General features: G+C 37.2%; 2 protein-coding genes across 3 annotated transcripts; both read right to left on the reverse strand.

Moving 5' to 3' along the window:
- Positions 1–15061: 15061 nt before the first annotated feature.
- On the reverse strand, positions 15062–68403 carry capgb (capping protein (actin filament), gelsolin-like b). 2 transcript variants are annotated; one of them, XM_022670288.2, is made up of 9 exons: positions 68296–68403; positions 51732–51925; positions 37936–38090; positions 31224–31385; positions 29868–30017; positions 28953–29039; positions 28132–28264; positions 20448–20539; positions 15062–15662 (listed from the first exon to the last, which is right to left on the reverse strand). In XM_022670288.2, exons 2-9 carry the CDS (start codon positions 51922–51924, stop codon positions 15597–15599), a joined length of 1038 nt encoding a protein of 345 aa, XP_022526009.2. In that variant the 5' UTR covers position 51925; positions 68296–68403; the 3' UTR covers positions 15062–15596. The 2 variants fall into 2 exon arrangements, with proteins under 2 accessions (XP_022526009.2, XP_049320528.1); XM_049464571.1 differs by lacking the exon at positions 68296–68403 and adding an exon at positions 63269–63287.
- A 6334-nt stretch (positions 68404–74737) lies between these two features.
- polr2a (RNA polymerase II subunit A) lies at positions 74738–101195 on the reverse strand. The gene is made up of 28 exons (XM_007230747.4): positions 100853–101195; positions 98790–98922; positions 98550–98686; positions 97496–97669; positions 96106–96387; positions 95401–95562; positions 95051–95271; positions 93910–94042; positions 93683–93807; positions 93353–93563; positions 92068–92277; positions 91813–91981; positions 91171–91265; positions 90491–90694; positions 90174–90396; positions 89030–89213; positions 88695–88866; positions 88005–88110; positions 86225–86430; positions 84571–85042; positions 83271–83371; positions 82705–82809; positions 82390–82572; positions 82019–82222; positions 80559–80745; positions 79529–79642; positions 79244–79393; positions 74738–78386 (listed from the first exon to the last, which is right to left on the reverse strand). Exons 1-28 carry the CDS (start codon positions 100937–100939, stop codon positions 77236–77238), a joined length of 5901 nt encoding a protein of 1966 aa, XP_007230809.1. The 5' UTR covers positions 100940–101195; the 3' UTR covers positions 74738–77235.
- Positions 101196–124666: the final 23471 nt, after the last annotated feature.

Genomic DNA, 124666 nt, shown 5'->3' on the forward strand with positions numbered 1-124666 from the left:
CATCCAGACTATGAAGGAACACGTAAAAAATCTTAAAAGTATCTTAAAAGTAAGTGTTACTTATAAAAACAGCTGCAATGGGAGAATTTTAAAACGTACTCAATTCTTAAGGCCCTAAGCCGTCAACAGCAGCACCACGCAGCTTTATTTAGGGCATGTTTAAGTGTGTCTTTGCTATCGTAACGACAGGAAAAGTACACCTTGCACGGCCTTGAAACGCACAAGAAATTTACCTGAACACATCTCATTTCTAGACCACCATGTCAATTAGCATAAATATATTTAGATGCACTGTTGCTATTAAAACGATAAATAGGGCCTTTAGACTTTAGGACTGTCATTGCTGTTTGTCTGTGGACGATATTCTGTCCCAGAAATAATTGTGAAAAACAATATTATTGTAATTTTAAGATGTAATTCAATATTTATATTTCTTAATAGTCATCCAGACTATGAACAAACACGTAAAAAATCTTAAAAATATCTTAAAAATAAGTGTTACTTATAAAAACAGCTGCAATGGGAGAATTTAAATTAAAACATACTCAATTCTTAAGGCCCTAAGCCGTCAACAGCAGCACCACGCAGCTTTATTTAGGGCGTGTTTCAGTGTGTCTTTGCTATCGTAACGACAGGAAAAGTACACCTTGCACGGCCTCGAAACGCACAAGATAAACAAGCAAACCTCCAGAAATTTACCTGAACACATCTCATTTCTAGACCACCTCGCCAATTAGCATAAATATATTTAGATGCACTGTTGCTATTTAAACGATAAATAGGGCCTTTAGACTTTAGGCCTGTCGATGCTGTTTGTCTGTGGACGATATTTTGTCCCAGAAATAATTGAAAAACAATATTATTGTAATTTTAAGATGTAATTCAATGTTTTTATTTTTTAATAGTCATCCAGACTATGAAGGACTTTAATCATCGTAAATTATTTTATCCCAATTAAGGCCAATTAACCAACCCACTCATTAGGACTCCCCACTATCACTAGTGAGCTGCTGCTGATGCAGCATTACCGAGTAGCATTACAGCGCTAATGCACATCCACAGCGCTAATCCACATCACCCTAGGAGTGATCGAGGGGAAAGAGTGCCATCTACTGTACTCACCCAGAGAAAGCAAGACCAATTGTGCTCTCTCTGGGCTCCGGCAGCTGATAGCAAGATGTATGACCGGGATTCGAACCTCTGATCTAAAAAGTCATTGAAATTGACTGTCAAATTGACTGACCTTCACTTCTTAAAGTCATTGTTTTTTACTTATCTTTATTTAGTTGAGTAATTGTTCTTGCGTCTCATAACCTGGATTAGAACATTACTCAAATATTCACTATTCACTGTATACCTGTAACTCTACCTCTTCACTACTTTACTTTAACTGATGCTCTCAAACACTTTATTAAGAGACAAGAAATTCAAGTCATTAACTCTTGATGAGTTCAGCACAGCTGTTAACTGAAAGAGCTGAATTCCAGGAGACTCTACTCTATAAAGCTGACTGAGAAAATCCAGCAGAGATGTGCAAAACTGTCTAATCTAAGCAAAAGGAGCTACTTTGAAGAATGTAAAATATATACAATTCAGCATATTGGCTAATTAGATAAAAGCAAGTGCTTAAAGGTTATCTATCTATCTATCTATCTATCTATCTATCTATCTATCTATCTATCCATCTATCCATCTATCTATCCATCTATCCATCTATCTATCCATCTATCTATCTATCTATCCATCTATCCATCTATCCATCTATCCATCTATCCATCTATCTATCTATCTATCTATCTATCTATCTATATAGACATTACCGAGTAGCATTACAGCGCTAATCCACATCACCCTAGGAGTGATGAGGGAAACAGTGCCATCTATATATATATATATATATATATATATATATATATATATATAATATTATAGTCTTTTTAGCTGCTTTTAATCCAGCCAAGATTAGTCTCTTTTGAAGTGATGTGAATGTAAAAGAACTGTCATCACTTAATACAAAACACATGGATTTTTGTCAATATAAATTAGAAGCATATTGGAAATTGTAAGACAATTATAGTCCCAGAATTTAAAAATACTGCACTCCTACCTAAAACATGTGTAAAATGTACCAACAGAATCAGTGTTATAGACATATATCTTAAGTATATAGTGGAATAATATCTGTGTATATATATTTTTCCTCATAGTTTAGATTACTTTTTTAAAAATGTAAATCACTCAAAAAGTTGTGTCCAAATTTTGACTGGTACTCTATACGGAACAGAATCCTTGTTTAGTAAATGTTGCACTCTGTGGTGATAATAGATAATAATACAGCATGTAAAGCCCTTTAGACCTCTGTTTACACAAGATACATCACATCTATCACACGTATAGATTAGATTACATCAGCATGTGTGTGATATAGGTTATGGAGGCGTGTAATTTAGATTATACAGCTTATTTTGAGGCTTCGCTTTCGCAACTAAACACACTCTGATATAGATCTCTGCTAAAAACACACTAAAAACTGCAATAACATCCTGGAGAATGACTAGAAGAAATGCCAAAATGCCATCATGCCAAAAAACTGCATCTCCAAATGGCAACTTCACTTTCAATGGAAGTCAATGTTAAATATTTATGTTGTGTCCAAACCTTTGACTGGTATATCTTCACGAACAAACTGGGAAAAAATATAGCAAATTATGCGCTTTAAAGTAAAAACTTGAATGTTAAAAGAATGCAATAAAAAAGCCTTTTATTTATTACAAATTCGAATCAATGCATTTAAACACAATATTTAGCAACACTTCTCAGAAAATGTTAAGTTTTCTTCAAATTTTAGACAAATAAACTACAAAATTATTTAAAAAAACAACAAGACTGCAGTGAATCGTACTAGAATATAAAACAATTTATCAGAAGCTGAAAGTAAGACATTTTACTATATCATAAAAAAAAATCATTAAGTTATTTAAAAGTTGCTTAAAAGCAACACATCTCAATAAAGTTGCGACTGGACGAGAAAAGGCTGGAAAAGTAAATATTACTAATAAAAACAGCTGCAATATGATCTATTTACAACTAACTCAAGTCTTGTGGCCCTATTTTAGTGATCTCTAGGTGAGGCATCAACAGCAGCACCATGCAGCTTGATTTAGGGTGTGTTTCAGTGTGTCTTTGCTATCGTAACAACGGGAAAAGTACACCTTGCTCAGCTCGAAACGCTGTGCAAATGGCATGCACTGGATGTTTTTTAGGCATAACATGAAATAAACCAATCAGCGATTGTGTTGACAATTTACTGCCAAGATAACAATGAGCGTCTGACTGTTGATGTCTGTATAGGTTGTATTCAGTCAGTGGAGCTCCTGTGTTTTATGTTACCAAGATAATTTACCTAAACACACCTCATTTCCAGATAAACACACCCATGAGTGTAGACATATATTTAGAAGCACTGCTGCTATTTAAACGATAAATATGGCCTTTAGACTTGAAAATCTTAAAGAAAGTTTTTATAAAAAAAGTGGTAAAATATGTAAAATTTTAATATATATATTATACATTTTTCTTTTTATTGTTTATTTTACTAACTTAACCTCAACTGGTACCAGGCCTGTCATTACTGTTTGTCTGTGGACAATATTTTGTCCCAGAAATAATTGTGAAAAACAATATTATTATAGTTTTAAGATTTTTATTTTTTATTAATCATACTGACTATGACGGAACACACAAGGAATCATGTAGTAACTTAAAGTAAGTGTTACTTATAAAAACAGCAGCAATAGGAGAAATTTACAACCAACTCAATTCTTATGGCCCTATTGTAGTGATGTCTAGGTTTCAGTGTGTCTTTGCTATCATAACGACGGGAAAAGTACACATTTGCTCAGCTTAAAACATGCAAAAAGCATGTACCTTTTCTATTAATTAATCATGGGTGTGTTTTAGGCATAATGTGAAATAAACTTATCAGTGACTATGTTGACATTTTACTGCCAAGATACCAATTAACATTTGACTGTTGGCGTCTGTCTAGGTTGTATTCAGTCAGTGGAGCGACTGTGTTTTCTGTTGCCAAGATAAAGATAGCAATACACCAGAAATGTACCTGAACACACCTCATTTCCATCCAGACCACCACACCCATCAGTGTAAATATATTCAGAAGCTCTGTTGCTATCTATGTAATCGTTAAAATATGTAATATCTTAAAATATATATTAGACATTTTTCTTTTTATTGCTTTATTTTACTAATTAAACCTTAACTGTTTCCAGATCTGTTGTTATTGTTTGTCTGTGGGCGATATTTTGTCCCAGAAATAATTGTAATAAACAATATTATTGTCATTTTAAGACATTTTATGCCACTAATACAATGATAATATATAGTAAAAGCATATAAATGCAGATATATTATTTTAAAGAGCAATTAACCTTAATTAATTAACTTTTGAAGTGGAATTTAAATATATAAAACTTTTTAAATAAATAAAACATAAATTAAATATAACATTTGTGCTAAGATAATGTAATTACTGTGACAGGTCTAAGAGGATAATTTTCTTATTTTCTAATTTCTTAGTCTTCTACTAATCTTCTTTTATTTACTAATTATTTGCTCTGAATGATAGATTTTAGTTTAAAAATTCTTTTTTTTTCTTTTTTAACTCCTGTAAATACACCATTTCCCATCACAAGCACTTTATTCTGCTTATTGAAAAAAATGTGCCCTGTGTTAACTATGTTATCTATGATACTGATAGTGTAGAAGAGTTTTATGTAATAGAAAGGGTTAAATTAACGCAGTTACTGCAGTACACTGAACCTGTTGGACCCGACAGCACTGTATATGTTGTCTGGCACGAACCCAAAGGTGTTCCCACCAGCAATAAAGGCTTTCCCTTCTGTGATAACTAGAAATGCAGTGACGGCATGTTTTCGCTTTAGTTTATGCTGCACAGTAACATAAACTATACATACAGAAACACATTTTAAATGCTCTGTCCAGTTATGTAACTTTTTACGAGATGTTTTTTTGTTTGTTTGTTTTAAAATGTTCTGCATTGTAGATTAATGCAAAAGGCATCCAAACTATGAAGAAAATGATATGGAATTATTTAGTGATGTAAGGGCTCACCCAGAAAGGGAATCAAACTTAGGTTATTAGATCAAAACCACCTTACTGGGTGAGCTACCTAGTAAAGGCAGTTAATAGGACCCAAGGGCAGTGTAGACAAGACTGAGAGCAGATTCAGTTGGAAATAAAAAATAAACCAAAGTTTATTTGGTAGAGGAGTGCTCTACCACTCTTTTAGCCAAAGCAGCTGTGGTGAGAAATGGTAGGGATTGTTTTAGAGGTGGTGGGTCCAAAAAGGAGGTAGAAAACCAAAGAACAACCTGCACCCAATGTGGGGGTTTTGGCAGGAAAAAGAGAACAAAGGATGCCAGGAGGAGGCTGGCTTTCCCAGGGATAGGGAAAAATAGTTAAACAAAAGAAAATGGCTCCTCCAACAAAAGGAAAACTGAAAAACTGAGATAGGGGAAAATAAAGGAGAAAAGGAAGGCACATTTATTTATTACTCTTTCTTTTACTCTCTCTTTGTTGAGAGGAAGGGAAAAGGAGGGAAAGAAAGAAATTATGTCTCAGGGACTCGAAAGTATAAGGAATAGTAGCCACTTGGCCACACACACACACAAAGACACAGCAACTGCTGGTCTGTGTTCCTCACTCTTTTAAAAACCAACCCACGGGTGTTCCTGATTAGGCCTGATTGCTACCTGAGGCTGCCCGTTGCCCCCCTCTGGTGGTCGGAGGGCGCCTAGCCCTTGAGCCAGCCCTTACAAGTGAACAAAAAACAGAATATGTTTTATAGTTTAGATTCTTAGATTAGACAGTTTTGAACATCTTCTGCTGGATTTTCTCAGTCAGTTTTATGAGGTAGAGTCACCTGGAATTCAGGCTTTCAGTTAACAGCTGTGCTGAGCTCATCAAGAGTTAATTACTTGAATTTCTTGTCTCTTAACCCTTTAAGACCTGAATTATCTCTAGTGATGGAACAAAAAAAGAAGCTGTTTTCTGACTGTTTTGCAAAAGAAAAAAATAATACTCTAATATTCTACTATAAAATCTATATAGCAAATAAATCAAATTAACTAATTAATAATATTTTATGTTTTTTATGCATTTAAAGCCTGTGTGTAATATTTTACATTTCCCAAAAAATGGGAAATTTTATTTAATGAACCATCTCTAAATATTATATAAAAAATATCGATTAAAAGTGTTCTAAATCATATCAAATGAGTAAAAAAAAATTAGGTACTTTGCCTCTATAGCTCTGGTACTAAACTACTGTTTTTCAGTGCAGTGGGTGGAGTTTCATTGAATAGCTCTATTTGAGTAATGTTTTAATTCTTATTATGAGAAGCAAGAACTACTCAACTAAATAAATAAAAAAATACTTTAAGAAAAAATGAACGTCAGTCAGTCAGGTTAAGATAAAACTGGCTCTCATCAGGAGCACCACAGTTAAGGAAGAGCAAGAGTTCTCTCTGTTGTACAGGATAAGTTCATCAGAGTTACCAGCTTCAGAAACCACAAGTAAACAAACAGCTCCCCAGATGAGAGCACCTAAATACTTCTTCACAGAGTATTTTTGGTTTGTTTAATACTTTTAAGTTTACTCAGTTTTGTCCTTTATGAAGCATTGTGTCTATTTAAGAAAGCAGTAGATTGTGTTCTAGCTGTATAAGTGGATTACATAAACTTTATTAACCATCCACCCATCCATTTATCTATCTATCTACCCATCATCTTATCTGCTTCTGCTTAGTCAGCGTTACGATGGACCTGGAGCTGACCTGGAATCACTGGGTGGATTCAGTTCAAAATATCTCATGGACTGGGCACCAGGGCATCACAGGGAAACACAGAAACACAAACACACACACACACACACACACACAACGGCCAATTTAATATAACTATTTCCCCATCATCATGAGTAATCTGGGAAAACCCACACAGACCTATGAACAGGGAAGCTCCTCACAGACAGAGACAAGACAACTCAAAACCCAACTCTTAACCCACAACCCAACTCAAAACCCAACTCTTAACCCACAACCCAACTCAAAACCCAACCCGTAACCCACAGTCCAACTCATAACCCACCTCAAACCCAACCTGTAACCCTACCTCCAACCATAACTCAACCCACAGCCCAACTCATAACCCAACCCTTAACCCAACTCATAACCCAACCCTTAACCCACAGCCCAACACCTAACCCAACTCAACCCACCCGTAACCCACAGCCCAACTCATAACTCAACCCATAGCCCAACTCATAACCCAACCCTTAACCTACAGCCCAACTCATAACTCAACCCACAGCCCAACTCATAACTCAACCCACAGCCCAACTCATAACCTAACCCTTAACCCACAGCCCAACGCCTAACCCAAATCAACCCAACCTGTATCCCACAGCCCAACACCTAACCCAACTCAACCCAACTCATATCCCACAGCCCAACACATAACCCTACTCAACCCAACTCATATCCCACAGCCCAACACATAACCCTACTCAACCAAACCCGTATCCCACAGCCCAACACCTAACCCAACTCAACCAAACCCGTATCCCACAGCCCAACACCTAACCCAACTCAACCCAACCCGTATCCCACAGCCCAACACCTAACCCAATCCAACCCAACCCGTATCCCACAGCCCAGCACCTAACCCAACTCAACCCAACCCAGATCCCACAGCCCAACACCTAACCCAACTCAACCCAACCCGTATCCCACAGCCCAACACCTAAACCAATATGGTAAAACAGGAAAAACTGCAGTACAACCTGACCACTGAATACCTTTAACTTGATGCTAAACACAAATAGAACCTTACTATGACGTAGGCAGCACTGTGGACATGCCTCACTTCACCCCACATGAAAGAAAAAAACTGTATAAAATGTATAAAAAGCTGATTAAAGTGACATATAGAGGTTAATATTCTTCTATATGTGTAATAATGTGTTTGTTCAGAGTAAATCTTGTATTAAAATGTGTTGTTAAACAGGGTTTATATTAAATTTAAGCAGTAAAATGCTGCGACACAAAAGACACTGTGTTATATTGATATTGATCCTTTCAGATGTTGATATGATGATCTAGAGAAGCTCCAGTGACACACATGCAGTATCGGGTCTTATAAAAGCATTAATCAGCAGGGAGTGATGGGAGGAGTGCGCTGCCAGCTGGCAGGGGTTTTACTCAGGAGGGTAAAGTACAGAGTTTCAGTCTGAGTTAAAACCGTTTAATAACTCAACTTCTCTCACCTCCCCTGCATTAATAAACCATATACAGTACCAGTCAAAAGTGTGGCTACACCTTCTTATTCAGTGTTTTTCTTTCTTTATGTATTTCATTTATTTTCAACATAGTAGATTAATATTAAAGACATGAAAACAATTAAGAGACAAATATGGAATTACGAATTACCAGTAAAAAAAGTGTTTTTCTTCAACAATATATAAACGTCTGTTTAATCACTTGTTTTCCATTTTAACTTTCTACCAAATTTGTACAAATAAAGTAAGTCCATAAACGTCTGTTCAACTACAAAAAGACGTCTTTACAATTTTAACTTCCAACCAAATTTGTTCCTAGACAATATGTCCATAAAAGTCTATTCAACCACTTCAAAAAGATGGCTTTTTTTATTTTAACTTTCAGCCAAATGTGTTATAATACATCCATAAACGTCTGTTCAATCTCTTAAAAAATACATATTTTCCATTTGAACTTTTAAGTACATTTGTGTGCAGGAAATATGTCCATAAACATCTATTTAACCATACATCAAGACATCTTTTCCATTTTAACTTTTAACCAAATTTGTACGTAGGAAGCACGTCTATAAACGTCTATTCAAGCACCTCAAAAAAACGTTTTTTCCATCTTAACTTTCAGGCAAATTTGTACGTAGGAAGTACATTCATAAACGTCTAATCAACTATACATAAATGTCTGTTTAACCACTTCGAAAAAACATCTTTACCATTTTAAATTACAAGCAAATGTAAATGTAAGGAGTACGTCAATAAACGTTTGTTCGAGCACTTTAAAAAGACATATTTAAAATGTTTAACTTTCAAGCTAATTCTTACGTAGGAAGTACGTCCATAAACATCTATTTAACCATATATAAACATTTGTTCAACCACATAAAAAATACGTCTTTTCAATTTTATCTTTCAACCAAACTTGTACATACACAATACGTCCATAAATGTCTGATCAACAATACATAAACATCTGTTCCACTACTTTAAAAAGATGTCTTGTCCATTTTAACTTTTAACCAAATTTGTACATAAGACAAACTTTCATAAACATCTACTCAACCATAAACGTTTGTTCAACTACTTAAAAAAAAGAGAACTTTTCCGTTTTAACTTTTTACCAAAGATGTAGTAGATAATACTTCCATAAACGTCTGTTCAACCGTACATAAATGTCTGTACAACCACTTAAAAAAGACGTCTTTTCCACTTTAACTCTTAAGCAAATGTGAATGTACAGAGTACGTCAATAAACATCTGTTCAACCACTTCAAAAAGAAGTCTTTTCCATTGTAACTTTCAGACAACTTGTACTTAGGAAGTACATCCATAAACATATATTCAACCATATTAAACCTCTATTCAACCACTTCAAAAAGATGTCTTTTCAATTTTAACTTTCAACCAAATTTCTTTGTAGAAAATATGTCCATAAACATCTTTCCAACCATAAATAAACGTCTGTTCCACTATTCTAAAAAGATGTCTTGACCATTTTAACTTTCGACCAAATTCGTAAGTAGGAAGTACATCCATAAACGTCTGTTCAACCATTTTAAAAAGACATCTTTTCCATTTAAATTTTCAACCAAGTTTGTACAAAGATAATACTTTCATAAACATCTGTTCAGCCACTTCTAAAAGCTTTTGCTTCAATTTTAATTTCCAAACAAAATTCTATTTTGTTTAAACAAAAAACTCAGATTTTTTTTTGCACTGTCTTTTTAACTCTACAGTTAACTTGGTAACATGATTAATTTGTTTAAGAAAATAATTTTTAAGTAATTAATTGAATGCATTAACATGCTAATGTTCACTGCACTAGTTAAAAGTATAAACAACAACAACCCAGAAAGTGAATCTAGTAATTTACTAAACCCTGGAACATCTGTATTTTTTAAGAGCGTGCAATGTAGGATTAAAAGTGAATCAATCGTTTATTAAATGTTTTATATTTTGAACTTGATATAACTTTAATTCAGCCGTGAATAAAAGGTTAAAATGCCCTAAATGTGAACCACTGATTATGTTTCTGAGTTTTGTGTTATTAATAAGAATTCTACATATTGTAAAGCCTGTTATGACCTTTTCCTGCCCTTCTAAACTCCAGACTGTATGAATTTCCCGTAATCGCTCTATTGACTGCATTATCCACACCATGTAAACTTTAACCTCATTATAATGTATATGAAAGCGTTTCACTCTCATTACTCTCATGTTCACCATAAACCTGTCAGAGCTCACACTGTGTAAACCTTACTCTCGCACGAGAGGGTTCACTGTAGAGTCGTATGCTGCTGTACTGTAGCTATCTGGGTGAAAGGGCATTGGCAAGGTCATGGATGTTCCATATAGAGTATTATTTAATCAAAGTGGACATTAAAGCTTAAGTGGCAACTTTAAAAAAAACTACATTCATTGTAGTATTAAGAGTTTCTTGTGGAAAACTACTGTAACTGAAAGAAGGTTCTAGTTTAGACCCTGTTGGAGCCTTTATCCTGGATATAAGATGAGATTGTGATTGAGGCGGTTGGGTTTGGAGGTTCTAGAGCAGGGGTGTCCAAACTTTTTTTGTTGGGGGCCAGAAGGAGAAATATATTTGAAGTCACGGGTCACACTCTGTAATAAAACAAATAATGAAATAAACCACTTTAAATAATACATTTTTCCTGATTATTTCATTTATACACCATTTTACTTGACTTACTATCTTTATCTTTGACAGTGTTGTGTAAACTAAGATTTTTCAAATTGATGTTTCATTTCATGATGTCTCTTAATATTAAATTCCTTAATTACGGCAACTTTTAGACTCTTTGGCCCGTTTTTCTGCGCTACAACTGCGCACCGTCTCCGCTTTTAGACTCTTTGGCCCGTTTTTCTGCGCTAGAAATGCGCACTCTCTCCGCTTTTAGACTCTTTGGCCCGTTTTTCTGCTCTAGAAATGCGCACTCTCTCCGCTTTTAGACTCTTTGGCCCGTTTTTCTGCACTAGAAATGCGCACTCTCTCTGCTTTTAGACTCTTTGGCCCGTTTTTTGCGCTAGAACTGCGCACTCTCTCTGCTTTTAGACTCTTTGGCCCATTTTTCTGTGCTAGAACTGCGCACTCTCTCCGCTTTTAGACTCTTTGGCCAGTTTTTCTGCGCTAGAACTGTGCAGCCTCTCCGCTTTTAGACTATTTGGCCCGTTTTTCTGCACTACAAATTGACACCCCTGTTCTAGAAGTTCTGAATGGATCCTGCAGCACATCTACTTACCCACATATGTTGTTACAGCTGGGCCTGTAGATCCTGTTGCTCTACAGCAGAGTCCCAGCTGCTTCTTAAATGCTGGATTGGTGATAAATCTGGAGACCAGACGAGTTAATGCTGTAATCTGGTGGAGAAGTTCCTGTATTCCTGGGAAACAGTAATTTGTTGCTGTGTGTGTGTGAGCATTATCCTGCTGAAAAATGCTGCTATCGGTTGGAAGTCCAGCTATGAGAGGCAGCAACACATATCGCTGAGCTGTTAGTGTCCCTCATATCACTACTAGGGGTGACTGACTGTCAGAGGTGATGCTCCTCCCCAGATAACATTTCCAGATACATTTACGGTATTTAGCAGATGCCCTCTATCCAGAGCAGCTTACAACAGTGCTTCGTTGTTTACTTCAATATATCCAGAGCTAGTTTTTAGAGACTAGGATCAAGAGGCACACAGAGCTTGATAATGTTTAGAACCCTAGGAGATTTTTTTTAAAGATTAGTTTAAGAACTCTTTAAAAAGTCTTCAGTCTGCATTTGAAGACAGCAAGTTACTGTCAGAGCTGTTTTGACACCCAGTGGAAGTTCATTCCACCACCTTGGTTCTCTAGAACAAAGAAGAGTTAGGATTCTTGTTTTCTGTTAGCCTTGAGTGATAATGGTTCGAGCCGAGCTGTACTGGAAGCTCTAAGAGCTCTTGGTACAGATCTGGCTTTGACCATCAGCAGTAATGGGAATAACGGTTTAAGGAGTAATCTAACTAATTACTCTGACTGTAACTATAATGCTGTTACCATTTCCCCATTACACCCTGTTACTGCACGTTACTTTAGCCGCTCAATTAATTCTTTTTTTTTTTAACTTCGCGCATACAAAGGCGCAAGTGTGTGTTGTTGTGTGTGAGTCACAAGGGAGGGGAGGATGAGATAACCGCCTAAGCAATGATTGTTGTCTTTGCTGTCGTGCACTCTATACGTCTGGCTTATGAAACACGCTCTGAGAAGGTGGGGGCCGGGGGTTACGGGGGTGAGTAACACAAAAGTAGTGCAATAGTTCCTTTCACTGGTAACTAGTTACTTTTATAGTGGAGTAACTTAGATAGTAACTCAGTTACTTTTTTGGGGAAGTAATTAGTAACTATAACGAATTACTTTTTCAAAGTAACGTGCCCAACACTGATAATCAGTGCCATCTAGTATGAAGGAGCTGGTCCGTTTTTGGCCTTTTAGGCCAGCGTCAGGGTTTTGAATCTGATATTAGCAGCAACAGGAAGCCAGTGGAAAGACCGCAGCAAATGACTTACATGACTGAACTTCAGAAGATTGAAGACTGAAGAGTCATGCTGCCGCCTCATTCTGAACTAGTTGTAGTGGTTTTGGTGGCTCGCAGTGGAAGACCAGCCAGTAGAGTGTTGCAATAGTCAAGTCTTGAGATGACAAGAGACTGAATTCAATGCTAAAGACAATATGAGTCCAGTGCATAGCAGTCCAGGTGTCTGACTGGCAGCCTAGATGGCAGGCAATTGGATGAAATGCCCATCCTGCTTTTCTCAGTCCAATAATGACTCCTTTCAAACACTGTCATCAAGTGACGGATGCTGGTCTTTCAAGGAGGGGAAGCTCAATTTCGGCCTACATTTTAACATATGTAGTTTTATTTATACAAAAATTCTACTCTCCCTGAAATGTTTTTTTTTTTTTTTGTAAACAAAAGGCATTATTTTCAAGTTTTCACTACACAACAAAAAGGTACCCATTCTTTACATTGAAGAATTACATAAAAAAATGTCCTTGAGTAATCCCTTTATTAATTTAAATTATTTTAATTATTTTTAATAATAACACAATACTTACTACTTGTCCCTGTTCATTTATGTCCTGAGATGGTTTCATCAAGAAGAATGGCCATCAGTACATTTTATTTGTTACAGCACTTCCAGTCAGCCAGCTCACTTTATCACACCAGAACAGCTGAAAATACCTGTTACTTTTCCCACCTTTTACACCAAATTAATCTGAGCAGTTGATCTGCCCTGCTGCTGTCCAACACTTACATTTTTCTTCGTAAGGAAGACTATCAAATGGCTTCTCCAAAATCCGTCCACAACATTAAAACTGTCTGAAATTATGTGCAGCTTGCACTGGCGCGAGGCTAGTGTGAAGTGTGTCCGTGTTTTACACTAAAAGATCGCTGATTCGCTCATTTCGCTGTCAATCAAAAAGGGACTCCGCCTCAGACAGATCATCCAATCATCATGCAGAAACTGAGCGTCCGGGCCGGCCGAGGCCAGCCCACTGCTCCATAGACCCCCAGAGACGCTGAGCGTCCGATGGGCGGGACAAAGCCCAGCATTTATCCAATGACTCGTCTGGTTTGGCCGCGCGCTTTGCTCCGCTATTGAAGTCTGTGCACTGTTTAAAGCAGCGCTGTGAAGCTGCGGGAATGAGTGAGAGGAAAGCCGCGGCGTTACCAGTGATAAGAAGCTGATTCTGAACTAAGTTCAGCGCGGTGTAGCACATATTTAATCAGTGACATGTACACACAACAGTATATATTTAATCACTTATTTTTTTTTTTACATTTTAGGGGAAGCTGAGCTTCCCTTGCAGTCTTAGAGCAATCGCCACTGCTGTCATCCCAGCAAAATGTCTTTCAGTGAACAATAGCACCATAACATACATTCTACAGCTTAACATTCTCTCACCAAGAAGTACACCACCCAAGAGATGCCTGTGAGAGCCTTTTTTAGAACATAGTTGAAACTCTTTAACACCCTATTTTAGCGATCCATAAATGAGCTGCTAATCGAGCTTGCTATCGTAACAACAGGAAAAGTACACCTTGTGCATCTCAAAACCCACAATAGGCATGTAAATGCTTAATGCTTAATTATCTTAATTAATCATGGGTGTGGTTAGTGTTGGGGGCGTAATGTAAAATAAACCACCGTGTCACTTGCTCATCATTCCCTGGTTCAGGTGAGCTCTGACTTGAGCTCTGGATTGCTATTTTAACGGCGCAGCTACCTGGACGTGTCCGACATTTCACTTGTTCAGTCAGTTTTTTTGTTAATGTAAAAGTTGCATGGCTGCCAACAGGCACACACTACATGCATGTATAATACAGCAATGAATATCAGTGGTGCGTGGATATTTTTCATTGCCAAGATAGCAATACACCAGAAATTTACCTGAACACACCTTATTTCCAGACCACCACACCCATCAGCGTAGATATATTCAGAAGCTCTGTTGCTATTTAAACGACGCAGGCTAAAGGCGTGAAAATAGACTGTTGGTGGGGTGTAAAATAGCAATGAGCATTACAAAGCTCCGAAGCACATTCACAAGAGTTTTGCAGCGATCAGCAATTATTTAGCACTTTTGTTTCATTAAATAACTCCATATATGTGTCTTTAACATTCCAGTACACAGAGAGAAACACTATTTTTTATCTAGTTTCAATAGGATTTTTATTGCTTTGCTCTTAGTACAGTAAATGGACTATTAACAAACAAAATGAGTAAAAAACAGAACTGTCCATAAGCTTTGTTAAATGTAATCTTGGCCTGAACACTGTTACATAACATAGATATATATCATTCTCATCTCTAAGAGTGGCAGTTGCTTTAGGATATGATGTAACTGATTCAGGTTTAGTCGTGCACAAATGAGGAAGAATTTGGTCCCTGTTTTTTTTTTCCCTCAACCAGCTTTCTCCAGTTTATCTCCACAATACACAATAATAATAATAAACAGCTAGTCTAAGTGCTGTGCTAATCATGGCTAATATTAATCACGGTTCTCCGTTTTTTTACGCACATCTTTGAACCATGCTGGAATTAAATGAAGTATTTTAGTAACAAAATCATGTCATTATGAGTCATATTGATGTTCTGATAAAAAGAGCAGGTCTTCTTTCTTTATCAACTGTGCATCTGACAGTACCCTGAAATCCACATAATTCATATTTAAAAAACGCTCAGTTCCAGTTTTGGAAGAACTGCTTGAACATCACGGTCTCTCGGCCCTGTGGGAGGATCTCCACCTGTGGAAAAAACACACAAAAACAAGATAACGTTTTATAATACATCCCTTTATTTATAGTGTAACTTCTCTGGAGGAACCACTACATTCAAAACACTTACCTACAGGGTCCTACAGGTACTTTAACTGTAGGTATAAATAAACTACAACCAGGAACAAGAGTCTAACAACTAGGCAGAGGCGGTCTTTGCATAGAGGCATTGCTAGGCAACTGCCTTGGGCCCCTCCCACTGCAGCCCACTGTAGGGGCCCCCTGACTAGCTGCAAACTTCCCATAGGCCTACATCTGGTAATTGGGGCCCTTTGGACAGTAATTCACAGATAGTGCATTCATAAATGGTGATTCTTGTATGTTTAAAATGGAAACAAAGACAACACAATAAATTACAAAGAAATACAGATTCCGTCCACACCCCCTCTCTTTCGCGTTAAAATGTAATATTCCATCCATGCCATGGGCCATGCCATGTGAACCACGAACGCGCTGCTTGTGAAAGACGGAATTAAGGTGAAATTAAGTGTAAAAGTGGGTTGTGAGCGACGCCAATATGAGCCACTACCCAAGTGGCACTACAAAAAGAAAAAGGAAGGAAGAGGCTAAACTAAAAAACATTGATAATTATTCTTTATCATTAAGTTCAGTTACAATTCTAGATAAAAATTACTGATTGACTCACTCACACAAATGCTCTCCGTCACACTGATTTACTTTTTCTTTTCTTTTTTCGGCATTCGGATGTATATTTTATTTAAAGATATGTTTATGGATTGCACATATAAAAAGTATAAAAATTTTTTTTTAAATAGTCCGCCACTGCAACTAGGTAACTTTCAGAAATGTACCTTGTGCTTTCCCAACTCTTATGGTGTAAAACTGTTCTTTAAGAATCAGTATATAGAAAAATAATTATGGGGTCCTACTCGTACTTATAGTAATGTAGGTACAAATAAAGAACACGAGAAACTGCAGTTTACCTAAACTTGTGGTGCATTTTTTTTATATAAAATAATAATATATAATCATTTTGCCCTCTGTTTTCATGGCAGTTATAAAGGCTTCAGGCTTCATTTCAGTCACACTACAGGGAATTATTATTCTAATAATTGTATGAGTTTAAAAAAGAAGATGAGAGTTTGATTTATGCTTTTAACCCTTGTGTGGTGTTCATATTTTTGTTACTCGTTTACTTTCAAGATTCAAGATTCAAGATTTTTATTGTCACGTCACAGAGTACAGGTGTACATGTGAGTGAAAAACTTGGGTGCAGATTCCCACCAATGCGCAAAGAATAATATTTACAAGAGAGTAATAAAATAATATAAAATATATAAAAATAGGACATACAGATAACTTACAGTATAAACACTATTTACAATACACTTAATTACAATAAACATGATAACTTACACTATAGACAAATATTGCACAGAACAGATATGCACAGATGTAGATATGCGGATAGTGTGGAAGTAGTCAGTATGTGACAGTATAGCTATGAGTAAGTGCAGGTAAGGAATGAGTTGAGTGGGGAGTGCAGGGGGCAGAATGCTGTATAATATGGGAAAGTCTGATAGATGCAGTGTAAAGTAAAGTGCAGGGTGCAGAGTTTGTATGGGTGTCAGTGGGGTGGGTTGGGCAGAACACCGTTCTACTGGCTATTCCACAGCCTGGTTGCTTGGGGGAAGAAGCTGTCTTGGAACCGGCTGGTTCTGGTCTTCAAGCTTCTGAGCCTCCTTCCACTCGGCAGCTGTGAGAACAGGGAATGGCTTGGATGGAACGGGTCCTTCATGATCTTTTTGGATTTCCTCAGGCAGCGGTTGGTGTATAAATCCAAAAGGTTTGGGAGCTCAACCCCAGTGATGTACTGCGCTGTGCGCACAACCCTCTGCAGGGATTTCCGCTCCAGAGCAGTACAGTTCCCATACCAGGTGGTGATGCTGCCCGTCAGAATGCTTTCCACAGTGCAGGTGTAGAAAGTCCTGAGGATGCTGGGGTTCAGACCAAACCTCCTCAGCCGTCTGAGGAAGTACAGGCGTTGTTGTGCCTTCTTCACCACCCGTGTGGTGTGTTCTGTCCATGTCAGATCCTCGCTGATGTGAACACCCAGAAACTTGAAGCTGCTGACCCTCTCCACCGCAGTCCCGTTGATGGAGATCGACGAGTATGCTTTCTCCTGCTTCCTGAAGTCCACGATCAGCTCCTTGGTCTTGCTGACGTTTAGAGAGAGGTTATTCTCCTGGCACCAGTTTTCCAGGATGTTAACCTCCTCTCTGTAGGCCGATTCGTCGTTGTTTGAGATCAGGCCAACAATTGTTGTGTCGTCAGCAAATTTGATGATGACATTGGAGCTGTGTCTGGCTGTGCAGTCGTGGGTGTACAGGGAGTACAGGAGCGGGCTGAGCACACAGCCCTGGGGCGCTCCGATGTTGAGGGTCAGTGAGGAGGATGTGATGTTGCCCATCCTCACCACCTGCTGTCGGTCTGACAGGAAGTTCAGGATCCAGCTGCACAGTGTGCTGTTCAGACCCAGATCCCGGAGCTTGACGTCGAGCCTCGAGGGAACGATGGTGTTGAATGCTGAACTGTAGTCCACAAACAGCATTCTCACATACGTGTCCTTCTTGTCCAGGTGAGAGAGGGCAGTGTGCAGGGTCAGGGCGATCGCATCGTCAGTGGATCTGTTCTGCCTGTATGCAAACTGCAGTGGGTCCAGGGTGGCAGGCAGTGAGGAACAGATGATATCCCTAACCAGCCTCTCAAAGCATTTGCTTATGATGGAGGTTAGGGCAACAGGTCGCCAGTCATTCAGACAGGTGGTGTGGGCAGTCTTTGGAACTGGCACAATGGTGGCCAGTTTAAAGCAAGCTGGCACAACAGAGAGAGAGAGTGATGTATTATAAATGTCCGTGTAGACTGCTGCCAGTTCTCTATAGCAGGCTTTAAGCACTCTCCCGGGAATGCCATCCGGACCAGCTGACTTGCGTGGATTTATCCGCTGAAAAGCTCTGCGCACGTCAGCTTCAGAGACGGAGGGTGGGATGGGATCAGCGGTGGGCGGGGCGCACTCTGGGAGCGCAGCGGTGGGCGGGGCGCACTCTGGGAGCGCAGCGGTGGGCGGGGCGCACTCTGGGAGCGCAGCGTGATCTGCCTCGAATCGAGTGTAGAAGCGGTTCAGCTCCTCTGGCAGCTCAGCGTTGGTGCTGGTCAGAGTGTGAGAGCTTCTCTTGTAGTCAGTGATAATGTTCAGACCCTGCCACAAGCTCTGGGTGTTGGCTGTGTTGAACTGTGCTTCCACTTTCTCTCTGTACCCACGTTTGGCCGCTTTTATGGTCCTACGGAGAGCGTAGCTGGCTCGTTTGTACTCCTCCGTATTTCCAGATCTGAAAGCGGCGCTGCGTGCGCTGAGAGCGGAACGGACGTCACCGTTCAGCCAGGGCTTCTGATTGGGGAAGACGCGCACTGATCTGAGGGGCACTACGTCATCCACGCACTTGCGAATGAAGGCGGTGACTGTGTCTGCGTACTCGTCGATGCTGCTTGACGAATCACGGAACATCTCCCAGTCCACGTGATCAAAACAGTCCTGAAGCATAGCTTCCGATTGGTCAGACCAGCGGCGTACCTCCTTGGTGGTGGGCGGTCCTCGTTTCAGCCTCTGCCTGTAGGTGGGCAGAAGCAGGATGGAGGAGTGATCTGATTTGCCGAACGGGGGTCGGGGGAGGGCTTTGTAGGCTCCTCAGATGTTAGAGTAGCAGTGATCAAGCGTCTGGGTTTTCCGCGTGAAGCATGTAATGTGCTGAAACAGTGCTGGACAAAAAGTTTTAAAGTTTGTCCGGTTAAAGTCCCCTGCAACAAGGAGTGCAGCCTCTGGGCACGCGGTCATCTCCTTGTTGATGGTCTCGTGTAGCTTCCCGAGTGCGAATTCCGCACTCGGGAACTTTGTTACTTGTATTTAATTCAGCAAAATTAATCAATTTTACATTAAAATGCTTTACACATGCTCACTTCACCTAAATTGCAAGCAATATAAACAGCTTACATGGTTAATATTTGCTCTTTACCTTTCTTATGTTACATTTCTTTTAAAAAGTGCTACTCTTTTTTTTATTAGTTTTTTAATAAAATGTAAAAGAAAATGAATTAAACTCAAGATATGAGTAGAAAATTTGTTTAGTTTCAAATTTACAAATGAAGCAATGTTTATTAGCCCTTGGCCAAACATACTATATGTAATATAAATGTGTGTGTGTAGGGGGGGGGGGGGGGGGGTGTACAGTGTGTGTTTATCGAATATGTGTTTTGATATATGTTTTTCACAAACACTGAGCCAGTGCCACTGAGTTTGAGTTAAAAATAGATTTTTTTTTAGTATCATTTGATGAAAAATGGAAACGGGTCCCACAGACCCGAACACCACACAAGGGTAAAAACTGTCAAGGGTGGAGCAGCTTAAAAAATAATATCAGGGTGGAGCAGGAAGAAAACGTACAGTTGGTAATGTCGAGACTATTATATATATATATATATATATATATATATATATATATATATATATATATATATATATATATATATATATATATATACATATATATATAATATTATATACATTGATATTTTCTTACAACTAGTCAAAAAAGGATGGTCTGATACTGTACATTTGTATGGTTAGATGTGTAAGCATCCTATGTAAAGGTTATACTACAGTTTTGGAGATTCCAACTTGGAAACTCATTACTTTAAAGTTTACAGAGGTTTTCAATTTAAAAGCAAAGTAAAGCAAACCTGAGTTTTCATCTTAGGATAATTCATTTTTTGTATGAATTCATCGGCCATTTTCAGAGCTTCCCTCTTCTCCTCTGCATTTGCTCCACTGCCTGTAAATACACAGATATAAAAGAACAGATAATCAATACATATGCTATAATTTTCATCAAAAATATAAGAATTATTCATGGAAACGACCCCGTCATTTATTATATAAAACACGATTTAATGAATCAGACTATTACGTATAATAGTGACAGTGTGTATGTACCACCTCCCGGCCGCTGCGCTCCTCCAATGAACGTCGCCTCTCTTTACCAAACAAACATTCACACAAAGCAATCCAGACTGTTCTCATACAGAGTTCCCCTATGGTGGAACAAACTACCTTCTACTACCAGATCAGGAGAATCTCTCACTATCTTTAATAAACTCCTGAAGACAGAGCTCTTCAAAGAGCACTTACTCTCCTAACACCTCTAACTAACTACCTTCTACTACCAGATCAGGAGAATCTCTCACTATCTTTAATAATAAACTCCTGAAGACAGAGCTCTTCAAAGAGCACTTACTCTCCTAACACCTCTAACTAACTACCTTCTACTACCAGATCAGGAGAATCTCTCACTATCTTTAATAAACTCCTGAAGACAGAGCTCTTCAAAGAGCTCTTACTCTCCTAACACCTCTAACACACTAACTAATTCTAACCTCATTTCCTTCTTCCCCTCCTTCACTCCTCTATCCCATTATTTCTCTTTGACCTCCTTTAAGCCCTGTCTAAACATGTTTTTCCTTTAACTTCTATTACTTTTGTACTTGACTATTGTAAGTCGCTTTGGACAAAAGCATCTGCCAAATGTAATGTAATGTAATGTAATGTAATGTAATGTAAAGTGTGCTTGTGGAAGTTGATTTTATTCTTCACAGAGGAGACTGGAGAATGGGTGGGAAAACAAACACATCAGAATAGGTATAGAAAAAAGGCGGGAAACAGAACAAAAATGCTGAGTACAAACAAAATATATCAAACTGTATAATAAACCAAATAAAAACACAACACAAACTCAGCTTCTTCTTTCTTCCCTTTCTGATTTAACTCGAGAAATTAAATAATATAGATTATTTATATGTTATAGGCTAATTTTTTCTAATGAATTCTCCTGGTCTTGGGTTTCTTGGGTATGACTTTGTCTCTTTTTTTTCTCTATTTTGTTATCATTCATCTGTTATCATTCATCCCTCTACAAAGACATGATAAAGACTGGGGTTTTTTTATAGAGTGCTGCACAGGTGGAGCTGGTTGGTGCTGATCACTGCCAGGGATTCTGGGAGTTGTAGTTTTGAGGCCCAACTTTGCCATTTCTACCCTTACTTAGTTTACTTACCCTTACTTAGTGGGTATCTTTTATGACTTTCTTGTCTCTCTTTTTGTCTTGTTCTTTTTCTCTCTTTTTTTCTTTCTTTCCTTTTGTTCTATCTTTTATTTTTTATTTCTTCTCTTTTTATGTTCTCTCATTTCTTTCTTGACTTCTCTTTTTTTGTCTCTTAAGTACCCTCTGTCACCATTCGTCCCTCTACAAAGACATGATAAACACTGGGTTTTTTATAGAGTGCTGCACAGGTGCTGATCACTGCCAGGGATTCTGGGAGTTGTAGTTTGGAGGCCCAACTCTCTCCATTTCTTCCCCTTCTTACTTTTAGCCTTGTCTTGGGTTTCTTTTTTTACTTTCTTGTGTCTTGTTTTTTTCTTGATCTTTTTTATTTTCTATTTTATTTCTTTCTTGTCTCTCTTTTTTGTCTTGATCTTTTTCCTTTTCTCTATGTTGTACTTTCTTTTTTCTTTCTCTCCTTTTGTTCTATCTTTTATTTCTTCTCTTTTTATGTTCTCTCAGTTCTTTCTTGGCTTTTCTCTTTTTTTCCCTTAAGTATCCTCTGTCGCCATGCGTCCCTCTACAAAGACATGATAAAGACTGGGGTTGGTGCTAATCACCGCCAGGGATTCTGGGAATTGTAGTTTTGAGGCCCAACTCTGCCATTTCTTCCCTTATTTACTGTTAGATTTGTGTTGGGTTTTTTTCTTGATCTTTTGTATTTTCTAATTTCTTTCTTTCTTTTTTCTCTTTTTTGTCTATTTTTCTCTTTTCTTCTTTTATTTTTTTCTTTTCTCTCTTTTTGTTCTCTCATTTTTCTCTTTTCTTTTCTCACTTTTCTCCTGAATACCCTCCGCCACGGACAAGTGTGGGTTTGACTAGGGTTTTTATAGAGCGCTACACAGGTGCAGCTGGTTGGTTTTGAGGCCCAACTTTGCCATTTCTACCCTTACTTAGTTTACTTACCCTTACTTAGTGGGTTTCTTTTATGACTTTCTTGTCTCTCTTTTTGTCTTGTTCTTTTTCTCTCTTTTTTCTTTCTCTCCTTTTGTTCTATCTTTTATTTCTTCTCTTTTTATGTTCTCTCATTTCTTTCTTGACTTTTCTCTTTTTTTGTCTCTTAAGTACCCTCTGTCACCATTCGTCCCTCTACAAAGACATGATAAAGACTGGGGTTTTTATAGAGTGCTGCACAGGTGCAGCTGGTTGGTGCTGATCACCGCCAGGGATTCTGGGAGTTGTAGTTTGGAGGCCCAACTCCCTATTGACTGTTAGCCTTGTCATGGTCTTTTTTTTTCTTAAATCTTTTTTATTTTCTATTTTATTTATTTATTTATTTTGGTCTATTTTTCTCTTTTCCTTTTCCTCTTCTTTTGTTCCTTCTTTTATTTTTTTCTTTTCTCTCTTTTTGTTCTCTCATTTGTCTCTTTTCTTTTCTCACTTTTCTCCAGAATACCTTTTGCGACGGACAAGTGGGGGTTTGACTAGGGTTTTTATAGAGGGCTACACAGGTGCAGCTGGTTGGTTTTGAGGCCATCTTTGCCATTTCTACCCTTACTTACTTTACTCACCCTTACTTAGTTTACTTATCCTTACTTAGTTTACTCACCCTTACTTACTTTACTTACCCTTACTTAGTTTACTTACCCTTACTTACTTTACTCACCCTTACTTAGTTTACTTACCCTTACTTACTTTACTTACCCTTACTTAGTTTACTTATCCTTACTTAGTTTACTTACCCTTACTTACTTTACTTACCCTTACTTAGTTTACTTACCCTTACTTAGTTTACTTACCCTTACTTACTTTACTTACCCTTACTTACTTTACTTACCCTTACTTACTTTACTTACCCTTACTTAGTTTACTCACCCTTACTTAGTTTACTTACCCTTACTTACTTTACTTACCCTTACTTACTTTACTTACCCTTACTTACTTTACTTACCCTTACTTAGTTTACTCACCCTTACTTAGTTTACTTACCCTTACTTACTTTACTTACCCTTACTTACTTTACTCACCCTTACTTAGTTTACTTACCCTTACTTACTTTACTTACCCTTACTTACTTTACTTACCCTTACTTACTTTACTCACCCTTACTTAGTTTACTTACCCTTACTTACTTTACTTACCCTTACTTACTTTACTTACCCTTACTTAGTTTACTTACCCTTACTTACTTTACTTACCCTTACTTACTTTACTTACCCTTACTTAGTTTACTTACCCTTACTTACTTTACTTACCCTTACTTAGTTTACTTACCCTTACTTACTTTACTTACCCTTACTTACTTTACTTACCCTTACTTAGTTTACTCACCCTTACTTAGTTTACTTACCCTTACTTACTTTACTTACCCTTACTTACTTTACTTACCCTTACTTAGTTTACTCACCCTTACTTAGTTTACTCACCCTTACTTAGTTTACTCACCCTTACTTACTTTACTCACCCTTACTTAGTTTACTTACCCTTACTTACTTTACTTACCCTTACTTAGTTTACTTACCCTTACTTACTTTACTTACCCTTACTTACTTTACTCACCCTTACTTAGTTTACTCACCCTTACTTAGTTTACTTACCCTTACTTACTTTACTTACCCTTACTTAGTTTACTTACCCTTACTTACTTTACTTACCCTTACTTAGTTTACTTACCCTTACTTAGTTTACTTACCCTTACTTACTTTACTTACCCTTACTTAGTTTACTTACCCTTACTTACTTTACTTACCCTTACTTAGTTTACTTACCCTTACTTACTTTACTTACCCTTACTTAGTTTACTTACCCTTACTTAGTTTACTTACCCTTACTTACTTTACTTACCCTTACTTAGTTTACTTACCCTTACTTACTTTACTTACCCTTACTTAGTTTACTTACCCTTACTTACTTTACTTACCCTTACTTAGTTTACTTACCCTTACTTAGTTTACTTACCCTTACTTACTTTACTTACCCTTACTTAGTTTACTTACCCTTACTTACTTTACTTACCCTTACTTAGTTTACTTACCCTTACTTACTTTACTTACCCTTACTTAGTTTACTTACCCTTACTTACTTTACTTACCCTTACTTAGTTTACTTACCCTTACTTACTTTACTTACCCTTACTTAGTTTACTTACCCTTACTTACTTTACTTACCCTTACTTAGTTTACTTACCCTTACTTACTTTACTTACCCTTACTTAGTTTACTTACCCTTACTTAGTTTACTTACCCTTACTTACTTTACTTACCCTTACTTAGTTTACTTACCCTTACTTACTTTACTTACCCTTACTTAGTTTACTTACCCTTACTTACTTTACTTACCCTTACTTAGTTTACTTACCCTTACTTACTTTACTTACCCTTACTTAGTTTACTTACCCTTACTTACTTTACTTACCCTTACTTAGTTTACTTACCCTTACTTACTTTACTTACCCTTACTTAGTTTACTTACCCTTACTTAGTTTACTTACCCTTACTTACTTTACTTACCCTTACTTAGTTTACTTACCCTTACTTAGTTTACTTACCCTTACTTACTTTACTTACCCTTACTTAGTTTACTTACCCTTACTTACTTTACTTACCCTTACTTAGTTTACTTACCCTTACTTACTTTACTTACCCTTACTTAGTTTACTTACCCTTACTTACTTTACTTACCCTTACTTACTTTACTTACCCTTACTTAGTTTACTTACCCTTACTTACTTTACTTACCCTTACTTAGTTTACTTACCCTTACTTACTTTACTTACCCTTACTTAGTTTACTTACCCTTACTTACTTTACTTACCCTTACTTACTTTACTTACCCTTACTTAGTTTACTTATCCTTACTTAGTTTACTCACCCTTACTTAGTTTACTCACCCTTACTTAGTTTACTTACCCTTACTTACTTTACTTACCCTTACTTAGTTTACTTACCCTTACTTACTTTACTTACCCTTACTTACTTTACTCACCCTTACTTAGTTTACTCACCCTTACTTACTTTACTCACCCTTACTTAGTTTACTCACCCTTACTTAGTTTACTCACCCTTACTTAGTTTACTTATCCTTACTTACTTTACTCACCCTTACTTAGTTTACTTATCCTTACTTAGTTTACTTATCCTTACTTAGTTTACTCACCCTTACTTAGTTTACTTATCCTTACTTAGTTTACTCACCCTTACTTAGTTTACTCACCCTTACTTAGTTTACTCACCCTTACTTAGTTTACTTATCCTTACTTACTTTACTCACCCTTACTTAGTTTACTTATCCTTACTTAGTTTACTTATCCTTACTTACTTTACTCACCCTTACTTACTTTACTCACCCTTACTTAGTTTACTTATCCTTACTTAGTTTACTTATCCTTACTTAGTTTACTTATCCTTACTTACTTTACTCACCCTTACTTACTTTACTCACCCTTACTTAGTTTACTTATCCTTACTTAGTTTACTCACCCTTACTTAGTTTACTTATCCTTACTTAGTTTACTTATCCTTACTTACTTTACTCACCCTTACTTACTTTACTCACCCTTACTTAGTTTACTTATCCTTACTTAGTTTACTTATCCTTACTTAGTTTACTTATCCTTACTTACTTTACTCACCCTTACTTAGTTTACTTATCCTTACTTAGTTTACTCACCCTTACTTAGTTTACTTATCCTTACTTAGTTTACTTATCCTTACTTACTTTACTCACCCTTACTTAGTTTACTTATCCTTACTTAGTTTACTCACCCTTACTTAGTTTACTTATCCTTACTTACTTTACTCACCCTTACTTAGTTTACTTACCCTTACTTACTTTACTTACCCTTACTTAGTTTACTCACCCTTACTTAGTTTACTTACCCTTACTTACTTTACTTACCCTTACTTAGTTTACTCACCCTTACTTAGTTTACTCACCCTTACTTAGTTTACTTATCCTTACTTACTTTACTCACCCTTACTTACTTTACTTACCCTTACTTACTTTACTTACCCTTACTTAGTTTACTTACCCTTACTTACTTTACTTACCCTTACTTAGTTTACTCACCCTTACTTACTTTACTTACCCTTACTTACTTTACTCACCCTTACTTAGTTTACTTACCCTTACTTACTTTACTTACCCTTACTTAGTTTACTCACCCTTACTTACTTTACTTACCCTTACTTACTTTACTCACCCTTACTTAGTTTACTTACCCTTACTTACTTTACTTACCCTTACTTAGTTTACTCACCCTTACTTAGTTTACTCACCCTTACTTAGTTTACTTATCCTTACTTACTTTACTCACCCTTACTTAGTTTACTTACCCTTACTTACTTTACTTACCCTTACTTACTTTACTTACCCTTACTTAGTTTACTTACCCTTACTTAGTTTACTTACCCTTACTTAGTGGGTTTCTTTTATGACTTTCTTGTCTCTCTTATTTGTCTTGATATTTTTCCTTTTCTCTATCTTGTACTTTCTTTTTCTCTCTTTTTTCTTTCTCTCCAATTGTTCTGTCTTTTATTTCTTCTCTCATTTCTTTCTTGACTTTTCTCTTTTTTCTCTTAAATATCCTCTGTTACTATTTGTCCTTCTACAAAGGTGCAATGGAGAAGTGTGGGTTTGACTGTGGTTTATATAGAGTGCTGCATAGGTGTGGCAGGTTGATGCTGGGTTTTGAGGCCCAACTCTGCCATTTCTTCCTGTATATCTTCCAGCCCCCCTGCTGACCTCACTGCCCATCACAGAAAATAAACTTTCTACAAGAAGCTCTCAACCTAAACAGGCTGCAGTGTGACTGTGGCAAAAACAGCCACCTCTTCATCAAAGAAAACTAATAATAATTCAGAGTAAATCTTGTATTGTTGTAAAAACGCACTGTTACACAGTGTTTGTATGACATTTAAACAACAAAAGACACGTTATATTGGTATTGACCCGATGACTGAGAGCACAGTGAGGTTTTTATTGTCATAATTGAGCAGCAAGTCTCCGTATCCTTTACGTATTGTACTGTATGTGTGTAACAGAGCTGATATCAGATTAAATCAGATCCTGACGTCTCCAAAATATTTACCAAAGAGAGAATGATGAAATAATTAGACACAATATCAATTCCAACACTATAATAAAGCAGCAGAACAAAGCCCTGCTCCAGCCCCTCAGTCCTGATCCTGCTTCCCCTACTGACCCAGCTCCATTATCAATCATTCTCTTATTAACAGGCGATAGCAGACGCAGGGATCGGGTTCGTGCACAGATATATGATCTGTTATGAGTTAATTATTATTAATGGGGATCATATATCTCACTCTCACCTTTCCAAACAAAGATCTTGCCGTTGGCCCCGTTGTCCAGGATGAAGCAGTCATCGCGTAAGAGCAGGTCCTTGGCAATTGGTTTTTTTTCGGAGACTTTGGTGAGCTTCATAGAGCCTGTAGCATCTGAAACCTGTGAGAAAGTAATAAATATGAATTAATAAGTCATAAATTGCTGATAAAAGAAGATGCAATCGTAGATAATCCTCTTATCTTTGCAGGGCACCGAGTCATGTGTGTAAATAATTTGGTAAACTTGCGTAAATGCATTTATATTGAGCTACAATTGATTTGAATGTGTACAGTGTGTTAATTTATTTCAAAAGGTGCACCAATGCAAATGTACAAATGTTATATCTATACAGTACAAGTCAGACTCCGCCAGACTACACATGTGAAGTCAGACTCCGCCTCTTTTTGAACTGCTGCTGATGCTGTAGCATTACCGAGTATCATCACAGCGCTAACGCTCAAAGGAAAGCACAGCGACTCATTTCTGATACATCAGCTCACAGACGCACAGCCTTGTACTGATCCACATCACCCTAGGAGTGATGAGGGGAAAATGCGCCATCTACTGTACCCACCCAGAGAGAAAGAGCAAGGACAATTGTGCTCTCTCTGGGCTCCGGCAGCTGAGGGCAAGCTGCATTACCTGGATTCGAACCAGCGATCTACCGATCATAGCAGCAGTGCTTTAGACCATATATATACAGGGTGCGAATTATAAAACTGGAATAACGAGGCTGTTTTTATTAAAATGTAAGGAGTAGAAAGTTCAGATAATTGTGTGAAAATGTAAAAATGATCATTCCTGGTACCTTGTAGAGAGACGCAGAGTTGGAAACGTCCGCTTGGCTGTCGTCTTCAGGGGAGCTCTCTTTAAGCGCTGGCACCGGACCGAGCACCTGCCAATCACACAGTAAAGAAATGCAAAAAAACGAACCTCAGAACTGATGGCTATCTCCTCAGCCCATGCAAATAAACAGTACAGGTCTTCTGCCCTGAATGTAATTGAAGTATTGAGTTACTGAGACTCGGTAGCAGATCTTCAGTTCTTTAAGGACACTAGGATAATCTGCAGGTGAATAGAATTGAATCTGAATTATAATGATGGTTCCCATCACCTGCCTGTTCAACAGATCAGCTTTTACACCTTTTACACCTTTTACACCATTGTCTGCACTGATAGTGATAAACATAACAATAGCCACAGTCACTGATGGTCTTATTGCGCTAACGTTGAAATTTTAACGTTGAATCAACATAATGTCCTCAACCTTCTGCCTTTTGAATCAGCATTTTACATTTCATCACCATGTAATTTCTAAAAACGGTTGGATGGAGGAATGAAACAGTGATTTATTTCTATTTGCAGTAACTGATTTTTTATTTAACATCATGTTTTAATAGTTTTACAGTTTTAGTGATTTTGAGATCAGCTGTTCAGTAATCAGATTGGTAGTGGTGGTGGGTAACTTTCTTTATACTCAGCTTTACTAAAGTGATGTAAGTTTATTGTTAACACTTTGTTAACCATAGGATTTTCAAATTTTAATGAGCTTTGGTTTATTAAAGGTTGCCGTATAAACGTTGATTCACTTTTCAAAATCAACAGTTGATTCAACGTTAATTCAACCATAACATATATGTTGATTCAACGTTGAAATGCCAGCTGGGGTATATATTATTTTTCACCAGAGTTAATGCCTAAATGTTGTAAATCAGTATCTTACCTTCAGCATCTCCGCGGTCTCCTCCCCCTCGTTGATGTGGGTGATCTGAGCTTTCCCGTGTCTCTCTGTGTCTCTGATCAGAGTGGAGATCTCTCGCACTTTCTGCTTCTCAAAGATGTTGGCCTGAGAGCCGACCCAGGACACGATCGTCTGCAAAGTGAAGAAACAGCAAGACACACAGATTATCTGCTTTATAGTTATGATAGAAAGTGTTGTCACCCCTGAAATGTTCTCAGAAATATGTGTAAAAGTATTTATTCTAATAAAAAGTATTGCATTTACACATTTACAGCACTGTGCAAAAGTTTTATGCACCAACGCAAATTACACTAATCCATTTATCTCAGCAATACGAGTGTTTTTACCTGAAAAAAGCTCCACATATGATTTAAACAGATGCAAATAAACATAAATACAGTAAAACATAACAAGGAATTCTCATTTTTAACTATAAGTATGAGGTTTTATCCTGTGAGCCGAGCTGAAGAATAAAGTGTAGTTTCTCCAGATTTCTCCTGGATGCTCCTCAGCCAGCATGTGTATATTATTATGTTCAGTTCCGTCAGCAGCTCACCTGATTTACCACATTTACCAGTTGTTTACCAAACCAGGTGTTGATTAATATGATGAGAACTAGAAAAAATAACTCTATTAAACTCAGATTAAGAGGAGGAGAGATTAGGAGATGTTGTTTTAAGGAAAACAGGGCTGTAAAAGCTCTAACTGCTTTTTGTAAAATTGCTGTTTGTATTTATTGTAATGCTGAGTTATTGTGTTTTACTGAGATAATAAACACTTACTGCACAAATAAGAAGCTTTTTATTAACTTAAAAATTTTCCCACAGGTGCCTAGAACGTTTGCACAATACTGTATATCACGATATTAAACAATTAAATGGATTTTAAAAAGGTAAATAAGAGCGTTTGTTTTTCTGGGATTAAAAGTGTGAATTCAGCTGTAACTGGAAATATCGGCGCCGAAGAACTGTGCTGGACTGAGGTGCACAGCTTTCCACACGTGCTCATGTTTACAAGCACGTGGCCATCCATGCAGTTACCTCGTGTTAATCCTGCCCCTCCCCTTCACACTTCTCAGGCAGCAGCAGCCTGTCACTCACACAGACACAGAGACAGCGATGTGTATCTACTTCTTGTGTCAAGAATCAAAACATTACAACACACCGCGTTTGATTTAATTGCCTTAAGTGACATCACAGGCCCTGTGATGTGAATAATACACATGTGCACATCGCCATGACGATGCTTAAACGATATATCATGCCTCCATAACCTGCACCCACTATCAGACCTCTCTCCACCTCACTCACATGATATCACCTCACAACTTATACGCACCTCTCCCAGGTCGAGGATGAAGCAGTCTCCCTTGTTGAAGCTGTCCCAGCTCAGCTCCACCTCTTTCGCTCTGATGTTCTTCTTCCCTTTGATGTGATACAACCTTTGAACCGGACCAGAACCGGACTGAGATCTCCTGAACCCAGACTCCACTCCACCCTCCTGAAAAAGAGAAAGAGAGAGAAAGAGAGAGAGAGAGAGAGAGAGAGAGAGAGAAAGATAAAGGTGTTGTATAAAAGTCAGTGCTGTATAATTCTGCAATCAGTACTGAAATCTAGGGCACTATAACTCAATAGCTCATATATTTTATATATACTGTAAATCTATGCCAAATGAGCAGTTGTTTGCTGCATGATTTGCACTATATGCACAAATGTCCACAAACCCATTACTGACACAGATGTGCAAATGCACACTAACAGTTTGTCTAGTCCCTGTAATGAAAATAAATATTGCCAATAGAATACAACAGGAATCTCTGGAGCATTTATACATGAATGGGGTGAGACAAAATATTGATATTATGATATATTGGATCTTTTTCCTTATGTTAGCCATATTTTATGGATACATGGCATCAAATATAGATTTTTTTTTTTTTTAATCTCTAAACTCCCTAAACTGACACTAATAAGTCCATAATTTCTGGTGTTTGAAGCACACTTTTTTGTCTGAGAATGACAACTATATTATATTTAGATGTTTTGAACTGACAGTATTTGTAAAAAACAAAAATGGTTTAAAAAATAATGATAATAAATGCTGGAGTGTTTTTTTTATTCAGGAATCTCTCCTTTTGCTTCATTTTCTTGTTTCTATATGTATATTCTATACTAGTGCATCTCAAAAAATTGAATAGCATTAAAAAGTTACTTAATTTCAGTCATTCAGTACAAAATGTGAAAGTGTCTGGTGTTGATCCACTGTGTTTTATTATCGAGTCTAAAGTCAGTGCAGTTTTGTTTTCCCACAAAATCTTACAGCACTTCATATCTTACAGCTTCCCTCTGCTGCTGACAACTTTTATAGAGATGCAGATTTCATTTTCCAGCAGGACTTGGCACACTGCCCACACTGCCAAAAGTACCAATTGGTCTTTTATAATATTCTAATCTGAGATGCACTAATACATATAGAAACAAGAATATTAAGCAAAAGGAGAGATTTCAGATGCAAGAAAGTAAAATTCGATTTATACATTTTGACTGCAGATTGTATCTATCTATCTGTTCCATCCATTTATGCTTTCTGTTCAGTTTTTAGCCACGCCCCCTCGAATATCAAGGCCCCATGCATTGCAGTTTTGGTGCTCTCTTATATTTTGCCACAGCTAAATACAATCAAGTCCTCACAGCAATGCTTCCCTTGTGAAAAGGAAGTACACTAAAGAGCAATAAAAGTTTGTTTAAATTAGGTAAAGAATACTAAAAGTGCATTTTCTATTTTATATACTTTATATATATACTTTACATTAAATATACTTTCTCTGTATTTCCATACAACGCATTTTTAAGCTATATGCTTTAAATTAAACGTTGTGTTGATAGCGAAAGAAATATTTAGTGGCATTAAATACTGCTTAAAATGCACTTTAGTGTGTACTTAATATGTGCATCAATACGCAAAGTAGTACATTTACAATATACTTCAAAGTGTATTAAAAATGGTGCATAAAAAAACACAAACTGAAATCTACTTAAGTTCGCAGAAGTTATACGAAAAAAACCCTCAAAAACACAATTTAATGTTTATATGTTGTGTTTAAATATAGCTTGATTACAATTGAAATATACTATAATATAAGTTGCCATAAGTTGTTTTAAAATAATATATTTAGTATGTATTTAAGTACATATTTTAAATTTAAAAAAGTATGTACTTCTCCATGTTAAGTATACTTTAAAAATATATACTTTTAATACACTTTTCTTTTACAAGGGTTTTATATACCCTTTATATACCCTCAGTAAAACATTTGCAGTATTTCACCCAACAATGAAGAATAAGGAAACGCTTTAACAGTCTAAAGCAAAAACTCTAAAGCACATATTCCTGTTATATAACTCCAACAATAACTCAATTACAGCACATCTCTTTCATTCCAATATGATAAAATCAGATCAGATGTCAGAGAGGGATTTCCCCTCGGTTTCCCTGAGGCTGGTTTCCTGGATTGAGAGTGCAGAGTTTTATACAGCTCTGGCAGTAAGTGATTCAGGATCACGCTTTTCCATAAAACTTTATAAGTGTCTCTTTAAATCTTTAGTAGAAGGAATTCTCTTATTATCTCTTATTATCATTACAATCTGATCTGGATCAATCTTTAGCTGCATCTTTACTGTATGTCTGATTAAACTGACTGCAGATAATATTTATATATATATATTTATGTAACAAGTTGAGGCAAAATTAGATTTAATAAGGGGTATTTGATTGCTGGCTAATCTTATTGCAGGTTCTCCATACAGCAACCTACCAACACACTAAGAAAAGTAAGTACAGATTTGTACTTAAAAGAGTACAAAGCTTGTATCTGGTGCTGTACCTTATATTGAGGTACAAAAAAGTACCTTTCAGTGAAAGTCCTTTTTTGTACCCATGTTTTAATGCCAGTATAGATTATAAAGATTATAAATATTATCATCAACGAAATATGTGTAAAGAATTTCATGATGCAAAATTGTCTGGCTTTTAAATAAAAAAATGTGCAATTTAAATATATATTGTTCATTAGTACAGTGATACAGAATACTGAATGTACCCTTTGGCTGGTGAAATGGTACAAATTTGTACTTATTGCTGTTAGAAATGACTTTGTACTTCAGAGGGAACAAATCTGACCCTGTAAAGACCAATATTGTACCTTTGAGGGTCCAATTATAAAGAGTGTACCTTAAGTACTCATATCGTACCTCTGTTTTTTAGAGAGTATCAGCAATGAGGTAATTATAGTGGTTTTTAATTTTAATGACTATCCAGCCATGATTTAGTCCTGCTGGAAAATGAAATTCGCATCCCCATAAAAGTTGTCAGTAGCAGAGGGAAGCTGTACACTCTAAGAAATATAAGTACAGATTTGTACTTAAAAGAGTACACAGCTTGTATCTGGGGCTGTACCTTATATTGAGGCACAAAAAAGTACCTTTCAGTGAAAGTCCTTTTTTGTACCCATGGTTTTTGTGGCAGTAAAGATCATAAAGATTATAAACATTATCATCAACTAAATATGGCTCAAAAACTTGATGATACAAAATTGTCTGGCTTTCAAATAAAAAATGTGCAATTTAAATATATATTGTTCATTAGTACAGTGATACAGAATACTGAATGTACCCTTTGGCTGGTTAAATGGTACAAATTTGTACTTATTGCTGTTGGGAATGACTTTGTACTTCAGAGGGAACAAATCTGATCCTGTAAAGACCAATATTGTACCTTTGAGGGTACAATTATAAAGAGTGTACCTTCGAGTACAAAAAAGTACTCATATCGTACCTCTGTTTTTTAGAGTGTAAGATATGAAGTGCTGTAAGATTTTGTGGGAAAACAAAACTGCACTGACTTTAGACTTGATAATAAAACACAGTGGATCAACACCAGCAGATGACAGACATGCCTCTCCAAACCATCACTGATTGGTGGAAACTTCACACTAGACCTCGAGCAGTTTGGACTGTGTGTCTCTCCACTCTTCCTCCAGACTCTGCTCCCTTGATTTACAAATAAAATGTAAAATGTACTGATGATCAGTGATGGTTTGGAGAGACATGTCTGACATCTGCTGGTGTTGATCCACTGTGATATATTAAGTCCAAACTCAGTGCAGTGTTTTTTTAAAAAACAACTTTTATAGAGATGCGGATTTCATTTTCCAGCAGGATCTGGCACACTGCCCACACTGCCCACACTGCTAAAAGTACCAATTGGTCTTATATAATATTCTAATTCTAATCTGAAACACTGATTTTTGGGTTTTCATTGGCTGTAAGCCATAATCATCAACAATAAAATAAATAAACACTTAAAATAGATCACTCTGTGTTTAATACATCTATATAATATATGAGTTTCACATTTTCAACTGAACTATTGAAATAAAGTAACTTTTCAATGATATATTCTTTTTGAGATGCACCTGTACATCAACAATAGTAAGAGCAGTAGTATTAAAGAGTTTATTATTATAATTATTATTATTTCTATATTTTACTGTCTTATTAAATCAGTTTCATGCTGCTGTTTGGATATTCAAAATACCCCAAAATATAAATTAACTGGTTTTGCAAAAAAAACTAACCTGGGATATTAAAACTGTAATAATATTCCTGCACTGGCTTTACTATAAAACTCCAGCAAACTGTTGTTTGTAAACTTATTGAACTAATGTACAACTACTGCAAGGTTTAACTGGTGATAAAAAAAATGCAGAGCTTTCAAACCTCAAATAATGCAAAGAAAACAAGTTCATATTCATAAAGTTTTAAGAGTTCAGAAATCAATATTTGGTATAATAACAGTTTTTATGCATCTTGGCATCATGTTCTCCTCCACCAGTCTTACACACTGCTTTTGGATACATTTTTGAAACAACATAAACTCAGGTGTAATAGACTCCCAGTTCAGACATTCAACTTCTGAGGTAAATGGAACGCAGCATTAATATATAGTATAGTAAAGTATAGGATTCAATACTGCAGCAAACTCTTTAGTTAAATAACAGGCCTTTCCTAAGTTAAAATGGGTGTGTCACAGCGGGGGGTAACTAATGCCACTGTTACAAAAAGGCCATGACATTCACCCTCTGGAAAACAGTAAACTACACACTGAGCAGGCCAGGTTTCATGGAACAGAGCTATTCCCACACACGGAGAAGCCGGCAGCAGCAGAGCAACCTGAGAATAACATGTTAAAAAACAAAGAAACGAGCTGTACACTGAATATGCAGTAAATTCACTTCATTGTCTTGCTTTCTTACTACCCCCACTACACTGTTCTCTGTATATCTGTATGCAGGGCCCAGTGTCAGAAAGCTGGATTTGTGTCGTAGGTTATGGGTCTTCCAGCATGACAATGACCCTCAAATATACTTCAGAAAGCACCCAGAGATAGATGGAAACAAAACGCTGGAGAGTTCTTAAGGGAAAAGCAATGAGTCCGGATCTAAGTTATGTTTTTCTAAGTTAGGTTTATATAGTATAATATATAGTATAAACTAGCCTATGAGTGCTTTCTCACAAATGTACAGCTCTGGAAAAAAATAAAGAGATCACTTCAGTTTCTGAATCAGTTTCTTTGATTTTGCTATTTATAGATTTATGTTTGAGTAAAATTAACATTGTTGTTTTATTTTATAAACTACAGACAACATTTCTCCCAAATTCCAAATAAAAATATTGTCATTTAGAGCATTAATTCGCAAAAAATGAGAAATGACTGAAATAAAAAAAAAAGATGCAGAGCTTTCTGACCTCAAATAATGCAAAGAAAACAAGTTCATATTCATAAAGTCTTAAGAGTTCAGAAATCAGTATTTGGTGGAATAACCCTTTTTGGTTTTTAATCAATTTTTTCATGCATCTTGGCATCATGTTCTCCTCCACCAGTCTTACACACTGCTTTTGGATAACTTTAAGCTGCTTTACTCCTGGTGCAAAAATTCAAGCAGTTCAGTTTGGTGGTTTGATGGTTTGTGATCATCCATCTTCCTCTTGTGTCAGGTCTTAGCCCTGTCTCATGTCTCTGTGTGTCTTCCCCACGTGACCTGTGCTCCCCTGTGTCTCCCGTCTTAGTAGATTTCCACCTGTGTCTCATTTGTAGCTCCGCCCCTTCCCCAGGTGTTTCCAATTCTAGAGTGTTTCTTGTTTCTTTAAATAGCCCTCGTCTACCACTTTGTCTCCGTCGGTCTTTGCACCTTCCCATGTCGTTTTGTCTTTCTCTCCGTTTAATAGTCTCTCTCAGTGTTTTCTTGTCTCCTAAGCCTTAGTCCCGTGTTTCTCGTTTATATCTTGTTTAATGTTTCTAGTTTCTTGTTTACTTACGTGTTCCCTAGTTCCTTGTATATACAAGGAAGTTTATTAGTTTATTCCATTGTATATATTTCCCTTGCCCAGTTTAGTTTATCCTGTCTTGTTTTAGTTCCTTGTTTGTAGTATTTTGGTTTATTATCTTTGTTACATGTTTACTTGTTTCTTTGTCTTTCTTTGTTATTTATTTAATAAATTTATTTATATCGCCCTTACCTGCACCTGTGTCCGCCTCCTCGTCTCCCTGCCTGGGTCATTCGTGACATCTTGATTATATTCCAGAGGTTTTTAATTTGGTAAAATGAAAGAAACTCATCATTTTTAAGTGGTCTCTTATTTTTTTTAATTCTGTTGTATTTTATCTTTATATCTATTTTATTTTAACAACTGCTCTTTTGGGTGTAACTAAAGGGTGAGAAAACAATTTCGTTCCATCTTTTGTTTTTAATTTGGTAAAATCAAAGAAACTCATCATTTTTAAGCAATCTCTTATTTTTTTCCAGAGCTGCATATATATAGTTTAATATACTAGTATTATGTATTACAGAGTGAACTATATGATCAATGGAGATAAAAAAAAAAACAATGCTTCAGTGAGTGTAGAAACAATAATATTCTTGCTGTATTGTTTATGCATGTATGTCTGTATGTATGTATATGTCATATAAACAGTATGTCTCTGGTCTCACCTTATAGCTGATTCCTCTGGGGAAGAGGTTCATGAACTCGGGCGACTCGTAGCCCTGCACCTGCCTGTGCTGGACTGGCTCTCCACCCAGGAAATTATCCAGCTGGGTGGCAAGCATGGCACACGCAACCTGCTCATCACGAGACGACTTCTCTCCTAAAACATACAGAGAAGAACAGCGATAAATGGGGGGTTGCGTGATTTTTTGAGCCAATTTTGCTTTTCATGGTCTGTAAACATGATTTAAACTCTACAGCTCTCTTAAAATGACCATTCTTTTGGTTTCTCTGCTCCCTGTCCACTTCTGCTTCCTTTTTTTAGCTCTGTTTAATCCCCTTTACACATGAGTCATCAACAGTGAGGAAAGCTGTAGTTGCGTTTCCTAGAAAGCTAAAACTTAAAAAGCTAAAGTTTAAGTTTCTTAGAAAAACGTAAAAAAGGAGTCAGATATGATATATTTTAAATTTCGATTTGGACTACTTAATTTATTTTTTTTATTTATTTATTCAACAGGGACAATGCACATTGATCATAATTTCAGTTTCTACATCAATTTTTTCATCGCTTTTGTCTTAAAAAGCTGTGGGAGAGCGGAGGTCTGCTATTCATCAAATGTAAGTTTATATAAAGGTCTGGCTGTCCGTTGCTGAACAGCATAGCCTTTTTTATAGCAGCGATAAGTCCAGTTGCCACTTTTGATGGATGATGGATGAAACTGAAACTTCACGTGAAACGCTGCTGTTTTGCACATGCATGTCAAGTTAATCAGTTGTACAGACATCAGTCAGATATGGAACACATTAAAAGATAGTGCGAACATGAACATAAACATCATTAACATACAGTACTAGCCAAAAGTTTGGACAACCTTAAACCTTAAATGTGCCAAAGTTAGCTAAAAAGCTTAGGCAGGTTGTTCCCTCTGTTCCCTCTTCCGACTCATATCCAATTGACGGCAATGCATCTCAGTTTGAACAGCCAGATCAGAAATCACGTCACTAAAATGTCAAAAAGAAGAAACAGAAACTAAAAAGAAGAAGTGAAAATGGAGGACAGTAGTGAGGGAGGGTTTCAGTGGTGGGATACTGAGCTAAAAGACCTCATAAATATTTAAATGATCTCTCTGCTTCAATAATATTAGGATATTAGAAATTAGAAATGTGTGTTGTTGTAGTAAAACATGATAAAAAAGTGCTTATCTTCTCCCACAGCGTTCAGAGATTTTAACAGTTTGTCCAAAACATTCTTCAGACTGGGAGACACAGGTCATAATTTACCCAAATAAATCGCTTTTTTCATCGCTTTTGTCTCTGAACGCTGTGGGAGAGGTGTGCTATTTATCAAAAGTAAATACTTTTTTGGCATTTTTTACTACACCGAAGGTCCATTTTACACCAGAGTTCTCCTTTAAGTTTATATAAAGGTCTGTCTGTCCGTTGCTGGACAGCATAGCCTTTTTTATAGCAGTGATAAATCCAGTTGCAGCTTTTGAGATTCTGACAAGGATAAAACTGAAACTTCATGTGAAGCGATGCTTTTTTGCACATGCATGTCAGTTAATCAGCTGTACAGACATCAGTCAGATATGAAACACATTAAAAAGATAGTGCGAACATGAATGATTGTTCCCAAAAACACCATTAACATACAGTACCAGTCAAACGTGTGGACAAACCTTAATTGTAAAAACCTTTTCATTATTGTAAAATGTTTTGTACTGTAGATTAATACTTATTAAATCAATAAAGAAAACCAAAAAAGTGTCAAACAAACCAGAATATGTTTTATATGTTAGATTCTTTGCACACCTCTGCTGGATTTTCTCAGTCAGCATTATGAGGTAGAGTCTGGCGTTCAGTTAACAGCTGTGCTGAACTCATCAAGAGTTAATGACTTGAATTTCTTGTCTCTTAATAAAGTGTTTGAGAGCATCAGTTAAAGTAAAGTAGTGAAGAGGTAGAGTTACAGGTTTACAGTGAATAGTGGATATTTGAGTAATGTTAACTAAAATCAAGTACAGTTGTAAAGAGCATCAGAAACGATATGATAAAACTGGCTCTCATCAGGACCGACCCAGGAAAGGAGGAGCAAGAGTTTACTCTTTTGCACAGAAACCATCAGTGTAGCAGTGGTGTGGGGGGTAAAGGGGCAGTAAAGCAGTGGTGTGGGGGGTAAAGGGGCAGTAAAGCAGTGGTGTAGGGGGTAAAGGGGCAGTAAAGCAGTGGTGTGGGGGGTAAAGGAGTAGTAAAGCAGTGGTGTGGGGGTAAAGGAGCAGTAAAGCAGTGGTGTAGGGGGTAAAGGGGCAGTAAAGCAGTGGTGTGGGGGGTAAAGGAGCAGTAAAGCAGTGGTGTGGGGGGTAAAGGGGCAGTAAAGCAGTGGTGTGGGGGGTAAAGGAGTAGTAAAGCAGTGGTGTGGGGGTAAAGGAGCAGTAAAGCAGTGGTGTAGGGGGTAAAGGGGCAGTAAAGCAGTGCTGTAGGGGGTAAAGGAGCAGTAAAGCAGTGGTGTGGGGGGTAAAGGAGCAGTAAAGCAGTGGTATGGGAGGTAAAGGGGCAGTAAAGCAGTGGTGTGGGGGGTAAAGGGGCGGTAAAGCAGTGGTGTGGGGGTAAAGGAGCAGTAAAGCAGTGGTGTGGGGGGTAAAGGGGCGGTAAAGCAGTGGTGTGGGGGGTAAAGGGGCGGTAAAGCAGTGGTGTGGGGGTAAAGGAGCAGTAAAGCAGTGTTGTGGGGAGTAAAGGAGCAGTAAAGCAGTTCTGTAGGGGGTAAAGGGGCAGTAAAGCAGTGGTGTGGGGGTAAAGGGGCAGTAAAGCAGTGGTGTGGGGGGTAAAGGGGCAGTAAAGCAGTGGTGTGGGGGTAAAGGGGCAGTAAAGCAGTGGTGTGGGGGGTAAAGGGGCAGTAAAGCAGTGGTGTGGGGGGTAAAGGGGCAGTAAAGCAGTGTTGTGGGGAGTAAAGGAGCAGTAAAGCAGTTCTGTAGGGGGTAAAGGGGCAGTAAAGCAGTGGTGTAGGGGGTAAAGGAGCAGTAAAGCAGTGCTGTAGGGGGTAAAGGAGCAGTAAAGCAGTGCTGTGGGGGGTAAAGGAGCAGTAAAGCAGTGCTGTGGGGGGGTAAAAAGGAGCAGTAAAGCAGTGCTGTGGGGGGTAAAGGAGCAGTAAAGCAGTGGTGTGGGGGTAAAGGAGCAGTAAAGCAGTGGTGTGGGGGGTAAAGGGGCAGTAAAGTATTGGTGTGGGGGAGTAAAGGAGCAGTAAAGCAGTGGTATGGGGAGTAAAGGAGCAGTAAAGCAGTGCTGTAGGGGGTAAAGGGGCAGTAAAGCAGTGGTGTGGGGGGGTAAAGGGGCAGTTAAGCAGTACTGTAGGGGGTAAAGGAGCAGTAAAGCAGTTGTGTAGGGGGTAAAGGGGCGGTAAAGCAGTGGTGTGGGGGTAAAGGAGCAGTAAAGCAGTGGTGTAGGGGGTAAAGGAGCAGTAAAGCAGTGGTGTGGGGGGTAAAGGGGCAGTAAAGCAGTGCTGTAGGGGGTAAAGGAGCAGTAAAGCAGTGTTGTAGGGGGTAAAGGAGCAGTAAAGCAGTGCTGTAGGGGGTAAAGGAGCAGTACAGCAGTGGTGTGGGGGTTAAAGGGGCAGTAAAGCAGTGCTGTAGGGGGTAAAGGAGCAGTAAAGCAGTGGTGTGGGGGGTAAAGGGGCAGTAAAGCAGTGTTGTGGGGAGTAAAGGAGCAGTAAAGCAGTTCTGTAGGGGGTAAAGGGGAAGTAAAGCAGTGGTGTGGGGGGGTAAAGGGGCAGTTAAGCAGTTGTGTAGGGGGGTAAAGGGGCAGTTAAGCAGTGGTGTGGGGGTAAAAGAGCAGTAAAGCAGTGGTGTGGGGGTAAAAGAGCAGTAAAGCAGTGGTGTGGGGGTAAAAGAGCAGTAAAGCAGTGGTGTGGGGTGGTAAAGGAGCAGTAAAGCAGTGGTGTGGGGGTAAAAGAGCAGTAAAGCAGTGGTGTGGGGGTAAAAGAGCAGTAAAGCAGTGGTGTGGGGTGGTAAAAGAGCAGTAAAGCAGTGGTGTGGGGAGTAAAGGAGCAGTAAAGCAGTGGTGTGGGGGTAAAGGAGCAGTAAAGCAGTGGTGTGGGGGGTAAAGGAGCAGTAAAGCAGTGGTGTGGGGGTAAAGGAGCAGTAAAGCAGTGGTGTGGGGGGTAAAGGAGCAGTTAAGCAGTTGTGTAGGGGGTAAAGGGGCAGTAAAGCAGTGGTGTGGGGGTAAAAGAGCAGTAAAGCAGTGGTGTGGGGGTAAAAGAGCAGTAAAGCAGTGGTGTGGGGGTAAAAGAGCAGTAAAGCAGTGGTGTGGGGTGGTAAAGGAGCAGTAAAGCAGTGGTGTGGGGGTAAAGGAGCAGTAAAGCAGTGGTGTGGGGGGTAAAGGAGCAGTAAAGCAGTGGTGTGGGGGGTAAAGGAGCAGTAAAGCAGTGGTGTGGGGGTAAAGGAGCAGTAAAGCAGTGGTGTGGGGGGTAAAGGAGCAGTAAAGCAGTGGTGTGGGGGGTAAAGGAGCAGTAAAGCAGTGGTGTGGGAGGTAAAGGGGCAGTAAAGCAGTGGTGTGGGGGGTAAAGGGGCAGTTAAGCAGTAATGTAGGGGGTAAAGGAGCAGTAAAGCAGTTGTGTAGGGGGTAAAGGGGCGGTAAAGCAGTGGTGTGGGGGTAAAGGAGCAGTAAAGCAGTGGTGTAGGGGGTAAAGGAGCAGTAAAGCAGTGGTGTGGGGGGTAAAGGGGCAGTAAAGCAGTGCTGTAGGGGGTAAAGGAGCAGTAAAGCAGTGTTGTAGGGGGTAAAGGAGCAGTAAAGCAGTGCTGTAGGGGGTAAAGGAGCAGTACAGCAGTGGTGTGGGGGTTAAAGGGGCAGTAAAGCAGTGCTGTAGGGGGTAAAGGAGCAGTAAAGCAGTGGTGTGGGGGGTAAAGGGGCAGTAAAGCAGTGTTGTGGGGAGTAAAGGAGCAGTAAAGCAGTTCTGTAGGGGGTAAAGGGGAAGTAAAGCAGTGGTGAGGGGGGGTTAAGGGGCAGTTAAGCAGTTGTGTAGGGGGGTAAAGGGGCAGTTAAGCAGTGGTGTGGGGGTAAAAGAGCAGTAAAGCAGTGGTGTGGGGGTAAAAGAGCAGTAAAGCAGTGGTGTGGGGGTAAAAGAGCAGTAAAGCAGTGGTGTGGGGTGGTAAAGGAGCAGTAAAGCAGTGGTGTGGGGGTAAAAGACCAGTAAAGCAGTGGTGTGGGGGTAAAAGAGCAGTAAAGCAGTGGTGTGGGGTGGTAAAAGAGCAGTAAAGCAGTGGTGTGGGGAGTAAAGGAGCAGTAAAGCAGTGGTGTGGGGGTAAAGGAGCAGTAAAGCAGTGGTGTGGGGGGTAAAGGAGCAGTAAAGCAGTGGTGTGGGGGTAAAGGAGCAGTAAAGCAGTGGTGTGGGGGGTAAAGGAGCAGTTAAGCAGTTGTGTAGGGGGTAAAGGGGCAGTAAAGCAGTGGTGTGGGGGTAAAAGAGCAGTAAAGCAGTGGTGTGGGGGTAAAAGAGCAGTAAAGCAGTGGTGTGGGGTGGTAAAGGAGCAGTAAAGCAGTGGTGTGGGGGTAAAGGAGCAGTAAAGCAGTGGTGTGGGGGGTAAAGGAGCAGTAAAGCAGTGGTGTGGGGGGTAAAGGAGCAGTAAAGCAGTGGTGTGGGGGTAAAGGAGCAGTAAAGCAGTGGTGTGGGGGGTAAAGGAGCAGTAAAGCAGTGGTGTGGGGGGTAAAGGAGCAGTAAAGCAGTGGTGTGGGAGGTAAAGGGGCAGTAAAGCAGTGGTGTGGGGGGTAAAGGGGCGGTAAAGCAGTGGTGTGGGGGTAAAGGAGCAGTAAAGCAGTGGTGTGGGGGGTAAATGAGCAGTAAAGCAGTGCTGTAGGGGGTAAAGGAGCAGTAAAGCAGTGGTGTGGGGGGTAAAGGAGCAGTAAAGCAGTGGTGTGGGAGGTAAAGGGGCAGTAAAGCAGTGGTGTGGGAGTAAAGGAGCAGTAAAGCAGTGGTGTGGGGGTAAAGGAGCAGTAAAGCAGTGTTGTGGGGAGTAAAGGAGCAGTAAAGCAGTTCTGTAGGGGGTAAAGGGGCAGTAAAGCAGTGGTGTGGGGGTAAAGGGGCAGTAAAGCAGTGGTGTGGGGGTAAAGGGGCAGTAAAGCAGTGGTGTGGGGGGTAAAGGGGCAGTAAAGCAGTGGTGTGGGGGTAAAGGGGCAGTAAAGCAGTGGTGTGGGGGGTAAAGGGGCAGTAAAGCAGTGGTGTGGGGGGTAAAGGGGCAGTAAAGCAGTGTTGTGGGGAGTAAAGGAGCAGTAAAGCAGTTCTGTAGGGGGTAAAGGGGCAGTAAAGCAGTGGTGTAGGGGGTAAAGGAGCAGTAAAGCAGTGCTGTAGGGGGTAAAGGAGCAGTAAAGCAGTGCTGTGGGGGGTAAAGGAGCAGTAAAGCAGTGCTGTGGGGGGGTAAAAAGGAGCAGTAAAGCAGTGCTGTGGGGGGTAAAGGAGCAGTAAAGCAGTGGTGTGGGGGTAAAGGAGCAGTAAAGCAGTGGTGTGGGGGGTAAAGGGGCAGTAAAGTATTGGTGTGGGGGAGTAAAGGAGCAGTAAAGCAGTGGTATGGGGAGTAAAGGAGCAGTAAAGCAGTGCTGTAGGGGGTAAAGGGGCAGTAAAGCAGTGGTGTGGGGGGGTAAAGGGGCAGTTAAGCAGTACTGTAGGGGGTAAAGGAGCAGTAAAGCAGTTGTGTAGGGGGTAAAGGGGCGGTAAAGCAGTGGTGTGGGGGTAAAGGAGCAGTAAAGCAGTGGTGTAGGGGGTAAAGGAGCAGTAAAGCAGTGGTGTGGGGGGTAAAGGGGCAGTAAAGCAGTGCTGTAGGGGGTAAAGGAGCAGTAAAGCAGTGTTGTAGGGGGTAAAGGAGCAGTAAAGCAGTGCTGTAGGGGGTAAAGGAGCAGTACAGCAGTGGTGTGGGGGTTAAAGGGGCAGTAAAGCAGTGCTGTAGGGGGTAAAGGAGCAGTAAAGCAGTGGTGTGGGGGGTAAAGGGGCAGTAAAGCAGTGTTGTGGGGAGTAAAGGAGCAGTAAAGCAGTTCTGTAGGGGGTAAAGGGGAAGTAAAGCAGTGGTGTGGGGGGGTAAAGGGGCAGTTAAGCAGTTGTGTAGGGGGGTAAAGGGGCAGTTAAGCAGTGGTGTGGGGGTAAAAGAGCAGTAAAGCAGTGGTGTGGGGGTAAAAGAGCAGTAAAGCAGTGGTGTGGGGTGGTAAAGGAGCAGTAAAGCAGTGGTGTGGGGGTAAAAGAGCAGTAAAGCAGTGGTGTGGGGGTAAAAGAGCAGTAAAGCAGTGGTGTGGGGTGGTAAAAGAGCAGTAAAGCAGTGGTGTGGGGAGTAAAGGAGCAGTAAAGCAGTGGTGTGGGGGTAAAGGAGCAGTAAAGCAGTGGTGTGGGGGGTAAAGGAGCAGTAAAGCAGTGGTGTGGGGGTAAAGGAGCAGTAAAGCAGTGGTGTGGGGGGTAAAGGAGCAGTTAAGCAGTTGTGTAGGGGGTAAAGGGGCAGTAAAGCAGTGGTGTGGGGGTAAAAGAGCAGTAAAGCAGTGGTGTGGGGGTAAAAGAGCAGTAAAGCAGTGGTGTGGGGGTAAAAGAGCAGTAAAGCAGTGGTGTGGGGTGGTAAAGGAGCAGTAAAGCAGTGGTGTGGGGGTAAAGGAGCAGTAAAGCAGTGGTGTGGGGGGTAAAGGAGCAGTAAAGCAGTGGTGTGGGGGGTAAAGGAGCAGTAAAGCAGTGGTGTGGGGGTAAAGGAGCAGTAAAGCAGTGGTGTGGGGGGTAAAGGAGCAGTAAAGCAGTGGTGTGGGGGGTAAAGGAGCAGTAAAGCAGTGGTGTGGGAGGTAAAGGGGCAGTAAAGCAGTGGTGTGGGGGGTAAAGGGGCGGTAAAGCAGTGGTGTGGGGGTAAAGGAGCAGTAAAGCAGTGGTGTGGGGGGTAAATGAGCAGTAAAGCAGTGCTGTAGGGGGTAAAGGAGCAGTAAAGCAGTGGTGTGGGGGGTAAAGGAGCAGTAAAGCAGTGGTGTGGGAGGTAAAGGGGCAGTAAAGCAGTGGTGTGGGAGTAAAGGAGCAGTAAAGCAGTGGTGTGGGGGTAAAGGAGCAGTAAAGCAGTGGTGTGGGGTGGTAAAGGGGCAGTAAAGCAGTGGTGTGGGGGGTAAAGGGGCGGTAAAGCAGTGGTGTGGGGGTAAAGGAGCAGTAAAGCAGTGCTGTAGGGGGTAAAGGGGCAGTAAAGCAGTGCTGTAGGGGGTAAAGGGGCGGTAAAGCAGTGGTGTGGGAGTAAAGGAGCAGTAAAGCAGTGGTGTGGGAGTAAAGGAGCAGTAAAGCAGTGGTGTGGGGGGTAAAGGAGCAGTAAAGCAGTGGTGTGGGGGGTAAAGGAGCAGTAAAGCAGTACTGTAGGGGGTAAAGGAGCAGTAAAGCAGTGGTGTGGGAGGTAAAGGGGCAGTAAAGCAGTGGTGTGGGGGTAAAGGAGCAGTAAAGCAGTGGTGTGGGAGTAAAGGAGCAGTAAAGCAGTGGTGTGGGGGGTAAAGGAGCAGTAAAGCAGTGGTGTGGGGGGTAAAGGAGCAGTAAAGCAGTGGTGTGGGAGGTAAAGGGGCAGTAAAGCAGTGGTGTGGGGGGTAAAGGGGCGGTAAAGCAGTGGTGTGGGGGTAAAGGAGCAGTAAAGCAGTGGTGTGGGGGGTAAAGGAGCAGTAAAGCAGTGGTGTGGGGGGTAAAGGAGCAGTAAAGCAGTGGTGTGGGAGGTAAAGGGGCAGTAAAGCAGTGTTGTGGGGAGTAAAGGGGCAGTAAAGCAGTGGTGTGGGGGTAAAGGAGCAGTAAAGCAGTGGTGTGGGAGTAAAGGAGCAGTAAAGCAGTGGTGTGGGGGGTAAAGGAGCAGTAAAGCAGTGGTGTGGGGGGGTAAAGGAGCAGTAAAGCAGTGGTGTGGGGGGTAAAGGGGCGGTAAAGCAGTGGTGTGGGGGTAAAGGAGCAGTAAAGCAGTGGTGTGGGGGGTAAATGAGCAGTAAAGCAGTGCTGTAGGGGGTAAAGGAGCAGTAAAGCAGTGGTGTGGGGGGTAAAGGAGCAGTAAAGCAGTGGTGTGGGGGGTAAAGGGGCGGTAAAGCAGTGGTGTGGGGGTAAAGGAGCAGTAAAGCAGTGGTGTGGGGGGTAAATGAGCAGTAAAGCAGTGCTGTAGGGGGTAAAGGAGCAGTAAAGCAGTGGTGTGGGGGGTAAAGGGGCAGTAAAGCAGTGTTGTGGGGAGTAAAGGAGCAGTAAAGCAGTTCTGTAGGGGGTAAAGGGGCAGTAAAGCAGTGGTGTGGGGGTAAAGGAGCAGTAAAGCAGTGGTGTGGGAGTAAAGGAGCAGTAAAGCAGTGCTGTAGGGGGTAAAGGGGCAGTAAAGCAGTGGTGTGGGGGGTAAAGGAGCAGTAAAGCAGTGGTGTGGGGGGTAAAGGAGCAGTAAAGCAGTGCTGTGGGGGGGTAAAAAGGAGCAGTAAAGCAGTGGTGTGGGGGTAAAGGGGCAGTAAAGCAGTGGTGTAGGGGGTAAAGGGGCAGTAAAGCAGTGGTGTGGGGGTAAAAGGGCAGTAAAGCAGTGGTGTGGGGGTAAAGGGCAGGCTGTGAGAGGAAGCTGGCGAGGGCAGTGTTGGGGGGGAAGTAGAGGCCACGGGAGCAGATGGCTCTAATGGAGCGCCACGTGCAGACAACCAGCTTACTGTTACCTAAAGCACCGGATACACGACCAGCCAACAGCCCCACTGCTGCCCTGTCACACACCTGCTGAAACTTTAATGCCCCACACAAACACCCGCCCTTCCCTTTTTCCCCTGGGACACGGCCCTCTTCATCCCTCGCTCCTCTCTTTCACCGTACCCTCTCCACCCGTCACTCCACAGCAGCGCCGCCGGCCAAGCGCATCCTATAACCCTAATGCCATCATTACCATCACGCCCCACTTACCAACACACAGCTCCACTGATTCTGATTACAGCTCTAATTATCAATAAATAAATCTCCCTTATAAAAAACACACATACTCTACCTCATGTCTGATTCAAATTACATTATCAGAATACTGTATATTTGAGTATTAAGGCTAACAAATTAGAAGAATAACTTAAGAATAACTTCCCTTTTTTATTTAATTGTTTTTATCATTTGTCATACATGTGAAGTCAGACTCCACCTGATGTGCTGCTGCTGATGCTGTAGCATTGCCAAGTGCAGCAACTCGTTTCTGATACATAAGCTCACAGACGCAGTCTTGTGCTGATCCACATCACCTTAGGAGTGATGAGGGGAAAGAAAGAGTGCCATCTACTGTACCCACCCAGAGAGAGCAAGGACAACTGTGCTCTCTCAGGGCTCCTACAGCTGAAGGCAAGCTGCATGACAGGGATTCAAACTCTTGATTATAGTGGCAGCACATAAGACAGCTGGATTAACATACATTTTAACGTGCATAATATATTGTCACTGTTATTTCAACCATTCCTCTTTTTCTGCAAATAAATGCCCCATCACTAGTGATGCCACAACACCAGGAGGGTGTAGACTAGCACACGTCTCCTCCGATACATGTGAAGTTAGGCTCCGCCTCTTTTTGAACTGCTGCTGATGCAGCGTTGGCGAGTAGCATCACAGTGCTAACGCTCGGAGGAATACGCAGCGACTCAGTTCTGATACATCAGCTCACAGACGCAGCCTTGTGCTGATCCACATCACCCTAGGAGTGATGAGGAGAAAGAGCACCATCTACTCTACCCACCCAGAGAGAAAAAGGACAATTGTGCTCTCTCAGGACTCTGGCAGCTAAAATCAAGCTGCATGTCCGGGATTCGAACTAGCGATCTCTTGATCATAGTGGCAGCACTTAGACCACTGAACCACTCAGAGATTTTAAACTTCAATTTTCCCTTAATTTTACTATACATTTAGATTTTCTGAAATTATTTGAATTACTGTGATATTTTACCGTGACAGGGTGGACACATTAAGCTTTAAGCTCAGTATGCAAACAAAATGAGAAATATTTTTATTATATTCATATTATAGTCTTTTGTAAAAAAAAAATATAACTGTGTGATGTGACTGATGTAACTCAAATGTTAATTTAAAGGGACGAGGATATTCCTAGAAGACGAGGGAGACAGGGAATCAAGGAATAGCTTGGTATTTTTATTAAAATTAATACTAAATTAATAATTAAAATGGCTAAAATTACTAAAATAATCCTAAAAATTTAAAGTACTGTACTATAATTCAGCAGGTGGTCCTGTATAGCTTTAAAATAGTCTTCAATATTAAATTTACAATGTAAAATGTAAAAAAAAACATAAAAAGAAAGAAAATACACTGAATAAGAAGAGGTGTGTCCAAACTTTTGACAGATACTGTATATGTATTTAACCATAACTGAATAATACAGTTGTCTTTTAAAACTTTATGGCAGCATAGCACAAAAAACGTCCCTCACATAAAGAATAAAACTGTATAATATATAGAGAAAGTTCTTTAAAGTGAAGGTTAAAATTACTATGCTACTGATATTGATCCTCAAACAGTAATCACACGTCTCCAACAGACGAGACAATGTGGCACGATGCTTCATTCTATTTGCATGCACATCATAAATAACATGAACACAGATCAACTGATAAGATATTAAACTGTGAATTTGCCACAAGCACCTAAATATAACAGTGTGAATGAGTCACAATAACACTGAATACATCATCAGCCACTGATATAAAACACACAGTCCTCCAGTTCAGGTGGGCTAATTAACACACTAATAAATGATATGCTGTAAAACAGGAGTAAACAGCAGGTTGCTAAAACCTTTCACCTGGTTTCTAAGCCAATACATGATCACAGTGCTGGAGTTCACTGAGCTCCTGAGAGCCTGAGACCCATTCTTTCACTAATGTGTGTAGAAACAGTCCCAGCATGCCTAGCTGCTGCTTTTATTAAACACCTGTGGACATTTACCTGTGTGATTCAGGTGTTCAGGAGTTCGATGATATGGAAGGGTGAGAGAACACTTTCGGCAATATAAAACACAATACACTTTTGTGTTTTATGTACATTATCATTATTTTGTTTGTTGGTTTGTTCTGTCTCTAGGTATTAAGTGTGTATTATATAACAAATAAATCCAGAGGGGAAAATCAGAATCCATTAATAAAGCTTGTAATATGGGACTCCAGCGATCTAAGGCGCTACCACTATGACCTCTCAAATGCGCTTCTGAAAGGAATTATCAAAAAGTTATCATAAACACACCCCTAAACCTTGTGGAAAGCCTTCAAAGATCAGATCAGATCAGATTTTAAGCATTTTTTAAGCCTTTTTGGACACGCTTAGCACTGTTGTCATCAACCTGAACCAGCAGCATGACTATGGAGGAGAGCAAGAACTGTAACAGTGGTGTAAAGTTTGCTTGTGGTTTGCTTGGTTATTAAAAATATTACAGCAAATAATACAGCAATATTTTGTTGCAGATTCGTTAACATTAGAGCACTGTAAGTACAAATAGATTTACTCCTTGTATTTAAGAGTAATACTTTAACCTATACTTTACTATGCCACCCTATGATCGGTTGATCGCTGGTTCGAATCCCGGTCATGCAGCTTGCCATCAGCTGCCAGGGCCCGAGAAAGCACAATTGGCCTTGCTCTCTCTCTCTGGATGGGTACAGTAGATGGCACTCTTCTTTCCCCTCATCACTCCTAGGGTGATGTGGATCAGCACAAGGCTGCATCTGTGAGCTGATGTATCAGAACCGAGTCGCTGCGCTTTCCTCCGAGCGTTAGCGCTGTGCTGTGATGCTATTTGGTAATGCTGCATCAGCAGATGTTCAAAAAGAGGCGGAGTCTGACTTCACATGTATCGGAGGAAAGGGTTAAGGATGTGTATTTAATGGAACACAAAACTGCTTACCTACAATTAAAAACAGACACATTTTTTTGACAAAATGGTGCAGTTTTTTTTTATATATTTTCTTTCTGTTAACATACACATACTGTATGTATTTTTTGTAATCTTAGATAAAGTTGCATTTTTTACATTTACATTTACATTATTTTCTTCCCTGAGAAATTGTTCAAGGACTTTGGAGGGTATGCAAAGATCCATGGACTGTTGAGTAAGACATTATATTATAACTGTATTGTCTTGTAAGCACACATGTTCTGTACTACTGCACTTGAAAGAAAATAAAGAAAGTAAAAAAAAAGAGTGGGTTGGGATAACATTTTTTAATAAAAAAAATAATACTAAATGAATAATTAAAAGGCTAAATTACTAAAATAATCTTAAAAATTAAAGTACTATACTATAATTCAGCATGTGTTCCTGAATAGCTTTAAAATAGTCTTCAATATTAAATTTACAATGTAAAAAAATCATAAAAAGAAAGAAAGAAAACACATTGAATGAGAAGAGGTGTGTCCAAACTTTTGACAGATACAGTATATGGTCATTGTCCTATGAAAAACACTTATATCCATTTTTGTCAATTTTTAGTTTACTACATAATTTAAACAGACAAACTGTCCCTTACACTTACAATTGATGAACAAACCAATAGAAACTCTTCAAAATTACATAAAAATGAATTCTTTTTACATTGACTTTTTGTCTCTCCTGTAAAGCTGCTGTTTTGGAGATAAGTGTTTTTTTTATATTAGACAGCGACGATATGTTTTTAAAAATACTATTTTTTTAACCATAATTGAATAATACAGTTATTTTTTAAACTTTATGGCAGCATAGCACAAAAAACACCCCTCACATAAAGAGGAAAACTGTATACAATATGGAGAAAGTGCTTTAAAGTTAAGGTTAAAATAAAATAAATAAATAAATGCTTGTAATTTAAGCATCCATACCGAGCCACATGTGCAGATCTGCTCCCTGATCTCCTCGGTTCTCCAGCACCAGGTAGGAATCTCCATTAAAGAAAGCTCCCACCTCAGAGGGGTCCAGCGCCACGGCCTTCATCTTCTCCACCCTCCAGCACCGCAGCCCCGGTTCCCTCACCTCTGGACCGAACTGGCCTGGAGCTGCCTGGAAGGGGAGCATTCTGCAAGAAACAGAGAGAGAGTATATTTACAGACTTTATTTTTTATTATTATACACTTTATTATTATTATCCTCTTTATTTTCACCCTGTTCTTCAATATTCAGAACCCACAGAATAGAAAAACACCACAGAACAGCTAATATTATATATATATATTATATATAAAAATCCTTATTGTGATAATAGGGCTGTTCTGTCTTAAAAGTAGTCTATTATTTACTGTGAAGCTTTAGGTGTATTTATTGTATAATTGTTTTAGTTTGCAAGTAATATAATACAGGAAATTGACAAATCCTGCACCTAACAGCTGGGGTTATGCATAGGGCTCAGCCAGGATCTACTACTCACTCAACTAACAACAATAGCAAAACCACCACAATCTGATACTGGCTCGACAAGAATCCAGAAGCACAGCCTAACACTATGTTCATGGTCCATTGCCTCAACTGCCAAGTAACAGACCTACCAAAAAATAACCTATGAACAAACAGAATCCCTCCTTAATCTAAGCTCACTTCCTTTAACTATGGCAACAACACACTTACCTAAGCACAATCACACACAATAAATCACATTATAAGTTGCGTGAGCAGAACACAGCAACCACTACCATCTGATACTGGCTCGACAAGAATCCAGAAGCATAGCGAACTATGTTCATGGTCCGTGCCTCAACTGCCAAGTACTCAGACGTCTACAAAACTCATGAGACAAATTATTACAAGAGCAGGACCACACCAATCCCCTTCATCCAAACTCTAACACAAACTTCAGTGCAAGCTCTTCTCAGGGGTCATCAGGCAGACACCTTCCTTCGTCAGTGTTTCGCTGAATCAGTTTATATGCATGCACTAAATATTCTGCATTATTATTTGCTGCATTATATTATTTTATGCTATATTATTTATTTTGCCACATTATGATTATACTGTTTTACTATTATACTATATTCCTGAAATGAATGAATTATTTTAGTTTTCCTATATCGCCAAGTATATCGTTATCACAAAAATACCCTGAAATATCGTGATATTATTTTAGAGCCATATCGCCCACCCCTACTTCTCAGCCCTTCAAATAAATATATATGTAAAGCATGTTAATAGATATAAGCAGTACAAAAGTAACATATTTGCTGGGGAGTGAATAAAAGATGAATCTGTACATGATAAAATTGGAGTGCACATCTAAACCATGTATTACGGTAGCTGTGTGCACAGCGAAGCTGGGGGAGAAAGCTGCTCGTGCTTATTGAGATTTACAGCTCAAAAAACATAATTTTACCAGGTATAATCAACTAATTTACACCAGAAACACAACAACTACCTATCTGTAGATCAGTGTATCATTCTGAAAATAAAATACACCTGTTTTCAGGTTAAATAAGCATTGCATTATGTGTAGACCACAAATTAAGGCCTTATTTAATAAGAAAAGCAATGTTATCAAATTAAAACACTAAGTACATTAATATTATGCTTTCATCAAATGTATGAAAGTACACTTTGATCAACTTTTTTTTAAAAGCACAATATAGTGTATTTAAAAAAATATAGATTACTATGAAGTACACTTTTAGTTTAATGTAATTCAATATACTTCTAAAATACTTATTTCTAAATATACTTTTGTACATTTTTAGCGAAGTGTGTTAAAAATAACTGCTACAGCAGTTCAAGTACAATGTATCATGTAACTTTTTAGAAAGTAAATTACTACTACTAATTAAATATAAGAATAAAAAATAAATATAAAATAAAAGTACATTTGTAACACGCTAAAAATATATTTTTATACCCAACAAAGTATAGTAGAAGTGTGCAACGTACTTACTGTAAATATATTTAACATCAATTCTTAATATATTTCTAATATACCTGGTATATAATAAATAGTGATACAGTTGTAATACTGTAATAAAAATAAATAAATATGGGGTTACATACATGTTAGTATATTTAAAATAGTTAAATTTTAGTACAGTTAAGTACACTTAGCACAATTTAAGTAAGACTTTTGTACTATTTTCATATAATAAAAGTATAATAAGTACAAAAAAGTTGTTTGATTTTATCACTCTTTAAATATACTGATTAATAATAAAGTGGCTACAAGAACACTTTAGTGCACTATAGTATAATAATGCTTAGTATACTTTAATACACTTTTATTCACTAGGGTAGGTTTCAAATTATATATTATTGTAGGGATCTGGAGTAATGGGATGGCTTATGAAAAACTTGGTTGTATATACAGTAGACAAGAATTTAGACTTATAAAATAAGAAAATGAAAGAATTATTATCAAAAACTTGTAATAGTATTTATTATGATAGTTTTAAGTAATAATACTATATTTAATTATTGGTTATATATAAACCATGCATATAGTGTATAAATCAAAGGGTTATCATATTACACCAATACATTTATAAATATATGACTTTTGTATTTAAGTGATATTACTTAAAAGTAAAACCTATGTTAATATTATGGTTCAGTAAGAAAGAACAACATTCAGAAGTTTATATCTAATATAAAGTTAATTGTTATTTATTTTTATATATTTATCTTATTAACTTTTTATTATGTTTTTATTTTGATTCCTATGTTCTTAGTTTACTTTACTTTACTCATTTTACTTTACTTTTACTATTATTATCAACTTTTTTTTCATTTTATATTTTATGAATTATTTGCTTTTTACGTGTCATTTTTTTTATTTTGTCAGACTTTTATGGTCTTATTAAAATTTCCGGTTTTTTTTTTTCTTTTTACGTATATATTTTATTCATCTATATTAAATATATTTAAAGTACATTAATATTATGCTTCATCAAATGTTTTAAAGTAAACTTTGATCATACTTTTTAAAAAGTACAATATAGTGTATTTAAAAAAATAAACTACTATGAAGTACACTTCTAGGTAAATGTAATTTAATATACTTCTAAAAAACTTATTTCTAAATATACTTTTGTACATTTTTAGCAAAGTGTCTTAAAACAGCTGTTACAGTAGTTCACTTAAAGTACAATGTATCATTTAACTTTTTAGAAAGTAAATTAAATTACTACTACTGATTTAAAAAATTTAAAGTAAATGTGTAACATGCTAAAAATTGTAGTACAGAATATTAAAATATATTTTTATACCCAATGAAATATACTACTAGAAGTGTGCTACTTACAAAAGACAGGAACAAGAAGCATATATTTTTGTACTCTAATGTAAATATAGATCACATATATTTAACATCAATTCTTAGTACATTTCTAATCTAATATACCTGGTGTATAATAAATAGTGATACAGTTGTAATACTCTAATAATTAAATGATTTATAATTTTACTGTAAGCATATTTAAAATATGGGGTTACATACATGAAGTAGTTTAAATGTTTAAATGTTACTTAAGTATTTAATATTTAAAATATTTCTATTTTAGTACAGTTAAGTACACTTAGCACAATTTAAGTAAGACTTTTGTACTAATTTTATACTGTAATTAAAGTACAAAATAAGTACAAAAAAATCACTCTTTAAATATACTGATTAATAATAATGTGGCTACAAGAACACTTTAGTGCACTATAGTATAATAATGCTTAGTATACTTTAATCTACTCTTTTTTTCACTAGGGGTAGTATTAATCTACAATGCTGAACATTTTAAACGTTTGATTGGTGCTGAATTCGCTAATACTCCTGCACAGCTATCAGTAACTCAGAGCTGTAATCTGATTGGTTCTCTGCCCTGCCAATCTCACAGGAACACAACCCGGAAATGTGAAACATCAGTGTGTGAGTAGTTCAGCTAAAGAAATGGAGCAGTGAAGTCATTCAGCTTCTCAATGCAGACTGTTAACTAACAAGCCTAATATTCACCGTCTTTACTGCCTGAATAAAAAATCAGCATTTTTGATTTTTAGCTTTTTAACATATTAAAAATCACAAATTAAACTTTTAAAAGTTGTTTTTTTTACAGTGGAAAAAAGTGAACGTCACTGAATGGACCACAGCGCCACTGTTGCATGCTCAATCTATTACACAATGCATTGCAAAATTATTCAACCCTCTTAGGTCATCACATTGCCAAACTTCGCACTTACACGAACTACACCCAACAGTAATTGTCTTACAAAAGAATGAGCCTAAAATTTTAAAATGTATTATTTGTCAGCAGATCTTTTAAATGATAAATATTTTTTTAACAATATACAGCATATATATATATATATATATATATATATATATATATATATATATATATATATATATATATATATATATATATATATATATATATATATATATATATATATAAGAATCATGTAGCTGTTAACTTGTGGTTTCTGAGACTGGTAACTCTGACGAGCTTATCCTGTACAACAGAGGGAACTTATGCTCTTTTTTCTTTCCTGATGAGGTCCTGATGAGTGCCAGTTTCATCATTATAATTTTTTAATGGTCTTTGTCGTGACTGCACTTGAGGATACTTTCAAAGTTCTTGAAATTCTTCTTTTCAGATTGACTCACTTTAAAATATATAAAAAATATAAAATATATATATGTTTTGTTCCTTACATTTTGGTTTGTTTTATTTATTTTTTACTGCACAACAATTATAAGGCATCCTCCAAATTAACAGTTCCTTGTTCTCTATAAGTTAAAGACATGACAAATTCTGGTAAAAAAGTGGTAACAAAAGAAAAAATTTATATTGCGAATGTCATTTCTTAAAAGTACACACTGAAAAAATTGAGAATTACAAAAAATATATAGAAAAGAAATGGAGATACTTTATTGGACAGCGCTGAAATATAGTCGAAGATAAAATTTAAAAAGATCATCCTAAATCCTAAATCAGTCAGTTTGGTCAAAAAAGTATTTTTTTAATATATAGTATAAAATTTAAAGGATTTCAGTAAGCCTTAAAGCACAAATATTTTTAATGTGAGAGTTGGTAAAATTACTCAATTACCCAAAGCTTATGCATCGTTGTTGGACATTTAATTTATTGAATTTCATTTTATATTTATATATTTTTACATTTTATATTCTATATTTATATCACTATTACTATTATAACATTGGTGCTTTTTACCTCTTACAGCGGCACATTATACATTTTGTTTATTAAATATTTATACATTTTGTTTATTATATATCTTATTTATCTATCTATCTATGAGTTCAGCACAGCTGTTAACTGAAAGCCTGAATTCCAGGTGACTCTACCTCATAAAGCTGACTGAGAAAATCCAGCAGAGATGTTCAAATCTGATCTAGAGATCAGCAAGAGATATGTCCAAACTTTTGCCGAATTATAAGAACAATAAAAAACTTCTGTATGTAATTAATGTGATAGCAGGCTAAAGAAAGCTACAGATCGGCTGTCTGTAATTGACGTAGTTAAATGTAGTCAGTGGTGAAAAGGTAAAGAGTCGCAGTGATACTGAAGCTCAGTCGGGAGCAGAGATCAGGGGTTAATGAGGGCAGCAGGAGTTTAGGGTTAATTCAACAGAGCGCTGAATTAACTCACGCTTATATAAGATCAGGTTAAAAGGTGCATTTCTCGAGGAGGGTGTGTCCCTGAACAAGTCCTCACACAGCCCACTCAAACAGTGCAGATATCAATACGTAATACTGCGGTACATACATGGCAACCGACTGCAATAAAGGGCCAGCCGTTGCTGGGTGTTCACCTTGAATTTTGTACCTTACCTACAGTTACGTAATGTATTTCAAAATATATATACCAGTAATGTAGTGAATGCACACACCATTATTAATATCAATATACCATATTTTTCACAATATAAGGCTTTATAAGGTGGATTATAAGGTGCATTATATGACACTAGTAAGGAACAGGGGTGTCGCCATGTTTTGCTTTTAATTCAGCAGGTCTTGCCACTGTAATACTTAAAGCTGAGCTAAGTAAACAAAACTGTTATTCTTGAAAAAAAAAAACATTTTAGATGTTAATCTACACACATTTCTCTCCTGAAAAATGTTTATTTGAGTGAGTAAAGCACTTCCATTTATTTACAATAAGCTTAGATCTCCAGATTTCCACTAAGGCTGGGTGCAGCAGCATTAGCATTAGCGGCTAAGTGCTGCCCAACAGCTCTACAGTGAGGAACCCTGAGTTTTCCAGTAAGCCAGGGAGATATTAGCTAGCAGTTCATCCCACGTAGCTTGTTTTAACATGGTAAACACGCAGGCAACACTCAGTCCGATGTACTCATATGTGAACAGTGAAAGAACTAGCACTAAGCTTGGTTAGTGGGTTAGGTTAATGCTGCTCCAGCAGTGCTAGCCAGGGTTAGCAGCAGGCTACAGTCAGTCCGATATACTAATGTCTGGACGGCAAAAGAGCAAGCGCTTAGCGTGGTTAGTGGGTTAGGCTAATGCTGCTCCAGCAGTGCTAGCCCGAGGTTAACAGCAGGCTATAATCCGATATACTCATTTCTGAACAGTAAAAGAGCTGGCACTTAGCGAAGTTAGCGGCTAATGCTAATACTGCTTGAGAACTAAACTGAAACTCCTGTATAACTCTGTACTTCAGCAGAGTGTCTTTACAGCTCCTTAATACCTGACTGATAGAATTCATACATAAGGAGCACCGGATTATAAAACACACTGTTGATTTTTGGGAAAATTTAAGGATTTTAAGTGCACCTTATAGTGCAAAAAATACAGTAGATCAATACCATGCCTCATAAAAAGCCCTCCAATTTAAAATGGACATATTATACAATTTTATTATATTTAAAAACAAAGTACTGTAGGTCTATGTTCTATACAATATGTTTATTAAGTTCTTTACACCAAATTATTCTTACATAAAGATAAAGATCTCAGCAGCTATTCTGTTTTTACCAGTTTCAGTCCCTTTCATAATTAGCTGTTTAAGAGCTTGGTCACCTTTATGTAAATAAGCTACTGCCATTCATGCCCCTTGTTTACTGAGCATTTAACACGTTAGTATAAGAATATGCTAATTAGTGGCTCACCCAGTGCATCATGTGGAGCAGAGCAGCAAAGTTCCATAATCTGCTGACTTGCTACAGACAGGTATAGATGCCTCCCTCAGACAAAGTCTGCTTGCTAATCCTGCTGTGTACTGTCTAGTGGACAAGGCTCTGGTAGGGGTTGATGGGTGACGGGTAGAGCCATAGTCATACAACTCCTTCAGCTGATTTACAGAAAATGGACTGATTGATTTGTTTTCTGGTGATTGAAGTGTTTTTAGGTCAGTTGAGACCCAAATAGAAATAGAAAAACATGCAAAAACATGAGTTTTGCGTTATATATTCCCTTTAATAAATGAAATAAGGTTGAGCAGTTGAGCAGATAAAACTTTATTTCTATATTTGGGGTTATAAAAACTAGAAGAAGGGTGTCTGGATCATGATTATGGTACATATGAAAGAGCCGATGTTTAGTTTTGTTCTGTCCCATTCAGAAACAACAAAGAAAATGGACGTAAAATATACAGAGTGGAAAATATACAACATTCCACAGGACATCCCTTGGATTATTGTACAGGTTAAACCAGAAAAAAGACAAAGCCATTTCCAAACAGACAGAAAACACCCACTTGTGAGAAACTCACACCATACGAGTGTGACTGTGAACAGAAACCATTAGAAACCACCACTGATTCACCAAGTATAATCAAAGATCTTCACTCTAAAACCACTTTTAAAACACTCTGCTCACACCTTATACAACATGTGACAATAAAAGGCTTTTTTATTTCAATAATTCAGTTCAAAATGTGAAACTCATATATTATATAGATGTATTAAACACAGAGTGATCTATTTTAAGCCTTTATTTATTTTATTGTTAATGATTTATAATGATTATAATAAAAAACTAAAAATCAGTGTCTCAGAAAATTAGAATATTATATAAGACCAATTGGTACTTTTGGTACACAGTGTGGGCAGGTTGCCAAGTCCTGCTGGAAAATGAAATCCGCTACTCCATAAAAGTTGTTTTCAGCAGAGGGAAGCATGAAGTGCTGTAAGATTTTGCGCTTAAGGTCCTTTCTCCACTCTTCCTTTAATCTCTGGTTCTTTGATTTCCAAATGAAATGTAAAATTTACTGATGTATGTATTTGTGTATTTGTACAGAGTCCCTAAAGTGACATCATGTAAAAAAAAAAAGCGTGTCCATGCCTTATTAAGGTGTGGGAATGAGATGCTAAGGTGTTGGAACAAGAAAATTAAGCTGTGGGAACAAGATACTAATGTGTGGGAATTAGATAATTAAAGAGTGGGAACGAGATACTAAGGTGTTGGAACAAGAAAATTAAGGTGTGGGAACGAGATACTAAGGTGTTGGAACAAGAAAATTAAGGTGTGGGAACGAGATACTAATGTGTGGGAATGAGATAATTAAAGAGTAGGAATGATATACTAATGTGTGGGAACGAGATCATTAAGGCGTGGCCACGACTTATTAAGGCATGGAAATGAGTTAATTAAATGAAAGCCATTACGGTGTGGCCAAAAGTTCCTTTTGTTTCACAGCTAACAAAGTGAGCAGCTTTTAGGGGTTGTGCGTAAAGAAGGTAAACGGGTCTGTATACTGTCTGTTTCTGAGCCAATCAGGTTTTAGTATGAGAATTAAGTGTCTTTTGTTTAGAATTATTCCATGTCTCACTGCAAGAGTCTCCAAAATATCACCATAATTCATATAGAGATTAAAAATAACAATAATTTATTCTTGGATTAAAGGAGTTTTGATGTAATATTCAGTTTCTTCATGAGCATTAATTTACAGAAAAGCAAGCTATATTATTCTCCGGCTAGATTTAATTAACTCATTCCCCATCTTAATAAGTTGTGCCCACGCCTTTATGATCTCATTCCCACGCCTTAATTATCTCATTCCCACGCATTAGTATCTCGTTCCCACGCCTTAATAAGGATTTTTTTTTTTACATGATGTCACCTTAGGGGCTCCGTATATTTTATATCCGTATGTTTTTCTGTATTACTCCAATTTTTGCTCTCTCAGGGCTCCGGCAGCTGATAGCAAGCTGCATGACCCGGATTTGAATCAGCAACCACTTGGTGCCCCAGCAAAATTTTATTTAAAATAGAAATAAACAGGTACACATTCTCTGGTCCCCAGCTTTGCAGGGGATGTGATGCTTATCTTGCACCGTGCCAACAGTCTATTTTTTTTTACACTTCCGCCTGCATGAAACCGCCTTCTACCTAAACGCCTGACCACAAATATATATTTACCCATCTTCCTCTGTCACATACAGGGAAATACAGGGCAACATGAATGCATACCGTATATAAACAATACATACACACTTTTAAAAATGCAAAACCATCCAGCCGTTTGCATTTGAATAAATAGAAAACATGCTCTCCAGTCTGAACAGGAAGCTTGAAAAAGGTTAACCGAAACTCTGAAACCACCGACCCAACAGACACAGACCTAAAGATCTGACACACTCACGCAAGATGCCATCAAACGCCAAGCGTCTGCACATCCGCGGTGTGTGACTATGAGCTGTAAAGGGAACAGAAAGCAGGTCTGCACTACACAAATACTTCCAGTTATGTGGAATTTTCACTAAGATTTACTCTTGGATTTGTATTGAAAATGTTTTGCATCGTAGATTAATACTAAAGCCACCTCTGAATATAATCAAGAGGAGGATGGATGATCACAAGCCATCAAACCAAACTGAACTGCATGATTTTTTGCACCAGGAGTAAAGCAGCATAAAGTTATCCAAAAGCAGTGTGTAAGACTGGTGGAGGAGAACATGATGCCAAGATGCATGAAAAAAAACTGTGATTAAAAACCAGGGTTATTCCACTAAATATTGATTTCTGAACTCTTAAAACTTTATGAATATGAACTTGTTTTCTTTGCATTATTTGAGGTCTGAAAGCTCTGCATCTTTTTTTTATTATTTCAGACATTTCTCATTTTCTGTAAATAAATGCTAAAATTGGAATTTGAAATTCCAAATAAAATGTTGTCTGTAGTTTATAGAGTAATATGTTTATTTTACTCAAACATAAACTTATAGATAGTAAAATTTGAAAAACTGATAGTTTTTCTAGACTTGTGTGTATGTATGATAGATCGTATAAATCGATTCACTCTATCTGGATGGAGAGATTTATCTGGATAGGTATATTGATTTTATTGAGAAGCAACTTTTAAAATGTAAGGAAAAAGCGCCAAATCCCAGCTCTGATATATACAGCTAAAAGATGCCTGTGCTAACCGACATCACAGTAGGAGTGATAAGGGGAAAGTGCTCCACCTATTATACTCTCTCAGACTCTGGCTGCTGATACAAATCCTGCAAATCCTGGATTCAAACTGGTGATGCTTCAGCAGTCTGCTGGACCACCCCATTTAACATTTGTAAGGGATTACTTTATGGAAACTCTATATTTTACATTCCACTAAAAACGTACTTAAGCTTTAAGCTTTAAGTTTCATGCAGCTGGGCAACAGGGCTTCCATACATTATTTTATGTTGTCTTGCCAAAACACAAAGCTCTGCATAGACACACACTCACTAGACCTCGAGCAGTTTGGACTGTGTGTCTCTCCACTCTTCCTCCAGACTCTGATCCCTTGATTTCCTTTAAATGAAATGTAAAATGTACTGATGATCAGTGATGGTTTGGAGAGTCATGTCTGTCATCTGCTGGTGTTGATCCACTGTGTTTTATTATCAAGTCTAAAGTCAGCGCAGTTTTGTTTTCCCACAAAATCTTACAGCACTTCATATCTTACAGCTTCCCTCTGCTGCTGACAACTTTTATGGAGATGCAGATTTCATTTTCCAGCAGGACTTGGCACACTGCCCACACTGCAGAAAGTACCAACTGGCCTTATATAATATTATAACCCTCTGAGACACTGATTTTTGGGTTTTCATTGGCTGTAAGCCATAATCATCAACAGTAACAGAAATAAAGGCACATTTTGAACTGAATAACTGAAAATAACGTAACTTTTTAATGATATCCTAATTTTTTTAAATGCACTACTACATGCAAATAAGGCCTTCCTGTTCACACTTAATGAGAAATTAAAATAAGCAGGTTTCTGGACCTCTCATTTAACCACAACACAGGTAAATTAGAGACAGGTAGAATAGAGTATAATAGAGTGGGTGCATAGTGCTGAACGAATGCATGGTAAGGGAGCACACCTGTAGGTGTAAAGGTGCAGTAAGGTGCGGTAAGGTGTGGCCACAGAAGGCCTTAAATAAACAGTGGCCTTTAGAAATATCTACAGGTTTAATTCTATAAGAAAAGGCCCATTCACTTAACTGTGCGATCCCCTCGGCCAGCTCCGGCACGCTCTCTGACTCCGGCTCCATTCTGCCTGCCTGCCGTCTCCACGGTGTGTGTGATGATACTGAGGCTCTGTGTGTGTGTGTGTGTGTGTGTTGGTGTGTTTGTGTATGTGTGTGTGTCCACCTGGCCTGGTTAGCTTATATGTGGTCAGTAACTGGACACGCAGGAATAATCCGAGCAGCCCTGCTGAGGACGCCCCACGGCGAGGAGAGTCAGGTTGCCTGACAACTGCTGAACACCAGCGTGACAGTTACTGCACCTCCATCCATCCCTCCATCCCTCCATACAACCATCTATCCATTCATCTATCCAATCAATCAATCAATCAACCATCCTGTCAATATTCTTCAAATATACAGCACAAGTGAAAAGTAATTATTTGAATATGTTCTGTAGGGGTGGGCGATATGGCCCTAAAATAATATCACGATATTTCATGGTATTTTTTTATGATAACGATACTCTTGGCGAATATATGACAAAACACTGAACTGAAAAAAAAAATCAAGAACACACTACTGCAACTGCAAAATGAAAATTAAATGATATTACTGCATACGATTGCATATGATGTATCACACCTCTAACTAAAATATTTAAAAAAATATTGAGAGACTTCATTGACTTCATTTTCATTGGTTGTACGCCATTATCATCAACAATAAAAATATATATCCCCATAATATACAGTTACAGTATGACCCTGTATACTTAATTGTAATTAAATATATACTTAATTGTAATTAAAACATATTGAGAAATGTCTAAGTATGCTGTAAATATACTAACAGATTTATGTACTTACTTAAAATATATTAAAAGTACATTAATATTAAGCTTTCATCAAATGTACTTTTTTGTACTTCAATATAAGATACAGCCCCAGCCACAAGCTTTATACTCTTTTAAGTACAAATCTGTACTCATTTTTCTTAGTGTTTTCAAAGTTAATTGTGGTACTTTAGAAGAATCTAAAGTTTTACCCTGTTTTTAAGTAAACAATTTTGTTAATAATAATAAATCTGAGTTCCTGTAGAGCAGGGGTGTCCAAACTACGGCCCGCGGGCCATTTGGGGCCCGTTTCCTTTTGTGGAGCGGAGGTATTTTAAAAATAGAATGAAGGTTGGCCCGCTGTTAAGCAGGTTTTTATAATGTGAGATTCAAAGTTTGAACTAGGTGTCAGAAACGAGCCAAAGAGTCTAAAAGCGGAGAGAGTGCGCATTTCTAGCGCATAAAAACGGGAAAAGAGTCTAAAAGCGGAGAGGGTGCACATTTCTAGCACATAAAAACGGGAAAAGAGTCTAAAAGCGGAGAGAGTGCGCATTTCTAGCGCAGAAAAACAGGCCAAAGAGTCTAAAAGCGGAGAGGGTGCGCATTTCTAGCGCAGAAAAACGGGCCAAAGAGTCTAAAAGCAGAGAGAGTGTGCATTTTTAGTGCAGAAAAACGGGCCAAAGAGTCTAAAAGCGGAGAGAGTGCGCACTTCTAGCGCATAAAAACAGGAAAAGAGTCTAAAAGCGGAGAAAGTGTGCATTTCTAGCGCAGAAAAACGGGCCAAAGAGTCTAAAAGCGGAGAGAGTGCGCATTTCTAGCGCAGAAAAACAGGAAAAGAGTCTAAAAGCGGAGAAAGTGCGCATTTCTAGCGCAGAAAAACGGGCCAAAGAGTCTAAAAGCGGAGAGAGTGTGCATTTCTAGTGCAGAAAAACGGGCCAAAGTGTCTAAAAGCGGAGAGAGTGCGCATTTCTAGCGCAGAAAAACGGGGCAAAAGAGTCTAAAAGCGGAGAGAGTGCGCATTTCTAGCGCATAAAAACAGGAAAAGAGTCTAAAAGCGGAGAGGGTGCGCATTTCTAGCGCAGAAAAACGGGCCAAAGAGTCTAAAAGCGGAGAGAGTGTGCATTTCTAGCGCATAAAAACAGGAAAAGAGTCTAAAAGCGGAGAGGGTGCGCATTTCTAGCGCATAAAAACAGGAAAAGAGTCTAAAAGCGGAGAGGGTGCGCATTTCTAGCGCATAAAAACAGGAAAAGAGTCTAAAAGCGGAGAGGGTGCGCATTTCTAGCGCATAAAAACAGGAAAAGAGTCTAAAAGCGGAGAGGGTGCGCATTTCTAGCGCATAAAAACAGGAAAAGAGTCTAAAAGCGGAGAGAGTGTGCATTTCTAGCGCATAAAAACAGGAAAAGAGTCTAAAAGCGGAGAGGGTGCGCATTTCTAGCGCAGAAAAACGGGGCAAAAGAGTCTAAAAGCGGAGAGAGTGTGCATTTCTAGCGCATAAAAACAGGAAAAGAGTCTAAAAGCGGAGAGGGTGCGCATTTCTAGCGCAGAAAAACGGGCCAAAGAGTCTAAAAGCAGAGAGAGTGTGCATTTTTAGTGCAGAAAAACGGGCCAAAGAGTCTAAAAGCGGAGAGTGCGCACTTCTAGCGCATAAAAACAGGAAAAGAATCTAAAAGCGGAGAAAGTGCGCATTTCTAGCGCAGAAAAATGGGCCAAAGAGTCTAAAAGCGGAGAGAGGGCGCATTTTTAGCGCATAAAAACAGAAAAAGAGTCTAAAAGCGGAGAGAGTGCGCATTTCTAGCGCAGAAAAACGGGCCAAAGAGTCTAAAAGCGGAGAGGGTGCGCATTTCTAGCGCAGAAAAACGGGCCAAAGAGTCTAAAAGCAGAGAGAGTGTGCATTTTTAGTGCAGAAAAACGGGCCAAAGAGTCTAAAAGCGGAGAGAGTGCGCACTTCTAGCGCATAAAAACAGGAAAAGAGTCTAAAAGCGGAGAAAGTGGGCATTTCTAGCGCATAAAAACGGGCCAAAGAGTCTAAAAGCGTAGAGAGTGCGCATTTCTAGCGCATAAAAACGGGCCAAAGAGTCTAAAAGCGGAGAGAGTGCGCATTTCTAGCGCATAAAAACAGGAAAAGAGTCTAAAAGCGGAGAGAGTGCGCATTTCTAGCGCAGAAAAACAGGAAAAGAGTCTAAAAGCGGAGAGGGTGCGCATTTCTAGCGCAGAAAAACAGGAAAAGAGTCTAAAAGCGGAGAGGGTGCGCATTTCTAGCGCAGAAAAACAGGCCAAAGAGTCTAAAAGTTGCCGTAATTAAGGAGTTTAAGATTAAGAGACATCATGAAATGAAACATCAATTTGAAAAATCTTTGTTTACACAACACTGTCAAAGATAAAGATAGTAAGTAAAGTAAAATGGTGTATAAATTAAATAATCAGGAAAATGTATTATTTAAAGTGGTATATTTCATTATTTGTTTTATTACAGAGTCTGTGGCCCGTGACTTCAAATATATTTCTCCTTCTGGCCCCCAACAAAAAAAGTTTGGACATCCCTGCTGTAGAGCTTTAATATAGTCTTTAATATTGAATACAATGTAAAAAATCAAAGAAAGGAATAAAAACAGACTGAAGGAGAAGAGGTGTGTATAAACTGTAGATTTGATGTTACTGTATGATGAATATCAGTGATATTAAAGCTGAGCTGTAATGTAAGAGCTGGAGGATCAGGCGGGAGATGACAGCAGCGATTGGTCAGTGAACGATGAGGGAAAGATGAGGAGATTGACAGGGGTCAGTTCCACAATGTCTGAGACATATGAGGCGTTCACTTATTCACTAATCAGAAATATGATATCAGACAATAAAAAGCAATAATCAGACAGAGTGAGCCTGACACTGTAATCCCAGTCTGATCTGCCATCATCTAATATCTGACCTGACTGCTGAGGAAATATGATTATGATGATGATGATGATGATGATGATGATGATGATGATGATGATGAGGTCATTTAAACCCTACAGTATGAAATTATACAGAGATACAGAATTTTTTTTTATTATTTACAGTAAATCTCTTCAGTTTCTGCTCTGAATCTGATTCTCACTCTGTTAAAAAAAAGTGGAGAATGTGTTTTATGCTCTTTAAAAAAAGACAATAATCATTTTAAAGACATTAAGACATCGTTATTTTGAGATATTATCTCATTATTTTAAGGCAGTTGAGTAGGAGTGTGCCATATCATATCGTACGCGATAATATCGCCAAAATTTTTTAATATCATGAACGATATTATACCCTGAAATAATATGGTGCCATATCACCCACCCCAAATGATCACATCAGGATTCTACTTTTTTTTACTGTTTTTTAGCAAAAGAAAAATTTGCACTGTTCTCATAATATTAGATTAATAGATTATATCTGTCCAGTATCATTTATTTTACTTTAATCCTGAATATATGGAGACATATGAAGTGCATTATTATTATTAGTATCATGACATTCTGGATCATTAACTTCAATTACAAATCTGATCAAATTCTTTTTTTTTTTATACCTTAGTAAGGGGTGTGCCATATCATATCGTACGCAATGATAAAATTTCATTTTCAATATTTTCATTTTGTTGCAGTAGTGTATTCTTTAAATAATTTTTTTTGTCATATCGTCAAGAATATCGCTATCGTGAAAATACCATGAAATATCGTGATATTATTTTAGGGCCATATCGCTCTCCCCTAATAGTAAGTCATTATTTTGAGATACGAAATAATTCATTTGAAATACAAAGTCAGTAATGTTTTGAGATACTAAGTCATTATTGTGTGATCTCATTATCTTGTTATTTTCAGATAGGAAGTCATTATTTTGAGATAGTAAGTCGTTATTGTAAGATCTCATTATCTTGGTATTTTGAGATAGTATGTCATTATTTTAAGATGCGAAGTTCTTACTTTAAGACCTCATTATCTTATTTTAAGATAGTAAGTCATTATTTTGATATACAATCTCCTTATTTTAAGACTGTTATCTTGTTGAGATTTTGAGATAGTAAGTCTTTTTTTTGAGACAGTAAGTCATTATTTTAAGATTAATAACCACCACATAGACCATAGCAAGAGCCTAGAAACCACTTAGCACTAGTTTTATGCTCTTTTAATCATCTTAAAGACAATAAACTAATTAAAAAAGTGAGTAAATAGCCTTAAAATAAGGATTTTCACCAGTAAAGCTCTTACCTTGCAGGAGTTTGAGGCTGAGAGGACTTTTCGCAGTTGGAGAGAAGGAGAGGAAGAGATTTGGTGAGGGAGGAAGGCCTGAAACACTCACTCACTTCCTTATAGAGTGAGTCACAGCCCAGCCCCCTGGGCCTAAAACCCACCCACACCAAAACCAGAGGAGAGGAAAAAACCCAGACAAAAGCTCAGGAGAGAGAGAACAGAAGCTCAACGCCTTTATAAAGTGTGTTGTATTTTTTTTTTAATAAAGATGTACTTTGAATTAACATTATTATACAGTACAGGCCAAAAGTTTGGACACACCTTCTCTCTTTCAATGCTTTTTCCTTATATTTTCATGACTATTTACATTGTAGTAGATTCTCACTGAAGCATCAAAACTATGAATGAACACATGTGGAGTTTTATTTACTTAACTATAAAAAAATGAGCTGAACCTCCACAGTCACCGGACCTGAACCCAATCCAGATGGTTTGGGGTGAGCTGGAGCACAGAGTGAAGAAGGCAAAGGAGCAACAAGTGCTAATAAACACCTCTGGGAACTCCTTCCTTCCTTCAAGACTGTTGGAAAACTTTTCATTTCAGGTGGCCACCTCTTGAAGCTCATTGAGAGAATGATGCCAAGAGTGTGCAAAGCAGTAATCAGAGCAAAGGGGTGTATTTTTGATAAACTAGAATATAAAACATGTTTTTTTTAGTTAGTTAGTAAGTACATAAAACTCCACATGTGTTCATTCATAGTTTTGATGCTTCAGTGAGAATCTACAATGTAAATATCAGTCATGAAAATAACGAAACACATTGAAAAAGAGAAGGAGTGTCCAAACTTTTGGCCTGTACTGTATATGTATATATAGAGTTAGAATTGAGTTGAGTTAGAGTTGAGCCAATGCAATGTAGTGTTGGGTGTCTAGCCCAAGGACTCTTATTGCTGTAGAGCAGCATTCTGTATTCACCCAGACTTGGAATTGAACCCCAGTCAAAACTTTTCTCCTATAACTATTTTATACAGTTTTCTTAGTTTAAAATCTACAGCTCTGGACAAAATTAAGAGATCACTTCAGTTTCTGAATCAGTTTCTCTGATTTTGCTATTTATAGGTTTATGTTTGAATAAAATGAACATTGTTGTTTTATTCTATAAACTACAGACAACATTTCTCCCAAATTCCAAATAAAAATATTCTCATTTAGAGCATTTATTTACAGAAAATGAGAAATGGCTGAAATAACAAAAAAAAAAGATGCAGAGCTTTCAGACCTCAAATAATGCAAAGAAAACAAGTTCATATTCATATTCAAGTTTTAAGAGTTCAGAAATCAATATTTGGTGGAATAACCCTGGTTTTTAATCACAGTTTTCATGCATCTTGGCATCATGTTCTCCTCCACCAGTCTTACACACTGCTTTTGGATAACTTTATGCTGCTTTACTCCTGGTGTAAAAATTCAAGCAGTTCAGTTTGGTGGTTTGATGGTTTGTGATCATCCCTCTTCCTCTTGATTATATTCCAGAGGTTTTCACCCAGTCCCAGCACATTCAGGATCTCATGCTGGGACATGCCCACAGGCGTAAATACCAACCCAGTTAAAAATCAGGTATTCACAGGCCGCTCCCCTCACTGCTGAACTGAGACGGGTATTGTTCTGTCTATTAAAGCACCAGTCAGAGACACACCAGACACATTCCTCTCACTCTACCAGCCTACAGACCTCTCCTACACTACAATACAGTCTAATCCAGCTGACCGCAATATTCAGATCATCACTGTTAGCTTAGCTTAGCTGGATCATTTGTGTTACAGCAAGATTTAGTCAAAATGCTGCAGATTAAAAGTCTTATTACATTGTTTTTTCATTAATTTGAAAAAATGTCTAGTTGTGTCTTTAGAATGAATAAATGCCATGTGAGCTGTTTTTTGTAAAAATACAAAAAAAAAGTGCTCTGGTGATTCAGTGTAACACTGCTTTAGTCCGGTGGAGGAGTGGGCGGGAAGAAACGATAGGATTTCGGCTCTTACTCATAATTATTCATACATGCAAACATTTGTTATACTAATAACAGTCTTTGCAATGTCATACGTTACTTTACAACATGTGAAATAATGCCCTGCTAAGTGCAGTTCAGCCGCTGATCTAGTCTTAGAGTCTCTGTAAAACACCAAATCCACCGGAGATCCTATTTAAACCTATAGTTACACACACACAGAGGTGGGGAGTCCAGATCCAGAAAGTAAAAATCCACCCCGTTGTGGATTTTTACTTTTAGCTAGTGTTAAAACAGAACTGTTGTAAACATTTAAACACCTACCTATCTCAATTGTACTTGGCTGGTGTTGTTTTTCCTCCATAGACTAATTCTAACCATTTGTTTCTTAGCTCTGAACTACTGGGTAAAGTATATAAACACTGATGTGTTATTCGCACAAATAACACAGGAATGAACTGCATGATGTTCGTACCACTGTTAGCTCCTATCTAATGAGACGGCGTTGCCGCCCGGCTTCAGCCCTGTCTGTGGGCGGTCCCGAGCCGAGGTGGGCGGGGCCATGAACACTAATTGAAGGGTTGATGTAGACACGGTGCTTTTTCTGATCGACTCATTTTTCTGAATATTTTCTTTTACTAGCTGCTGCAAAGAATGAAGAAGAGGTTGAGGAAGAGTTTCATCATGTGCAGCATCATAAACCATAACCATCATAACCACCAAATCATAACCATAAACAACTCAGAGAGACCTGCTGTATTTCACAAAGAACAAGAACAAGAGGATTTTAGCGGAAGGAGACCTTTAAAAGGATATAAAAGTATGGAACTGAACAAAAATAACATCAGTAATAAAATCTGATATTAACCTTCATGAACAGTTTGTATCTTTTGACAAATTTGCCTCACATAGTACAAAAAACTCAATACCATATTCATTAAATTTGAGTAAAAAGAAAACAAAAAAAAGCACAACACTGCCCTCTAGTGGTTGGGGTTTAAACACAATACAAAATGAACCACTGTCTGCCAACGATTTCTATACATCAAAACTAATCATTAAATTATAATGAAAAATGAATACTGTGTTTTTGAAAATTGACACAGTATTCAAAAACTAAATATTGTGAAAAAATGATATTTATTGATATTTTCTATGTCCCTAACAGACGTAAACATTTACAAAAAATAGTTTTGGAAACGCTGATATCGCAATGCTTGCTGCTTAACAATGACTGGGTTTCCTTCTTTTATTAAATCTATGGAAACTCCACTTCTCTGTCTGTTCTGGAGTGTGTGGGTGATTCAGAGAAAAACAGCATCACCGCAGCAGAGTTTAAAAATATAAATATACACTGCAGACTTTTTTCACTGGTATAAATAAAGTTTTAGGGAACTGCTGCATATGAAATACACTAATGGTCTTTAGAAAGTGCCATTATAGGTTTTCCTTTTTAGGTCTGTTTTTGCCGTTACGCTGCTATTTTACACAAACTGTAACTGTATACAGTATTTTCTCCAGAGATGCTCCAATTACATATACAACTATGTCCCAGTAGATTAACATTGTGATGTATAAAATGTTGTAAAAACAAGGCTTTATCAAGCACATATAACATTTAAAAATGTAATACTTAAAAATACAGCTTTGTATAATAGAAAAATATATATATTTTTTTAAATATATATTTTATTTATCTTTCTCTTATACAAAGCTATGTATAAAACTATATAGATATACACAGTGAGGGATTACATTTGTACCAAAGGTTCTCCTCTCAGCTGTACAATTTTCTCAATGTGACGTGAATAACATAAAAAAAGTAATTCAATTATCTTAAATTATGTTAAAATAAGAAATATAACATGATTTAGTTTATAGGGTCAATAAATAAGAAAAAAAAACAGGCACTGAAACTAATTAATCAGTCAGTCATGAGATTTCTGTTGTATTTTCAGTTCCCTTACTAACCCCCAGTGGAGTTCGCCTGTAATCAGCTCTAAGATAATATTGAGATATTTCAGCGTTTTTCTTTTGCAAATCCGATTTGTTCATTTATGTAGTTTAAAATAATGAATTTCTTTGATTTTACCAAATTGAAAACCTCTGGAATATAATCAAGAGGAAAACGGATGATCGATTAAAAGCCATCAAACCACCAAACTGAACTGCTTGAATTTTTGCACCAGGAGTATAAAGCAGCATAAAGTTATCCAAAAGCAGTGTGTAAGACTGGTGGAGGAGAACATGATGCCAAGATGCATGAAAACTGTGATTAAAAACCAGGGTTATTCCACCAAATATCGATTATTTCTGAACTCTTAAAACTTTATGAATATGAACTTGTTTTCTTTGCATTATTTGAGGTCTGAAAGCTCTGCATCTTTTTTGTTGTTTCAGCCATTTCTCATTTTCTGTAAATAAATGCTCTAAATGACAATATTTTTATTTGGAATTTGGGAGAAATGTCTGTAGTAGTCGCTGATGAATTTATCCTGTACAACAGAGGAAACTATTGCTGTTTTTTCCTGGAGTGGTCCTGATGAGCACCAGTTCCATGTTTTTGAGGGTCTTTGGAACTGCACTTCGAAACTTTCAAGGTTCTTGAAATTCTTCTTTACGGATTAACTGACCTTTTTCCCCATAAAGTTTTTATTTTATTTTATTTAGTTGAGTAGTTGTTTCTTCTCATAATCTGGATTAGAACATTACTCAAATATTCACTATTCACTGTATACCTGTAACTCTACCTCTTCACTACTTTACTTTAACTGATGCTCTCAAACACTTTATTAAGAGACAAGAAATTCAAGTAATTAACTCTTGATGAGTTCAGCACAGCTGTTAACTGAAAGCCTGAATTCCAGGTGACTCTACCTCAAAGCTGACTGAGAATTTGTTTTGCTTATTAAATAATTCCACCCCCCCCCCCCATTATTTGAGTGACTTTAGTATTAATAAAATCAAATTGTCCATACTCCACCTACATTCAACAGTATAATCAAGCAAAAAAACCCACACAAAACATACGTGTAGACAAACTTTTATTATTTTATCAAGTCAGAAACAAACAAAACAGAGAGAGAATTAAGTCATCTTCTATACAGTGGCAATTTAATTTAAATCCTTCCACCCATCCACGCCCCCTCGAACCCGGCCCAGCATTTACTCAAACTCAAGAAAAAGCCTTGTCCATTTACATACATGCACACAACACACCTCGAAACGAAACATACACTCACTCAAAACGTTCACACACACACGCACTCGCACTACTGGAGCCTGGGCGCGTAAAAATCGACGGAAACATCGGTTAAGAAACATTGTTGAAACTGAAGGCAATTCTAGGGCATCAGAGAGACGCTGACCGACCTGCTCTCCTCTCAGTGTAAATCTAAGGCCTTAATTCTAACTTAATTTTACACAAAACTCTGAGGCAAAGCTCTCATTCTGCACCTGTACTCAAAACCAGGCTCGCCATGACGGGACAGGCTCGGCCAGGCTTATCAATCAATCAGCTATTCAATCAATCAATCTGTCTAAATAAAAAAAATAAAAAAGAGCAAAACTAGCTTTTTTTTTTTTTTCTTAAACGACAGAAATGAACCCTGTTCCACCAATTCCAATTTAAACGAGAGAACGAGAATCACGTCCTGGACACAGATTTATATGTCCATGTCTCAATATGTATATATTTATATATCATACAGTATTTTAAAGCCCCTCCCTCTCCACAAGCCTACACCAGTCAAACCCAATAGATCGATCGACTAATCACTCAATCATCAATCAATCAAGGGATTTTGTAGACAGACACTGGTAGAAAAAAAAAGAAAAAGAAAGGGACAAAAACACTGATTTAAAAAAGCTTTGGGCTGCATTAGAACACATGGTGAGAAAGAGGAGGAGGAGAAAGAGGGAGATATAAATTTTGAATAGAATTAGAATAGAAAAATGATCAGTTCTTGCTTTTCTGTGGATCAATATTCCCAGCTTTTTTTTGTTTTATGCTAAAAAAAAAAGCTCCAACATTTAAACCAAAAATAAAAAAAGCAAGAATCTCATTTTGCTGCCACCTTGCTGTTTAAGTGCGAAACTGCAGCACAAACTATTTTAGAGAAATTGAAAAAACTGGAAATAAAACTAAGGAGAAAAGAAAAATTTGCATCAAAGCAGGACATGATTATCTCTCTATATATATGAATTCAGATGAACAAGTTTAAAAGGGGGAAGTGGAATATATATATTTTTATAAATATAAAATGCAAAATATGCAAACATCTGTAAGGAATCCCCCCCCCCCAGTCTCCTTTTTCTCAGTCACTTTTTAAATTAAACTTGTCTATATTTTTATATAAAACCAACCCCCCCCCCCCCCCCCCCCCCAAAAAAAAGAGAAATAAATCAAAGAAATATATATTTCAATCAGTATTTTTTTTCCCAGTTTCACACAGGAGAACATTAAACTCCTGCTTTTTGCTTAAAGAACTCTGGTGTAAAAATTGATTAATTTTGTTGTAATAAAACATGAAAGAGTACTTACCTTTGTTGAATAGCTCACCGCTGCTCACCAGCAGCTTTCTGAGATCCAGTAATTTTGTGCTTTTTGCCCAGAACTGTTTTCAACAAGCACTTCTGTGCATATTTTGCCCCTGATAAATCACTTTAACCCTAGATAATAGTGTAAAAAGTAGCTCCACACCTTATTGGTAGAATCCAGAGAGCCCTGACTTTTAAAACAAGGCTTTTATAGCTTTAAAAGTGCACAAGAAGCTTATTAAAAACCTCAATTTACAACCCAAAATATAGCCAAATCTCCAGATATCACTTTACTGATCGTGACTATTAAGATTATGGTTTTTAATAAGCTTCTTGTGCACTTTTAAAGTTAGTTATGCCTCATTTTAAATGTCAGGGCTCTCCAGATTCTACCAATGAAGTGTGGAGCTACTTTGAGCTGTATAACGGTGTAAAAAGCAATTTTTGTAAAGAGTTCTGGGCAAAAAGTGCAAAATCATGGATCTTGGAAAGCTGCGGGAGAGCGGAGGTGTGCTATTCAATAAAAGGTTAATAATCTATCATGTTTTACTACATTAAAAGTCAATTTTACACCAGAGATCTCCTTAAAATAACGACTAGAGGAAAGAATTAACTGTAGAAATTGTAAAAACTGTGGAATTTGTACATATGCTAGCAACAAAACGAAGAGATTCAGACTGAGACCAGGACCAAGAATGTTCAAATATAGTTCTAAATATAGAGAGAAATGCATTACCATATAAAGAAAACATTACATTAACCAGGTACAGTGTGCAAACCAGTGTACCCATGCCCCGCCTCCTCCTCCTCCATAGATCTCATTCCTTACTAAAATAAAAAAAAAGACAAACTAAATCAAAATATATCTAAAATAATAAACTACCAATAGTCTTTCTCACTCTCTTCAGAACTTCAAACTCAAACTAAAAAAATGTCAGAGAAACGCACGTCATTTTTTTTTTCTGTTTTAATTTGAGGTTAAATATTTAGAATTGTGATTGGTTGTACACTGCCAGGAATATGCTGGTGAAAGATAGACAGGCAGATAAAGACCTATATCTTTAAATGAAGTGTAAGATGTGTATTTTTGGAAATAACCTCAGATAAATTTGGGATTAGGAGGGGCTAAAACATCTCCGTCATGCCAATAAGCCATTAAGCCAGTTTACAGTACAGAAATAGAAATCTGCATAATGTCAGTCCCACTTTTAAAATTCTTTTTATATGTCTTATAAAGAACTTTAACAAATGGATCTTTCCAAACTGAACATTTTACGAATTCAAACCTACTATTAACATCAGAATCATTAAAGTTTCAGCTTTCAGATTCCATTCACATATAATAATAATAATAATAATAATATTAATAAACAGGATAAACTGAAACAGCACATATTTACAAAGCAAAAAAACAAAAAAGTACAAACAAATCCAACGTTAGACACGTTTCAGTTTCAGCAAAACATCACGTCATATGATCTGTCCGCCTGCCTCACTTTTATAAAGTCAAACACAGTGATTTTCAAAGATTCCACCTGCAGATTTGACCCACTGCTTTCCTTCTAAAGGCTTTTTTTATTTTTGGAATACTTTCTGCTTTGATTTCCTTAACATACATCCATCAATCAATCAATCAATCAATTGGTACGTCCATCCAATCAATCAATCAACCGATCAATCAATAAAACACTGAATTCACACAGCAGGACTGAGAGGAGGGGTGTGTGTGTGGATATATGTATATCATCTATACGTGTTGGTGTATATATATTATATAAACCACTCAAGTCTTCCTCCTCCCCCCTCTTCCTGCTCTACCTTCAATTTGTTGGGAGAGTTTGTATAAAAACGACTTTTTGCAATTTTTCGCAATTCTGCAATTCTGCAAATTCGCCCACAAAACTTAAAGCAAATAAAATACAAAAAAAAAAAATCAGAAGAAGTCTAGTCAAAGGCAGTCATTTCTAAAAAGACGTTCAACTCTATGGCATAACATAGTAGTAAATATGGAGCCTGTCTGCAAAGGCTGCATAAGAAGAAGAAGAAGATTGTTTTTTTTGTTATGTTTTGTCCCACAGGTCCAAAAAGAACAGAAAGACTTCAAAAAAAAAAAAAAAAAAAGAGAATATTTCGCTTTTTCTTTTCCACATGTAGGACCGCAGATTCCTTCGTTTCTTCCTTTTCTCGATCTCTCGTCTCTACTGAGTCCCAAAGATGATGACAACCACGGCGATGGTAATGCCCCAATCCATCGCCCATACTCATCAATACTTCCATCAATTCTTCGATCAATTATTTCCCCACTCAGAGTCAAGAAAGGGTCAGTCAGAAAAGCACAAGTACTCATCCCAGCTCTTCCTCTCACCCAATCAGCTTCAGTTATCATAATAATCATAATGATAATCATAATTATCTCAGTTGTTCTCCTCGTCGCTGTCATCAGGGCTGATGGCCGGGCTGTAGGTTGGAGAGGTGGGGCTGTATCCAGGTGAGGTGGGGCTGTAGGTGGAGCCTTTAGGGCTGGTCGGTGAGTAGGTGGGCGACGTAGGCGAGTATTTAGGCGAAGTGGGCGAGTACGTTGGAGAGGTGGGCGAGTATTTGGGGCTGGTGGGCGTGTAGGTTGGAGAAGTTGGAGAATAGGTTGGAGAAGTTGGGCTGTACTTGGGTGTAGTTGGGGAGTACGTTGGAGAGGTTGGGCTGTATTTGGGCGAAGTCGGTGAATACTTGGGCGAAGTTGGTGAATACTTGGGCGAAGTGGGCGTGTACTCCGGAGAGCTGGGGCTGTAGGACGGAGAGGTGGGCGTGTACTTTGGAGACGTTGGGGAGTACGACGGCGAGCTCGGGCTGTAGGAGGGCGAGCTTGGGGTGTAGGTGGGCGATTGAGGGGTGTAGCGTGGGCTGGATGGAGAGTAGGACGGAGAGGTCGGGGAGTAGGATGGAGAGGTTGGAGAATAGTTGGGGCTGGTGGGTGTGTAGTTTGGTGACGTGGGCGAGTAGGAAGGCGAAGTCGGGCTGTACGATGGAGACGTTGGGGAATAACTGGGCGAGGTCGGGGTGTAGTTGGGCGAAGTCGGGCTGTAGCTCGGTGACGTCGGCGAGTAAGAGGGAGAGGTGGGAGAATAGGATGGAGAAGTCGGCGAATAGGATGGAGAAGTCGGTGAATAAGAAGGTGAAGTCGGGGAATAAGAAGGTGAAGTAGGGCTGTAGCTCGGAGACGTCGGGCTATAACTGGGAGAAGTCGGGCTGTAGCTCGGCGAAGTCGGCGAATAGCTCGGAGAAGTTGGAGAATAAGATGGAGACGTCGGAGAATAGGAAGGTGAGGTCGGTGAATAGCTTGGAGACGTCGGGGAGTAAGATGGAGAAGTCGGGGAGTATGAAGGTGAAGTAGGAGAATAGGATGGAGACGTTGGGCTGTAGTTGGGGCTGGTTGGAGAGTATGAAGGAGAGGTTGGAGAATAGGATGGAGATGTTGGGGAATAGCCGGGGCTCTGGGGGGTGTAGCCTCCAGGGGAGCGTGGCTCATAAGCTGGAGATGTAGGCGAGTAATTTGGAGACATGGCACCACCTGCAGGCGAGAAAAAGCATGTTTTAATAATAATACTATTCTTCAAATGTGAGATTCTCAATTATGGCTCCAGTTTTTACAGCGTTGGAAAAGGCAGTTTTATACAATTTCTGTAGATTTGCAGCACCATTTAACGACCCTGTCCGTTTACTGTACAATTTTGCACCATTTGTTTATGTAAAAGATGTACATCACAACTACACTAAATGTTAAAAATCGCAACAGTAATTGAATTGAAAAACAGGAGACCCATACAGGGTTCATCCATGTTTTAACCAATAAATTTCAGCGATTTTCTTCATGACTTTCATGCCTTCAAAGCAAATTTGTGCAGACAATTAAACAAAAATCTACTAAAACTACAATTAAAACTGAAAGTAGGTTTAAAATGAATCAGTTAGTTCTATAAGATTGTCTCAACATTTTATCTGAGTATTTGTTGCTCAAAATAGATTTTCTCCATCGATAAACTGAAACAAAGATTTGTAGACCAAATTTATGACTTTCAAAACTTTTATTTTTCCAAAAATTATCCAGGCCTGGAAATTGCCATTTTAAAATTCCATGACTTTTCCAGGTTGTTCATGACCTCCTAAAATTAAAATTCCTTTTTTTTCTTAAATTTTTAGTTCAATTGTTTTTCTTAAATCCTCCGTCAGTGTACTGTACAATTCTGTACACTTTTTTTGTAACATTTCCCGTCATTGACTGGACCTTAGACATCTTTTACATACACTACCGGTCAAAAGTTTCATAACTAGCCCAATTTTAAAGTTTTTAAAAGTTACACTAAAACAGTATTTGCATTCAAATTAAATGATCTATGTGACAATTGCAGCACTAGATCATAGCCTTACCTGGAGAGGGAATGTAAGGGCTGGCTGGTCCAGGAGACCCAGGAGAGCCAGGGGTAGGAGACCAGGCAGGAGAGTAGCCTGGAGAGAAGCCACTGGCATCGGAAGCAGCGCTGGGTGAAAAGCCTGCAGCTCCAGGAGTCATTCCACTGCCTGTATGAAGAAATAAAGCAAGTGCACACTTAGAACTGATTTTTGATTAAAAAAAAAAAAAAAAAAAAAAAAAAAAAACACCAAAAAGAAGGATTTTTATTCTTTTTTTAAATAGGCTTTACTGCATGTACTTACCCACGCTGGGGGACCAGGCACCGTAAGCTGGGGTAGCTCCGGTGTTCCAGGGGGTCATGGCCGGAGACATGCCACTCATTGGGCTGGGGGCGGAGCCGAAGAACATTCCGGTTGCTGTGAGAACAGAAAAATATCCATAATTATTTACATTATAAAAAGATGTATGTATTTAATGAGTCCAATTTCTGTAAGAAAACTAGTTCTGGCAAAAAAAGGGTAACTAAATAAAAGTAAGGCTGCAACAAGTAATCAATTAAAAATGATTAAAAAAAAAAATAAAAATAGTTTGCAACTGTGGTAACTTAATAATTGATTAGTTGGTTCTACGGTGAGTCACCACACACACCTTAGACCCTTCAGTTCTACCTTAAATTCTGTGTCATTTTAGATACGTTCAGAGTAAACAAAAATTAAGTAAATCTAAACGTTTAATATATTAAATCACATTACCTTTTTTTTTTAATGTATGTTCTGACCAACATTGCATTTTCACCACACACACTTATTAAATATAACAATAGATTAATATAAATTAATTTAATTCTTCATGTAAAACTCCTTTTTAAAATTGTAGAATTTAAGGTTGTCCTTATGTTCTTTAAAATCATTCATATCTGAATATTCAGTCAAAATATTTAATAATTCATTTAATTTACAGCTCTGGGGAAAAAAAGTAAGTGACCACTTAAATTATGAGTTTCTTTGATTTTACCAAATTAAAAACCTCTGGAATATAATCAAGAGGAAGATTGATGATCACAAACCATCAAACCACCAAACTGAACTGCTTCAGCCATTTCAGCCATTTTCTGCTAATAAATGCTCTAAATGACTATTTATATTTAGAATTTGGGAGAAATGTTGTTTGTAGTTTATAGAATAAAACTACAATGTTCATTTTACTCCAACATAAATCCATAAATAGCAAAATTGGAGAAACTGATTCATATATTTTTTCAGAGCTGTATATTGAATATGAATTCTCTTTTTATCTCACTAATGGAAAAAATAAAGCAAAAAGTAAACTCACGTCCAGCCACACTGATGCCAGGGATGTTGGTGGGAATCTCCATGCCGTATTTGCATTTCTCTGCATCCAGCAGCAGGTCAAAACAGCCGGTGCCAGCAGGAGCCAACTGACCCAACATGATGTTTTCAGACACTCCCTTCATTGGATCACACTCGCCATGGGACGAGGCTTCCATCAACACATCCACCTACAAAATACAGAGCAAGATACTCAGGCCTAGTGTTCATACAGCAGGAAAAAAAGTGGACCAAAAATGTTCAAGCCAAACCCTGTTTATTTTATACTGTTCAAGCAGTCTTTGCAAATGAGATCTACCATCTATATCTGACATTTGGAGAATAATGACTGAATATACTAATTTATAAATGTGTGCAAAATCACAAAGCTTCACTTGAAAAAGGACACAGTACTCAGTCACGCCTACTTTGATTTAAATACTTCTTTACAATTTATTAGACACTTTGATACAATAATATTAGAAGTATTTAGAAAGTATTTTAAAATTCAAACATTTAAGATAATACATCACTATCTGACCACTGAACCCCTCACTCACAGCTGTCATCCATTTCCCTCCCAGTCTTCTCATATCTGTTTTCCTTTCTATACACTGCCTTTTTCTCCCCTTCTTTACATAAAAGTTGCATTAATTCTTAAATAAATGCTTAAAACTGGCTGTTCAAACTAAGTCACACTGCCACACATCTTTTACACTGGTTTACTGCATTATCGTTATTACATTTGGCTATTTTTTAATAGAAAACACTGTTTCAAAAATATTAGAAGGCTCATATTGGGAATGTTCACAGTCTTCAAATATTTAAGGTGTATTACATCACTATTGAACTGCTGAACCCCTCACACTCACTGCCATCATCCATTTCCCATCCAGTTTTAGTCTTTTTTCTACACGCTTATTTCTGCCCTTTTTTACACAACAGTTGCATTAATTTTTAAATAATCAAAATTGGTTGTTCAGGCTGAGTCGCACTGCCACACATCTTTGATGCCGGGTTACTGCATTATCAAGACAACATTTGGCCATTTTTAAATAGAAAACACTGTTCCAAAAAGATTAGAAGGCTCATATTGGGAATGTTCACAGTCTTGAAATATTTAAGTTGTATTACATCACTATTGAACCGCTGAATCCCTCACTCACTGCTGTCATCCATTTTCCTCCATTTCTTCTATGTCAGTTTTCCCTTCTACTCAATCTCCCTCTTTTTTTCCACCTTTTTGATGTAAAAGTTGCAGTAATTTGTATATCAATAAAATTGAATATAGAGACACACATGAATTAAAAGCATATCAATCTGTGAGTTTTGCCATCCACTCAAGTGTTAGAAAAAAAGAGAAGATTTGGCCCCTTTACCTGCTGTATGAACATAACGTAAGACTACTGCACTAAATAAAAAAAACACTACAATATAAACACCAAACCACAAGCATGTGCTCACCGTCTCTTCAAAAGAGCACTTCATGAGCGGTCCTGTGTCTTGTCTGTTGATACCGTGGCGAGTGATGGCCATCAAGTGACCTCTGCAGGTCATCGTGTCACAAAGCAGGGCAAGGTGACGGTAGTTGACATATGAACCGTCAAAGGAGATCACATGGTACAACTCTCTCTCCAGAGCCTTGCGCACCGCCTCGATACCCAGCACCTACAGGAGAAACAGCAGCAGAGGAGACGCTGAAACCAAACTAAAAAGAGAAAGGACAAAAACAGCTGCTACCAACATCCTATAATTATGATTGCGTTCTGGCTGGCTTCCCGAACACAGAAACACAAAGACAAAGCTGCTAGAATTAAGATAAAACAGATTCTCACAGTAAAGATCTCCACGATGTCGTTGGATGTGGTTCTGACGGGGTCCACGTCCTTTTCGCTGAGGACCCTCATGAGACTGACGCCGTCCGTCTCCAGAATCCACTCCTGCAGGGCTTTAAACTCTCCGTCCTCCGTGATTATGATCTTTTTCTTGTTGTCGGTTTGAGGAAGATGCATGTACACCTGTAGAAATTGAATAAAAGCATAAATACATTTTAAATATTCATTTCATTCAGGAAATAACAGGTAAAAACTGAAAATAAATACATAAATTGTTAAATATACATAGATTAATCTAAGTTCAATAAATCTTGCCTTGCTGATTTGTTCAATGCCCTGTAGAGTCATGTCCGTCAGCATGTTTGACTCAATGCATCTCAAAAACACGTCGTCGTCCATCTTATCCACCACCTCCTCATCCTAAAAACAAATAGAAAAAGATTTAATAATTTAATTTGCTATTTAAGACACATATGCAGAGGGATATATATGCACATACAGTTAAAATTGATTAGTGGAGCTTATCATATTTATCAGGAATACAGAAAAATAAATGTCCAAAACAGCTAAAAAAACAATTAGCAAAAACATTTGACTGAAGGCAAAAAAAAAAAAAAAAAGTTTCTTTTGCAGGTTGTAATTTTTTTGTCACTTTTTTTACAACTGTACAAATGAAAGTCTAAATTAAATTCAACAAAGAATATTTTTCATAAAGAAATCACAGCAAATTCACCAAGAAAGCACAATATGACTAAAAGACTAACTTTAAATAAATAATTGACTTAATCATATGATCAAACAGTGAAAGTGCTTTTTTTTGCCTTTTTTTTGTTGCTGAATGTGTGGTCTATACCTGATGTTAATTATAAAGCGTAACTCACCTCCTGGAACTTGTTTTCATCACTGTTCATGATTCTGATTCGCAGCACCAGTTTCTCAGCGTTATCGTCATTGAAGATACAGTTCAGGTCGTCACCGAATCCTGAGAGGCAGAAAATTTTTTATTTTAACAAAACAGGCTTTAGAGACAATCATAAAAACTAAAAAGTTAAAGGTTTCCATTACAAATAGCTATGGCCCATTTTACATGTTTCTTATATGTATTTAAGAGCTTTTAAGATCATTTCTTAGTGACAATTTAGACCAGAGTTCACATTTTTAGCACTAATCTCAGCTTTAGATAAACTGTGTGATGGTTTGAGGTGCTTCTCTGCCTTGGCATGAGACTCTTTCACATCAAACGTCCCTAACTGGATAATCTTTCTGCTTCCAATAGTTTGCAGGAGGCTAAGTCTCTTGTGAGTTGTCAGTTTTATCTTTTTGCAAGAAAGCCAATTACCATAAATGAGGCTGTATGACTGTTTAAATTAAACTCATGTATTTATATAGTCAATTTTACAAAATTCTATTTACCTTGCAGTCTCCCATACACAACTTTATTGCTTCAATATTTTTTATTGCTTAAAAAATAAAATTGCATTCTTTTGCCCTTATACTGTAGTCACTATTTTACTTGTGTAAAGAGGTCTTAAATGACATTGTTTCAAATGACTTATATAACTGAGACAATACTAGTGCATCTCAACTAGAATTGAAAAGCAACTCTATTTCAGTAATTCAGTTCTTTTATTGTTAATTATAGCTTTTAGCCATTGAAAACCCAAGTCAGTATCTCAAAACTATAATATTATATAAGACCAGTTGGTACTTATGGCAGTGTGGGCAGTGTGCCAAGTCCTGCAGGAAAATGAAATCCGCATTTCATTAAAAATGGTCAGCAGAGGGAAGCATGAAGTGCTGTAAAATCTCCTGGAATTTTGGATTTCATTATCGAGCAGGATTTGGCACACTACTCACACTGCATACCAAAAGTACCAATTGGTCTTATAAAAATTTTAAAATTTTCTGAGACACTGATTTTTGGGTTTTCATTGGCTGTAAGCCATAAATAAAAAATAAATGCTTAAAATTGATCACTGTGTTATACCTTTATATAATATGAGTTTTACATTTTGAACTGAACTACTAAAATAGTGACTTTTCAAATGATTCACTTTTTTTTAAATACACTAGTATATTGTCTAAACAAGATAATCACAACAGGCCTCTTTTTACCCAGTTCTACTAGGATTACGAACTCCTTTCATTGGGTAACGAGAAAAAGATCTCATCCCGTCTCACCTGCATTGATCTTCTCGGCGATCTGCTCCATGGTCAGCTTGCGGTCGGTCATGTGTTTGCGGTCCAGCTCGATACGCAGCAGCCAGGGGGAGATTCGGGTCACGTCGAAGTCGGGCATCTCATAGTAAACGTTCACCCACTCCTGATCCTCTGCCACCACGGTGTTCTGCGGGTTGGGGTCGTAGTAGATGGCGGTGTTGGCGGTGACCTTGCGCAGGGTTGTGTGCTCCAGGCGACACAGGATGTCTTTGGCTCGCTCGGCGTCGCGAGCCGCCTGGCCCAGCAGGAACACGGTGAGGGAAGGAGTTTTGGGGCGTTTGGAGATGTTGATCAGCTCCTTGAGTCGAGGTACACCCAGCGTGACGTTCTTGGCGGACACACCGGCGTAGTGGAAGGTGTTCAGGGTCATCTGTGTGGCGGGTTCTCCGAGAGACTGAGCAGCCAGGGCGCCCACCATCTCTCCTGGGTGAGCCTGAACAAGATTACATTAGAAATGTGTTAGAAAATCAGCTAACACTGTTAAAGCAGCAATTCTTAAGATTTTTAACTAATTTAAATTAAAAGTAGCAGTATTCATAAGTGGGGAAAAGTATTCAAAATATTCTTCTAAAATGGTATCAGTGTGTTCTGTACCCATCCCTGAAAAGACAAATGTATTAATTTTACAAACAAAAATAGAGTGGTCTGGTAGGTTCCAGGAGTACATCTTTCCAGCAGATTTTGCTGGTCATCAGAGCCACCCCTGTGCTTCTAATAGTGCTACAGTATTGTGCACACAATTACATTTTGTATTTGCTGACACTTTAAGGGATTTTAGCATAAAATTGCTGTCTGCATTTGAAATGCATGCACCAAAAATATTCTATATTCTGCACTTTATATATTTACCTGCAATAGTTTTTGTATATATAGATTTATCATTATTTGTTTATACCTTTTCCTGACCTGTTTCTCTGTCCTTTCCTCTGCACTGCTGTAACCTTGCAAATTTCCCCATTGTGGGATTAATAAAGCATTATCTTCTCTTATCTTCAGTATTAGTGTATTGTATTTACATTAGCTATTGTATTTATTTTGTTAATGAGATTATAGTTTACTTTAAAATAATAATCTAAGAGCTTTACTTTTTGGATTTCTACTAAATGTGTGAAACTTTTATACTAATTAAAACAAACATTTATTTTGTCATACATTTATGTAGCATATTTTGTTTAAAGAACTTGTCACATTACAAAGAATATCGCCACATAATATCCTGAAAAATCGTAATTTTAGTACAAAATCGACTGCCTCTACTCACCACAGATTGTCCATATTGAGTTAATAGCGGTTTTTAGTCTTGAAAGCAGTTCGTTTTGTTGTTTTTTGCCATTTACACTAAAGCTATTAGGGTTTTTTTTTGTTCAAGTTTACACTAAATATTGTGATATATTTTTGCATATGTAGTAGTGTGTAGTATAGTCTTAAACATTGACAATCTTTGTCACATTTGTCAAATAGTGATTTGTGGGCCATATTTGACCACCTCTACCCTTAACAGAGGTCCATAAAAATCAAAGTTAAAGTCAAAGTTAATGACTTGCTTCTAAACTCTCTCTAAACATTATTCTGTATTAAGTTCAGACCAGCCCCATCTGCACAGATCATTACTTACGATAGACTGGTTGAATTTGGCCTCGATCTCTCCCAGCAGCCACTCGAAGGCCTCTGTGCTGAGGCGGAACTCCTCAGTCATGCGTCGGGAGCAGAGTGTGGAGCGCAGGTGGATGTTAAAGAGCAGCGTGGCGTTCTGCTGGGCCTGCTTACTCAACGGGTCATCACCGTTCACAATCACCAACTTCTTACTCAGCTCCTGTACACCTGCACCACAGAACATACACAAAATATGGAGGTCAGACATGCACATTCAGATTGTTTATTAAAATAACTAAATGTAAATTGTATCCAAATTGAGCCCAGTTAAACATTTGGCTGAATGTTCAATACAGAAAATTTATTTTACTGCAGGTTTTCATTTATTTTGCCACTAAAGTGATACATTACATTACATTACATTACTACAAGGCAGATAATTCACATGTAAATAGTGTGATGTTTCTAACCATCATGAGATCACTAGAAACTGTGTGCTATATCCTATTGTACATAATATTGACATTATAAAAAAAAATAAAAAAAATTTACAAGGCCATCCAACTGTTCATATAGTCAGTAAATATGCTGCACTTTAGTTCTCTAGTAGATTTGGGGTTATTTTACTATATGTGTTACATTTTTTCATTTTGTTACACTAAATTTTTACTTAAACATATATATTCAATTTACATTAGTATACTCTAGAACATTAAAGAAAAATAATCTACTACTGCATATCTGGCTTACAGACAATGAAAGCCCAAAAACAGTGTCTCAAAATTAGAATATTACATAAGAATTGGTACTTTTGGCAGTGTGGGAATGTGCCAAGTCCTGCTGAAAAATGAAATCTGAAAATTCTGCCATCAAATTTACATATGGAAATGAGTTTCTATTGGTAGTCATATGATTTACCATGCAGGGTTAATGCAAATATCTAAAAATGTTGATTGCGCACTATTTTCACTTCATTAGCAATTGTAGAGTAAATTATAGAGTCTATTTAGACTATGGTAAAAAGTAAGAGCTGGCCAATATTGCAATATTTGATTTTATTGTGATTTATTTTAATATGCTTATTACAGCATATTAATGTTGATTTGATAACATTAGAATGTTATAAGTGAATAAAGATCACTGACCCAATAGTACATGTAATTACAGCAAGATAAAAAAAAAACCTGTTCAATTAGACAAATGTGCAAAAAACTGTTTATATACTTTTTTACATAATACAGTGATTTTTATTCAGTTTCACAAGAATCTGCCACTAGTCATGCATTTTGTTTGACAATATTTTTTACGATATATTATCACACAATTAATATATTGTGATATAAATGTTGGCCATATCTTGCTTTTCCCAGATGATTTAGGTAAAATATCAAATTGCAAGTTATATTTAAGAAACCTATCTTGATAAATGTATTTTCGTGGGGAGCTCTAGTTGACAAAGCTTTTCAAAAACATCCCATGAAGTTCTGCCAAGGACAGCATGAGCTGTGAGGATCTGTGTCCCCTACTAATTCCTCAGCCTGCTTTATTTAGCAGCCACACGCCACGCGTCTTTATTTAGCTGGGAAACTTAGTCAATGGTCAGCAGCTTTAAGGCAGTTAAAAAGTATTGTACATAGAAGATAAACTACAGCAATTAAAGCAAAAAAAAAAAACAAGATTAAACAAGATTAAAGAGCAAATTACTGTGTTGGTACCATGTCCCAACACAGATTATAAAGCCCAGGTGTTTGACAGTGTTAATTTAGTATATATCTGATTTATATGTTTCTGTAGATACGCACCTTCCACTACCCTCAAAGGGTTGAGATCAGTTGGAGTTCTGGGGTTTATGCGGAAGATCTTTTGGGCGTTCCAGATCATTCTGGCCAGATTACAGGGCAGCACCACCTGTAGGACAGGTAATAAAACAGCAGCACATTTATTTTATGTAACAAATACATTTAAAAATGGGATAACGCATCCAGCAATATGCTTAGAGAAAAGATTCATAGTTTAGATCCAGAAAGAAGCGGAGAGTTCGCATTTCTAGCGCTGAAAAGCGGGCCAAAGAGTCTAAAAATAATTAAGGAGTTTAATATTAAGAGACATCATGAAATTAAACATCAATTTGAAAAATATTAGTTTACACAACACTGTCAAAGATAAAGATAGTAAGTCAAGTAAAATGGTGTGTAAATGAAATTTGTTTTATTACAGAGTCTGTGGCCCGTGACTTCAAATATATTTCTCCTTCTGGCCCCCAACAAAAAAAAAGTTTGGACACCCCTGCACTAATAGAAGTCAAGGTCAACTTTTTTTAGGAATTGCATTTTAAGCAATGCTTGTTTAAATTATTAGAGTCCATTCAGTATGAACGTGTAGAAAACAATTGTTAGAGATTTAACTGGTTAAAAAGTAAAAGCAGACAGGCATGAACTATAAGTTGCACTTCATTTCTGAGGGGTTATAATATATTAAAATTTAATTCACACCTTGCTGTCTCCAGTTGGGAAAATGGCTCTCAAAATCTCTCGGTCTTCCCTCATTTTCTCAAACTCCCTCTCCAGCGAACTCTGCACGTGTGCATTGGTCATCACGTCCTTCAGCACGTCCTCCTGCAGGGTGCGCCGCAGAGCTCGCTCGTTGGTGTATTCAAACTTGAACCTGTCGGAGTAAACAGAGGGGTCGAAGGTTAAAGGTCGAAGTTATGACGTCATACAGGAGATAATCACCTGTGTTTTTGGACGTGTGTACCGATCAGCAAATAAACTCAATTTAGACTGGACCTGCTCACTCAGATCTACTGTCAGTATTAAAATACACTCACTTCTTCTCGAAGGCTTTGTTTGAGGGTTTGAGGGTTGCCATGTTCTGGAATTCCACAGCCTCTCCCGCCAGCCCGTCCTCTCCGTATCTCAGCTGCACCACCTGGTTAATGGAGTTTCTCACTGTGGCGTCGTACTTCACCATGATGGACTCCATAGATTTGATCAGACGGCGCTGAATGTAACCTGAGGAGAGAAAGATTGAGGTTACGATACAATATTGTGATACTTGATGTATTACAATACAATTATGGATAATTATGGATTTATTGGTGTCAGTTTCACACAATTCAACAACCAATATTCTTCACCACAGGTTTAATAACCATATTTATTTAATTATAGGACCACTGTTGTGCCAAATTCAGCACCCCCGCCAGAAAAAGCACCACCTCTCAGGAGCATGCACACAATGTTCTTGGCTTTTACTTTACTTATAGATAACTAACTTTAGGCGCATTTTTATGTCACAGATATTTTATGTTCTCAAACTAAAGGAATACGATATACCGCTATATCTTGCCTTATTTTGCTCCACCTCTAATCATGTACTCTTGACGTGAAAACAGATTGTTCAGATGAACCAGAGGGATTGAGAGGTATAGAAACATCTCTTTTTCCTCCATTTGATTTCCAGTAACTATATTATTGTCACATAACTCTGATTAATAGAAAACATACAAATTTGTTGAGACAAAAAAAGAAAGCGTTACGTTAAATGTTCTATATTAAGATTAATAAATAAAATACAAAAAAGCCTGATATTCATCACAGTAGGGACACAGTAGGGACGTGCCATATCTGTGCCGTATTGGCACAATAATTATAAAGAAACCTTAGAACAATTATAATAAAAGTTACATAAATAATCACAGTAGTGTCATATGGCGGCTTTTTGTTACATTCATACTTTTACAAAACCAGGAAAGATACTGTTTAACAGAAAAACAAAAAAAGGTTTGTTTCTACTGGATGTTTAAAAAAAAAAGGTTGTACTATATAAAACTTAATATTCAAAACTCAACTTTTATTTAAGAATTATATTATCAATAAAAAAAAATAATAATAATCGGAAATAGTGGTATTTTAGGACCATAATCAACAATGTTGACATGACAAATCAAGTAATACTATTATCTACTGTACCTGTCTCAGCAGTTTTCACAGCTGTGTCAATGAGACCCTCTCTTCCTCCCATGGCGTGGAAGAAAAACTCAGTAGGTGTGAGTCCGGCCAGGTAAGAGTTCTCCACAAACCCTCTGCTCTCAGGACCGTAGTCGTCTTTGATGAAGTGAGGAAGAGTCCGGTGCTTAAAGCCGAAAGGGATACGCTTACCCTCAACGTTCTGCTGCCCCACCACGGCAATAACCTACAGACAGACAAGTGAGGAAATGACCGACACTTACAAATTATATTAATTCAATGAATTAATTAAAAAATTACTACCTCAATTAAACCCTTACCTGAGAGATGTTAATTTTAGATCCTTTGGATCCAGCCACCACCATGGATTTGAAGTTGTTGTACTCGGACAGGGACTTCTGTGCAGAAGATCCAGTTTTGTCTCGAGCGTCGTTCAGAATACGATTCACCTGGTTCTCAAAGGTCTGTCTCAGGGTGTTACCTGGAGTGGGCTCCAGTTCATTGTTGTGGGCTTTCTCAATGACCTGTGGAGAAAGAAAAAGCAAAGAAGGCAGAAACATCAGAACAAAACTAATCACAAAAATAAATGTATAGGTCATGGAGTCTCTATAGACTATTATAAGTCAAAATGTTGCCATTTCAAGGCATAGTCAAAGGCTCCATTACCAATTTGCCCTTTTTATTTTCTCTACTATTGCAAGTAATTTAATTGGAAGTGCTGGAGGCTGTTGGTAATGTAAATGTGTTATAAGTGTAACAGTATGCCCAGATATGCACTGGCATCAACTGTCCTCCAGATGGACTGTCGTTTCCGGTTGAGAATACACTGCATGTGATTGGCTGGCATGTATAAAATAAGATCGTAAATAGTCTTTTGGTATCTAGAAAGGCCCTATACAAGTATACCTACTTTCACTAATAAAATGAGAAGCCCAAATAAAGCATATTTATTTTTGGAATGTAATTAAACAAGCAAACAGGCTGTTTAAGTAATTCTCACCTCTATCACATCCTGCTTGGCCTTTTTGATAGTGTTCTGAATGTCAAGATATGTCTTTGCATCAGCAATGGAGTCACCAATACCAATGGAGTGACCTATAAAAGAGGAAAGCATGAGAGAAAAGCGAGTCAAGAGAAGTTCAATAAAGTCAATAGCTTATATGACGCAAGAGCTTTGTTGGTTTGTCTAATGGGATATTTAAAAAAAAAAATTATCTTTACATTTTATATTTGTAACTTATTTTCCTTTTAAAAAGTGAGAAATACAGTTAGGCTTTTTAATGGCAAAATGATATACAGCTCTGGAAAAAATTGAGACCACTTCAGTGTCTGAATCAATTTCTCTGATTTAGCTATTTATAGGTTTTAGAAGAGTTCAGAATTCAATATTTGGTGGAATAAACCTGATGGTTTTTAATCAAAGTTTATGCATCTTGTCATCATGTTCTCCTCCACCAGTCTTACACACTGCTTTTGGATAACTTTATGCTGCTTTACTCCTGGTGCAAATATACAAGCAGTTCAGTTTGGTGGTTTGATGGCTTGTGATCATCCATCTCTTGATTATATTTAGCAAATCATTTTAAAATGGTCTATTTACTTACACATCCCCAGAGCTGTGTGTGTGTGTGGTTTCTCTTACCCTCAATCAGCAACCAGTTGTTGACGACAGTCTGAATGTTGGAGTAGAACAGACGGGTGATGTCATGGCCCATCTCCAGGTAAGAGATGTGGACAAGGGATCCAGCAGAAGTACCCAGTGACTTCTTACAGAGGATCCCCATGATCAGCTCTCCATTCTCCACAATCACCTACAACAGCAAGAAAACATAAGTTAACACTCTTCAGCAGTTTGAATCCATTATATCAGAATCAAGTGTAACTCTATTTACAGTACCTTGGTGTCTCCTGGAGAGATGTGCTTGTACGGGCCGCTGTCCTCATCGTCCGGATGTGTGCTGTGCGTTCGGATGACGTTGATATGGCCTGGGATGATCAAGCTGAAGATCTGCTTGCCAGTCCACAGCGGCCGAGGCTTATGGATGGCTGGTTGTGGCACTTTTCCGTCCCAGGTGGAGAGGAACATCAGGAGATTCATCACTTCCCCCTGTACAAATAAATCAAAACCAAACATGATTTTCACAGTGAATTCTGTGAATTAACACACATTAGTGAAAGAATGGGTCTCAGGCTCTCAGGAGCTCTGTGAACTCCAGCACTGTGGTACTGTGATAGGATGCAGCACCTGTACAACAAGTCCAGTCGTGAAATTTCACCAATTACTACTAAATATTCCACAGCCAACTGTCAGTGATATTATAACAGTGGAAGAGACTGGGAACGACAACGACTCTGCTCAGTCAGTGTAAAATAACAGAGCGGGGTCAGTGGATGCTGAGGAGCATAGTGCACAGAGTTCACCAACTTTCTGCAGAGTCACTACATCACTACACCTCCAAGTCCATGTAACTTCATGTTAGGTCCAACAACAGTAGAGTGTAGAAAGACTTATGGAATGGACAGTTCACATGGACCTCCGGGATGAGTTGCCCATGCCCTTTTGGAGTCATTTCTGTAGGCTGGCTACTTTTAGGAAGGTTCACCAGTGTTGCATATTTTCTCCATTTGTGAATAATAACTCACTGGTTCTCTGGTTCTGAGGTGCTAAATTTAGTGCCAACACTACGCTAATAAAGAATTCTGTAAATATTATACTACTTGCAAAAATGTTTTACGAACACAAAACCTGATTGTTGTAAATATGTAGCTCATGTAACCTTCAAATAAAATACCCAGCTGTTTTCTTATACATTGTTCTTAACGCATTTTACAAAGGCAAAAAGCAATAAATAAAACAAAACATGATTTTCAAACATTACTGTCATAATTCACGAACATGCACAGCCTATTTGTAAGTCACATGACTTTTGACAAACTTTTAGCAGAGTCGCAAACTCACGTCGAGATTTACTAACAAATGCACCCTGCCCTCGTACCAATGGATTGCTATAATGGAGGAAGCAACCATGCGCCCACAGTGCATTAATTAGTATTGCGAAAGGTGTTTAATACAACCATATTTTTACCGATATAGTGTCCAGCAATTTAACATACACACACCACTTCACTTTCCCTTATAAATGAATTAACTTTTCATTGTTAACTTTCTCTGCAATACACACCCTCTCTAAGAAGACGTCTCTCTTTGTGAACTTGCGGACCGCGGTGAGAGTGTCCTGCACAATACCCATGACTGGTCTGTTGGACTGGGGTGTGACGATCATACGAGGCACCATAGCCAGCTCCTGGATCTCAGCACGGGTCTCCAGCGACTGGGGCAAGTGCAGGTTCATCTCATCACCATCAAAGTCAGCATTGTAGGGGGTTGTGACACTAAATTAGAGAAGGAATACAGAATTACTTAAAATGTGACCTAAATAACATAGTAAACTTCCTTTAAAAAGACCCAAAGGCAGGTATAGAAGATGATTTGTTAAGAACTAAAAGAATACCTGAGGTTGAGTCGGAATGTAGACCACGGCAGGATTCGCACCCTGTGACCCATCATAGACATTTTGTGCAGGGTGGGCTGTCTGTTGAAGATGACGATATCACCGTCACACATATGCCTTTCCACCTGTTGAGGCACAAAAATCAATCAATCACATCATTCCAACTTTAAACTTGGAAACAAATTTTTACAGATGTCCAAAAGCAGGCAATTCAAGTCTCACTGTACCTTATATCCAATCTGAAGGTGAAGGTCGCTTGGTTTGGGGTGGAATCGAAGGTCAATTCGGTCTCCATTATCACGGATGATGTATTTGGCTCCTGGATACTGACTGTTACCTCTCCTCACAAGTTCCTGGAGTCTGGAAAAGTGAAAGTGGAAGTGTTGGGTATTTATAAAATTAGTAAGTTACCAGTTTCACTTAAAAGTCCAAGTCTTTCAAAAGATTTTAATGAAAGGAGAAAGTGTAAAAACATTTCTTGGGCAAATATCTCGGGCCAAATCTCTTTTTTTGGCCATTTTACACACTCACTCGAATTTATCAATTGTTCCTTAAAGGCAAGTTTGTTTCAGCTGTTGCTAAAAAAAAAAAAAAAAAAAAAAAAAAAAAATCTAATATTCATAAAATTAGTATTTCCATGGAATTTATTTTGCAACCTATTACCCTATCCTACCTGTTCATTTATAATAGTCAGTTGACTTACCGTGACTTAATTTCAAGACTGTGGCGCCTGGAGAATGACCGCAAGGTACTGCGTGTACAAACCGTGTTTTTAATAAACTCTGTACACTTTCAAAGTTCAGTTCTTATTTTAGTTCTTCTTTTACCTTTGTCCTATTTATTTATTTTATAATTTTATTTATGAATAGTCTTGTTTTAAGACAACTTAGTACAAAAGAAAATAATAAAAAAATATGTAAAAGGGATTTTTAGCTAAATTTTTAACTGTTTTATTAATATATATATATATATATATATATATATATATATATATATATATTTTTTTTTTATGATTAGATGTAGTTATTTTCTTTGTCATGTCAATCCCTGTTTTTGTAAATGCTTGGCTACATTAAAGGTGAGGGTTGCCTTCTATGTACTTCAGAGTCAAAATATAAAGGTTGATTGACTTTAAATGTCTGGTTCCTTAGAATTCTACCAATGAAGTGTGGAGCTACTTTGAGCTTGTTAATGGGTGTAAAAACAGCCACTTCTTTGCCCTATTACTAGCACTGTGCACCTGTTGGGAGCACTGGCTAAAAGTGCTGTATTAAGGATTTCTGGAAAGAACAGTTATCATGATTTCGCTACAATCAAAGTACATTTTACACTGGATTTCTGCTTTAAACCCCTCTGTTTTGTGCTTACCTGTCGATATTAAAAGGTGTGACGATCTCAGGGAAGGTCATGTTGGCAGCGATGGAGCGAGGGACGCCCACCTGGTCGATCTGCAGGTTGGGGTCGGGCGTGATGACAGTTCGTGCAGAAAAGTCCACACGTTTTCCCATCAAGTTACCTCGCACTCTGCCTTCTTTACCCTTCAGCCTCTGCTTGATGGATTTGAGTGGACGCCCTGATTTTTGCATGGCCTGAAAAATCACACAATCGTCAATGTTTCCATATTCGTTATATACACACACACAATATAAGATTAAAACATTACATACAGTGAGGATGAGAAAACTGAAAATATACTGAACGCATATGAAAGATCTTACTCTAGGTAAGCCAGGCAGCTCGTTGTCCACCATGGTGGCCACATGGAACTGCAGAAGCTTGACGTCCTCAGCTATAACGTGAGCAGCAGCTCCGCTCTGCTCATTCCGTCTGAGCTGGTTATTAATTTTGACGATGTCCGCTAGCTTGTGCGTCAAGTCATCCTGTTAGGAGCATAAAAAAAAAAAAAGAAAAATATAAAGTTAGTAAAGGCCTGGGCAGTGAAGCACCTTAAAGTGGAGTATGAGCTCATTTTTTTTTTTTTAATTCTTAAATTTATTCTTAATAAAAAAGAGCAAAAATATAGTTGTTCTTTTACTGTGTCACTTATTGTGCTTTCACAGTTTTGACACCCTTGAAAATAAATGTGCATTTTTATATTACACTCTAAATGCTGAGGTTTGATGCCTTTTTTGATCTACAAATAAAAACTAAATACTGTCTGACTTGATGTAGCTTTAAATAACATAACATCAATCTTGATGACTGCTCCATACATTTGCAGAATATCAAAGTTTTATATAAAAATCTTAATATTGTGCTAATGTACGCACAAACAGATTTAATTTTAGTTTTAGTAAATACATTTATTTTTTATTTTTTGTACAATATTGCCCAGCCCTACCCTAACTACAGGACACGTCAGGGTCTTAATTTTATCAACGCAAATAAGAAAATGTAAAAACTGAAAGGTCCTAAAACGTCACCTGGTTTCTAGCAGAGCCCTGCATGACCACAGCAGGTCGGACAGCGAGGGGGGGCACAGGCAGCACAGTGACGATCATCCACTCCGGCCGAGCGTATTTGGGGTCCATGCCCAGGATGAGGTCCTCCTCGTCAGAGATGCGTTTGAAAATCTCGTGGACGCGTTCGGGGCTGAGGAGGATCTTCTTCTCCTGGGAATCTTCATTAACGTGCTTCCACTCGGCGTACAGCTCCAGACCAGAGCGCCGGATACGAGGCTGGTACCGCCCACAGCCACCGTGACCCTAAACAAATACAATGAGAGCTTAACTAAAACATTCAAGAATAAGAGTCCATTTTAACCCAAAAGAGCCTGTGGTGATGTTTGTAAAGGTTTTACAGCACTCCATCCTTTCATTTTAACTCATGAAGTCCCTAAGTGAGATATACTGATCATCCTGAGAGCATCACCACAGGACAGTGTGCTGTTCCAATCAATTAAACATAATGATTTTTTTTTTTTTTTTACAAATACTAGTTCTGATACCATTTCTAGAACTTCGGACACAACCTAACACTGTTACATAAGGACTTTAACTGATTAAATTTCACATTATGAATCAATATTCAAAACTAGGTCTGAGCTATTATGGGTTTAAAAAAGCCATGTAGTGTGAAACTTTAAAAAGTAATTTGTAGGGATGCATAATATCGGAACTATAAGAAGAGATGCTGGCGTCATTTTAAGATTTATGGATTTATTCTACTGTTTTTTTTTGTTATAAAAGTTTTACCAGGCTGACAAGTCTCAGCATCAACAGATATGAATGTGTGAATATATAAAAAAGATGAGTGCATCCCTAGTAATGTTTAAATAAAACAAAAAAAAATTAAATAATAAATGCAACAATTGTTTAACAAAAACAAATATTAATGCTAAATCAGAGTCTTGATATGTTAGTTATTTACAAATTAGATGATAACTGTACAAAAAGTTAACATTACCAGTACTTAAAATTAATAAATAATACTCCTAAACATTAAAATCTAGTAATGTGTAATGTCTTAGTGGTATTTAAGAATTAGTTGAGAGATTATTTTGGCTAAGCATTTAACAATGTTTATTAGTGCCATAAGTACTGACAATAATATTGATATACCCTTATATTAAAGTGTTCCCAAAAACATTTTCTACTGAAGGTTTTAAAACTTATTTTGACATAATAGAAACTCCAAGAAAGAAAAATAAAAATTCAAGAATGTTTATCGCCAAAAAACCCTGAAATAAATGTGGTTATTAGTTATTTTAGGGCCATATTACCCACCTCTATCAGTAAGATATATTGACACCAGTAAGATACATCAGCAAGTACTGTTTATTCAGCTTCTGAGAGGAAAGAGGGGATAGAGCACCTTCTCCTTGGTGAGGTCCTCGTCGTTCTCCGGCTGCTCAACACCGAACTTGTTGTCCATCTCCTCTCCTCCCTCGCAGATGTTCTTGCCTTTACAGAGGTCGTACACGTGAGTCAGACGCTTCCTCGGCTGCCCCTTCGACTTCGACAGGATGTCTTTGATCTTTGGGTTATTCTGGAGAAAGAGAAAGGAAAAAAGAATGATGAGAAATCTGAATGAAACACTAATAGAATTAAAACAAATAACAGAATGTGCAGTTTCTCTATTTTATTGTGTTCATTAAACGTTTTACTTTGATAATTCATAATTAAATATCTATATATACACACACACGTTTATAGAGTATTGTAATTAACATTACCTGCAGCTCCTGCACGTTGATTTTTTCATCATTGCACTGCGTTTGTTTTATACCCACTTAGATTCTAATGCATATTTTTACATATTTTCTATTTATTATATACAGTGATGTGTGTGTATATCTGTAGATAGGATTTCCTGGTGTTTATAAGTGAGATATTTGTATCTATAGTTGGTGGTGTTATTTATAGTGAACATAATAATTTATAGCTATTCTTAATTAATAGTTATTCTTAAAAATAACATTTATTTATGCCTCATTACAATAAGTATTTATATTTGACTGTACCCTATACCAACTATAGTTTTTGTAATTGCGCTGTGTCTGTTATCGCTTCTGTACCACCCTTTTTATTATCCATTCTTCTATCCATCCTATAATTATTTCATGTTACCATCAACCAGCTGGTTCAGTAATTCAGTGTTTAATGATATTAAGTGATTCAATTAAATGAATTTTTGTCCCTGCATTCTGGAGGCTTTGTTCTTTAAGCTAGTTAAGAAATCAACTTTCTTTAAAATAAGAAATGTAACTTTACTGTATTTGTTTATTTGCATCTATTGTCATGTACAGTAAATTTGAGTTTTTAAAAGCAGAAACACTCGTACAGCTGAGAGAAAGGACAGTACATCCTAAAATATATTATATCTATGTACACACGCATGCAGAAGCAGTTTATCAAAAGATACGTACCGCATCCACCAGCAGTTTGGAGCAGAAGAAACAGACGCAGCGCAGAACTTTCATGATCTTTGTTACGAAGCCGACATGAAAGACTGGCTTTGCCAGTTCGATGTGTCCGAAGTGGCCGGGGCATTCAGTCATGTTACCTACAGGAAACAGGTTAGTTAGTTTACTGTAATACTAAGATTATGGTGCAACAATTACATAAATATACTGTAAATGTTTTTTTTTTTTTTTAAATAAAAGTACCTGCACACGTCTGGCACCTGCCCGACCGCTCGATGACGCCCTGCCGGGGGTCCATGAGACCTCCCAGCTTTGGACGTCCACCCTCTGTGGTTTCAGGGTACTTGATTCCCCCTTCAGTGACCGACATCCGTTTCTAAAGAGAGAGAGAGATTAGCAAAAACAGGTGAAGATGGAGCTTTTCATCTTATTCACAAGTAAACACAAAATTACAATATTTCTACAGGGACAAACAGAACTTCAGTCAGAGCATGTCCATGTGAAATATGGTTAACAGTAGCAGACAAAATCTAGTAGCAGGTTATTACATAACATCGCTGATACGAACATCTTTATAAACCTTTAAATAAAAGTTTTGGGCCAAAATGGAGCTTATAATGTAGTGTGAAAAATGTACGGTCATGCATCACATTTTGCCTGTAAAGTCTCACATGAACATTATTAACCATGTGCTAAGCTTGACTTCTTTTTACAGCCCATTTGCTGTTAGACAAAACCACTGGACAAGAAATAAAAGCAATAAATCAACCTGAAACCATCATCATCATTATTGGCTGCTTATTAATATTAATAATAATTATATTTTAGATTATAGAACTAACTACTCCAGAGGAAATCACTGACAAATATACTATCTGAGTTTCTGTAAAGTTATATAAAAAAAAACAACAAAAAAACAGTCTAACCACCTTAGAGTGAGCCAGCTCATAACTTAAACTAAATAACTACAATAAAGTACATTTTCTTTGCGACACTCACTTTCTCTTGATGAGTTAAACTAACTTTTAAAGAAAAGATAAGACATGGCTATGTGCCAACTGACATTTCAAAAAAGAGCATGTGCTTAATGTTTCCATGTTTTTTTATTGTCAGAAATGGTTGAGGAGAAAACATTAACGTGAATTTGATAACATTAAGTAAGACAAAGGCAAGTATGCTTTATGAAATAGGTGAAGCAAAGCAAAAGGAAAATACAGTTTAAGAAAGGACATTCACTCTAGTTTAACACAGTTAAAAATAGCATTTTAACTTTTCCTATTTCTACCAGTTGGTGAATTTTGTACCAAAATGCAAAATTAACCTACTTTTGTTACAAGATGGAAATGGGAATTTTGATTGGAAGGGGCAGAAAAAAAAAAAAAAAAAAAAAATCTACCAGTAGGGTAAGAAAACCTTTATTATTAAGTCTTCTAAGTAAGCAATGGCAAAGACTTAAAATAAGTAAGGTAAGACTTAAATGAATCGAAAAAAACTTTCGTCTTACATTTTGACATAATCATCAGAATAACGTGACTGGTGATGTTTTGTGCTTAGAGTCAAATTACTTAAAATAAGATGAAAAATCTAAGTAAAGAGTAATTAAGACACTAACAACGCTTAGTGTGACACCATTATATCAACTTTCTCATGATCTTATGAGAATTTTTGCTGCTTTGAAATGAGAAATCTATAATAAAAAACGAAGAGTAATTAAGATACACTTAATCAAATAAGATACAATGCTTAGTGAAACATGATAACGTTATAACTTCTGGTTTTACCCGAAGTTTTTTAAAAATGTTTCTAAAAACTTGTGTAAATATATATTAGCACTCTGTTCATTTTAAGATAATATATATATATATATTGTGTTAAAATGATGTAAGGTAACTTTGATTAAAAGCCATTATTCTAAGGCAAGCAAGACAATCTTACACTTACAGATAAAAAAAAATATTTATTAGCTTGAAAATAATTCGTTTCACTTGCTAAAATGTTTTTTTGCACTGTAAACAGACAAAAACTACCAGAAACTGATTAATGTTATTGTACACTGACCCTGATACTATTATACTACTACTGTTACTACAGTACTATCAGCAGAAACGTGTGGAGGCTAGCTAACATGCTAAGCTAAGTAGTTAGCTAGCAACAAAACAGGCTCTGCAATTCGCTATACAGCACAGAATCACTATATTTCCTTTGTCCTAACTGAGCACATGCTAAAACCCGGCGGAGGAGCGATAAATTCGGTTTTACAGTCCAAAGAATTAAGAGAAAACCCTCCCCAAAGCCAAGAGACCTACAAGCTCATCTGGGCTGATGATGCCGAACTGAACTCTCTTGATGAGGCGCAGTGGGCATGCGCTGTCGCTGGTGGGCGGTCCGTGCATCCTGCCTATTCAAAGAGACGCGTCCTCCCCCGGCACGCCGCTTACAGAGAGGGAACAGCTCTGAAACGCCACCAAGACTCTCTCCTGGCACCCACAGGTGGCCGGAACGCGTCCGATGGCGGTTTCCCACTCACCGCTGTTCCTTACTACCCAATGTGCCTATTTATATACGTTTATAAACTAACTACTTCGACCACCGGCTAGCCCTTTCCCTTCCCCTGATCTACACGCCGGTGCGCTCTAAGCGCAACTGAGAGAAAACGGCTCCCACACGGCGTTATATAGACTGCAAGCGCCGCTACAGGTTCACACACACCAAACAGCAGGGGCGAGACACTCGGTGGGCGGACCCTTTAGCGACGCTCCTTCTAGCTCATTGGCCACGCGTGGAAAGGTCATGAAATATTCATTAATTGTGATGCCCGACCAATGATTCCTCTCGCTTTTGTGCCACGCAAAAAGCTCGTGCTGCCTTCAAGTCCATCTCGGAAACGGAAACTTAAAGCTTCGAGTGTTTTTTGTTGACCCTATTTACTCTTTTTCTATATATTCTCTTTTTTATATATATTATAATACATCATACTATTATGTAAACATACGTTGAATTACTGCAAGCAAAACAAAGCTAACCAAGCATGACCAAAAACGACATTACTATCCATTGGAAATATCAATACAATTTAAGCATCATGTAAGTATTTATACTACTTAATATAAACAATAAATAAACAAAATCCAGCATATTTGCTCTTTATGAATAATCAAATTCATGTCATATATTTGAGCTACTAATTCAATCATTATTTGGAGATGCCTTCTTATTATTTTGAAAAGTCCTTATTTTGAGATGTAATCTTATTATTTTGAGATACTTATTCTTATTAATCTTATTATTTTGAGAGCAATCAAAAGCAAACCAAAAGCAATCAAAAAACATCTACAAATAACTACTTACTATCTCAAAATAACCAGATAGCTTCTTAATAATGACTTAGTATATAATGACCAAGTGTCTCAAAATAACCACAAAAGATATAAAAATTTAAATATATAAGATATAAAAAACTTAATATCTCAAAATAATTAGACAGTAGGTCGAAATAACAAGTCAGTATACTTCAAATAATGGCTTAGAATCTCAAAATAATCAGAGCTTCTCAAAACAATGACTATTTCATAATAATCAGATTGCTTCGACATACTAAGTCGTACTTCAAAATAACGACTTAGCATGTCAAAATAACCAGATTTTAATATTATGATTGAATATGTCAAAATAACGGCGTAGTATCTTAAAATAACAACTTATTATCCCAAAGTAAGGATTTATCATTCATTAAATAATGAAAACATATGTGCTACATTTTTTTGTTTTAAGTTGAAGGAATGTAAAGTCGACCCTATCGAAAACCCTAGTTTCCCACTAGTAAATACTGGTATGATGTGGCGCTCATGTGCACTAATAACACGATATTTCTGAACGCAGCATTAATGTGGGAAAAGCGGGAAAATGCCGATAAACGTATCCCATTGGTCTGCACAGGCTCTGGGCGTGACTGTGTGTTAATATTCAACACATTGCAACCTCATTCGTCGGTGCCCTCATTAATATGTGAAATAAACTCGCTGCGGACCAATCGCAGGAGGCAGGGGGCGTGCCAGAGTGTTGTTCGTGTGGTCCTCCTCTTTTCCGAACATTGCCGAAGTTTTCCGATGGATATTTTTCGCCCCTTCTAAGCAAAAGTGAAAAAAACCACCCCTCTCCGCTCCGTCTCGCTCTGGATCAGCTACGAGTCCTGGAAAAGAAGCTCCACGAAAGGCCTACCTGAAACCTTCAACATTAACGCGTGTATTTTTCTTATAATCTGTAGCGGCACACTATTTAAATATTCTTCAGATGTGTTTTTTAGCACGCCTGAAAATATTGCTGTAGCTTTTATTTGCTATTTTCGCGATTTGCGGACGTTTTGTGGGAAAATGCAAGAATCCGGGGAGTCGAGTAAAAGAGATGGCCGGACAGCAGGCACTGATTTCGGTATGCGGCGTTGGAAAGCCCGGGGAAAGCCTGGACCTTTGTATCGTTCTTTATTTTAATATGTTTTATTGTAAGAATACCTGAGCTGGTCGATGTTGGGTGGCTTTGCAAGAATGAGAGGGGGAAAATTGTGAAATTGGTGATGTTTCGAATAATTTTAATGCGTTTTATGGTTTAGGCCGCGTTTTAATCAAACGGTGTAAATGTTAAAGTTAACTAACTAAAATCGGATTTTGACGGAATGTGTAGATAGCAGATATGATTTTAGTAAGGTTTAAGACTGTGGAGTAATATAGCGTTCACATTTAACATTTTTAAATTACCTATTGTTGTAGGTATAACTAGCTAGCTAAGCTTAATGGCTAGTATAGGTTGGTAGTCCAGGACCAGAGAAGTGAAAATCCATTCCGGGATTTTGTCCAACTGCTCTGCTGGCTCTGCTGCAGCCGACCTAGTCACGCAGTTTGAGCAAAATCCTGAGATGGATTTTCACCTTTTGGACCTGGACTACCCACATCCACTGGTAAATGGCTAGTTTATAGATTCGTTTCTCTTTTTGACAGATTTATCCATTTGTCACCGGATTTAATGTTATATTGTTTAGAGTTCAGACTGTATTTGTTGTTAAATCGAACTATTTGAAGCCTCTTGTCTTTGTTTTACTGTAAAAGGGCTACAGCAGTCGTCGAGGAGAAGATAAAATATGGCCGCCGGGTTTTTGTGCTTTTCTAACCAGCTATGTCCGCCACAACAGAGAACTGAACTGGGGGAGAAAACTAGCTGTCTGTCTAGAATTGAGTGCTAGATTCGGGAACAGTTGAATATTTGCCTTTTTAAAACGATTTTAACTATGTTAAAGTCTATGTAAAGGTATTTTCTGTGTGAGATTTTAAGTTATTTAGCTAACTTACTTAAGGTTAAAGTGTTAACAGTTAAGGTGGTGAAATGGGTTGTTTTGTGGGGTCGCTGGTTTCTTGTACTTTTAAGCTTTAGATCCTAGTTTTAGTATTATTTTATCTCTGTAAAAACTGCTGGTGTAAGATATTAGAAGTTCTCCTTTTGTTTTAAGGAAATGCATTTAATCAGAAGAAGAGTTCAGGTCCATAAGTCAAAATCCACTTCAGGGTTTTGTTCCAACTTGCTTGAATTGTATATCTAAGGCTTATAGCTTCATGTAATTAGATCCAACAACAAATCTAAGCTTAATTTCGAACAGTTCATAGTACAGCAACAAATAACTACATAGATTATGCTTTATAGAACCAGATAATAATCAAATTACTTAACTAGTAAATCTACAACCACAATTAATGGTTCTGCAGCAACTGCATGGATGGCCCTGCTTCTGACTCCTGGGGTGGATTTTTATTAGCTGGACCTGGATTTGTTGGCTAGCTTTTGCTTGTTCCATTCCTCCTGAAAAAGTGTAGTTTTTCAAGTCATATTATTTAATAGCTTTAATAGTCATTTAGTAGCTTATGTACTACAAATTAGAGTTAAAGTAGGAATAAACTAGCTAAATTAGACCGAATTACAAGTCATAATGTCTTTGCTAGTGGGTTTTCTTGCTTGCTTGCTAACTGTAGTTACATTATTTGATGGTAAAGTTACATTAGCTAGAGGAATCAAGTCAAATCAGTCATTTTGTAGCTTATCTACTATATAGTAGGGATAAAGTAGATTTAAAATCAAATAATATAAGTCACTGCAAAAAATGTCTTAGCTAGATGGTTTGCTTGCTAGCTAGCTAGCTAACTCGCTACATTATTTAATGGTAAAGTTACATAAGCTAGAGGAATTAAGTTAACATTATTTAATAGCTAATACTTTAGCTAGAGGAATTCAGTCAAATCAACAGTCATTTTGTAGCTTATCTGGTTAATAAATAGTAGGGTTAAAGTAGCTAAATTAGACCGACTAATCAGTCATAATGCTTTAGGTAGTGGGTTTGCTTGCTAGCTAGCTAGCTAGCTTTAGTTACATTATTTAATGGTAAAAGTTACATTAGCTAGAGGGATTAAGTAAAAGTAAATATTTTTATAGCTTATATACTATTAAGTTGGCTTAAAATAGACAAATTAGACCGAATAATCAGTCATAATGTATTTGCTAGTGGCTTTGCATAGCTTGCTTGCTATGTGGCTAGCTAGGTATTGTGTTGAGACTAAGTTAACGTTAGATGTTTAGGACTCTTAATAATAGAAAGCACATTGTTTAGATATAGTAATTAAGAGTTATACAGCTATACGTGTTAACTTTGGTTTGGTAACTATAACGTTATATATTACAGCCTTAACGTTAGCTTAGCAAAATCTCAAAAATGGCTTTGTGTAGCTAGCTAGTTAGCATGCTAACACAAGGCTAGCCGCTAAAGTGGTGTTGGTGATTAGCTGGCAGTGGGACATTGTATAGTTTTTAGCTTCTGGAAATGTCCCTGTCCTTTTGTTTTTAGTTACACACTAGTCTACGTGTTCTTAGGATGGTGGGAAACAACAAAAATAGCTAGTTAAGTGCTAGGTTAAGTAACATTTTAGTTAGAGATATGTTTAGTGTGTGTTTTAGCTCTTGCTGTTCATAGTTTAGATTGGGCTAGCTAGCCATAGCAATGGTCTCTCTTTGCTGTGCTGCTTTGTTTGATTTCTATATCCCAGCTAATTTAGCGATTTTTTCGGAGTGTACGTGTTTAATACGAGTCTCTGCTCGTTTTGTGTCGATTTGTGGACGTCTATTTATCTTATTTATTCAAGAAAATGTACATATTAGCGCTTATTTGACTCTCAATATGGCGGGTTAAAAGATGCATCTCCGAACAAAAATGGAGACCAGCGGGGAAGAGTGAAGCCAGGTTGCGTAATTTACCAGCTAGCATTAGCTTTGTGTTTACAGCTCTGTACGATGTAGTTTCGATTTAAGAGTCGATTTTATCGAGCAAGCTTTAAACATGGGACGCAGCTCTGTCTCCTAGTCGAAGTAAACTTTGTCAGACGCCTGTCTTGAGTCCTATTTGGCTCGTTTAATCCACTGTCAGATCAAGCTGTTTTAGCCTAAAGTGACTCCAGTAAGGAGAGATACTGGCTTTAACTCTTAAGTTGATTGTTTTTATTAGGAAAGAAAGTCTAATTCATCATCTGTTATGTAGTGTTTACTAGTGGACAGTCTCATTATGGGTATCAGATGTGAAATGTTTACTAGTAATAACGTCAGATCTATATACTGAAAAAAAAAAGATCTAATTTCAAGGCAAAACTTTTATCTGATGAGAATTGTTGTCTTGCTAAGCTTTATAGGTGGCTAAATATATTCTGTTGCCATTGACTTGCATAGAATTTTACTTTCCTCAGTTTTAGCCTAAAATGACCCCAGTATTAAAATATACAAACTTTAACTCTGCTTTTATCAGTAACTAAACTCTAATCCATAATTTCTGTTATGTTTTTTTTACTAGACATTCTCATTATGGGTATCAGATGTGAAATGTTTACTAGTAATAACGTCAGATCTATATACTGTAAAAAAAAAAAAAAAAAAATCTAATTTCAAGGCAAAACTTTTTTCCTCTAAATTCTTGTCTTGCTAAGCATAGTAAGTGTAATATATTATTTAGCTCATTTTAGGGGGCAAAATCTCACCGTATAAACTAAAGTTTTTCCTTAGTTTACATATATTGTATGTTTTGACTAAATATATTATGTTACCATTGACTTGCATAGAATTTCACTCTCCTCAATTGTAGCCTACAATGACCGCAGTGTTAAAATAAAATATACAAGCTATAGCTCTGCTTTTATTAGTAAATAAACGCTAATCCTTCATCTCTGCAATATAGTATTTACAAGTAGACATTCTTATTTTAGGTATCAGTTATGATATGTTTACTAGTAATATTGTCAGATAAATAGAACAGTCTTAGTAAGTGAAACAATCTAATTTCAAGGTAGATTTATTTTTTTCTAAGAATTGTTGTCTTTTGTAAGCATTGTAAGTATAAGATTATTTTGCTTATTTTAGAGACGGTTGTGTCTAAATTTAAGACAAGGAAAAAAAGGTTTTTGCTTGATTTAAAACTTCCCTCTTTTTGATACATTGTGATTCGCTGATTTTTAAGGAATCTTATATTTTATATATTTTGACAAATGGTATTATGCTACCAATGACTTGCATGGAATGTTATACTCTGTTTTAGTAAATAAACCCTAATCCATCATCAGTGTATTGTAGTTTATACTAGTAGACTTCAAGTATCGGTTATAAAATGTTTACTAGCAACATCAGTATATCTGTATTTATCTGTATTTCAACAAAACAGCATTTACATTCAGGATATGTTGTCCTGGTATTATGTCTAGTCTCACTGACTGACTTACATGGCTGTTCAATCTCTCTTGGCTATTTTATCCTAAAATGACCTCAGTGATATATGTGAGATTTAACTCAGTTTTATTAGTAAATAATCTCTAATCCATCATCTCTGTAATGTAGTTTTAAGTAGGAGACATTCTCATGACATATAGAACTATTAAGACCTATATTTTAACTAATGATAATAATCAGGTTACCATTGCCTTACATGGCATTTTCGTCTGTAATTTTATTATTACTAGTAAATACAGCAGTTATGAATATCTGTAATTACAACATATATTTCATATCCTTGTAATGTAATTCTAAATAGTGAAATAGTAAAAACATTTTTTTACCTGTAGAAATTGTAGTTCTGTTTATTTTCACTGTTATTTTGGCTAGTAAAGTCCAGGTACACTTACCTGCACATTTATTCTATTAGTACAAATGCTTACCATTGATTTTATTTACAAGAAATGTCATTGTCTCTTATCCATCCTTTTTTTTTTTTTTAAGTTACATATATCTGTAATTATTGTTTTTAGGTTAAATAAGTAATTTCAGATATCTCCAATGCAGTTCTGACTAGTACAAATGGCAATACTTTAAGTAGAAATGGCCATTTTGTATTTGTGCACTTTTACTTATACTTACTTATGTGTGATTGAGATGTCTACAGTTTATTCAGAGTATTTTAAAACAATTGAGTAAAAAATAATATTATTGATATCCAAAACAAGTTTTACTTGTAAGAATTACCATCTAGATAAGTTTATACTAGAAAAAAAAGTTGAGAGAGTGAAAGACTAAAATTCCATGTAAATCATGGACTAGTCAAAAATACTTTAACACAGCTCTGAAAAAAAAAAGAGACTACTTAAAAATTATGAGTTTCTTTGATTTTATCAAATTGAAAACCTCTGCAATATAATAAAGAGGAAGATGGATGATCACAAACCACCAAACTGAACTGCTTGAGCAGCATAAAGTGATCCAAAAGCAGCGTGTAAGACTGGTGGAGAACATGCCAAGCCGCATGAAAACTGTAATGAAAAACAGGGTTATTCCACCAACTATTGATTTCTGAACTCTTAAACCGTTATAAATTTGATTTTTATAAATATTGATATTGTTTTCTTTGCATTGTTTGTTTATTTTACTCTCATATACCTATAAGTAGCAAAATCAGAGAAACAGATTAAGAAACTGAAGTGGTCTCTTCATTTTTTTGTTTTGAGCTGTATGTTGTACATGTTTATAGACATGTACTTTAGACATTATTACTGTTATGTAGTTGTAGATATTTAAAAAAAAATGTGTATAAATGTAAAATCTCAGTTAGGGGTTTTATAACTGGTCTAATTTTAGGCTAAACCCACTTGTTATAGTTGCCTGGTCAAAGTAAACTTGGTCTGATGGCTGTTTTGAGTTGATGTTGATGCCAAGGGGCTCTGACAGCACAGATCTATTATATAATGTAATTCTGTACTGCTGCTGTTATTTGAACATTGCTTTGCTGTTGGTTGAACTTTTGTAATGTATGTTTTTGTTTGTGTTTGTTGCGTGTAATGTTTATATTTAATACTGTAATAAAAATAACTATTTTAAATAAATCTCTCTTTGACTCTCTTTGTCCTCTTTTCTCAGGAGTACAGGCTGTTCAGAATAATCAGAGAATACCAGACTACTGTTCATGTACTTCTAGTTGAGGCCACTGAAAAGCAGTGGAGTGAAAGCACGTACACCAAGCCTTCAGTGGCTGCTTAAAATTAAACAGTCAGCGCCACCATGTGGCCAACAGTACAAACTCTGTTATGCAAGTCCTCCACCCCAGCCCTTTAGCCTCCTCTGCTGGAGCTCTGATGCAGCACAGATAAAGGTTCAGGCCTTTTAGGACTGACTGTTAGGAATAAAATCATAAATACTATTAGGAGCAGTTTTCCCCAGACAGGGATTAAGACTAGGCTTATACTAAACAACATTTTGAATGAAGATGCTGCCATGCTTTATTAAGATGCTTTAGTAAGATGTAGTTTTCTGATTGGCTTAATTATCATTTTCTTAATCGCAGAGAGAAACTCAAATGACAGCTGCATAGAATTAGTAAGGATATAAAAAATGAGTAGCTCAAAAGTTAAAAGGAGTGCAACTACTAGTGTTTCTCAAAAATGTAAATCATTAAAAAGGTACTTTAATTCAGTAATTCAGTGTAAAATGTGAAACTCATATTGATGTATTACACTAATATATTTTAAGCAATTATAATTATGGTTTATAGACAATAAAAAAAATCCCAAAAACAATTTTCTCCAAAAATTAGAATATTATATAAGACCAAATTGGTACTTTCGGCAGTGTGCCAAGTCCTGCTGGAAAATAAAATCCACATCTCCATAAAAGTTATAATCAGCAGAGGGAAGCATGAAGTGCTGTAAGATTTAGTGGGAAAACAAAACTGCACTGACTTTAGACTTGATAATAAAACACAGTGGATCAACACCAGCAGATGACAGACATGTCTCTCCAAACCACTTCACACTAGACCTCGAGCAGTTTGGACTGTGTCTCTCTCCACTCTTCCTCCAGATTCTGATCCCTTGATTTACTTTAAATGAAATGTAAAATTTACTGATGATCAGTGATGGTTTGGAGAGAGTCATGTCTGTCATCTGCTGGTGTTGATCCACTGTGTTTTATTATCAAGTCTAAAGTCAGTGCAGTTTTGTTTTCCCACAAAATCTTACAGCACTTTATGCTTCCCTCTGCTGATGACTTGTATGGAGATGCAGATTTAATTTTTCAGCAGGATGTTCCACACTGCCAAAAGTACCAATTGGTCTTATATAATATTAAAATTTTCTGTGACACTGATTTTTGGGTTTTTATTGGCTGTAAGCCATAATCATCAACAATAAAATAAATAAACTCTTAAAATATGTCACTCTGTGTGTAATACATCTATATAATACATGGGTTTCACTGTAAAGTGTTACTGTGTACACTGAAGATTATGTGTACCATATTGGCCTTATTTTAGATGCTTGATGCAGTCATTTACTTTGCTTGGAACCAGCATTCGACCAGTGTTTAAGCACGCTCTGGTCATGTGACAGTTTACACCAAACACACTTAATTTTGTCAATATTTGGTGAAAATGCGCTTACTCATCATTCAGTGGCATTTATAGAGCCTTATTAACTGAAAATGTTCTTAATGGTCACTACTGTGATTGATGGGACTTAATCGGTTAATGATTTAACAATCTACTGATTTTAAAATAATAATTGTAAATTATAGTAAAAAAACAAAGAACCACACAAAGAGTGCACTAAAGGAAGAGTGTAATTTGATATTCAGTTTTAACACTATAATTAATCTGCTACAGTTCAGTGTACAGATATACACTGTAAAGAGAGACAGACGCCACTAGGGGGAAAGAGAGGCATTATGTGCACTACACTCTGAACTCCCCACACACTGAACCTGTCCCTATCAGTATCAGTTCACTACTGATTACTAAAGATGTAAAAAGTATCTTCATTTATTACTCTGTAGGTAGAAGTATCAACTCAAGCTTTTTACTCTTTAAGTAAAAGTGTAAAAGTACTGGTTTCAAAACTACTTAAAGCAGGGGTGTCCAAACTTTTTTTGTTGGGGGTCAGAAGGAGAAATATATTTGAAGTCATGGGCCACAGACTCTGTAATAAAACAAATAATGAAATATACCCCTTTAAATAATACATTTTCCTGATTACTTTCATTTACACACCATTTTACTTGACGTACTATCTTTATCTATCTTTGACAGTGTTGTGTAAACTAAGATTTTTCAAATTGATGTTTCATTTCATGATGTTTCTTAATATTAAACACCTTTTTTCTGTGCTACAACTGAACACTCTTGCCTCTTTTAGATTCTTTGGCCCCTTTTTCTGCGCTACAACTGCGCACTCTCTCCGCTTTTAGACTCTTTGGCCCGTTTTTCTCCGCTACAACTGAGCACTCTCTCCGCTTTTAGACTCTTTGGCTTGTTTGTCTGAGCTACAACTGAACACTCTCGCCACTTTTAGACTCTTTGGCCCGTTTTTCTCCGCTACAACTGAACACTCTCTCCGCTTTTAGACTCTTTGGCCCATTTTTCTGCGCTACAACTGAACACTCTCTCCGCTTTTAGACTCTTTGGCCTGTTTTCTGCGCTATAACTTCACTCTCACCCCTTTTAGACTCTTTGGCACGTTTTTCTGCGCTACAACTGAACACTCTCTCCGCTTTTAGACTCTTTGGCCCGTTACTGAACACTCTCAGCTCTTTTAGACTCTTTTCCCGTTTTTCTGCGCTATAACTTCACTCTCTCCGCTTTTAGACTCTTTGGCTCGTTTCTGACACCTAGCGTTCAAACTTTGAATCTCACATTATAAAAACCTGCTTAACAGCGGGCCAACTTTCATTCTATTTCTAAAATACCTTGCGGGCCGCTCTAAAAAAGGAAACAGGCCGCAAATGGCCCGCGGGCCGTAGTTTGGACACCCCTGACTACCAGCACAACACTCACTAACACCTCATACACCACCACCATGCTAATCACTGTTAATCACTGCAGTGCTGAGAATAACCACCCAACACCCAAATAATTATAATAATAATAATAATAATAATAATAATAATAGCTGCTCTGTGGTGGTTTTCTATCCTGTCGGTTCTACATATTAAAGAACAGGGTAGAATAATAATAAAGTATACAGAGAATAAGATACAGAACTACAGTCTACTGTGATCCTGTGTGCAGCTTTTATCACCTGCAACAGCTACCATGCCACACAGAGATACAGGAAGTGAAGATGCTCACCATCAACAGCTAAAACGGAAATGAAGCCTGAGGTGACGATCACACTTTAGCCTTTTTAGAAAGCAGAGATGTCAGTGAGCCTTGTGCACTATTTGGGTTTGCGAACATAACCATAACGATATAAAGTCCAGTGTAAAAGATTTCATATATACGGCTCTGGAAAAAATGAAGAGAGCACTTCAGTTTCTGAATCAGTTTCTCTGATTTTGCTATTTATAGGTTTATGTTTGAGTAAAATGAACATTGTTGTTTTATTCTATAAACTACAGACAACATTTCTCCCAAATTCCAAATAAAAATATTGTCGTTTAGAGCATTTATTTACAGAAAATGAGAAATGTCTGAAACAACAAAAAAGATGCAGAGCTTTCAGACCTCAAATAATGCAAAGAAAACAAGTTCATATTCATAAAGTTTAAGAGTTTAAAAAAATATTATTTGGTGGAATAACCCTGATTGGTTTTTAATCACAGTTTTTTTCATGCATCTTAGCATCATGTTCTCCTCCACCAGTCTTACACACTGCTTTTGGATAACTTTATGCCTTTACTCCTGGTGCAAAAATTCAAGCAGTTTAGCTTGGTTTGATTTTCTGTTCCACCTTAAATTGTGAAGAGGTGAAATTCATGTGCTACAACTTGGTTTCTTATCAATATTAAATTATTATTCCACCTTAATTGTTACACCTAGAATGGCAAAGGGTACTTTTCCCGTCGTTACGATAGCAAAGACACACTGACATGCCCTAAATCAGACTGCAAAGTGCACAGTTTGGGCTCATCTAAAGATAGAGCTGAAATAAGGCCCACAGTCTATGTAATATGGAAACTAAATGTATAAAAATGTAAAGATTGTATTTGATTAATTTTATAAAAGATTTAAGTCTTCGCTGAGATTTTACGTTTACACCACTTTGCTGATGCTCTGATCCAGAGCGATTTACAGAAACTGCTTAGTCATTCACTTAGAACATCCAACACTGGTCTCATCAGTCCTCAGGCAACTTAAGGTACTTTCAAGCTATTACTATCAGGAATGAGTAATACACTCCCGTAATACACTCAGTTTACAAGCAATACACAGTTCCTACAACCTAAATATGGCTACAATATTTAGAAACCTATTTAAAAAACATATATAGAATAATTAAAATACAATATTTAATAGATAAAATATTAGTAAACCTTAAGTTGACATTTGTCCATTAATATAGGAAAAGATTTCATGTATTTTGTGCAACAATACATTTATTAACAATGCGAAATTTACTCTGAATGATCACAGTATTACACATATACATTATTACACAGTTTTCTTTGATGTGGGGAAAGTTTTTTTTATAGTCTAGTCTGGTTTTGCTGCTAATTCACAAATTTTGTTACGTATTTAGCTGTTTCTATGGAAAAATGTCACATTATTTAAACATTAGTGTCTAATAACTTCGTGTCCACCGTATTATTATCATGCTTCCTTCTGTCTCCCAAGCTAATCCGGACTCCATTTCCCAGAATGCTGCTGACACTCACATGACACCCACTTGGTCTCAGTCACCAGACTACTGATTGTTTTCACCTGTTGTCCTATCTATATATACCCTCTCTTTTACTCAGTTAATTGCCAAGTTTTGCCAATTTTATTTTTTTGCTACTCTGTTTTTTGACTTTGACCTTTTGCATAGCCCTTGTTTGCTCAGTTGTCCAGTCTTGCATCTTTTGGTATATACCAGATTAGCATTTATCTAAATCTCGTAATAAAAGCCTTTTGTGGCTGAAGACACTTGCTGCTGCATGTTCTGATATTAATATTATATTAACAATTTCACTTAATATTTCTTATTTTGTCTCCACACAGATCTCAAATCTGTCATCAAATGACAGTTTTCACTGAAATTGTCCACCCTGTTATTGTCCATGCTGTCGCACAGCTTGGTGACAGGGTGGACTCGGGCATGACAGGAAATAAAAAGTGATTAAGCTGGAAAATCCCATCACTCCTGTACCGCTGTGTGTGTGTGTGTGTGTGTGTGTGCGTGTCTGTCTGTGTATCTGAGTGTGTGTGTGTGTGTGTGTGTGTGTGTATCTAACGCCCACTTCAAACATACTCTCTGCTTTGGTCTATTGCTGTTGTGGTTTGATGGAAAGATGCCAAACAGTTCTGACCATCTGCCTCTTTCTTTCTTTCTTTCTTTTACTTTCTTTCCTTTTTACTTCCTTTGACTCTTTTTGACTTTCTTTCTTTCTTTTTTACATTCTTTCTCTTTTTATTTTATTTGTTTCTTTTTTCCTTCTCTCTTTCTTGTACTTTCTTTCTTTTTGTCTATTTTTGACTTTCTTTTTTATTGTCTTTCTTTTTAATGTATTTCTTTTTTACTCTCCTTTTTACTTTATTTATTTTTTTACTTTAGTTTTTTTCTCTATTTTTTTAACTTGGTTTCTTTCTTTCATTCTTTTTTCGCTATTTTTTAACTTGGTTTCTTTCTTTCTTTCATTCTTTCTCTATTTTTTACTTTATTTCTTTTTTTACTTTCTTTTTTTTCTTTATCTATTTTTTAACTTTATTTCTTTTTTACTTTCTTTTTTCTTTCCCAATTTTTAACTTGGTTTCTTACTTTCTTTCTCTTTTTTTACTTTGTTTTTCTTTTTCATTCTCAGAGGAGGCGAGACAGGAAGGAAAGGCTGATCTTGCTGATGATGCTCTGAAAACTGTGTAGTGGATTAAAAGGAAATATCACATGCATCGAGCACCTCGCCGTCAGACGCCCCCCCCCCCACACCCGCTCGGCCTCTTATTCCCACTTACTCCTCTCCCTCACTGCTGAATTCAATCAAATTATAGTACATTTATTTATATAGCTCTTTATAAGGGCTGCTGATTAATACAAAAATGTACTAATTAATCACACAACTTGCTGTAATTAAATTAATTTGAAATTATTACAGTTTGTCCTTCGTAACAATTCTTAAACTTTAACAGGAAGTGAAATTATTATATTATTATTAATTTCTGAACATGCAGGAGTAAGTGTCTTTAGTTCTTTTGAAAAAAAAAAAAAAACCTTGAATGATGATGCATGATGGTTATTTTGAACTGATCATTTCAAAGGTCATTTTCAAAGGACAGTATTTTTTTGTACACATTTAAATAGCTTGATATTTTTATGAAAATAGCTTAATTAATAATTAAAATGTATAAATAATTATACAACTTAACTTGTTCAACAGACAATACAGAGCTTTAGCATGAAAGGGAAACAGGTGAGCTCAGCAAATTTAGAGCAGGTACACTGTAGCATCCATCATCCAGACTTTTAGAAATGAGAATAGGTAAGAAATCTACTCTCAATGGAAACTGTAGTACTGTATATAAATACAGTATCAATAAGTACGGTATTAGCTGTGGATTGTTCTATAGGACTGTAATATAATTTTATATTTGCAGCATTTTACTATTTGCACAGTTGATTTGCCATACTAGGAGATATTTGATGGTGTTTTTTTTTTACTGTGTACAGTAAATTCTTCTGTCATTTGTGTGCAGCTCTGTGTTGGTTGGGATGAAGTGAAGTGTAACACTGACTAAAAAGGCCAAAGTCATTATGATGAACAGAGAAGAAGTGTTTTACACTGAGCTCATCAGAGTTCAGCTCGTTCTTATAAATGACTATTCATATGATGGTTTGAGCGGAGAGTCATTTTGAGAGGAGATAACATTGATTTGAATGCATAGTTTCTTTTTGCTGGAGAACAATAATAATAATATAATATAAAATAATAATAATAACAACAATAATACCCCACAGACAAACCCTCCTAATAAAGTCCATATAGTATTTTCACTTTCCAGTCATACAGTCTAATGCAATATACAAAGGAATACAGTGTTAATTCATATTTGAGCATTTTCCAGCAGTACAGTCTAATAGAGTCGAATACAATATGCATATTTATATGAGCATATTTCAGCAGAAGATGCCTCCTTAATCTCATTTTAAAAACATATATAGTTTGAGACATCTGTTAATCTATATTAATATCATTCCACACCTGCGGACCTTTACAAACTACACTAAGGCTAGTTAGTACATTTAAGTTTCCATTTTTTCCACATGATATAGTGTTTTTTTTCTAGTCTGATACGCATGTGAGGGGAGATAGATTGGAATAAGATAACAGAGTCTATCATTTAGCTTGTTTACTATGGAATACATAGTACAAGCATTATGAAAAGTATTAAGCTCAATAATTTTCAGAAGACCCAGTTGACGGAAAAGTGGATCAGACGGGGCATCAAAACTAGCCCATGAAATGATACGAATAATTTTCTTCTGAAGAAATGAGCAGTTTCCTCAGGTGACAGGAAAATGTATTACTCCAAATAATATTACAACAATTCAAATACGGTTCAAATAATGTCCGGTATAATGTTAGAAGTGCATAGTCCACATAAACTTCAGTATAGTCGGTAGTGGAGGGTGGGTAACTAATCCAGGACAGAAAAGCTTCCAAGAAAAGCTTCCAAAATAACCTTCTTCCTTATCAGCGCATTACTGTTCGCTCTTCCCTCCGTGTGCTTCTCGTCTGAATAGCCCACATACAAAACCAGGCATTCACGCACCCCCCCCCCCCCCCCCCCAATCCAATCTCAACCACACCAGCGTGCACATACACAAACACACTCTCTCTCTCTCTCTCTTTCTCCCGCTCTCTCTCTCCCGGTACAGAATGCCTGAGTTAAGACTGGGAGATGAAGAAGCTAATTAATTTGATTTAGCCGTTTTTTTCCCCTGGCAGTGGAAAAAAGCCCACCCCAATGCCCCCCACCCACCCGTCGCCCATCAAGCACCCCTCCCAGCTGATTTTCCACCCATCCTCTCCAGTCGTCGCTCTCTTTAGATCTTCTAGTTTTGTAACTCCGTAGCTTCCTTTCTCTTGTCTCTTTTTAGCTTATTTTCAACTTGTTTTTATATTTTGCTTTGAGTTACAAATGTTAAAATACATTTTAAATGTTCTTTAAAGTATTTTTGTAGCAAAAAAAAAATATTCATTCTGTATATATATAAAAAAAATATGAGTATACATGTTTACCCTAGAAGGTCTGTACCTTATTGAAAAAAAACAAACAACACCTTTTATTTGTACTGCAATATATAACTCAATATACAGACTGCCTGGCCAAAAAAGGTCATCAACTGGTCTTAAATAAGTCAATAGTTAAGAGCCTCCCATTGGATAATTATTACTGCATGGATGATTAATATGTTTCAGCTGGAAAAAAAAAAGTTATTTAACCCTAACTGATGCAGAGAGTAGCTTCTCATTTGTTGGCTCATCCTGTGGACATGGAAAATATGTTTATCAGTTTCAGAAGGGGTTAATAACTGTCCAATGTATTATTATTATTATTATTATTATTATTATTATTAACAGTGAAAGAACAGTGAGGAAACATCATCTTCCAGGAAGAAATATGGTCAGAATAAAATCTTGAATGATGAACGTTTGGTGAAATCAAATGTTAGAAAAACAGCACTAGAACACAGGGATATAATGTTTAATAGTGAAAGTAAGAGCTTTACCACACAATCACACAATGCACTGAATGGAAATCAATGGATTGAATGGGATTAAACAGCTGTGTAGCTTTAAAAAAAGGCATTTATCAGTGAGGATAATTAGCAAAAACAGCTTTAATTTGCTAGAGAGCGTTAAGACCATAGTCTGAAGCAATGGAAGGTTATGTGCCCAAAGAATGAGTTCAGTTGACTACCTGAATATACCGAACAATTTATTAGGTATCAAAAATATAAGGAAATATTATAATTAAGTCAAATGTGGGAAAGGTACCAGAATATAACTGTTTAAAATATAATCTTATCATGATTAATTACAGAATATTTTTGTTTAACAAAATTTATTTTTTTAAGCTATTTACATCACTAATATACAAATGAATATAAATGAGCAAATAATTTCTAATTATTAATTAACATAATTCATATCAATGAGGATGAATTATTTATGTTTAATTATAGTGTTAACTTTTAATAGTTATTTTAGGCATTTCTTAACCATTCAACAATGTTTATTACAGTTTATTATTGTATAGTGTTATCTAATATTGTTGTTTTATTTTTTGTTAAAACAGCAGCAGCAGTATAATACTTTAAACAACCTAACTGAAACTAACAGAACATCTCATTGGATAGTTCCCATTTATCATACAAGTGTCCAACCCATCCCTGCCCACTTCCACATACACACACACTCACACACACACAGACGCACTCATCACTCCCCTCTTCCCTAAAATCTCACCAGGAGTCTGTGTGTGGCTCCGTCCAGATGTCCCAGCCTCTTTGTTGGGTTGGACGTTCAGCTGGCCTCGGCTCGCTCGTTAGCGTCCGCTGATCCATATGTCACATTAACACGGCCTTTGATCAGCTCTGAACGCACAACATTCGTGCGAGTTTCTTTAAAACATGGTCAAAACTAGGAGACGATTCCAGCAAACTGTGAAAAAAAAATCGATCACATATTGAGATAAAAAGAGAGAAAAGAATAGAAAAGTAAAGAAATAGAGGTAGAGAGAAAAGTAGAGAGAAAAAAGAGAGAAAAAAGAGAGAAGTAGAGAGAGGTACAGAAGGAGAGAGACAGGTAAAGAGAGAAAGAAAAGTATGGAGAAAGAAAGAGAAGTAGAGAGAAAGATAGAGACAAGAAAAGAGAGAAAGAGGGTGATAAGTAGAGGGAAAGAAAGAGAGAAGTATAGAGAACAGTGAGTAGTAAAAAACACAAAAGTATAGAAAAAAAGTAGAGAAAAAGGAGAGGGACAAGTAAGAAGAGTGAGAAAAGTAGAGTAAAAGAAAGAAGTAAAGAGAGAAAGAGAGTGATAAGTAGAGATAAAGAATGACAAGTAAAGAGAACAGTAAAGAGAAAGAGAGAGACAAGTAAACAAAGACAAACAGAGAGAAAGAAAGAGAAGTAGAGCGTAAGATATAGACAAAAAAAGTAAAGAGAGAGAAACAAGGGAATGAGAAAGAGGATATGTTTGCTTCTGGCTAAACCAACTCTGCATATGTACACAGCAAACAGATTAAAGCGTAAAGCGTGACAACTTTCACATTACTTATTTCAGTCTTACAAATTGGAGATGAAAATTCTGCTATAACTGTAGAGTACCACAGCTTTTTAAACACGATTGCATTGTTTTTTTGTGTGCGAATACCAAAAAGAATACACAAAAATAAAATACAAATCAAGACATTCACTATATTGCGGTAAGTATTCACTCCCCCATCCAAATCATTGTTCTAATCACTTCTATATGCACAGGTGTGTAATAAAAGAAGCAGCTAGGCACTGTGGTGCCGTGATAGGGTGCAGCACCTGTGCAACAAGTCCAGTCGTGAAATTTCACTACTCACTACTAAATATTCCACAGCCAACTGTCAGTGATATTATAACACAGTGGAAGAGACTGGGAACAACAGCGACTCAGTATAAAATAACAAATCAGGGTCAACGGATACTGAGGAGCATAGTGTACAGAGTTCACCAACTTTCTGCAGTCACTACATCACTACACACCTCCAAACTTCATGTAGCTTCAGATTAGATCATCACTACAGACCTCCAAACGTCATGTAGCTTTAGCGTTTATCACTACACACCTCCAAACTTCATGTAGCTTCAGAGTTCATCACTACACACCTCCAAACTTCATGTAGCTTCAGAGTTCATCACTACACACCTCCAAACTTCATGTAGCTTTAGAGTTCATCACTACACACCTCCAAACTTCATGTAGCTTCAGATTAGTTCATCACTACAGACCTCCAAACTACATGTTGCTTCAGAGTTCATCACTACACACCTCCAAACTTCATGTAGCTTTAGAGTTCATCACTACACACCTCCAAACTTCATGTAGCTTTAGAGTTCATCACTACACACCTCCAAACTTCATGTAGCTTCAGATTAGTTCATCATTCACTACACACCTCCAAACTTCATGTAGCTTCAGAGTTCATCACTTCACACCTCCAAACTACATGTAGCTTCAGATTAGTTCATCACTCACTACACACCTCCAAACTTCATGTAGCTTCAAAGTTCATCACTACACACCTCCAAACTTCATGTAGCTTTAGAGTTCATCACTACACACCTCCAAACTTCATGTAGCTTCAGAGTTCATCACTACACACCTCCAAACTTCATGTAGCTTCAGAGTTCATCACTACACACCTCCAAACTTCATGTAGCTTCAGAGTTCATCACTACACACCTCCAAACTTCATGTAACTTCAGATTAGATCATCACTACAGACCTCCAAACGTCATGTAGCTTTAGCGTTTATCACTACACACCTCCAAACTTCATGTAGCTTCAGAGTTCATCACTACACACCTCCAAACTTCATGTAGCTTTAGAGTTCATCACTACACACCTCCAAACTTCATGTAGCTTCAGAGTTCATCACTACACACCTCCAAACTTCATGTAACTTCAGATTAGATCATCACTACAGACCTCCAAACGTCATGTAGCTTTAGCGTTTATCACTACACACCTCCAAACTTCATGTAGCTTTAGAGTTCATCACTACACACCTCCAAACTTCATGTAGCTTCAGAGTTCATCACTCACTACACACCTCCAAACTTCATGTAGCTTCAGAGTTCATCACTACACACCTCCAAACTTCATGTAGCTTCAGATTAGTTCATCACTCACTACACACCTCCAAACTTCATGTAGCTTTAGAGTTCATCACTACACACCTCCAAACTTCATGTAGCTTCAGATTAGTTCATCATTCACTACACACCTCCAAACTTCATGTAGCTTCAGATTAGTTCATCACTCACTACACACCTCCAAACTTCATGTAGCTTCAGAGTTCATCACTACACACCTCCAAACTTCATGTAGCTTCAGAGTTCATCACTACACACCTCCAAACTTCATGTAGCTTCAGAGTTCATCACTACACATCTCCAAACTTCATGTAGCTTCAGATTAGTTCATCACTCACTACACACCTCCAAACTTCATGTAGCTTCAGAGTTCATCACTACACACCTCCAAACTTCATGTAGCTTCAAAGTTCATCACTACACACCTCCAAACTTCATGTAGCTTCATCAACAACAGTAGAGTGTAGAGTGGTGTAGAGTTCAAATATGTTTGGATAAATTGTGGAATGCAAATAAGCTTGCATAAAAGATCAATGTCCAAAAAAAGAAAGAGTGAAATATAGATTAAATATATAGAGAGAAGAATAGAGAACGAGAGAGAAAGAGAGACAAGCAGTGAAAAAGAGAGAGAGATAAAGGGTGAAAGAGAAGTAGACAGAATGAAAAAGAGAGACAAGTAAAGAGAGAAAGATAAGTAGAAAGAAAGACAGAAAAAGATAGAGACAAGAAAAGAAAGAGTGATAAGAAGAGAGAGAGAGAAGTAGAGAGAAAAGTAAAGAGAAAGAAAGAGACACGTAGAGAGAGGATGACAACTAGAGAGAAAGAAAGAAAGAAAGACAAGTAGAGCGAAAAGTAAAAATTAAGAGAGAAGTTGAAAGAAAAAGAGAAAAAAGGAAAGACGTAAAGAGAGTGAGAAAAGTAGAGAGAAAGAGAGAAGTAACGCGCAAGAGACAAGTAGGAAGAAGTACAGAAAGAAAGACAAGTCAAGAGAGAAAGACAAATAGAGAGAAAGAGAGGGAAGTAGAGAGAAAGATAAAGACAAGAAAAGAGGGAAAGAGAGTGATAAGTAGAGAAAACCGAAAAGAGAAAGAGAGAGACATGTAGAGAAGAAGAAAGAGAAGTAGAGAAATTAAGAAGAGAATGCAAGATTTCAAGAACTTTGAAAGTGTCCTCCAGTGCAGTCGCAAAGGCCTTCAAAAATGGTATGATGAAACTGGCTCTCATCAGGACCAGCCCAGAAAAGGAAGAGCAAGAAAAGCAAGAGTTATTCAGAGTTACCAGCCTCAGAAACTGCAAGTTAATAGCAGCCAGATATGAGACAACAGACATAACAATCTGAAAGTTAGTGATGCTGTAGAAAATCCAGACATTATGTAAGTTGTGAACTGCAGGAGTAAAGTCACCCTTTGGCTCGGTACGGTCCTGAACTCAATGCACTAAAGCGAAGCTCTCTTTAAGGTGTCAGAGTCAGTGCGCCGCCGAGTCTTCAGCTCTTTTTCCATCACCTCTCGCTCTGTGGCTTTGCAGCCTCACAGCTCTGCACTGAAAAGCATGATGACTCTGAGGAGCACGCTTGAACTGATTGCCTGCAGTTCACTCAGAGTCAACAGCAGTCTGCAGTCTTTTCCTGAGTGGAGAGCTGGAACTAGCGCTGGACCATTCAAACAATTACATTACATTACATTACATTACATTACATTAACGGCATTTAGCTGATGCTCTTATCCAGAGCGACTTGGTTATTCCTGTTACAGATTTGGGCCAATGTAGTGTTAGGAGTCTTGCCCAAGGACTCTTATTGGTGTAGCACAGCTTTCAGTCACCCAGACCAGGAATTGAACCCCAGTCTCCCACACTGAAGCTCACTGGCAGGTGGCGGTGTTATCCACTGCACCACACCAATGAACCACAATTAATTCAGTTAATTCAATCAATTGTTTTTGAATTAGAGTTTCTTTTAAATGGTGTGAATAACTCTTTTATACACATATTTTTTGTGTGCTTTTGTATTTGTTTTTGTACACTTAGGTCTTGATTACCCCAGAAACCATTAATTTTATGTAAATTATTCCAAAAAGTTTGGTGTTAGGTAGTGCTGTGCGATATGACGATAAATATTGTGGGGACGATAGAAAAGTGTCTATCGTGCTACTTACCTTCTATTGTCTCTATCGTTTCTACAGTAATTTCAGCAATTATTCATGCAAATATATAAAGTAGGCTAAGATGAAATGTATTGGCGTGGTCACTTTGCATAAACTCAGTTTATATAAGTAATAATGAAGTAATCTTCGCAAAAAAAGCTTCATAATGTGCATTTGTGACGTGACGCTGCTTATGAATAACTGAAAACATACTCAAATGTGGTATATCATGATATATATCATTATGATATAAATATTATATTATATTATATTATATTATGATCATGATATAAATTCCGTACCGTAATATAGAATTTTTCCCATATCGCCCAGCACTAGCGTCAGGAATAATATGCTTCTATGAGCTGTTTGATATAAGTACTTTCAAATAATGAATTTTGTGCTTCTATCACAGTTAGGCATTAACTAGCTTATTTGTGTTTTGTCATGTAGCACAAGCTAACACTAACAGGGCATGGCCAGCAACTGCTTATTTGCATAAAAGTGACAGAGATTAGAGTGCCAGTTTTTCGAAGAAAAAACAGTATTAGATGCTAAGTATTAATATGATCAAATTAATACAATATATCGCAATATTGATACATAATCTCATAATCCCTATTTCATATCACGGTTTTATTGTTTTATTGTACGGTTTTGACTCAACTGAAAATCAATGTAAAAGTAACAAAAGTTTGATATTTGAGGGCTCTAAATAGTGCTGCTTGTTACTATTTTACATCTAATTTTACATGTTTATATCTACAAATTAAAATAACTGGGTCACATTTTTGCCCTGTTTCCTGTCTTTTCTGAGCTTTTTTCGTGTTTATTCACCTTTCTTTTCCATGCCTGTGTGATTTTTCCCTACGTTCTCCCCTGCACATTGCCCTGTGTGTTCTTTCGCATCTCCGCTTAAGCCCTGTGTTCCCTTTGTGACTATCTGTAGCTCCACCCCCTTGTTACCTGTTCCCATATATATAGCCCATTTGTGTCTGTGTTCTGTTGTCAATTTTTGTGCGTTTATCACGTCAATCAGGTTGTTTCTTTGTATTCTGTCTTATTGTATCCGAGTACTTTTGTTGTTAAGTTTTTGTTTTATTTTTGTTTTAGGTTTGTAAATAAATTACCAGGGTTCTTGCATAATTATAAACGTCAAATTTAATGTTTTTTAAGACCTCGATAAATATAATTTAAGACCCAAAAATGTAGTCATAATTTCTTTATTTCTCTCCCCGGTAATGTTAGCTAACTTTCTGCTGACATTAGTATGTTAGCTAACTCGTCGCTAATGTTAGCTAGCTCTCCGCTAACCTTAGTTCCATCCCTGGTAACGTTAGCTAGCTCGTTTAAGCTATTTAAAGTTAGTATATTAGCTAGCTTGCTGCTAACATTAGTTAGCTTGCTGCTAATGTTAGTATGTTAGCTAACTCACCTCTAATGTTAGCTAGCTCTCCGCTAACCTTAGTTCTATCCCTGGTAAGGTTAGCTAGCTCTTTTAAGCTATTTAAAGTTAGTATGTTAGCTAGTGTGCTGCTAACATTAGTTAGCTTGCTGCTAACATTAGTATGTTAGCTAACTCACCTCTAATGTTAGCTAGCTGTCCGCTATCTTTACTCCTATCCCTGGTAATGTTAGCTAGTTTGCTTTAGCTAGCTTAAGCTA

This window comes from Astyanax mexicanus, chromosome 15 (assembly GCF_023375975.1).
Source record: "Astyanax mexicanus isolate ESR-SI-001 chromosome 15, AstMex3_surface, whole genome shotgun sequence".
Taxonomy (NCBI): Eukaryota; Metazoa; Chordata; class Actinopteri; order Characiformes; family Acestrorhamphidae; genus Astyanax; species Astyanax mexicanus.

What these genes read in the sequence shown, in the direction of transcription:
- capgb (XM_022670288.2), bottom strand. Translation starts at nt 51,924, where the DNA reads ATGCTCCCCTTCCAGGCAGCTCCAGGCCAGTTCGGTCCAGAGGTGAGG. An exon ending in AGACCGCGGAGATGCTGAAG is followed by an intron (nt 29,040 to 29,867) that starts GTAAGATACTGA and finishes TGTGATTGGCAG; the next exon opens with GTGCTCGGTCCGGTGCCAGC. An exon ending in ACTCTGCGTCTCTCTACAAG is followed by an intron (nt 28,265 to 28,952) that starts GTACCAGGAATG and finishes ACTTTCTCACAG; the next exon opens with GTTTCAGATGCTACAGGCTC.
- polr2a (XM_007230747.4), bottom strand. Translation starts at nt 100,939, where the DNA reads ATGCACGGACCGCCCACCAGCGACAGCGCATGCCCACTGCGCCTCATC. An exon ending in AGGGCTCTGCTAGAAACCAG is followed by an intron (nt 95,563 to 96,105) that starts GTGACGTTTTAG and finishes TGCTCCTAACAG; the next exon opens with GATGACTTGACGCACAAGCT. An exon ending in ACATTCCGACTCAACCTCAG is followed by an intron (nt 93,564 to 93,682) that starts GTATTCTTTTAG and finishes TCTCTAATTTAG; the next exon opens with TGTCACAACCCCCTACAATG.